Below are 142,330 nucleotides of genomic sequence, written 5' to 3'. Positions count from 1 at the left end.
TGCTGCTACACTGATATTAAAGATGATGTTTTTCTTTGGCTAATATCCAGTGCTACTCCCCGTCTTTCTTTCCTGTTATGCGGCAGAAGTAGTAAGATAAACTCTTCTTATCAATTGAAAACACAAACTTCTCAGATCGATTTGCACATTATCTAGAACGATCCAGAATATGAGAGCTAAGCACGTTAATATGCACAGCAATAAAAGTAACAGCCAAATGTCTGTGTTTGGTAAAATGATCATTATCTGCTGGTACATAACTGTGGTTTTAGCACTTTGACTATATTTTGATAGAGAGTAGTAGGTGTGTGAAATGTGCTGTAACACAACAAAGTGGAAAGCTTCTGCTGTGAGGAAATATCAATACTAAGTAACAGCAAGTAGCAAAATTACATCGTTATTTACAGTTCTGCTGCTAAATGGCTATAAAACTACTCAGAGGTCGTGTATGTGCAGTACATGCATTAATAAAACTGACCGTCTAAAGAAATCTGTAACTGCTGGCAGCAGCTCGTGAAAGAAGGGGAAATAAATTTTCATAAAAACTGTACATTAAACCAACAACTATTAATTGACCTCATTTGAAACTGAATTTTGTCCTGATGTTGTAACGTTATGTATCCCTCCCTGAGCTTCTGCTGGAGGATTCTTCCTGTAAAAAGGGAGTTCTTCTTTCCCACTGTTGCCAAGTGCAGCTCATAAGAAATATCTCTAATTTTGTAAGGGGTTACTTTACATCATGAAATGCCTTGAAGTAACTCTTGTTGTCCATTGTTGATCTGAAAAACAGACGTGATCATGATCAGGACTGGATTTCATGAGGTACTACAGTCCTGATCAAAGGTTTAAGACCACTAAAACTTTCTTCCACCTTTCAGGGTCCCATGCTTGGTGCTCTCGTTGGCGTTCTCTGGTGGCGTTCAAGAAGACGAGGCCTTTGAAGACATTTTTTTGCTTTTGAAGCCCTTCAGTCTCAGGTACTGTCCGATTGTTATGGGGCTGCAATCGGCGCCAGAAACTGCCTTAATGTGGGTCGAGGATCGTCCAGTGTCTTGACAGACAGCCAGTTGGATCCTCCGGCTGGATCCTCCCACTTGAGTTTTTGTTCCATAACCCTCAGGATCATTTAAGAAATGACCGTCTTACTGCGTCCCACCTCAGCAGTGATGGCGTGCTGTGAGAGATCCTGCTCATGCAGTTCCACAACCCGACCACGTTTAAAAAGGGGACGTTTGTTTTCCTTAGCCATCAGAGCATCATGACAGTGTGACTGCCTGACAGAAAAGGACAATGAATCCCCATTTTTGCACAGATTTGGCCTTTTAAAGGGAAGTGGTCCTAAACTTTTGATCAGCTGTAAAACAGCCTGTTTCAGTTTAACATTTTTTTTTTAATAAATTGCTCAAAAAATGTTTTGTCTCACTCCCATTTCTTCTTGTTGCATGTTGAAGCTCGACTTGGAACCTTGCAACCATGCAAATTAGGTTTTTTTGGTCATTTTTCAAGTGGTCTTAAAGTAACAGATCGATTTCCTTGTGTATAAAATGTTTACTTTGGCCTAAAAATGTGTGGATGTAAAAGTATAGTAGTATAACTAGGCTGTCTTTTACCTTCCCTTGAACTGCGGTATATATATATATATATATATATATATATATATATATATGCAAAAAATACACTGCAAACTTAAACCTACACCATCCTCCCTATTCTAAATTTTAAAGACAGCTTAGCAGAAATATTAAACAACCTAACTAATAGGGTTGCCAACTTTCAGCAAAAAAAAAAAAAAAAAGGGACCCCCCCACCCCCCGCCTCGTGATGCTTAATCGACGTAATCAATTTTAATTTAATGCACATGCAAAAAATGAATAAATAAATTTAAAAAATGCACAGAAATCATTTATTTTTCCACAATAGTTAAATAGATTCAACATCTTTCTTCAACAGAACTGCAGACTGCACAGATGGTTCCCAAAGGAAGAAGTACTACAGCTTACTAGGGTATATATTAAACTTAATAGTTACTATATACAGTAATGGACTTCTATACATTTTACATCAGATTAAAACTTTGGGTGTAAGAGAAATATTTATTAAAAAATATTTATTTATTAAACGCTCGACATTTTAAATGAGAATAAGAAACGAAAGTTTGTTTTTGTACCCCCCCCCCCCTTTTTTTTTCCTGTTAGTTCCCAACCTGCCCCCCAGCTCAAGTTAGCGCCTTACATATATATATATATATATATATATATATATATATATATATATATATATATATATTAAAAACCTTTCCTTCCCTTTCTAACCGGAACACTAAAATATACACACAGTGTCACAGCTCCCTGTGTAACATTGAGCAGCAGCCACCGAGGTTTACCTGTTACCTGTTTCTTCGTGTTTCTTCGTGGAGCATCTGCCCAGCCTCTGTTTTTCGCTCCCCTTCGTGTACATGACACGACAAAATTCTAATAAAAACCACTGATATCTGTTATTTATGAATAGATGAAATAGAAATAAAACAAAAACAATGTTGAAATCAAGAGACAGCGCTCCATCATTTTCTTCTTCGTCGTCGTCGTCAGTCTGGTTATGGTTTAATAGCGCCACCAACCGGAGGTCAAGTTAGCGCCTTCTTCTTCTTCTTCTTCTTCTTCTTCTTCTTCTTGGTGTTTATTGGCGGTTGACAAACAACGAGTTCGCGCATTACCGCCACCAACTGGTCCGGAGAACAGACAGACTGTCACTTAAGGATTAGATCCTATCATGCTAGTTAAATATTGCTCGATAGCTTTTAGTTCTTCAGTTATTTCTAAGCAAATAAATCTAGTTTCAGTTTGATTCTATTTAGGCTTTGAATCAGTTGTCTTCTCTTTCTTCCTCACACTCCTGTCAGTGTAATATAACATGAGCTACTGTCTCAGCACAGCGCTCACATATTCCGCTGCAATGTTTCCCTAAAATGCAAAGTGTGCCGTTTATCCCAGCGTGCCCAAATCTGAGACGCGAAATGATTGTTTCTCATTTCTCCAGTTTTCCTTTGGATTTTATAAAACCACCGTCCTTTCCTTTCTTTCTCCCATTGTTTTTGCAATCTCTCCTTTATTTTCTGTTGTAATTTATTTTTTTTATTTCTCTTTTACTACAGCTGATAATTAATTGCACTAATCTTTTTCCAGTGGCTCTTTTTTGCAGCCTTACCTGCCATTTCATTTCCCTGAACACTATAATGTGCTGGTGGCCATAAAAAAGTTAATCATTAGTCCCGTTATGTTTACTCTGCATGGTGTTTGTTGGGTTTCTATTAAGATGTCTGGTCGACTTTCTGCATGGTTGCATTTAAATTTACTAACGATGAACTGGAATCTGAACAAATTACTGATCTTAATGGTCTCGTGTCTTCAACCCACTGGACAGCTAATAATATTGCAACCATTTTCCTGTGTATACTGGAAGTCCATCATTGATCCTTTTGCCTTCTTTATATTAAAGTCTGGTATAATAAAAGCCTCTACAACATCTGTATACATTTGTACAGGATTCTAATGGTGACTAATATATTTCTGTGCCATATGTGAGTTTAAAATAAACTCCTTATCCTCATTTCTATCTACTGTAGCCAAGTTATTTTTTTTACAGGTTTGACTGATTAATAAACATCACACAACCCTGGATTATATTTTTATTTTTCCCAAATTTAATCAGTGATTACTTCATATTATTATTATTGTTGTTTCTCAGGATACCAACTCCTGTGCTGCTGTATCAAGGTTTTGTTTGGGTTTTTATTTTCATATTTCATTTCCTTTGATCCGTGCATGTTCTCTGTCCTGTCTGTGTGGTTGTGCTTCAGACGGGTTAATTATCCATTGCTGACAATATGATGACACCTAAAAACACTTTGTTAGGTGCATGTATTCAGTGCCTGTGCATTTCATGGCATGGATAGTAGTGTTGAGTACTCTGAAATACTCAGTCTGAATATTCATAACAGAGGTAGGACCAAGTCATTGTTTTGCAAGTCTCAAGTAAGTCTCAAGTCACTGGTGTAAAAGTCCGAGTAAAGTCACAAGTCTGAAACTTTGAATTTCAAGTCCTTTCGAGTCTTTAAAAAAAAATGAAAAAAGCATGTTGCAGTTATAAGCTAAATGTAAATATTAGACCATGTGATTTTTAAATCTCTGTTTTTCTCAACACATGACAAAATAGTGAACTTAGAAAATATACACAAATTGTGAAATTGCACCTCTATAAAATGCAGCTCAATTAAACAGCTCCAAGAATAATTTTCACCGACAGTTCTGAGATAAGCTGCATGTTATTCTTGGATGCGTCCGGCTTTAAAATAGCATGACAAAAATATCATACACATTAAAAAAAAAATGTATCACCAACGGAGCCTGGACAAGATTTGCTAGTTAGATGAAGTCAGCTGTCTCATCGTAGCAAAAGAGAAGCACCACTGTCGGAGAAAGTTGAAGTTGTTCCATCTGTCTGTGATTCTCTTCTTGCATGTTTTGCATGTTGCATTTCGGTTTTTTGTTGACTACTTCATAGTTTATGTACCTCAAAAAAATAACATTTTTGAGCGTTTTTTTTTCTTTTTTTAAAAAAAATCTGGTTAATTTGATTGGCTGTGCTACAGCTCACGCACACATACGTACAGAGTGTGGTTTGACTAAATGGTGCACACTTTCTATATAATATGTGTGTAAAATTTTATATTTGGGGTGAAATATCAAGTCTTTTCAAGTAAACTGGTTCAAGTCCCAGGTCACTGGTGTAAAAGTCCAAGTCAAGTCACAAGTCTTAGAACATTTTTTCAAGTCAAGTTTAAAGTCATAAGATTAATGACTCGAGTCCACACCTCTGATTCATAATATACTGAAGTACTGGAATTTTCCTGCACAACCATTTCTGAGCTTTACAGAGAGCGGGCAAAAAACAGAGAATCTTTGGCATCAAACTAACAGGGTGGAGGGAAACAGTAAGTCAGCTAAGCACAGGAAACTGAGAATAAAAAAAAACATCGCCTGGTTTGATTAGTCTTGACCTTTGCTGTGACAGTCAGACAGCAGGGTCAGAATTTGGTGTAAATTCACAAAAGAATGAATCCATCCTGTCTTGTATCATCAGGTAAGGTTGCTGTTGGTGGTGTAATGGTGCAGGAGAACTGCTGCTGAGCACGTCCGTCCCTTTAGGACCACAGTGTCCACATCCTCTGACGGCTACTTCCAGCAGGATAATCTCACGATGTTGCGAAGCTCAAATCAAATCAGGACAAAACTGAACTCCACAGTCACCACATTAATCCAGTCGAGCACCTTTGGGATGTGGTGGGGTGGAAGTGTTGCATTATGGATGTGGAGCCAGCAAATCTGCAGCAACTGTGTGATGCCATCATGTCAACATGGACCAAAATGAATAATGTTTCCAGCATGATGTTAAATCTGTACCAAAGAATTCAGGAGCCTGCTGGTACCAGTGAGGTGTACCAAAGAGGCCAGTGGGTGTATTCCCGAAGTGAAATGCTGAAAATGATCCAACATATTGCAGATTTCTTCTGTGCTCTTCTTTCTTCTCCCATTCACTTCCAATCTGACATCACAAACACTCAACACTTTATGAAACTTATAAAATTATATTGGAAAACCACGATACTTCAATGCATCCCTCTATTTTTTTAAATCGCCTGTGAAGCCTCTTCCAGGTTCTAGTGCAAGACGTGTGTTGCACGAGTCCAACACAAGGTAACACAGAGAGACAAGCAGGGGTTTGGGCTGATGGAGGAAGGCATGAGCTACGTTTGATTCTCAGTTCTTTTGTATAAAATTATCGTTTTTTTGTAAGGAACATTTCTTTGTTGTAAATCACGACTCCTGGAGGTTATTTGCAAAAACACAAACAGAAAAGCTCAATAACACACTTCTTCAGCGTTTATGTCACTGAGACACAAACTCACAATCTCTTCAACATCGTCAGAACCATCAAATAAATGTAGTGTTTTTAAAATACAAACAGACTTCTGGCTTCCTGTTCAGAAGGTCGCACTCGCTCTCCTGATTTCTTTTTTTTGGTCGCATCTTTGGCTTGTATCTCACTTCCTGCGTACGTTCTTTCTCTCGTTTAATCAGCCACTCTGGCATGTGACCCCTTAGTGTAGAAGTACTAATATCATGTGATGTGGTAATAATAAACAGGGGAACATTGGAGCCCTGCATTTATAACACTTTTAACATACTAATCAAAAATCTTGACAGTTTGCATTTCAGTCGACAAATGCACGTCAGCTCTGGCTCAACAGGTCACATTTCTTTGCCTCAGATGTTCACGTCATGTTTCATCTGACAAAGAAACTGTTTTTTCTTCTTCTTTCATACAGATGGGATGAAGGCTCACCACAGTCAAGTCTCTGCGGTGCTCAGACTTTGAAGTGAGATTACCGGGGCCTCGGCTACCAGACAGAAGGTCACCGCTCTCTCACCAGGCTGCTGCCTCCTCTTCGTCTCCCTCCACTCAAACTGATCCAGCCTGCCTCTCAATTAAATCTGAGGAAGAAAATCCCATCTGGCTGTCAGACACAGGGCGGACTCTCAGATACCAACCAGAAATGTCGCAGGAGACTCAAAGACAACCAGAAACAATGAGCCACAGATAGATCTTTATTTAAATTACAGATGAATTTATATTAAATCTGCACAAAGATATTTCCAGAAAACATAAAGTATATCTCTCTGAATAAATGATCTAACCCTGATGATCTTAACCTTTCTTTGGATTTTGTTTGGACATTAGCTGTGGGCCGTTTCAATAAAGGTAAATTTGCTCCCGTTTTTTCAATCTGAGAAATTTTCATTAACAAAGCTGAACCAAAAGAAAAAAAAAGATTAAAATATTACAAAACAAACAAACAAAAAGAAAAAGAAAATCCCATATCATGGTGAAGTCCATACTGATTAGTGATTAGCCTCATCACTTAAATCCTGGTGACCCTCGACTTGTGCACAAACATTTTTGTAAGTGAACTAAAAGTTTTCAGTCAGGAAAAAAAGCTACATGAGAATTTATTTTGTCGTGAAGGAAATGAATGCTTCTCTGATACTTGGCTGCAAGCCGTCACCAGCTGTCATCTCTTCATCCACACGAGGTCAGTGTTGCTCACTAAAATGAAAATAATGCCTGTATTTGTTTACATAAATGATCTGTGGTTGTGTTTGTTGTGTGAACGGAACCGGAATATTCTCAACCCGAGGGAAAAACAAAAGAGCAAAAAGGCGTAACAGGCGGCTCTGAGCCTGGCTTGTGTTATGAACTGTAGAGTCATATTTCAGTAGTCCTGATTCTAACTGCGGCATTTCCCCAGTAAAACGGCTCAGAGAGAGAACTTAAGTTTATGCATTGAAACATTTTAGTGACTGAAAATGTGACAAAACTGAGCGCAGGTTACGAGCCACGAGGACGGGGCGCACCGATGTCACACACTGAGGTATTTTTAATGTAAACACGTTTCTCTGTAGCACCTAATGCCAAGATTTGGTTTTTTGCACTCTTGGTAAAGCAATAATTTTATCATAACAAAACAGTCACAGTGCATCTGCATCCTGATAAACAAAGTAAGAGCATTTACATGAGTCCAACATTAAAGATCACTGCACACGGATTTATAAAGCTTATTGTCATAAAAGGTGGAACATGTGTCAGTAAAAACGCACTTTTATCACGTGCACATCCACAAACGTTCAGCCATCTTTGACCCTCTGCAGTCACCGGCCTCTGTTTCCAGCACTAATTTACAATTATAGTTTTTACTGTTCAAGCAAGTGTTTAAATAAAACAATCATGCGTTGAAAAGATAAATAAAGGTCAAAGTTTCCAGTTAAAGTAGTGCTCTTTCTGTGTTACTGTGTTAGAAATATGAATTTAAAGGCTAAAAAGTCATCTGTGACCATGTGATTGATACACTAATTACTGTATTTCAGGGGATTGCATAGCTAACAATGAAAATAACTATAAACTCATAAGTGTAAGTAACATATTTAACCTTGATTAAATATATAAATTGACACTGTTTTACACTTTATTGGTTCTAAATTGTTGCATTGATGCATTTACACTGTGCTGTATACAGCGCCCTCCAGAGGTGTTGTTTAGTACAACAATAGCCAAGTCTTGTTTCATTTTCACGTTTTAAATAAATTAAAGTAATTTAAAAAGCTTAAAGTAGCAAAAGCAAAACACACGCGCCATCTTTTCTTGTTATGCTTCCGTACAGTGCAGGAAGCTTTGGAAACCCCCCCTCCTCTTACCCCGTCTGACTCTGGATTTGAGGGATTTCTAACCTCGATGATTTCGTTTGCACGCTGCACACATTCAGTAATCCTGCCATGGTTTAAAATAATACAGGTTTATTTGTCGTCCAGCGTTAACCCGAGTGTTAAAATATGTGTCAGTCAGGTTTGGGGGGGTTGACAACGTTGGTGGTGATGTGCTTTTGGTAAGAAGGCGAAAAGCAGGTATTGATCTTTTTCATGATTGCAGCAGTTGAGTAAACTAACAGAAATGTTCTTTCAGAGTTACATTAGATTTTTATGTCGTCAGCACCGTTTCTCAGTCTTGGGGTTGCCTTTCAGGACGATGTGAGGTAATCCGACAGCCCATCTATCACAGGGCCAGTACTGCAGTCCAGGCAGCGAGTACGGTATCTCGTAGTTGGCATCCAGGTAGGCTATCAGCGTGCTGCCGTAGGCTACAGCTATCACAATCAGAATGTGCCTGAAGGACGGATAAATCGAAGGTCAACACAAAGACACGAACCATTATTTTCCTAAAAATGGGGCCTGTTCAGGATGTGTTCACGGTGGATAAACGATCCCAAGACTGGAGATCGGGGTTCACGGTACCAACGTTTGGAAACGCTGATCTAATGTTACAGTAAACTCATCTTTTCATTTTCATTCAGGAATTCATCTGAATGTTGATTCTGTTCATCTGGACGTTTTCGGTGGGAGAAACGTTTCGTCATCATCAGGTGACGTCTTCAGTCTCAGCTGACTGCAGGTTTCAACCTTATAAACAGGACATTTGCACAATGACTGAAACTAGTGCCACTGAATAACTCTTTCAAGGATGAGGATGTTCACATCCTGGACAGGGAGGAACGCTGGTTTGAGCGCGGAGTCAAGGAGGCCAATAATGTGAAAAGGGAAAGACCATCTCTGAATGAAGGAGGGGGCCTAAGGGTGCATCTCTTAGCACCGCCCCCCACCCCCCAACCGTGGGGCGACCGTGGTTCAGGGGGTTGGGAAGCTCATCTGTAACCAGGAGGTCGCCGGTTCGATCCCCCAGCTCTCTCCGTCTCCGTCGTTGTGTCCTTGGGCAAGACACTTTACCCTACCATCGGCCATCGGCCCCTCTGGCCAACACGTGATGGCCAGAGGGGCCGATGACGCGATATGGCAGCCTCGCTTCTGTCAGTGCGCCCCAGGGCAGCTGTGGCTACAACTGTAGCTGCCTCCACCAGTGTGTGAATGTGAGAGTGAATGATAAATGGCCTGTATTTGTATAGCGCTTTTACTAGTCCTCCCTAGGGACCCCAAGGCGCTTTACACACCCAGTCACCCACCCATTCACACACACATTCACACACTGGTGGAGGCAGCTACAGTTGTAGCCACAGCTGCCCTGGGGCGCACTGACAGAAGCGAGGCTGCCATATCGTGCCATCGGCCCCTTTGGAATGTGAGAGTGAATGAATAGTGTCTAGAAAAGCGCTAAATAAATGCAATCCATTATTATTATTATCATTACCTCTGTCACCATCTTACAACGCTGTGATTGCAGCCAGTCCCCAACTCTCTGAATGGCACTCATGGCCACTGATAAACGGTCATGACAATTTGCACATTAATGATCGAGGAGCTGAGCTCACAGCTCATTGTTCCTTCAGTGGCTGGTTTCAGTCATTGTGCAAATGTCCTGTTTATAAGGTTGAAACCTGCAGTCAGCTGAGACTGAAGACGTCACCTGATGATGACGAAACGTTTCTCCCACTGACAACAGAATCAACTTTTTGGGATTTACTGAGCTGGATGATTGAGCGTGCATCAAGACAGTAATTCATCTCGTTGATATGAAACAAACATGCAGACAAGTGAAGATAAAGAAATAAAAGAAATGAACGGGAAGCCAGGACTTACCAAAAACCATGCAGGTAGCAGAAGTTGATCCTCTGCCAGAAGCTGCAGCCAAAGCGGTCACCAAGCCAGCAGGAGATGGCGAGCACCCACAGAGCGATCGACAGCTTGGCGAGTCGCAGAGCCTTCTGGTCAGTGCAGCTGAGAATGACGGAAAATGGATGATCGCAGGAAATCAAACGGCAACGTGCACAATCAGGTTTTCACGTGTCTTTTTCTTACCATTTCATCTCCACAGTCAGAGTGTAAAGCAGATGGAGGCCGAAGCAGTTTAACGCGTAGGCGTTGGCCGTAGGTTTGACGAATGACGACACCGAGCTGATGACCGTGATCACCAGGACGAGCTTTGAAAACGTGGATCTGCGTCGGAGCGCACAGAGAAATAAACATGCACCTGAAGCAGACTTGAAACAGACATTTAGTTTATTTTGGCATCGTACTCCAGCCCGTACGGGTTTGATTTCACCACACGCTTTGTGTAAAGCATTCTGTGAGGCTGGTTTGGATCCTTTTGTGCACGCGCGCCGCGGCGCATGACAGTGGCTGGTTTGGACGGGTGCAAAGTAAATAAACATGATTGTTACAGCAGTCTAGGAAACCATGAAAGAAAACCTGAAAAACAGGTTGTCCTCCCTATACTCACACTTCTAATAAATAAACTCGTCATTGAGCATTCTTCATGTGCAATAACAGGGAGGCCTTTTTATCTAAAGTTGTGATTACCTGATAAACACAGGTCCAAAAGTCACTTATTTTAACCTAATTTTGAGTTGTATGTGGATTCCTGCTACACTCGACAGCTAATTCTCTGCCTTTTAATAGAATTTGTCTTTGTATACATTTATAAAAGACAGAATTTGCAGAAAAAGTCCTGAATAAAAATTGTTTCTTTAGGATCAGGAGCAGCGATGTGCACTCAGGAACCTCCTGTGTTCACCTGAGCTCTGTGACTAACAGTCAGGGCTGCACGTTTGTGGACGAGGAAGCAGGTGAACCAGGTGAGGCTGGTTTCTCGGCTATGTCGTGACAAATTCAGTAGATATAAGAACTGGAGTCGAGTATCAGTGTTGAATTATCATTTGGGAGCTTTTAACGGGAATTTTTTCTTAATGTGACGGTCAAAGATATGTTGATGCAAGTAAAGACTGAAGAAACTTTACGAGTGGCCAAATCAACAATCTGGCAAGTTCAGCAACGCCTGAAAAGGCCTGAAAGACCACAGAATTAGGGCTGTCACAAACGATTATTTTGATAGTCGACTGGTCACCGATTATTTTTGCGATTAGTTGACTAATCAGATCATCATCCATTGGAGTAAAACATACAGCTTATTGCACCAGCAGCATCTGCTCTTATATAACTATCATTAGCTTACAGCTTGAAGTGTTTAAGGTATGTGCTAACTAAAAATAAAGACAAGATGATAGTTTATTAAATTTTAATGAAATTTGCAGATTGTTTCGGTGAAGTTTAATAAACTCCTTGCTGTCTAAAATATAACAGGACACCGGAGTAAATTCTCGAGCATCTCACACTTCTGATAATCAGCTGTCTGCTTGACGTTTATTCAGCTGTGTAAAAACTATAACTTTAATCTCAGCCAAACAGATTTACTCAGGAACAAATAAAATACTAAAAAAAAGCCAAACAATAACATTTTTAAGTTATCTAAGTGACTTATATATCATGTTTAACCTGAGTAGCGAAAGACGGCGGTGGGTTTGAAAACGATTAGCCGGGAGTCCGGTGTGCTCACGGGTCTAGTTAGCCTAGCCCCCGGCTAGCTATCGAGCTAGTGGGTAACAGACATCTCCGAAAACGTCGGAGCGCTTTTGAAAATATGTGGTGTCTTGATAAACTGAGCAGATATTTGAGGTTTACACAGCTACATTCTCGCCTGAAAATATGTTAAACGTTTATTTTGTGACCCAGAAAGAATAATAAGAGTAATATTAAAACTAACTAGCTGCCGCCATTGTTGACAACTGAGCTGGGCTGCGCTATGAATTCTGGGACACAGCTTCTTCTTCTTCGGGGTTTAACGGCAGCTGGCATCCTTGTACATGCAGTGCTGCCATCTTCTGTTTCAGTCCGTTATTACACTCTTAAATCCTACTACTTATTCCTGCGTCTTTTGTGATCTTACAAAGCTTCAAACGATGCGTCGACTATTAAATCAGTCGTCGACGATTTTGATAGTCGACGTAATCGTGACTAGTCGACTAATCGTGGCAGCCCTACACAGAAGACAGCTCACGTGCACGATAACAGAATTATTTCCAGGTTTCAGAAAAACAACTTCTGGAGAAGGCAGGTAAAGGTCTAATATCAAAACATGCCTTCATGAATGGAAATACAGTAAGTTTGCAACAAGGCGTCCAGCACGGCTACATTCAAGAACAAAAAGGCTACATTACAGGAAAACATCTAAGCGCTTGCACAGCTGTCACTGGCGTTTATTGATCACGTGATTGCCGATAGAAGTAGCAGAACGAACTGTGAAGCGTGCAGGGCTGTACTCTCTGCTCACACAGTGTTTGTAGCGCAAATGGATCATGACTATTCTTCAACAGCCAAGCCAGTCACCATTTCAACACAACAGAGCAGCAACTGAAGGTGGCTGCAGTGAAAGCACAATATTTGGTGACATCTATGAGTTCAAGACTTCATTTTCATTCAAATATTAAAAACAATCCTTATATTATAAATTAGATTAGTTGGTCCAGTGACTCTTGAGCCTTTGAAAATGGGGTTATGTGGATAATTACACAGTCATACTGTTTGATTCAAAAACACTGAAGCAAAATGTTAAAAACGTCACGATTAGACTTCACTGTAATCACAGAGGAGCAACCCACTGGAAAATCACTGTGAGGTTATTGGTGCCAGGGGGATTGTTTCGCATATCAAATGTTCATTCGCTTGTCCCACCTTGTAGTTTAAATATTTACACAGGTTGGGTGGAGCTCTGTTTTTACAGCCCCGTGTCCATCAAGGTGAAGACTGAACCACCACGTTTGGGACAATGACGAGCTGTTAAACTGGCTCCTCGTCCGGCCGGGATAAGGTTTCACAGTGTTGGAAACGCTCTGTTATTGTTTTGCATCGTCCTGAAAGACCACTCATCTCCTTAGAAACACGCAGAGGCACGAATAAACGCCGGACACAAAGACCTTGGATTAAGTTGTCGAAACACAGATCGGTCATCTGTCGCTGGGTTAATGGTTACAAGGTCGACGTACCTGTCTTTTATAAAAGAAGGGAAGAGTCTGCGAGGGAACCAGACGGCATAACCGACCGCCAACACCCACAAGATCGAGAGCTCGTCCAACATCTGACCGACGAAACTAAGAGTCATGTGAAAGTACGCCGAGAACAGCCCTGCAAAGAAGAGAGAACGAGAGAAGGATGTCGAATTATTCATGTTTTTAGAATTTTAGGCGAAGACAAGAATAAAACGGGTAAAGTGAGACGTGTTACTGCACGTTCACAGATGGTTAAGAGCAGTGCAGGGGAGACATGCAGAGCTTCTTCTCTTTTCGTGCTTTAGTTATTACATTTAAACTCTTTCGCATACTGGTTAAACTGGTTTGGCAACTGTTGCAACTAATAAGTATTTCTTTTAGTGTCGTAAGACTTTAAGATAACCCAGTCGGTTCAGAGAAGCTTCAAACATCTGCTACAGATCTTCCTACTTGATAACACTTTTCTTGTGATATCTATTTCATCTATACCGAGTCAGCCTGTTTCACAAATACAAAACATTTTGTGGATTTATTTTGCAGACATACAGTTGGTTTAAAGAAAGAAAGAAAGAACTGACCTACAAAAATCATCATGACCCAAACCAGGTGGATCGCCAAACTCCTCTCTTTAGCATACGGGTGCAGAAGGTAGAGCATGATGGGAGAGATAATGAAGAAAATGAAGCTGCTCATCTGCAGGGAAAACATTCAATCGATCACAAGTCCAAAGTGTGGCTTTGAGTTGCAGTTGTTGGGCTGATGGCGCCACTGCTGAATAAAAAGCTTTCAGTTTACCGTGTTGAAGGACTCGACCACATGCTCAGAGTGTCTGTAGTTGTCTTCGCACCAGTCGATTTCTGAACTCTCATAGGAGAAAACTCCCGCCATCCCCTCGCCAGAGTGAACACCTGAGAGACGCAGGGACGAGAGTGGCCGCTGACTCTGGTGTAACAAGCACACCTGCATTTTTCAGTAGTCAAATTAAGCTGTTTGTATATGTGGTTTATGGAAATCATTATCCCAGCAGTCAAATGCTAATCGCACCCTTTTACAATTTCACTTAAATGTCAGTCCCTGCTGGCGCCTACATTTCCCATGATGCAACCGGACAGCATGTCCAGCAATGTCATAAAAACAGCCCAGAAAATGTGACCGATTCAGACGTTGCTCCACTTTTATTATATTTTTATGACATGATAAAAATGGCGCCGTATACGTATGGTTAATGTTTTGTAAGCATTAGTGCACCACACCAACACGATCCAGTTAAATCAGAGGTCGTTAAAAACTCTGACTTTTGTCATTTTGAATATCAAATTCATCTTTGCTACTACAGTAAGTTCATTTCCATAGTTGTTTCCCTTTTAATTGCTGGGTTCACTTTAGCGTAGGATGAGGACACTTCACACGTCCACGACTGTTTTAACCTTCGCTGCACGACATCTGACATCTGTGCTATTAAAACACAACCTGCCGTCTTTCCCAGAAGGCTGTCAGATGTGGCACAGTGTGAATGGTGCCTGGTTCACAGTATTTGTTGGACTTGATTTATTGCATCATTATTATATGGCTTTTATTTACACTTACAGTGTAAATAAGGGGGGGGGGGGGGGTTCACATTCACAAAAGTACACATTGGACTTCAGCTGGATGGAATTGCTTTTAAACCTCAGTATGGCCTCAAAACTGGGACTAAAATGTTCCCAATGAGTTTTATATCCACAGAGGCCAAGGCCGCTAATTTCAGTCTCACCACTGAATCTGGATATTTTCTACAGCAAAAATATTACCTGGAGCTTTCAAGAGTACTTAATTTATTATGTAGCCTAAACAGGAAGTCGTCATCAGAACACCACCCTTCATGCTGATATCTGAATTACAGATTTTTAACAGTGTCAATAAACTTATTTATAGGTGTACCTAATAAAGTGGTCACCGATGGGAAAAGAAGTACTCCGCCTTTAAGTACAAGTTGTAATACTATTGAAATATTACAAGTCTCATCATATATGTACTTGCTTTCCAGAACAATCGATGTCAGAATACTAACATATTACTGCACAACACTCTGTTATGTACTACAGTGTAAATCAGGCGACTGAACACTGAAAGAAAAATATTATCTATAGAAACAACTCCCAGTTTATCTGTTGATTAGAACTGTATGAATAACCTAGACTAGGAAAATAGGCGGTTGAGTTCAAAGGTCATTAAGTAAAGGTGGTGAAGTACAAGTATAAAGTATGAGAGAAAGTAGTTGAGCACAATATATTAAGTAACAGTAAATTACTATTTATTACCATCCTGAGGAGGAATAAACATCGAGTTTTCCTGACAGGGAAAAATCTTTTTGTCAGAAATATGAATGAATATTTGGACAAAAAAAGTGTCCCAATAATTAAAAAGTTTATTTTTCTTATTACAGGGTGTTACCATGGGAAACCGGCTCTTACCTGCCATGCTGTCGTCCTGCAGCCCGGCACTGCTGCTCTGCTCCAGGTGCTGCAACAGGTGGATTTAACGAGGCGGGGTTTTGAAACGCTCGCGATCCCGAAGCACGAGCCCAGGAACGTCACTGACGGTCACGCGGAAAGGTTTCAAATCTCTGGGACAATATGTCATCACAGAGAAAATGTCTGGAATGAGCTCGTTTGTTTTTCTTTCTTCATTGACAGTTCACCAGGCCCCGGGGAAAGAGCAGGAACCGGTTACTCAGCAGTAACGGGTAACGTAGAAACGACCATGTGAGGCAAAAAAAAGCTTTAACAGGCTGTAAACACGCGACAGGCGACTGGAGGGTTAAGAGCAAACCTGAAAAGAAACACGGAAAACCGTAACAGGTGTTCCAGGTAGCTGCACCTGTCTGAGGAATCTCAGGTTTTTCCTAAAGGAGGTTCAACCGGCCCATCTGCCGCATTTCAAAATAAAAGCATAATCCTGCAGCGAAGGAGCAGGTATGGTGGGAACACGCTGAGTCTTGAAACTCCAGATAGTTGCATTTATATGGTTTAACTCAAAACAAAGAAAGCATTAACTGCGCACACTGGCTTAATAACGTTCCCTGCGATAGAAATTGTTTGGAAAAAAGTACTCATGTATTTAATTACAAATAGTTACCGGAGAGTCACCTAATGTTACCAAAAGTACTCGTCGGTCTCCCATTTCAGGCTACACGTTGTCTTCTTATGTCACGGTTTTTCAGTGCATGCATATTTACTCTGTTGTACTGTGACACTGTGCTGCTGCAGTTTGATTCTTAATCAAATCCACGTGGAAATCAATGGGGTCCAGTGTGATTTCTTTTATCACATGTAGAAGTGTTTATGATCTGTAAAGTTAAAAAAAACAAACCGCAAACCGCTACGACGAAATCTGAGACAGATGAGCGGTTAATCTCTCTCATAATTTAGAGAAAAATAGGCGCAGCACCAATCAGGAGGCTTTGGCCAATCCAATTACTGCAGGCTGCGCAGCTTTAAACGAAGCTGCTGCTGAGACGCAGGTTAAAGATCTGTGCTGTGGCCTGTTTGCAGCAGCTGACTGTCTGATTATTATTTTGGTTAGATCTTTGCACAATCTGTGCATCTTTCAGTGCCTCCATGTTTTTGTCCAGCACCTTGTTTATTCTAAGAAGTCCAACTAATACCAGCAACATGTACCTCAGTGAGCAGATATCATGATACTACTTGTAGGAACAGGAAATCTCTTTTGGGAGCTTTTTTTTAGAGCTACGTTTCAGAACAGGTATAATATTATTTTTGTGAGCAAACATGTCAAACTTTATAACAACTGAAAGAAAAATCTTTCTGAGGGAGTCTTTTTATTTTAATCTTCTCATTCACATAAAAAACAAAATGACTGAAAGTAATCACATATTTTACAAAAATCCACCACAAGTTAAAATAAAAATACAAAGCTGGCCAAAATAATCACATTCAAGTTCATATTAAAGTTCAACCTTTAACCTTTCTTTGTGTTCTGCTCTTCAGAAATGTTTTTCTAACTTACCGGCAACACAAAACAAACAAGTGCAAAAGTCCTCGAGGTAAAAACGTGGAAATAAAAGTTTTTTCCTTTTTTTTTTATTAAAACGAAAATATAAGAAAATACCACGAGAAATCTCAGTAAAAAAATCAGAGTATAAAAAAGATAACTGACATTAAAATGTTGCTCCTCTTAATGGCTTTGATTTGATCTGAAGTTTCAGAGCAAAAGCATCATCATCATCAGTATTTTCAAAAGTCTGTTATCACTCGATTAGACGCTTGTTGACTTAATCAAAAGAAGTAGTCGTCATTGATCGTGAAGAAAGCTTCAGGCAGATAAAACAGTGTAAACATCAGGAAGCGATGCAGTATTTTCATGCTGCTCTTCTGTCACGCCTTCACTCGGCGTAACTTTGAGTCGTGGAGGAACCAGTCAGAGGTGACGTCGAAGACCTCGCCGGTTTCTTTCTCAACGGGATTGTTTGACACCAAGACAAAGATGGAACCTGAGCAGCTATTTGCAGTTGTGCTTTAGCGATAATAAACCCAAGAGTAATCCTTCGTGTGTTCTGCTTCTACGGCACGCTGCCGGGTAAATTAGCTGGGGCTCAAACATCAGAGAGCTCGGCCCTTTGAAAGCCCCGATGCATCCGTGAACAACTCGCAGGCAGTTTCTGAATGTGCTGAATTACATCTGTTCATGAGCAAACACAGACACGTTCGCAAGGTTCTCATCAAATCTTTTCCACATAGTTACCCGGGAACAGACCTTCCTTCCCTCTAATTCTGCCCGTCCACCAGCCTGACGGGTCTGCGGAGAGAAACGGTAAACAAACACATCATGAACCACTTCCAGTCTATCTCATCAATATGCATCTCCCTACATGTCGTTGCTTTCGTGCACGCACCTTCTTTGACAAGATCTAACACATCATTGGCCTCGAAGCTGATCTCATCCGTGTCTTGGCCGACGTACTGATATAACGCCCGGCAGCGAGGACCCTGAGGTCGAGGCTGCGGTTTAGGAGCAGGAGGAGGTCGCTGGTGGATGCTCATTTTCCTCTGCTTCCTGTGACAAAGGGGGAAAAAGGAGGTGCTCATGACCATAATTTATTCACATTTTATTTATTTATTAACATGAATAAAATTAACTTTTAACTGTCACGTGTGGGTTGAAAATGGCAAAAGTGCCAAAAGCTGCAGTTCCTCAGCTGGCCACTGGGAGCTGGCTCTAAAAGCGAGTCAATCCCAATAAAGTCCCATGTTAAAATATCTAAATTTACAACAGGAAAACATATGTTTTGCTCTCTGTAGATATTTATCCCCTTTGTTCTCCGTATGAGAGGTCATTTCTGTAAAATTTACCCCTTAAAAGGCTTAAAGTTGGGCTTAATTATAGCTGCCTCTGAGGAATCAGCTGTTCAGTTTCCTTCTCACTACTGATTGTATTAATAATTTATTTTTAGCAGAATGCAGCATCCAGTTTAAGACCACAGTCAGTGAACTTTGCAAACCAGCACTAGTCTCGGCTAAAACATCCTCAGGACTCATCCCAGTCCGGGCTCATCCGTATCCCAAAAAAGCAGCGGTCAGAATAACAGACCGTCAGCTGGAAAACAAACAAACATAAAAGCAAGGTGTTGTTGTCGTTGATAGTCGTTGACTTTAGCCAACAGCGTGCGCCACACCCTGAATGGATTAAAGAGAGGCTGTCGGGATTTTTCTCCCCAGAATTAAGGAATTAATGTGTTTAAATCTCTCTCAACCCTCAACATTTATTTAACCAGACTTTCTGACCCGCCTCTGAGCGCAGCTGGTAGGAACTACTTTGTTCCCAGAACACCCCCCCCCCTCCCCAAACCAGCGAAACAGCATCTAGTATGGAAGAGATGATTCAGTAATTCAGTGAGAAACAAACAGGTTTCTCTGCCTCGCTCTAACTTTCAGTTACTCGCAGGTTTCAGCAGTTTCAGCCTCACCTTGGTAATCCCTCACAAACCACACCTTCCTTTCTTTTTTAAACATGTCTTACCCTGACATGCCCTGATCAGGCACATTAAGGAAGTCCAAGTTTCCTTGGTTATACTGGTTTGGCGCTGGAGGTCGGGGGCCTCTCTGGGATCCCAGTTTGGGCGGGCCTCCCTGGAATGGTCGGCCCTGCTTTTGCGGGGAGGAATACGTGATATCGGCTTGTGGGTTAGGAGGACCTCTGGGGAATTTGGCTCCACCGTTCTGATGCGCTGAGGAGAGAACGAAGCGTGTGCTTCAATAACAGAGCAGCAGTACGACGGTAAAGACTCAGAACGGCCCGTTTCAGTGTTATATGACACGACTGTTATCACTGGTGCCTTTACTGGTTTATTGTTTTACAGCTTCACATACTGCAGCCATATGTCGTATGGAACAAGCTTTTATTTACGACCTAGATGAACAAAGTAAGCAATCGGCTGTTCAATAAACACAAAGTAAAAAGGATTTTGATTGAAACAGCTGAAAAGTTAATCAAAATACAACAGAGTGTAAATACTGCAGTACTTTATGTTTCAATAAGTACATCCACACTTCCTATTTAGTTACTTTGAGCCACTGGGAAGTTTTTTTCCACATCTAAAGGCTTTGGGTGGGATCACAGGTGAGTAGTGGCTTACATTTGGGGGCTACGTGGTTTCTTCCTCCTCTTCCTCCACCGTAAGACGGCGGAAACGACTTCCTGGTTGGCTCTAATCAAAAGAAGGGACAGTTAGGATGCTTATACAGGCAGCATTTTATTTACTATTTAAATTTGCTCATGAACATAATTTATTCACATTTTATTTATTTATTAACATGAATAAAATTAACTTTTAACTGTCACGTGTGGGTTGAAAATGGCAAAAGTGCCAAAAGCTGCAGTTCCTCAGCTGGCCACTGGGGGCTGGCTCTAAAAGCGAGTCAATCCCAATCAAGTCCCATGTTAAAATATCTAAATTTACAACAGGAAAACATATGTTTTGCTCTCTGTAGATATTTATCCCCTTTGTTCTCCGTATGAGGTTGGCAGCATTTTATTTACTATTTAAATTTGTTCCCACTTTTTTCAAGTCTATACGGCATCATGACTTGTTTTAACCTACTGGAGGATTTGGGCAGACCATCTCCTATTGTGACAGACAGAGTCTTCCCTCCAGGTTTGAGCTGGGCCACGTCTCCAGGGCCTTTCTGGAACACTACTATTCTGGTGCCTCCTCCACCCCAGCCCTCCTTCTTCACTCTGAACTCCAGCCTGAAGCCAGAAGAACGTGCGTTAGTCACCCCTGCGTGTTTTTTCTCATGCTAACAAAGGCTGTGTGCTCCTCTACCGACCTGTCACCGAAGGAGATTGTCAGTTTTCTTTTTGTCCCTTCCTCGTAGCGTTTGGAAAGCAAACTGAGGAACTCTGTCTTAAAGTTGGATTCCAGCAAACTGTCATACTGGGCTTCGTGGACGATGAAGAAATCATCCTGTCTCGTACTGAGAAGGAAAAAAAAACACCGTGAACTCACTCTTGCTGAAGTTTAAAAACAGAAAGAGGAAGCAGTGTGGGTAACTGAAACACTGAAAGACATTCAAGGAAGTGTTAAAATAGCAGCAAGAAGAGAGCAGAGGATGCAGTTACATTTTTCACTTCAGTGCCAAACAGACTAAATACACAGGAGACATAAAAATGACACATTTTAGTCATGAATGTGTGTTAATTAGATCCACACCTGAGAGAGACACTGCTGATGTCTCCAAACTCCATCTTCCGCTTTAGTACTTCCTTTATCTGTCCTTTCTCGGGTCCTTTCTTCACCTTCTCTCGGCCAATCAGATAGATGCCTTTCGGTGTCAGAATCAAATCTCTCTTGATAGACTGGGTTGGGGGGAGAAAAGGAAAGCGGGTGACTCTGGGGACAAGGTACAGTTCAATTACTTATACAGCGCCAAATCACAGCAACAGGCGCCTCAATGTGCTTTATATTGTAAGGTTGACCCTACAATAACACATACAGAGAAAAACCCAACAATCATGTGACCCCCTATGAGCAAGTTTGCTTGCTCATTAGGGCTGCCACGATTAGTCAACTAGTCACAATTACATCGACTATTAAAATCGTCGACGACTGATTTAATAGTCGACGCGTCGTTTGAAGCTTTGTAAGATCCCAAAAGACGCAGGAATAAGTAGTAGGATTTAAGAGTGTAATAACGGACTGAAACAGAAGATGGCAGCACTGCATGTACAAGGATGCCAGCTGCCGTTAAACCCCGAAGAAGAAGAAACTGTGTCCCAGAATTCATAGCGCAGCCCAGCCTAGTTTCCAACAATGGCGGCAGCTAGTTAGTTTTAATGTTACTCTTATTATTCTTTCTGGGTCACAAAATAAACGTTTAACATATTTTCAGGCGAGAATGTAGCTGTGTAAACCTCAAATATCTGCTCAGTTTATCAAGACACCACATATTTTCAAAAGCGCTCCGACGTTTTCGGAGACGTCTGTTAGCCACTAGCTCGATAGCTAGCCGGGGGCTAGGCTCACTAGAGCCGTGAGAACACCGGACTCCCGGCTAATCGTTTTCAAACCCACCACCGACTTTCGCTACTCAGGTTAAATATATATAAGTCACTTAGATAACTTAAAATGTTATTGTTTGGCTTTTTTTAAGTATTTTATTTGTTCCTGAGTAAATCTGTTTGGCTGAGATTAAAGTTATAGTTTTTACACAGATGAATAAACGTCAAGCAGACAGCTGATTATCAGAAGTGTGAGATGCTCGAGAATATACTCCGGTGTCCTGTTATATTTTAGATAGCAAGGAGTTTATTAAACCTCACTGAAACAATCTGCAAATTTCATTAAAATTTAATAAACTATCATCTTGTCTTTATTTTTAGTTAGCACATACCTTAAACACTTAAAGCTGTAAGCTAATGATAGTTATATAAGAGCAGATGCTGCTGGTGCAATAAGCTGTACGTTTTACGTCCAATGGATGATGATCTGATTAATCGACTAATCGCAAATATAATCGGTGACCAGTCGACTATCAAAATAATCGTTTGTGGCAGCCCTATTGCTCATAGGGGGTCACATGATTGTTGGGTTTTCTTTATTTTTCTTTGGGTACATTTTTTCTGAAGTCGACAACAAGCAAGAAAGCGTGAATTTAATGTCTTTTATAAATCTTAAGGTCTTATTGTTATAGAAACTGAACATAGAGTACGTTGCCAAACTTTTGAGCCACCCTTCATTTCCTTATTTTTATCAAAGTTTTCTTAGGCAATAGTTTTCCAGACTCTCTGAAGGTCTTTTAGTTGTTTTCTTTGGAGATTGGCAGCTTGTGCCTGACGGCTTTCAGAGGAATGCTTTTGACCTGTGAGTCAATCGAGCTTGTTTCTACACACAACACATAAAAATGTCATTTATCAAGTTTTGAAAAATGCCTGATATAACATCCCGAGCGCACACACGTGGACTGGCCTCGACCGCAACACTGCTGAAGCAGTAATCATGTTGATGGAGAACAGAACAAATGACAGCCAACATCCAAAGAAGAGCTGTGAATGTCCTTCAAGAAGCCAAGAAAAAGAACTACTCCTGAAGACTACTTAAAGAAAGCTGGATAATTCAGGCTGAAGAATCAAGGTGGTCACACGAAACCTTCAAGCCTGTTAGAACAGTAAAAACTCACTTTTTCTCTTTTCCATGTATGTTTGCAACATGTTTCAATAAATCACTTTTCTAGCAAAATATAAAGAAATGACGGATTGGCTCAAGACTTTTGCACAGTACTCCAACTCTTTCTTTGATTGGACGAAAACACAAGAATTCAAACCTTGAACCTGCGATCAAACTTGTTAACCGAATCAGCGAAGTCGACGCGCTCCCTCTTGGCGAGGAACTGCCGCAGCTCAGGCCTCTGCTCCAGCCCGAGGTAGTCGCCGACGAAGTTCCTGTTGATGCTGTTTTTCCGCCGCTCTTTGGAGTTGTACAGGATGTCTGAGGCTGCGAGTCACAAGGAAGAACAAACATTTCTAAAACCAACTCGAGCTCTTCGGCGCGACCTGTGCGGAGAATCTCGTCGTTTGTGTAACTTACCCTCTTCTCTCATCTGTTCGTACTTCTTCCTCGCGATGAATTTTCTCCAGGCTTTTTGAATGATTCTGGCAAAAGTGTCGAACTTCCTCTCTCTCATCTCCTCAAGCAGAAACAGCTGAAAGGCACGTGTGCATGAGTATTTCTGCAGGTTTAGTGCATGTTAGAGCAGGGTGACCTTCGATCCGCCCTTAGCTATGCTGCAATAGACCTACGCTTGGAGATTCCCATGATGCACTTGGTGTTTCTTCTTCACTCTCTCCGTGTTTATGTGCCGCTCTACATTTAATCATTAGTTATTATTAATATCTGTCTCTCTGTCTCAGTGTGTCTTTTGTCCCGTCTTCCTCCCCCAGATTCTGTCAGAGGTTTCTTCCTGTTAAAAGGAAGTTTTTCCTTCCCACTATCACCAAATTGTTGCTCACAGGAGCTCGTCTGATAGCCGGGGTTTCCTCTGTATTTTTCTAGGGTCTTTGCCTTTCAATATATATATTTCAATATATGCCAGGTCTCTCTTGGAAATGAGATTTTTAATCTCAATGAGAGTTTTTACCTGGATAAATAAAGGACTAATAAAAAATAAAGGACTAATATTTTTTTATACATTAAATGGAATTAAAGTGGCTAATGAACCAGCTGAAGTAGTATTATTAGCTGCTGTCAAGCCTGTTTCACTGAAAAACTCAATGGCAACAACATCTGTGTGCGACAATGTCAATAATAACACTTGCAAAAACTTCCCCCAACATGTCGCAGCTATGTGGAGGTCAGAAAGTAGCTGTGGTCTGAACCTTTTTAATCTTTGAAGCTATTTCAGTCCTTTTTCATGCAAACATTTGAGCGCAGCAACATTAATATCGTCCTGCTGAGATGAGTCAAAAAACACATGCAGCATAATCTTCTCTGCTCTTTATCTCACTGAGAGGCACGAGAGCTTAATGTGAGCTTTTCTTTATTTGTAAATGGCCTGTATTTGTATAGCGCTTTACACACCCAGTCATCCACCCATTCACACACTGGTGATGGCAGCTACATTGTAGCCACAGCCACCCTGGGGCGCACTGACAAAGGCGAGGCTGCTGGACGCTGGCGCCACCGGGCCCTCTGACCACCACCAGTAGGCAACGGGTGAAGTGTCTTGCCCAAGGACACAACGACCGACACTGTATGAGCCGGGGCTCAAACCGGCAACCTTCCGATTACAAGGCGAACTCCCAACTCTTGAGCCACGATCGCCAAGATAAAGTTGATTATGTTACAACTCTGGTTAGTACAAATATGCATCCTGAGGGAATATAAAATATGAAGCTCCGTACCGATTCGGGGTTCTTCACAAAGACTTTGGTGCGTCCCATCTGGTACTGATCGTTATCCATGTTGACGGAGCGGAGGAGGTGAAGCACCCCCTGCTGCTCTGGCCCTCTCCAGCACGGCCATGTTTCGGCTGTCAGGATGGCGTACCTGGATTCAAAAAGCACCAAACAAACAAATCACAGTGAGAGCTGTGTTTCTTTTTTCCATGAACACACACGATTAAACTTACCTCATCAGAAATTTACTGAAGAGTCTCCGATATGCGAACCCAGCCCTTCGTACGCGGATGTTTTCCCGCAGTCCGAGGTATTCTACTTGATGCCTGACCCTAAAAACAGATTTCGCCGCTGATCAGCAAACGTTCCCTGTGAAATCTTTTCCTCAAAGCGTGACGGCGAGCATTACCTGCTCTCCTCCCAGTCTTTCGGCCGCTTTGTCTCATTGGGTTTGATGCAGCGGATGTAATGCGGCGTGCACTTCATCAGCGTGTTCACCAGGTCGTTCGCTTGTTTCTGCGAGGGAAACAACAGCGTGAGATGAATGTGCTGCTGCACAAAATCAACCATCAACAGATTCAAAAACTCTCACCTTGATCTTTGAACTCGCCGTGGTCGGCCTTCCTTTTTTATCTGTGTTGAGGTTTTCGGGGAACAAGCTACGGATGAAGTTACTAAAGAGACACGTTTTTGTTAATGCATTGTTTTTTTAAAACGACGCCTTCAGTGCAACAATGAGACCAGTACAGGAAACTCACAATTCACTGCTCTGCATGAGCTCGATGAGGTCGGGGAAAAGCACGTCCCGATTTCTCTCACAGAAGCCGTTGATATCATACGACACCTGCGATGACACCACATATTTTCACTTAAAACCCCCAAAAACAAATCGTTGAGGTTTATAAGCGCCACATCGAGCAAACAAAATCAAATCTTACCTTCCCGGCGTAGTGATGTATAACAAAGCCCGAGTTCCAGCTGTTGAAATGTTCGTGCGTCCCCACAGCAGCCTGCAGTTTCTGCAGCAGAGTGCCGTCTGCACCCTCTCCTTTGGCATGCATGGTGGCACACACATCATCCAGCACGCTCATTATACCCGGAGGGTTCTGCAAAGAGACGACGGCGTTTTAGCTGCGAGTTTGTTCTTACGAGTTTTGGATAAACAAATAAGAAATATCTGTTAGAAATGGATACAAATTAGCACACGTGCAGTTATATAATACAAAATGTTTCGACATGACCACCTGGTAACTTTTGATTGTAATGTTTTAAAATTCAAATTGAATTATTTATTTATTAACCTTCATTTAACCAGGAAAATCCCACTGAGATTAAAAACCTCTTTTTCAAAGGACACGTGGCCAAGATAGCAGCAGGTGTCTCACAGTTACAGAAATGACTCAAACACAGGCAGCAACAACACACATGCAACAATAAGTGAAAGAATACAAATAAAATAAAATAAAATTCAATAAAATTCAAATAAAAATAAATAAAAAAAATCAGTTAAAATGACAATCAATCTAATTGAAACAGTTGCATGTTATGAACTTGGCCTCAAGGATTCGTAGTTTAGATTTAAAAGCACTTAATGAAATAAATTCAGTCATTTTCCTTCTGCAGTTTGTTCCAAGCCGACGGTGCTAAATGGACAAAAGCTCTTTTACCAAGTTCAGTTCGGGCAAATGGAGCAGAAAGCAACAAGTAACCATGCGGACGAAGAGAATACCGACCAGCATGTTTCATTACAAGCAGGGAACATAGATAAGAAGGCAGCAAACCAATTAGAGGTTCCCAGAAAACACGTGTAGAGCTTTAATATGAGCTTTAAAGACCACAATAAAACTTATATAATATATATATAATAACTTATATAAAGTTACTTTTATACAGTAGTTTGATTGATGTCTGATGTCTTTAGACTGCATGTAAATCCCCATTTTTTAGTCATCCAGTCAAACACTTCAAACACACAAATTCATACGAGGAGATAAAACTGCAGCTCCTCCACCGATGCCTCATGTGTCTTTTCTTCTTCCCTTTTTGGCTTTTGGGAATATCATATATTATCTGATTTACTGTGAAAATAAATGTGCAATAAAGCTTTTCCAAAAACAAAATGCAAATGTTACCCCCGATCTTACTGCTATATCTCAGTCATGTGACTTGATTCTTCCTGTTGTGACCCCGAGCGCTCTGTTCTTAGTTTCACTGTTTTCAGGAAGCAGAGCACCAAACTCGCTGCTTTAGGGGCCCACTGGTTTTCTAATGAGAGCCAATTTTACACGATCTGCATAAACCCTCCGTCAGTCGTCGCGTTTATGAGCTCACCAGTTTATTTTCAATAAGGTCGCACACGATCTTGTTGTTGAAGTACTCGATGGGCGTCCACTTGATGCCCTCCTGAACATATTCTTCCTGAGAGACAATGAGAGCAAAACATTTAGTTTGAGGACAAACAGTGAAGGAACAATCCAGTCCTCAAATGCATGCGCTGCACAGTGCAGTTACAACTCAATTCTATTTATATAGTTTTATTTATATATATTCATTTATTTATAGTTACCTGCTCAGCCTTCAGGGTGAGTTCGATGAAGATCTGTTGCAGTTTCTCGTTGACAAAGTTGATGCAAAACTGCTCAAAACCGTTTCTCTGAGGAAGCGAATACAACACAAATCCTGCTATTAAACACACATTTAGTCTTTTAGTGGATGCGTGCAAAGGTTAAGTATCTGGAAGTTATGAGAAGCCTAACCTGGAATATCTCAAAGCCATAAATGTCAAGCACTCCGATGCTGAATTCCTCATATGGTTTCTGGATGGCTTTATTTATAGACTGGAGGAGTAAGAGACAAATGCAAAGAGCAGATGAGGAGCGTGAATACACGTCAGCTGAATTAAAAGCAAATGTTTCATTTTCTTTAGTCTGTTTTTGCTCGGCTGCATCATCCAGCGTGATTACCTCCACCAGGTAGTCAAAGAGGCGTGCATACAGCGCTTTGGCCAGGGCGTCTCGCGTGTAGTTGGCCTGCTCCTGGTTCAGGGTCACGTTAATGGACTCGGACTTCCCTCCCCACTTTGAATCCATCTTCCGGCTGGTCAGCTTGTCCTGCAGACGGTTGGGGTCGATGCCCAGCAGATAGGCGGGGAATGCGAGCACTGGAGCGAAACAAAGTAAAGTTGTAGTTCAATCGCGCCAAAAACGGACTCGTAATTCAGATGTGTTTTATTATGCTATAAGCAAAGACTTCCTATGATGAATTAATGATACCCTCCCTAGACAAAAGCCAAGGTAGGGTATTATTGCTGCTGTGGATGTAAACACCAATCATCTACTGAGGCAGCAAACAGGGAAGTCGTCTGTGTGTGTAGAGATTCTATTAATTTGTAGGGCGTGTGCCGGGGGACGAGCTTTGTTATGGTGATATCCAGCAGGAGTACGACCGCATGTGAACAGAAGACGCGTCGGCACGTGTCGCACTCACAGTCTGTGCTTTCCACCTGCCCATAGTTGCCTGCTTCTATGAAGCTAATGTTTCCCAGGTGGAGGATGCCCGCAACGATCTGCAGCACCTGCGTCTGGATGTCACCTGGGATCCCGATCACCTGCATGGCCTCCTGAAGAACAAATCCAAGAAGAAAGTGTGACGGCAGCAGCTTCACCACAACGTGAGGGGATGTCAAGCAGAACTACTTTACTTCCACATTTTATTTCCTGCCAGCAATCAACATAGATCAGCTAGAGCCACTATAATGGGTTTAGCTACAAAGCATTGATCAGACTTTCCACACAGCAAACCTGGGACCAAGCACAGGTCTGCTGAACACCACTGGATCCCACCTATAAGTTTGAGTCCATCAAACAGCAATAGCATACCATAGTTTCCTGGAAGTCTTTGCTGTCATTGGTCCCATCCACCTTGTATGTCCCAGACTGGTTGAGGTAGTAGTAATAATCAGGAGTCATGATGCCCAGGGCCTCTCTCTGCTGAGCACTAGCTCCCTCTATCAACTGGAAGACAACAACGCAGGCACAGCAGGAGTCACACACTGGCTTCATTTTTGAATGAAGATCTTGCAGCTTAATGCCGGGCCTCACACTGTGCGATTTTTGGCCCATTTTGAGACGATTTTTGAGTCGTGCGACCGTTTTGGCGATCGGCCCGATTTTGGCCTTCATCGTGCGTCATGCATCGTGTAGTATACGTGGGGAAACGAGAAGCGATTAACACCTCACGACCAGCTCACGATCATCAATCGCTTGGTCGTGAGGGCGTCACCGCAGTTTCTCACACTGCGCACGCGCAAACACAAATGTCAGCGAAAAAGACGGCGCAGCACGGCGGTGCAGCGTGTGATCTGGACACAAGCGATGGAGGCACTTGTAGAACTTTGGAAAGCTCATCCGAGCCTTTTCGATGTGGCCTCACAAAATTATCACGACCACAACAACCGTGAAAATAGTTGGATGGACATCGCTGCTCAATCACAGCTGCCTGATCATGTTTTTCATTAGCAATTTAGCAAAGTTGATGGTGGTGTCTGTGTGAGTGAAAGACAGAGAGGGAGAGCGAGCGACAGAATTTCTGTTATAACCTTCATGTTATGGACGCACAGTGTGAGCGCTCGGGTCACATCAGAGCATCGGGCCGTATAGTGTGAGACCTGCATCGTGACCTACGAACTTCTAACCCCTGCGAGTCAATCGTACAGTTTGAGCAGGAGCTGAATCGCGCGACTGACAAAATCGCACAGTGTGAGCCCGGCATAAGAGGAACTCTGTCTTTTTTTTTTAAAGGAGTTGCTATTAATCTGCGGTTTGTGCTCATCGGCCTCTCACCTGATAGTAAATGTGGAAGTTCCTCTCGTTCTCGTTCTGGCTGACCACCCTCGACTTCTCGAGCAGAAAGTTTGATATTTTCCCACCATCTGGCTCCCCTCCTCTGCTGAACTGGATCTCAAAGTATTTCCCCTGATTAAAGTAAAAATCAAAGTCAACACTTGGAGTTGAGAAACGAGGCTGCGAGGAAATCTGTCCTCACTCATTATTGCAGATCAGTCAGTGTCAGAATTTGCTTTCAGGACGAGACGGTTCTCAAATCATGCGACCGTTTCCTAAAGATAAACCACTTCCATGTTCACTACATTTATATGAGTCAGAAATATATGCGTGCATCTGACTGCACAAGAGCTGTGATGGTGTACAAAGGGTGACAGGAAATAGAACTAATTGCTCTTCTGATATCTCACGCTAAAGCTGCAGACATGCAGGTTAGGGTGGTTTATGGGTGTGATGATCATTAGGACCCTTCTCATGAGAAACCAGAGTGAATGCAACGAAAGTGTTTTTGAAGTGCATGAGAATGTTGTGATAAACGACTCGTGATGAGGCTACAGGCACATACGTGGCTCTGCAGCTACAGCTGTTATTACTTACATGCTAATATTAGCTAATCACCTTAAAAACATCATAGTGCCGTGTTATTCCAATGCAGCACTTCCCTCTCACTCCTAGAATTTCCAGAAGTAGCACAGGGGGCGGAGCCTTTAGCTATTAGGACGCTTTACAGCGGCGCCACCTTCCAGTTTGGATTCAGAGGACAGACACACGCGCTAGTTTTAAGATTAAAGCTTTCCTTTTTTTGATAAAGGTCATAGATAAAACTGAAAAAAATAAATACAATGAGCACTTGTTCTGCGCTCCCGTCTGTTTATGTGCTGCTACTGTTGGTGCCACTACACCTCGTCTTCCCTCCCACAGAGTTTGTGTATTTTCTGACACTCCTGGTTCTACTGGAGGCCTTAAAAGGGAGTTCTTTCTCCCCACTGTTGCCAAGCGCTTGCTCATAGGGGATTGTGGGATTGCTGAGGGTATTTCTCTAATTAATAAGCTGATATTCAGCATGGGTACTGTTTATAAAGCTAACCATCTTAGCTTTTTTACAACTAGCACACTCAGCAAGCTAAAGCGAGTGCTCTTTGTCCCGTCTTCCTGCCCTCCCTGAGCCCGGTTCTTCCAGAGGTTTCTTCTTGTTAAAAGGGAGTTTTTCCTTCCCACTGTTGCTGAAAGGGTTCATTTGATTGTTGGGATTTCTCTTGGTTACGGTTACATTGTAAGGGTGTAGATTTACCACAGAAGTGTAAGTCGAGCTTAAAACAGCAAAGGATCCATAAATAGTTGAATAGTTTAAACGGTTCAGATCAAGAACACTGGGTGTTTATTTGTGAAAAAATTATACGTGACTGCTGAACTGCTGATGTTTTATTTTTGGGGTGTGGGGTTGAGTTCTTTGGGTTTTTCTTTTTAAATGAGCAGGTATATTACTTAATAACTATTAGGGGTGGGGGAAAAATGGATACTGTGTAGTATGGTGATATTTTGTTTGCTAATAATGTATGGATACAGGGACAGCAGAAATCGATATTTTGTTACAAAAAGGTTTTTGTGCTCTGACTTCAGAGCATGTTGATCCTTTTTCTGAGCAAGAATCCTGACATTCCTTCACTGTCCAAATGTGTTTAACTTGTTTTTGGCAGCAATAAACATGACAGTTTACTTATTTTAATTTAAGACATGTTTTATTTTAATTAAGTTTAAAACTTTTTGATTTAATGTAAAATTATATTTTGTTTTAATTTACTTTCAAATTCTTCAGTTGCTGAAGGGGCTGCATAGTTTTCATAAACTGCATAGTTCAGAATAGCTATAATTGTACCAGATGGTTGATTCAGTTAAGTTGGACTAGACTGTAATACAAACCGTTCAGTTTGTCAACAATAAAACTGAAATGAGAGAAAGACTGAGTGTGAGACTTTGATATTAGAGAAAATGAATATTGATAAAGTTTACCTTTATGTACAGAATCTGAATATCGCAAAATATTTTAAAAAATTGCAATAATATCGTATCGTGGGATGTGTGGTGATTCCCACCTCTAATAACTATAAACTTCATAGAAAGCATGCACACCAGGTCTTCAAGTAAAAAACTCATACTTACAAAACGACTCGAGTTGTTGTTGCGAACAGTCTTGGCATTACCAAAGGCTTCCAACAGAGGATTTGACTGCAGGATGATTTCTTTTACATGCTGCCACACACATGCACACAAACATTAACACAATACCAGACAGTGAAAAACCTCCACGCCACACTGAAGGAAGTTTAAAGGTTTTTTTGACTCATTTTGAAGATTCAGGCGTAGCGAGCGTACGGTCTGTACCTGCACTTTCGATCCTCCTCCAGATACTTTGGAAATGTAACCCATGATGTATTTGGCAGCCACTGTCTTCCCAGCACCGCTCTCACCGCTAAAAAAAAGGCAGACACACCGCAAAGCCATATTTTATTGTCAAACATACCTGCACGGCACAGCACGGGCATCATCGTGGGAAGCAGAAAACTCACCTGATGATAACACACTGATTCTCCCCGTCAATCATCATGTTTCTGTACATGTTGTCAGTCAAGGCGTAGATGTGCGGTGGATTCTCATACTGGGCCTGTAGAGCGAAACGGTTTGAGGTCAGCTTGAGTAAAACGAGCGTAGGGCAACAGGAAGAACCTCTGCACCACATATGCCACAAGTTTAAAGAAGTCATGAGAAGACGCCGATGAAAATTCACTTACAGCTCCTTGATAGAGTTCAATCTCTCTGTCAGTGAAGTAGGGCATCTGTTTGAAGGGGTTAACAGATATCAACACAGGGCCGATGTAAGTCTGGAGAGGGCGGCTGAGGAAAGTTTGGGAATGATGCATTATATGGTTTAAATACGCTTAAACAGAGCGTACGTACATTAGACGTTTTGTAGCTGAAGAAAGTGAAATGTTTTTGTTTGTAAAGTTCTGTTGACATATGAGCTAAAGCCAATGTTAGCCACCTTCAAATAGACCCCAACACCCCATCTTCTAATAGCTTCCTGGGAGGCAGGTTTCACGCTTTCACTCTGCAGGTGAAACAGACAGTGTTGGGGAGTAACGGAATACATGTACCGCGTATTTAAAATACAAAATATGAGTAACTGTATTCCGTTACAGTTACCGTTTAAAAAGGTGGTATTTAGAATACAGTTACTTTGTTGAAATAAATGGATTACACGGCGGTACTTCCCTGTTTCATATTGTGGCGGGTCAGGACTGTTTGGGTTTTGCTTGACAGCTACGTTCTGTTGTTCCAGGCGACAGCGTTACGGTTGCCATGGTTACAGGGTGACGCTCTCTCTCTGCGTGTTTCCTGGGTGAGAGAGCGCCTGTTGTTGTTGTGCTAAGCTAACAGGCAGAATGCTACAGGTATAGCTCTAAAGAATGTAGCATCATGGGCAGTGTAGTCCGTGCTGCAGGGAGAATGGACTGCCATACCCGTTATGTGTCTGTGAGCGAGGGAGGGAGAAAAAGGAAAAGTAGGAGCTGTCATCGAGCAGAAACGGGAGCTGGAAGCATGTAAATATAATAATAACCACTGCAGCCAAGAAGAGAGCCTGACGAGCCCAGCTGTAAGTAAGCTATTAAGACTCGACTGTACACCGTGTTCGTGTTTTCCTCTGAAACAATAAGTTCTGTTGGAGCAGCCTTTCAACGCCTCTCTCTGTCTCTGCTAGCAAAGTTGACCCAGACAACAAAGTAAAGCTAGTTTTCAGCTACGAGCCGACACAGAACCCACCATATTAGCCAGAGGTCCCTTTACTACGGTTCGGAGCCGCGGACCTTCAGTAACAGTAATAAATCACAGCAATAGTACATTCATGTAGTTGTAAACAGCATGATAATATATTAAGTAATCCAAAGTATTCAGAATACGTTACAGAATACATTTTGGGGCATGCATTCTGTAATCTGTAATGGGATACATTTTAAAAGTAACCTTCCCAACACTGGAAACAGAAAACAGACAAAGTATACGCTGGCTCCCCTCGCATCAGCGCGCTTTCAAACACCAAAACCGAGGCTGAAGCAAATCACAAGTTTCGGCTGATGCTCGTACTGTACACGAAGTCTGAACCAAAATGTCATAGTGACATCATCGCTGACACATTTCTGCTAATGTCAAAGCCAAATCTGCACGGTGCTCACCGACCTGAATAACTACCCATGTGCCCACCTGCCAGACAGAGGGAAGGGGGAAATACCAAAGTCATGAATCCATTATAACCTAAATAAAGCCACGTGTGACAGACATGACCAGTGTCGTTATCAGTTCACTTCCTTCCTGATAAGACTGGTAAGACAGAGGCCCCCGTGTTAACAGGAGAGTAACTCGTGATTAACAAACAGCTTCTTATTACGAGTCGTTCTCGATAGAACATCAACTCGTTCTCACTCAGGATTTAACATGGATGAGTTTTTATCTCTAAATATGGCTCTGACGTTCAGCTGTGCTTTCAGAAGACGGAAGTGGGCTGTTGAGTCACACGGTGAACTCAGAAGAGGAAGAGTGAATTCCTTATATTTATGCCCAAATATGTTTGTTTGATTGTCTGTGAATTTGTGTTTTGATCAGCACGTCTGTGGGTGGATAAGAAGACTGTACACAAATATGGAAGAAGGCCATTTCAGCCAACTTAGAACTGGAGGCGATTTTTCACTTCACGCTTTCACGTTCGGGTTCTTTAGCGAGATTTAATGTGAAGATTATGGGGACAGTTTAAATAGAGGCCTTTAGTTCCTGCAGGTAAAATTACAACATCAAACACAGCTGGCAGCTCGTAGGATACAAAGATGTAGTCGTCCATGTATCTCTTCTTCAGGTTGTCCACGATGGCGTCTTCGGTGATCTTTGACAGGAGGACCATGTCGTCCACGCCGCTTTGCTTGACATTTTGACTCTGCCAGTGATACTTTGCCTGAATCACAGAGGAGAGGAAGACTCGGTTAGTAACGACATGTTGCAATAATCTTTAAAAGGACATTTTACTCAAGCTGGGTTTCCTCATCAAAGAAACGACCACACGCTGTGACGCAAAAGCAGCGCAGCTCAGCGCTCTGTGGCTGAGCGGGAATTTGAACCAGAAAAATGAGCATTTTGAAACAATATTAGTGTTTGTTGTAGAGACGAGCGCTTTAGAGAGACGTGTGGGCATCACGGAGAGAGGAAGGAAACAAGCAAACCAAAAAGGAAGCAAAGGAAGGCCGAGCGAAGATTTCTAATGAAACAGTTTCAAGTGCATGACGAGCGTTGGCATCAGTAAAGCCAAGCTTTAAAAACACAATTACCAGTGTGGTTGTCATTACAGGAAGCTCGGGGCTCGTTACCAGGAAACTGGTCACAGAGGAGGTGAGCTCATTTTCTAGCTCGGACATTTTAGAGAAGCTTCTTCTAATTTGCCTCAACACAATACGACACCTACACAGGAGGCGAAGATCAACTTATAATAAACTGATTGTTTCCACAGTTTTTCAGCTCAGGAGCGCTCGCCTCGTTATTTCAGCCTGAACTGTGTGTGATGGATGAAAGCTGGGGAAACACAAAGGAAGTCTCTGGGACGGCTTTGCCATCTGGGTGAAGAAGAGGCTGAAGAACCAATCTGTCACTTCACCGTCTCGGTTATGACCTCTTTGTCACTTGGTGAGCTTGTTGTGCTCATCTATGACCTCGGTGGGCGTGACCTCTACCTCTGTCTCTACACGTCATGAAGAAAAGCGCTGCACATCGTAACAAACCTTGTGCTAAGAAGTCGTATTTCATTAGATTTTTTAACTTGCTGGTTTCTGGTTTCAATCCCTTCTTATGAAAAACAATAAAAGCCACAAATATTAGCGAAACCTCTACTAACAGATTCTGCTTCATTTTTAGCTCATCAGCAAAAAATAGAAACACAAAGTTTCATTATGAAACACTGTCAGTCTGCAAACTCCAACAAAGAACGATGCACACAGATGCTGCGTGTGTGATTAAATATTCGTGTCTTAAATAAGCACAGCACGTATGCGTTTAGTGCGCACTTTTGTTTCTGAATTTAAAGCCTGTGAGGGGGAAAGAGCGGGCGGAAGTCACAAAGTGACTCGTCCGCGAGTCTCTTTTTTCTCATATACGTGTCAGTGCTCACACCCTCTGAGCTTTAAGCATAAATCAGATATGACTCTGACACAAACTCCATTAAATAGACCCAAACTATACCTATTTTTATCCGTGGATCAATATGAATTTGCCCTGTAACGACTGTTATAAATGAACGCGTCACGCACTCGGACGGTGCTGCTGGCAGGATGATAGGGGTGGGGGTAAAAATGGATACTGTGTAGCATGGTGATATTTTGTTTGCTAATAATGTATGGATACAGGGACAGCAGAAATCGATACTTTGTTACAAAAAAGGTTTTTGTGCTCTGACTTCAGAGCATGTTGATCCTTTTTCTGAGCAAGAATCCTGACATTCCTTCACTGTCCAAATGTGTTTAACTTGTTTATGGCAGCAATAAACATGACAGTTTACTTATTTTAATTTAAGACATGTTTTATTTTAATTAAGTTTAAAACTTTTTTATTTAATGTAAAATTATATTTTGTTTTAATTTACTTTCAGATTCTTCAGTTGCTGAAGGGGCTGCATAGTTTTCATAAACTGCATAGTTCAGAATAGCTATAATTGTACCAGATGGTTGATTCAGTTAAGTTGGACTAGACTGTAATACAAACCGTTCAGTTTGTCAACAATCAAACTGAAATGAGAGAAAGACTGAGTGTGAGACTTTGATATTAGAGAAAATGAATATTGATAAAGTTTACCTTTATGTACAGAATCTGAATATCGCAAAATATTTTAAAAAATTGCAATAATATTGTATCGTGGGATGTATGGTGATTCCCACCTCTACAGGATGAGTTCACAGCTTTGGTGCCTTTCAATGACGTGATGACAACACGACTGAAGAGAAATAGCAGAGATCAGCGTCTCTTTAAATAAAACTCAAATACCAGATTTTCATGTTCTGCGATCGTCTTTAATATTTTACTAGAAGACGTTAAACGGATTTGATGCGGCGTTGGTAATCTAATGATCATCTACCGATGAGCTGATACACAAACGTCGTTGCTGGTTAACAGATTATCGAACACGAGCAATTAGTAAGAGTTTGCCTGTCGTCCTGTCTCGATGGCAGATGGCTGAACCTGATTCCACTGGAGGTTTCTTCCTGTTAAACGGGAGTTTTTTCTTCCCACTGTTGACAATTGGATGCTAACAGGGTCATCTGATTGTTGTTGATGCTTTCTGATACTCAGATTTTTTCCTACAATATTAAAATGCAAAGCAAGGGGGTAAGTAGATGCCATTTAACTGAGATTAAATCTTCTGCTGCTCGCAGTAGCTTCCTTTAAATCTTATATCATTTTTAAATGGAGCTGTGTGCAGATTAAATACTCGTGTATTGAACTAGTTCAGGAGTAGGTTTGTAGGACTGGAAAGACTATTATAGAGGTTATGTTTAAACAACCTTTATAAAGTCAACATCGTCCACCAGGAAGAAAAAAACATGTTCCTGTTTTTTAGCTGTGATGACATCACACTGGTCTTCACTGAAAGACCAGCCGCCTTTAAAAGAAAAAAAAGCAAATATCCAACACCTTCAGAACCACAAACTACATGCCAGGCAGCTGCGGTGAGGTGTGGTTATCAGCAGACGTTGAATCTCAAAAGCTTTCCACATCAAACCGGAACTTTCTGCACAGTTGTTTAAAGAAAGCAAGAAAAAGACGACCCTATGATGCGTTTGACACGTCTCAGAATTTATTTCTGTCGGGCACGCTTTTGTTCCTTTTCTTCCTTTGCTGTCACGTGTAAACAGGCGAGCGCGACACAGATTTGAAAGCTTTTGTCACACTTGAGATGATGACAGATAAATGGCTTGGAGCCTAAATGTAAAGGTGGCGTGTAAACAGGGAGCCGAGTATAGCTGGGCGTGCGTTTTCACTCTCTTCCCTCTTGAAACTGCTCGTTTACCTCCGTTTGTCAGATGTGGCTGGTGGTGCAGCTACGACTGCTGTGCGATCCTGGATGTGTGGAGGAAGTGTTGTGACAGAAACTGCAGGCCTCTCCTGTAGTCCACTTCCCCTCTCACACCTCGTTGCTGCATCTTGTGAAACCCTCTAAACTTTGTACATGCTACCAGTTCCTGCAGCTGCCTGCAGCTCGGGCCGTTAGCCCCCCTCGAGTGCACCGCTCCTCATTATCCTCCCTTTAAATTCAAGCTCATCTGCCTTTCCTGCTTCTTACTCTGTCTGTTATATTTAAAGTTTCTACCTGTGCCTCAAATTGAAATCGCACAGCACTGCTTTAAGCTCGAGTCTGTGAGAAAGAGTCCCTGAAAAAGAGGAAACATCACTCTGCTGCTGTGAAGGAGATGAATTTCCCTGAAGAGATCTTATCTCATCTCTTCTGATGCCAAAACTCACTTTAAAGCACAAAAAAAATCCTCCTTTGGCTTTTAGAAAAGGAGAGAAGTGAGTGAAAACATACAAAGTATCACAATTCAGCCTTTCAGCCGAGAAAAGCAGCAAATAGGTGACTGAAATGCACAAAATGTTACAGCTGTGAGAGCAGATGCAGGTGTACTGTACCATTGTTGCCGCGGGCCTCTCTCCTCCTCAGCCGTCCACTGTCCAGAGAGATGGTGTGGGGGGGGTGTTTTTTTTTGCGCGTGTTGTAAAAAATCCACAGGTTGACCTTAGATCGCTGCCATCGCACAACCAGGACAGCCGACAGCAACCAGCACCCTACAAGACATCCAGTACAGCATTCAAAAACCTACTTCCTCATACTCCCACCGGCAGTGTGTGTGAAACAAGAACTGCTCTAACACACACCGATGCACATTAACTCACCGCACGAAGCTCGGCCGCTTACTTCTCCATTCTGCGCTCTGTCGCGCTCGGAGTCGTCAGACGGGAGGATGAAGCAACGACGGCCAGCTCCACGGCACGATTAGTCAGTCCAGTTCGCCCGCCGCGCAGCAGGCGAGCGTCGACGGCAAGCGACGCTCATCCGCAGAAAGGGGATAGTTATCTTAAATCAGTTGCCAAATGATGGTGTTTCAGCCGCGTGTTAGCGGCTCCACCCAGGCTGTGGTCGCTTCATGTAGCGGCTTCTCATGGTGTTTGTCAGAGAGGCTGCTGCCTCCAACGCCCATAATAACAGACGGGTTCATTCAGAGTCGACTTTGTAGTGTGAGTGGAGGTGTCAGTTGCTGGTTTTCCTGTGTTTTACGTCAGCTGGATCGAGTCTTTAAAGCTCCTGCAAGATGCGCGTGCCAGCGCAGCGTCAGGTGTCATTCACGGGCGGGTTCGTGAATCTTTCAGATGTGGGGTTTCTCTGTGATTGCACCTGATTCTTTCTACTCCTTTTTTCTCTACGTCTCTTTCTAGATCGGTCTTGAACACGTGTCGTTTAAAGTCACGTTTTTCTTAGTTTGTATTTAGTTTTGTGTCTTTGTGGTTGGAACTTCACTGGTGTGTTCGAGGTTGTCTCATGAGCCTCCTTTTAATTACTTCTACTTTCACTCAGTCTCTTTTCAGGTGTTGCACATAATATACAGCGATGTGTTCGATGTGTTTTGCATGCGGCCATGTCTGCTGATAACACGGGACCGCAGAGACAAATGCAGGCCTGCATTTAGGCCTGTGGTGCGTGCTCAGCTGCTCGAGCTGTGACCTAAACCAGCGGCCTCGATTCCTTTTAAATTTGTTCTAGATCCTCGTGCGGGTGTAAATTTCAGTCAATGCTTCTAAAGCACAGAGGAAGAAACTTTCTCTGACTAAATGTTACTTCACGGTCTCGCCTCGGTGCCTGTGTTTCTCATGCTCGCTGTGTATGAACCAGCGTGGGACCGTCAGCCAGAGGAGCTGAGAACAGCTGGAACAGCTGGAATCTTTAAACATCAGCCCAGCGTTTGAGTCTGACGATTCCATCTGTTTACTAATTGTTGTCCTATGATCTGCCTATAGACAATTATTGGTGCATTTATTTGTATCTAGCCTTTCTTGGCTTGTAGGTTCTCTCTGTAGCTACACTGATGTTCATAAAATCTGTTACAGAGGTTTGACTGGTTAATCTTATCCAACAGCAGATGGGTTTTGTTAAACAGCAGTTCGGTTCTCGAGGCCTCGATCCATCCATTCGCTTATCCTTTTCAGGGTCGCGGGGCCCCTGGAGCCTATCCCAACTGTCTTTGGGGCGAGAGGCGGGGTACACCCCGGACAGGTCGCAGGGCTAACACATAGAAACAACCGTTCGCTCTCACATTCACACTTGTGGGCAATTTAGAGTTTCCAATTAACCTAACCGCACTAACTGGGTGTCTTTAACCGTGGGAGGAAGCCAGAGTACGCAGACACGGGGAGAACATGCAAACTCCACAGACCTTGCTGTGAGGCAACAGTACTAACCACTGTGCCACCGCTGCCCGCCTCTATCCACAAGAAAGCATATGTACACTAGCCTGTGTAAAGCTCTTTGAGTGCTCCATTAGAGTAGCAGTATATATCTATATAGATAGATAGAAGATGGGGCCTGATTATTTAAGACAAGGTCTTAAATAATCAGGCCCCATCTTATCTTAATGACCTTGTAGTACCATATCACCCTATTAGAGCACTTCGCTCTCGCTCTGCAGGCCTACTTGTTGTTCCTAGAGTATTTAAAAGTAGAATGGGAGGCAGAGCCTTCAGTTTTCAGGCCCCTCTTCTGTGGAACCAGCTTCCAGTTTGGATTCAGGAGACAGACACTATCTCTACTTTTAAGATTAGGCTTCAAACTTTCCTTTTTGCTAAAGCATATAGTTAGGGCTGGACCAGGTGACCCTGAATCCTCCCTTAGTTACGCTGCAATAGACGTAGGCTGCCGGGGGATTCCCATGATGCATTGAGTTTTTCCTTTCCAGTCACCTTTCTCACTCACTATGTGTTAACAGACCTCTCTGTATTGAATCATATCTGTTATTAACCTCTGTCTCTCTTCCACAGCATGTCTTTATCCTGTCTTCCTTCTCTCACCCCAACCAATCACAGCAGATGGCCCCGCCCCTCCCTGAGCCTGGTTCTGCCGGAGGTTTCTTCCTGTTAAAAGGGAGTTTTTCCTTCCCACTGTCGCCAAAGTGCTGCTCATAGGGGGTCATATGATTGTTGGGTTTTTCTCTGTATCTATGAAGCGCCTTGAGGCGACTTTTGTTGTGATTTGGCGCTATATAAATAAAATTGAAGTGAATTGAATTGAATATACACGGTGGCACAGTGGTTAGCACGTTTGCATGTTCTCCCCGTGTCTGCGTACTCTGGCTTCCTCCCACGGTTAAAGACACCCAGTTAGTGGGGTTAGGTTAATTGGAAACTCTAAATAGGTGTGGATGTGGCAGTGCGAACGGTTCTCTGTGTTATCCCTGTGACCTGTCCAGGGTGCACCCTGCCTCTCGCCCTAACACAGCTGGGATGGGATAGGCTCCCCCCCCCCGCCCCGCGACTCTGATAAGCAGAAGCAAATGACCCCAAGATCTCTCTCTATATAGATCTACAGAAACTGAGAGGACACTTTGTTCAGATTTAAAACGGGTGTAAAATGTGTTCTCATGAGTCATGTGGTTTCCTACATTACATGCTTCACTGAGTTAGTGAAGTGGGGTTAAAGAGAGGAATTTCCCCACAGGGATCAATAAAGTTATTATTATTATGGATCTGCACAGGAGTTTTTTATTTAGACTTGATTATTGTATTAAACCTGAATTGAACACGAGGAAAATGGATGGAACTTCTGCTGAGTTAAGCTGCCGTGGCGTTTCTTAGTATTAAAGAATCTGAGCAAACTAAATTTTCCTTTAAATAAATAAAAATGTTGAGAAACTTTCACGTCACCATTTTCCTTATTTTAAAGATTTGTGAACGAGTGAAGTCTCACTGAGACAAAAGGAAGAGGTTCTTATGTCAACTTTTCCGTGACAGAGATCCAGAAATAGATGAACTGATGATCTAAACCTCGGGTAGGATGACACGCGGTGATATTTTAGTCCAGCTGTGTAATATGTACAAATATGGATGACAGAAACCTGAAATTATAATAAGAAAATAAAGAAATCCTTACAACCAACATTGCACCACGTTTAATCATTTTTAATATTTCCTTTGACAAAAGATTTACATGGGGGACAAATGGATCCGTCTTCTATAGTATTAAACAATATACAGTACATGTCGTGTTATAATTAGCATGTGTAAAACAGAATAACAAATACTGGAACTGTCCCTCCTCTTGGATCAGATAAGTCGGGTTTGCGCTCTCGTCATTGGCCACATAGCTCCACAGCAACACCTGGTATCAGTGATGTCGATGCAGGGAAACGTTCAACGTCTGCCGGCTCTCCTCCCTGCCGGCTCGTGCACGCGTGACATTAAAAGCGATTTAGACGTGAACTACGTCTGTGACGCTAACCTGCGTTTGCACCGTGACACAATCACGTGTGCGAGTCGGTACCAGGTGTAAATCAGCTTCTCTGCAACAATTACGCTCTCAAATGTTACTGGTTATACCCGAGTGCGCTTCTTATAAATATACTTAGTGTTCCTCGGCACTGATGATTAGCAGGGTCATGTTGTGCACAGATCTCCAAAAGTCAGTTTTCTGAATATCAAAATGTTTTGTTTTTCAAACGATCCACAAATGTGGTGAGCTGCACTTCGGGATTTGAAGGCGCTGCACTGAAGGCTGCAGTCGAACAGCTGAAGAGAAAAAGGAAAAAGAAGAAGGAAACGTTCCTGCTTCCTGCTGACTTTTTTCTGACATCGATGATGAGGTCACGGAAAGATGTGGAGGAGGATTCATGACAGCGGGCTGCCTGATGCTGGGCAGGTGGGTCTACCGTGCTGGGACACGTCACCTGCTCTGATCCTGCTACGTTTTCTGCCGGCTGTGTAAAAAAGGACTCATCTGCTAAATGAGGTAATAAAGACGCACCGCAGCTCTTATTACAGCTGCTACGTAGACGCTTCCCAGGAAAGACTGACTATTCGACCGCAGCCCGAGTAAAGCAGCGTTACGTATGAAAAATCAGAGGAACCCAAACACGGCGCCTGGCAGGTGCAGGACCCCAAGCATCTGCACGCCACAGGCCACCTCTGCAGGTCAGTACTCAATACAAACGGCTCAAACGGATTCTAAGTGTTTAAACCGGCAACAACAGTTGATAGCACCATTCAAAACCAGAGCACCACAAGAGAAAACAAAAAAAGGGAAGAACAATTAAAGACGTGCTGCAGCTTCCTCTCATTGTGATGACATTTAGTGTTACGTGGCGCTGCTTTCAGCCGTGACCGGCGGGGACTTCTGCGAAGAGTCGAACCACAGCGGGCTTTCAGAGCACATCACATGTCACGCTCATGCCGTCAGATCTGATGAATCATGCTGAGCCACAAGAGGCGGCGTGATGTGTAATATAAAAGCAGCTGAAACTGCATTTGGAAAAGTGGGTGATGCATGAATCCTGCTCTGCAACGGGGAAGACAACGCAAGCTTGAGGCTGGCGCGCTGCCAGCTGCTGAGAGGGTGACATGACTACACGTGAGCTGAGAAATGTGATGTCAGCGTTGCTCCCACAGGAGTCTGAACGAAGGCTTAAGGCCGCCTGTGAATCGCCTGCGATAACAACGCGCTCTGAAAGGCCGCCTGGTCAGGTGTCTTATCTCATCCTCGCCGTGCATGCTCCCACAGGCAGCGCTGACTCACCGTGACACGCCGCGCGCTCTGACGAGTGGATTTTCCTTCATTTGGATCCTTCGTGGACGAAGCGCCGTCGAGAGAAGCGATGTCGTACAGCCGAGGTGATTACGTTTAAGCAAACTAAGCGACATGGCAAGACCGTGGCACGTTCACCGCAGCGAGACATTTATAGCCTCCACACAGACATCAAGTCAAATCACACGAAAACGAACACGAAATACAAAAGTCCTCAAACTCTTTGTGCAAATCGGCCTCTGCTCATACTTCAGCTGATAACAGCGAGGACTCGATGAATACGCCGATACGGAACAAAGCAACGACATAAAAACGACGCGGTCAAGTAAAAGCTATCTGATAACATAGACGCAGATGATCTACCTGCAACCATATTTCTTTCTGTGGGCGGGGATGTTCCGGAAAATAATTTTTTTACAAAGTGGATTTCTGAAAAACGACTAACTAAGCAAATATCACCGCCTAACAGAGGTTCAAGAGCTAAGGCTAAACTTTTCAGGCACTCAAACAAACAAGCGGGGTTCAAAAGTACTGCAACCAGTCCTGTGGCCAAAGAGAAATACAGTAGCACCAAAATATTAGAATAAAGGGAAAGTTTAGAGAGACAGAGAGAGAGAGGGGGGGGAGGTAATCCCAGTCTCTCTGCCTCTCCGGGTCTCAACAGCCTTCCCTCCAGTGGAATGTATGAACTCAGCTCGGCCCGGAGAGGTGTCCGATCTGCGTCCTGGCTGGAGAATAACAGCTCCTCCGACCAGATATAGGACCGGGCGTCCGTGTGATGCGTCCCAGTTAGATCCCACGCTCCTGCGACGGAGGCAGAGTGAGGGCTGCTGCTATGAGGCTCAGTGGGAGGGTTTCAGGCTTACTGTGTGAGTGTGCAGGACCCAAAGATGGATGCCGGACGCTCGTGGCGTCAGTGTCCCTGGCACGTCTTGCAGCACATTTGTCTGAAATATGGCCGGCTGCAGAACTTGAACCTGAGCACCAGGGGGCAGTAGGCCACAGTGTTCACATCTTTGCACTCTGAGGGGGAGACAGACAAAAGCTTGATTGGTGCGTCATCTTTGTATGTTTTCACCGTTCAGCCCGACTGCTTAATGCGTCGGCCTGAAAGCTCAATCGCACTGCAGAAGCGAAACACAACAGAAGTGTGTTTCTCTCTCGCACTAAACAATCCTTTGTTTGCACTTTCTGTCATCTCAGCAGCTGGTCCGTCGTTAAAGTCTCCCCAAAAAACACATTTTATTCAAATTCTGTCTCCATCTATTGTGTTTTATTCAACATCTTTCATGCTTTGCGTGCTTTTGCATTGTTTTTCTATTTCCTGGTGTTGTCTAAAGTTGTAGTCTTCAGGGGTCCCCAACCTTTTTTGCACCACCGACCGGTTTATGTCCGACCATATTTTCACGGACCAGCCTTTAACATCTACCTGCTTAGCACTTTTATTTTTGTTTAAGTGTTGTCTTACAGTATGTTTTGCACTAAGTACCGCAGCAATTTCCTAACGTTGTAAACCTGCTCAACATTTGGCAATAAAACCCTTTCTGATTCTGATTTAAGGTGTCGCGGATCAATATAACAAAATCAAAGCAGCACCAAAAAAAGAAGATTTATTTATAACACACGGAAAATACCCGGGGAAACCGAGTCAACGATAAAAACTAAAAAATTTTTTTAGACCACGTATTTAAACAAAGCCCTGTTTGATCGATCACCAATAACTCAGCCTACCACCTTAGCGTTTTATTTCTGTTTATTGCCAGTGTTGAAGTAGTTTTTGTCTTATTTGTGTGTCTTAGCCCTTGCTGTTGTGTTGTCTGTTGTTTTTTTGTTTTGTGTCTTTTTTTTCTCTCTTATATCAAAAAAATCTCAATAAACATAAAAAAGCGCTAAAAACCAAAAAAAACCTTGGAAACCATAAACGTCACACCCGAGCCTCAACTCTGGCGGCCTGGTACCACCCAGGGGTTGGGGGCCGCTGGTCCACTCGCCCTTAGCACGATTAGCATCTCTTTTGATTCTGATTCTTGTTACACTGAAAATGGTGTAATCCAATTACACCATGTCAGCTGGTACCACTGCTAACTGGTCAACCAGTTTAACTTAAATGAACAAGATCAGCACAACAGATTGAAGCTAAACACAACAAGCGAAACTTAACTCGGGTGCTTTCACTTAAATCTACACAAGACGAATTAAAAAAATATATTTTAATGCTCGTTGTTATTTAAAGTTGTGCTGCAGATTGTTTATTATTGTTTATTATTGTTTGCCACCTCAAGCCCTACTTCCTGTTTCAGTTTCTGGTTACTTTGAGTCAAATTTATTTTGCTTAGTTTATTGTTTTCTTCCTCTTTCGTGCCAAGTTTGTTCCTGCGAGTCCGTCCTCCCAGGTTAGGCACTTCCTGTTTTACTTTGGTAGTCTGCTGTGACTTTGCTGTATTTCTGCTTCACTCGTCTAATTGTTTCGACTGTGCTCGCCGCCTTTTTCTGCTCGCCTCGTTACCTTTTGTATTTAGCGCCTCGTTCTTCCCTTGTCCACATTACCACATACTTACTAATATTTCCGCTCGAGGTGAAAATGTTTGCTTGTGTTTTTGGAACATATTATGCTTTAATTTTCTTAACTGCATTTGGCTGCCACGTTCCCCACAGCTCATCGTCACAATTTCAGATTTGTTCTTTAGGCTTTTCGTTACTAAAGCACATCATTTGTTCCAGTTTCTTTAATTGAACAGTTGAAAGGCTGAGAGGTGCAGAGGAGGGATGACGGACATGTTTAACTAAAGACGTTAAAGATGTTGTGAACCAGGAGGAAAAGATTTATTGAAGTGAAGGAGGGTTAGTGTGACGCAGATGATTTCCTGCGGCGACTGCTAAAGGAAGAAGATTCGTTTTATTCAACATTACGTTGCAGGACAGTCAAAGAAGGCAGGAAGCGCTCACCTTCAGGGTTTTCTATGCTGACGGGCAGACTGGTGTCACATTTACTCTTGCACTGCTGCATGGCTACAGGCCGCTGATGATCCAGACACTCGTTGGAGGGCTGTCCCGTGTGGGTCAGACACTGCACCGAGCGCATCTCCTGACCCAGACCACACTTTGCAGAACACTACAGCACAAAGACACAATGAATCCTGCGCTTACAACTGCAGTCATTTCACTGAGAACAAAGACATGAGTCAGATCGATATCGCCGTCAATATTAGTGTATGTAAGAGACAGTTACTGTACGAGTGTACACAGGGCCACAAAAGCATTCCTGATTCCCAGTTTTTCCATATTTGTCACTCTTACATGTTTCAGATTATCAAACAAATTTTAACATTAGTAACAAAATAAACAAAAACACATAAAATGCAGTTTTTAAAGGATGATTTAATTTATTATGGCAATAAAAAGCTTTCTAAACCAACCTGGCTTCATGTGAAAAGGTAGTTTCTTAACTGTGATTAACCATGTTTTTGGGAAATTTGAGTTTCATTTCTGCGGCTATAACCCGATTACTGCCAGACGTGCCGAATTGAAAAATCACTTAAACTGAAGCTAAAAGACACACAACAATCTAAAAACACAGTCTGGAGGTTTTGGGACTGCAGTGAGAACCATTATCCACAAATGGAGCGGCGGGGAACCTCGCAGGCCTGCGTCAGTTCAACTCAGAGTTCATGATTCAACAATCAGAAAGGGACCGGGTCAAACGGCGCCGATGGGAGAAATGGCTAAAACAACAAAATGAAGGTTTTGGAGTGACTCAGGCGTGTCCTCAAACAGGCGATAAAAAAGAAACGCTCCGACGTGGATGAATTACAACTATTCTGCAAAGAGGAATGGGCAAAAATTCCTCCACAGCGATGTGAAAGTCAGATATCGCAAACGCCTGATTTTGCAGTTCTTGCTGCCGAGAGTTTCACAGCCAGGTTTAAGGGCTCGCTCACATTTTTCCCCTAACGACAAAATCATAATTTAAAAACTTTGGTTGTCTTTGTCTAATATTAAAATTCGTTTGTCTGTCTGAAACATGTGAGTGTGACAAATAAGCAAAAAAAACGAAGAAATCAGGAAGAGGCGAATATGTTTCCGAGTCTGTTTTTACCTCTCCCCAGGGACCCGTCACCCACTGAGGGGGAGGGCAGCGCTGCAGATTACAGCGGACCCTGGAGGTGGGCCGGCCATGTTTTGGACACTTGGACTCTGGCAGCGTGTCGCCACTCTCCCCACTCTTACACAAAACCACGCGGTGCCTGTAGCCAGGGCCACAGCTGGGGGTGCACTGCAGAGAGAAAAGGAAAGAGAGAAAACGTCAGGCAGGAAGGTAAAGAGAGGAAGCCGGGCGAAGGTGCAGCAGGCTGCAGCTTGTAAAACCACAACTCTCTCAGCAGAGGGCAGCAGCTGTACAGGAAACAAAGCTGAGAAACTAGCGAGTTCCTGTAAAACAGCTGGGCATGATTCCTGCCACGGCTACGTTACATAAGACGTCAGAGAAAAGTTGAACCCGGACTGATTTCTGACACTATTTAATTCAGTTTCAATTCATCCAGAACTGTGAGAACAAAGTTTCGTTCCAGGAACAAAGCAGTGAACAAGAAGGACTTTTTATACTGTTGTAGTTAAGCAACAACCAACAAGACGTGTCGCATAAGAGAGTCACGGCTCTCCGACAGCCTGAAACTTCCTCAAACTAGCTGTCACATTCCCCTGTGATGGTTTTAACAGCATGCATTGGTGAGTGACGCTGCATGTTCAGAGCTCCGTGCCCCTGTTGTGTATTTCAAGGCTAAGGTACTCTTACTTTCTGTGCTGGCAGACGTTTGGGTTTCTTGGGTTCAACTGGAAAAGAAACGACTGCTTCATCCGAGAGGAATTTCTCAAACTCGGGCATTGCTTCAAAATCAGACACGAGCTGCCTAAAAAGTGCTCTCACGACGGGAAACGCTCAGATGGCCGGCCTACCTCCGACCAGTCCAGGGCCAGCCATTCAGGGGGGCAGCTGTGGTTGTTGCAGGGCTCGGTGAATGAAGGGCGAGGGGGGGTGCAGGCTGAGTCGTCCAGGATCTTCTCCTCCGTTGTGGAGATCCTCCTTTTGCACAACACCTCCCGAGTCCGCAGGCCGCCGTTGCAGCTGCGGCTGCACTCTGACCACTCTCCTGTCCACCAGCTAGAAGATGTGTGGATGCAATAAAAGCAGGGAGATGATAGCATAAAAAAGCAAACACAGGTAATAGGTGCAAAAGTGCCAAGCTAATAAACACAAAACAGCCCAAATAGAAAGAGTAACAGGAACCTAAACTGGAACCTGCAGTTTTAGACAGATATAGAGTGCACAGTGATAACAGACGTTTCAGTGGAAATCCAGAAATCTGCATCTCATGTGGGTCCACTCACGTTGGGGAGCACGGCTCAGTGTTGCAGGATCGTCTCTTCTCTTTGGGTTTGCTCTTCTTGTCACAGAAGTGGTTGTAGACGGCCGACTGATCCGCCTGCTTCTTACACACCACCTGCTGGATCTGCACACCTGCAGGCAAAAGCGTCTCTTATTAACACGTTCAAGGCATCAACCATAATCATTTAACTCAACTCTATTGATATTAGGGCTGCCACGATTAGTCGACTAGTCACGATTACGTCGACTATCAAAATCGTCGACGACTGATTTAATAGTCGACGCGTCGTTTGAAGCTTTGTAAGATCACAAAAGACGCAGGAATAAGTAGTAGGATTTGAGAGTGTAATAACGGACTGAAACAGAAGGTGGCAGCACTGCATGTACAAGGATGCCAGCTGCCGTTAAACCCCGAAGAAGAAGAAGCTGTGTCCCAGAATTCATAGCGCAGCCCAGCTCAGTTTCCAACAATGGCGGCAGCTAGTTAGTTTTAATATTACTCTTATTATTCTTTCTGGGTCACAAAATAAACGTTTAACATATTTTCAGGCGAGAATGTAGCTGTGTAAACCTCACATATCTGCTCAGTTTATCAAGACACCACATATTTTCAAAAGCGCTCCGACGTTTTCGGAGACGTCTGTTACCCACTAGCTCGATAGCTAGCCGGGGGCTAGGCTAACTAGAGCCGTGAGGACACCGGACTCCCGGCTAATCGTTTTCAAACCCACCGCCGTCTTTCGCTACTCAGGTTAAACATGATATATAAGTCACTTAGATAACTTAAAAATGTTATTGTTTGGCTTTTTTTTGTATTTTATTTGTTCCTGAGTAAATCGGTTTGGCTGAGATTAAAGTTATAGTTTTTACACAGCTGAATAAACGTCAAGCAGACAGCTGATTATCAGAAGTGTGAGATGCTCGAGAATTTACTCCGGTGTCCTGTTATATTTTAGACAGCAAGGAGTTTATTAAACTTCAACGAAACAATCTGCAAATTTCATTAAAATTTAATAAACTATCATCTTGTCTTTATTTTTAGTTAGCACATACCTTAAACACTTAAAGCTGTAAGCTAATGATAGTTATATAAGAGCAGATGCTGCTGGTGCAATAAGCTGTACGTTTTACGTCCAATGGATGATGATCTGATTAGTCGACTAATTGCAAAAATAATCGGTGACTAGTCGACTATCAAAATAATTGTTTGTGGCAGCCCTAATTGATATGGTGACAAATCCCAATAACAGTCGTCTCAAGGCGCTTTATATTGTAAGGTAAAGACCAGCAACGATCAAATGAGCCCCTCTGAGCAGGTACTTGGCGACAGTGGGAAGGAAAAACCCCTTTAACAGGAAGTAACCTTCAGCAGAGCCGGGCTCGAGAAGAGCAGCTACCTGCTGCGAGCGGCTGGGCATGAAGCGAGTAAACATTGTCCGATCAAGCGTCATATTGTACACAGTCGTGTCTTAAATGCTCGTTTAAGCTGTGAAAGCCAGGGAAGTCTACTTTATAACATGTGTGTGTGGGTTCTCAGTCATCCAGGTGATGTTTGCCTCCTTAGACTTCCAGGTGAAGCTTCCACAAAGAGAACGCAACAAACAAAAGCAGCTGTCTGAATGTTTTCCTTCTATATTCGCAGCCTCCACGCCAACTCATCCAGAGGGAAAACAAGTTTTTATCACGTAAAGCGAAACGGGTCATTAACTCACAAACGCCGGGGAGGAAAAATAAAAGTTGGCTACGTGTGATACTGCTGAAGCTGATGGAGATGTGCTCCAACACCTCTGGCTTCGACTCCGAGAAAACTCGAGTGTCTTCTCCGGGTCAGCGCACACCTACTAAGATTGATGCCGCGGGCTTGTGTGTGTGTACATGTTTAGAGAGAAACACAAGCGTGCATCGGGTCAAAGCTCCCGACCAAAACATTCTTTGTGAAATTCTTTCATATTTGTTCGATGAGGAAATTCAGATTACTCTCTCGAGTCTGTTGGAAAAACAGGAGACGGCCGTGCACCGAGCAGCTACTTAGCTTAGCGTAAAAACTGAAAACACGGGAGCCGGTCTGAGGTTAAGAACACGTTGCATGAGTGAAACTTGTGTCCTTGAAGGCCAGTGTATTTGTGATTTCATACATTCAAAAGCAGCTTGGTGTTTACGTGGTGTTGGAACAAGTTTATCTAACGTTAGCAGCACATTATTTTAGCTACAACCAAGTGCAGCCGGGGAATCGAGCCGCCGGCGCCCGTTTGTGTCGTTTACCTCCAGCGCAGAGAGCTGAGCAGCGAGACCACGAGGTGTAGTGCCAGGCAAAGCCGTTCAGAGGATCCCTGCTGAGGGGCGGGTTGAAACGATAGTGTATCCCTGGGTTTTCTTCCCTCACCAGCACCTATAGGAAAAAGGAAAATTCAAGCTGACTCACTTAGTATCGCCTCATTTTCAGAAGGCCTGCTCGGAGGCGTCTCTGCTCTTGTTCTCACCATGACGAACAGGGTGATGTTTGTCGGCCCCAGAGATTCGAGAGTTTCCGGCCCATCGGCGGGCCGCCTGTAGTGGAACGTGGTGCCGGCGATATTGAACCTGCGTGGCGTGTCAATGTTCAGCTTCCCATTGATGAAGTACTGATCGCCTTTACTCTTCAGTGCTGGGGTGAAATAAAAGATTATTATGTGCAACGACTTGTTTTTAACTACAAATCTAAGAGGGCATCGTCTTACCAAGGTAGTTGAGGGAGATGTTGAGCTCCTGTATGTGGATGAACACGGACCCTTTGGGAATTCTGACCACCTCTTCATAACCTGAGACGGATAAAGCCACACAAAGTCAAAAGCTGAAAACTGAGCGAATGAGCTTTATTCTCCAAGGATCACGGGAGCGATGCATAAGTAGTGTTTAGCTTCGTGGGACGCCAATGGGCTAAGCAGAGGCTATAGATTCCAGCTGCATTCCTGGGCAGCGCTCCTCGGCCGCTCCGCACAGCTCTTTGCTCGAGAGCGAGAACTATGCCAAGAGCCTCCTTTTTCCTTCCATCTGTTTTGGTCTCTTGTCCCCTTTTATGCTCGTCTCACCTCCAACCGCTCTCCCACTGCTTTCCTCAGATCTGTTCTGCCGTGAGGCCAGCAGTCCGGCCGATGCAGCCCTGGAAATAACTTCAGCTCATAGAGGAAGAAGGAATGAACAAAAGAAGAAATAAAGTATAGCCCGTGACCTGAGAGTGACCCAGCTCCGGGTCTGTAGGAGGAGATGCTTACTTGAAAAGAGTGAGAAGCATTTAGTCTCAGACAAAGAGTAGCTGTGTGGTAAACAGAGAGCAAATGATCTGTGCAGCACCCGGTCCCCGAAGCTTCTCACTGCCTATCACAACCAGGCCGGCAGTGAGGCAGGTAGACTGGCCGGAGACTTGAAATGTCTACAAATGTGCCTTTTTTCACCAGCAGTCTGATTCAAAGGAATCCTACTCATCGGTACAGTGAAACGGTCTGACAGGAAGTCATAGATTTAGGTCCCACATCGTGCTCTGCAGCTCTACTGGAGGTCAAAAACTCCACAGGGAGCCCTGAAATCACCGAAACAGAGAGGAAAAGAGAAGCACAGCCTGGAGGCTTTAGAAGTTTAATGAGATCAAAATCTCGCTGTGGACACGACTGAATGATTCTGCTACTCATAAATCTGCCGCTGACCAGAATAGGCCGTCCCGTGCCTGCAGTTTGAGTTTGGCTGGAGATGAGAACATACTGTGATCAAGTTTGTGAGTTTACATTTAAAATCCAAGTGAGCTACATCTGCTGGTTGTACTGATAAAAATGTATAGTGCCAAAAAATCTGTAGCCACGTTTGTCCATGTGGCCCCAAAGGTGTGTAAACCCCATCAAACACCTGTGGGATGAACTTCAGCGCCGGCTGTGCTCACCAGTGCCTCCTTAACTGGTTTGGGCACATCTGCAGACTGCTGCAGCTGGTTCTGAAAACCTTCCAAGAAAATGTTACAGCAGCACTCGTGGTTTTGAAATATGGTGTGCAACTACCACTAACAGTGCTCGATTCTGTAGCTGCGCTGCTATTGCACAGATTGGAGTGGGTGGTCGACCGTGGAAAGACACAAATCAAACGTTGGCTCCAGCTGCAGGAAACACCACTTCAGCCTTACTAATGGATTTTATTTTTTTTTAAAGGAAACAATAAAGTGAGATATTTTGAGGTTAGTGGATCCCTCGGCTTGGGGTTGACAGGCCGGCCTGGCCGCTGTGGTTCAGCTGCCTGCTCAGGGTGTGTCCCCTTTCAGGAACCCTGTGAGGGGGTGAGAGGCGTTGACAGTTGGGTGAGAGACTCTGGAGTTGGTGTTGTGGGGAGAAAGTAACCCGAAATAGCTCCGTCGGCAGCAGGACCTCAAGCCACGCTGGCTGGACCTGACCTAAATCTGTCCGCCACGTGTCCCTGGGTGGCCAGTGGATAAATGCACCAACATGTATGTAGTGTATGGTGTATGCAACATACGATTATATCTGCACGTTCCTTAAGTGTTTTTCTGTGCGTCCTTACGTTCCTGGGGTGGTATTCGATGCAGATGTGACGTTTGGTTTCCTTTTTCACACCAAAACAACGTCCAACGACTTTTATTTGGCAGCTGGCCTATGCTCTGTCTTAATGCTGCGACACCTGACAGGTTAAACCCATTGAGTCAACATTTTGTTATGAAGCTATGCAGATGACATCCAGGCATATCTTTCTAAAAACTCACTTGGAGCCCACGCTGATGGACGGACGCATAGACTCCTGTGGCATTCGTATAAAAAGTTAAAAGAATATCCAGGAATTTATAGACTTTGTAAAACAGGAATTGCCTTTTTCCCCCAGGTGCTAATGATAAGTGACTGTTACGATCTGTATGGCCAACCTAAAGTCTGGAGTGCATCAACTCTCACCTGCTACGTGTAAACACATCATTAATCTCTAAGCATTTATCAGACAAACGCCGACTACAACAGGTGCTGAAATAAAAGATTGCGTGTGGACGTGATGCAGAGTTTAGTTACCTTTATCGTATAAATAACGCTCGCAGCGCGCTGCTGTGAGCAGAGTTTGCATGAGAACAGACAATTAAATTATATATTTTGAAAGTCTGGGATATCCTAACTCACACCGCAAGGCAGCTTTCCAAGGAGCACTCAGAATCCAGAGCGTCCAAATGTGCACATTTCTGGGTCAACAGATGAATTACATTGCATAATTTCTCGTGGCAAATACCTCAACTTAGTCCAAATCTTGGAAAAGTGGACCCCGTTCAAATATTGAAAGTCCCCGCCCCCAAATAAAGTCAAATAAGTGAATCTTTATCGACAACACAGCAGCATTTTACACATTGACCGGTGATTATTTTTAGTCCTCTACCTCCTTCTGGCAGCGAGTCGTTGAAGACTCCCTCCACAGACGTGCAGCTGCTCCCGTCGCCACCGCAGATCCGGCAGCGGTCCTCGCGTACGTCTGAGCCGAGGACACGGTCGCAACCGACGTGCTGCGGGAAGGGAGAAACTAGTGAGCCGCAGGGTCACTCGGGGTCACGGGTGAAGGGGCACAGGCAGTAAGTGGAGAGGTGTCAGAGGCCGGCCTGAGGGATTACCTCCTAATGTCTTCCAGGCCACTTTTTCAAAACACAGAAATATCAGATGGTAACTCCAGATGTGTTTTTCTGATCCTGTGCAGACATAAAGCTCTTAGGTTGCTAAACTCATAGCTGTCGACATAAATAAATTTCATGATGAGCGTTACAGGTGGTTTTACTCAAACTGTTTCGCAGCGAAGCAAACCTAAACAAAAGTGCAGAAAACGAATAGCAACAGCTCTTATTCTCATATATTCCTGTGGCAGCTGCTTATTGTACAGCAGGATAATTAGGCTTAAGTTTATTATTACTTTAACAGCGATTGGATCGCAGTTCAGAATTAAATGAGTCAAAATGCTGATTCATCCGGTGGCTTCGTGAGGAGGGGTGAGCTATAAAAGCTTATAATCTTAGAGATCCCAACACGTGTTGCCCAGATCGGGTTTCCCCGTCCTCAAACAGCAGAAAATGAAACACATACCATCTCTGTGTCCATTCGATCAATCTCACTAAATACAACAAATATAAACATTGATCCAGAAACTGTTATTTCTGAGCTGAAACAATGACTCAGTGGATTAGTTATTGGCACCCATGTCACAACAAACCAGGAACGAGTTCCTCAAAGGTTTGAATTTGATGTTTTTCTTTGAATTCAATTCAATTTTATTTATACAGCATCAAATCACAACAACAGCTGCCTCAAGGTGCTTTATATTGTACATACAGAGAAAACTCAATGATCATATGAAGCCCTATGAGCAAGCACGTTGGCGACAGTGGGAAGGAAAAACTCCCTTTTAACAGGAAGAAACCTCCAGCAGAACCAGGCTCATGGAGGGGCGGGGCCATCTGCTGCGACAGAAGGAAGACAGGATAAAGACATGCTGTGGAAGAGAGCCAGAGATCAATAATTATATAATAATAATACTAATAAATCAGATTTACGAAGGTTTCACATCATTACTGTATTTAAGTTAATTTGCAGTAACTGGTGTACGCTGTAAACTCTTTGGTTTATTGTCTGTGAAGGTTCTCAGTCATCCAGATCATTGTAGTCAAAGGAGCTTGCAAAGAAAAGCGTCTGGACTTCTTTAAGTTGCTTGAAGACGTTTCACCTCTCAGCCGAGAAGCTTCTTCAGTTCTAAGGTCAAATGGTGGAGAGTCCCAGATTTAAACCCAGTGGGAGTTTCCCCCCACAGAGGGACAAAAGGACCCCCTGATGATCCTCTAATCGCCTGAGCCAAGGTGTCCCCAGACGCCTTAACGCCCACTCACATCCTGGGCCATCTGACCTCAGGAAATCGCATGATAAGGTGGGGCCAGGTTTCACAATGAGCTCATCCGAAACCCCGGGTGATTGGGACCCACACCCAGTTTCACACCTTGGCTCAGGCGATTAGAGGATCATCAGGGGGTCCTTTTGTCCCTCTTTGGGGGGAAACTCCCACTGGGTTTAAATCTGGGACTCTCCACCATTTGACCTTAGAACTGAAGAAGCTTCTCGGATGAGAGGTGAAACGTCTTCAAGCAACTTAAAGAAGTCCAGATGCTTTTCTTTGCAAACTCCTTTGTCTCTTTGGTTTGTTTGCTTTCAATACACTTTTTGCTTTATTTTTTCTTCTTTAACTTCTCAGTTATGTATCTGATACACACTGAAACATCCATCAAAATGCTGCATGTACCACAGCAACTTTATTAAGTGGATGCATCACATTTTGCTTTCTCTTCCTACGTTGCTACACACAGGCTGCATGTTTACAAGGTGAAGTAGTTTGTAGTAACTCCCCTGGATGAACGCTGCACTCCAACTAAGCTGTTCGATTTATCCAGACAATTCCTTTTTCAATCTTCGAGACCCCACAGAGATTCCCCAACAGAAGAGTTCTTGTATAAAGACGTACTGATTCTCCCTCAGCTGCCCCTCGTTGGGCTGAGCCGCCCTGCTGCTTCCTGGGAGAAAGCACATGCCTCAAACCCGTGCCTCCACCGAATGATTTGGGTTTGTTGATTACTCTCACTGGGGCTGTTTGTTTTTGAGCGGCTAATTTGCACTGTTCTCGGTAGATTGTGTTGATTTTACCGAAACAAACCTGCTGCATCTTTGTTTATAGGTTAGCGCATTGTTAGCAGATCACCCGCAGAAGTTTCCACTCCTATCGACGCACTTTTGCAATCGAAGCGTCACGCTAACTTAAATCTGGCCCTAGACTTTAGTTTGACATGTTGTGAAAGAAACTCAGTCATGAAAATTACCAAACCCACTGCAAGACAATCTAAAATAATTGAAACTTCATGTAGATTTTATCTTAGGAATGTCAAGTCGCAACTGTGCCAAAATGAAATCTTCAAAAATCATCCGATCCACAGAATCCTCTTCGGTTCTTAACCGGGGCAGATCAGCGTGAGCGCACAGGTCGCACCTGCATTTACCTGAGCGGTGTTACTAATGTTTTCTACACTCTATATTTGCACCAAAGGGGACAAAGAAATAGACCCCAGTAGATGTTTGCAACAACACGTTGTCCTCAACATCTGTTCCCCTGCCCTTTCCCACCTCCCACACGTCCATCGTTCTTTCTGTTTCTCCTCTCTCTGATTGTTAGACGGCGACTTTGCATCCAAAAGCAGCTTGAAGTCACAGAAGATGAGAAAGAGATGTCTGTGCAGTTTAGCTAAAGTTTTATGTGTGCAATAAACATATAAGAGGCGGACTGCAGACAAAGAAACTGCACGAACAAAGGAAAGGATGGGGTGGAAAGTTGGGACAGAGAGAGAAAGGAGTCGAGAGGTGTAGAGGGAAAAAAGGAAAAGCGAGAGATAATAAGAGCGGAGTGAATGAAAGCCAGCCTGCAGCGCAGACAGACTAACAGCTGAGCTGGAGGGTCACTGAGTTCCTACAGAGCAGAACAGAGCAGACTACAGAGGGAAGGAGGAGGAGGAGGGGGTGTTGATAAACAAAGTCGTCTTTTTGGATGGAACTTCCTCAGCTCCAGTGAAACCAGTCTGCAGCACTTTTATTAAAGCAGCTTACTGGGGGGTAAGTGGCAGCGGAGGGGAAGCTGAAAAATAAAATCTTTTGGCACAGAACTGAGCTACAACTATTAAACAACAAGCTGGATATCCTGAGCAGATTTTTCTCCTCTCTGCCCTCGCCACAGTGGAAGTGCATCCAAAATAAACCCACTGGGACTCAGTGGGATCCATGTAAGCTGCACTATGTTACCACCCGGGTTTCTTTTGTCTACATTCTTCTACAGACAAAACCCACAGCAGTTTGTTACTTTGTTTTCATCAATGAGCTTTATGCTCACTGACAGGTTAAGCATGTTATTTAGAGGCTCCATTAGGTTGACAAACATTAATGTTAAACCACATGGTTACTATTCGTTGCTGAGCAGTTTGATTGGTTCCTGTGGTTCAAAAAACCTCCTTGCGATCGCTTTGGTTGCTCTCAGATTGCCGTAGTTGCTGATAGCGTGAAGCTTGGTGAAACGTAAACCAGGAACAAAGACTGTTTGTCTGTTTACCACGAAGCAAACATGTTCCACCGTTTACGGCTTGCTTCGCACTCACCTACAACTACTTACTGAATCGTTGGCGTGCGTTTGCAGATGAGTCGGTGCCGTCTATGCAAACTAAAGGCGACCGACGTGCGACCATCAAAGCAAAAACCAATGAGCGACATACAGCGGTCCCTCGCTATCACGCGGTTCACCTTTCACAGATTTTTTTTGTGCAATTTTGCATGCTTTATTTTTAACAGCGCATTGTGTTCTGTGTCCTGATTGGCTGCAGACCGTTGTCAATCAATCTCCTCCGTGCTGTGTCAGAATGCATTCAGCTTGTCAAATTTACATAAATCTTCGATTGTTAGCAGCGTGACTCTGAAGTGCTGCACTGTACGTTTGTAGGTTTTTTCCCCAACAAACACAACGATGCAGACGAAACGTTTTGCACCGTCAAACGCAGCTGCAGTTGCACCCAAAGGCAGAGGAAGATGCTAAAGGAAGGTAGAAGTTACCGTATTTTCCGGATTATAAGGCGCATTAAGCGAAACAAAACAGTCAGATAAGTCAAACATTACTCAACTCATTCATCTTGCTTCCTCTACTTCTGTCATTGATTCATTGAATTCTCTGGCAGCTGCTCTGTTCGATGCCCTGGACCTGAAAACAGGGTTTGATCTTTGCCTTCATTCTATAATTCTGGACTTATTTTTCTACAAAGGTTTGAACTTTGAGAGTTTAAACACGAGATAAAGTGTGAAAATGTTCGTGCCTGTCTGAGAAAAGTGTATAAAGTGTGTAGTGAGGGGTTTGACAGCCTTAAAACAAATAGAATATTTTCAACTCCGTAACATCAATCGCCTCCGCCCTTTCCTCACTCCTCATGCCACTGCCATTCTCGTCCATAATCTTGTTATCTCTCGACTTGATTACTGTAACTCACTATTATTTGGCCTTACACAAAAATCCATCAACAAGCTCCAACGTGTCCAGAATTCTGCTGCCCGTATTATTACTAGGACTTCCTCCACCCACCACATCTCCCCAATCCTGAAGCAGCTTCACTGGCTCCCGGTTAAATTTCGCATCCATTTTAAAATAATCCTTTATACACTTAAGGCTCTTCATTCTCTCTCTCCACCAGACCTCTCCGATTTAGTACAGATGAACTTCCCATCCCGGTGCCTCAGATCTTCATCTTCTCTCTCTGTTCCTTCCGCTCGTCTGATTACAATGGGGGGCGGGGCTTTTAGTTGCTCCGCCCCTCGACTTTGGAATTCCTTACCCCCTGACCTCAGAAACATTACTTCATTCCCTCTTTTTAAGTCCACCCTCAAAACTCATCTGTTTAAAATTGCCTATGTTTAAACCTCTGCATGTTCTTAACTTTTATCTGTTATTTTTATTATTGTGTATATTTTCAGTTTTTGTGTTTTTATCTGTTGTACAGTGTCCTTGGGTGCTTTGAAAGGCGCTATTTTTAAATAAAATGTATTATTATTATTATTATTATTATAATAATTGTAAAAAAATTAAGTTGGCTACTTCGCGGATTTCAGCTATCGTTATTTTAAGAACGTAACACCTGCGATAAATGAGGGACCGCTGTATGCTTACATTTCTCCTTAACAACCAGTGGTTGCCAGGCAGTTGCCGACTCGTCTCGATGCTTGTGCGACCGAGCGTTACGAGGATTACTGTAAGAACGTCGGGGGGTTTGCATGCCAAAGAAGCCGATAGAAGAGCTTTGTGTAAAAATGTTACATGGTGACACGTCTGAACCCCTAACGAGGGATTTAAAGGGGCTGAGGAGCGTTCAGTGCACAAAATGCACAAAATGACACAGCAATCAAAATTCAAAAAGGATAATAATCCTAATAATGTTTTTAAGTGGTTTAGATTACGAGAGCATTAGTAAGAGGAAGGCTGCTGAGCAGCTGACTGTGATGACTTGCAGCTTTTAGTGTGTATACTACTTAATGGCGGCCGTCCAGACCCTTGAAAGTGACTATAAACAACATTATCTTAGATGAAAACAATTTTATGTTGAGTCATTTTGAGCCGTCTCCTCACTTCTAATGGCCGATATTTTGGCTGAAGGCAAACACGTGCGACTCACCTTACACTCTCCGTTTACACACACGTCCAGAGAGTCGTCTCGGCACGGTGTGCCATCCACCACAGCCGGAGAGCGCTCGGTGTAGAAGTTGTATCCTTCTGCGAGGCAGTTGAGAGAGCAGGGCTTCACCCCGCCTGGACATCCAAACAGATCAGTTTATTAGTGAGATGATATTGGAGGACATTTTCAAATAAATCCCCCAAACTGGTGATTCTGACTGCAGAATAACAGGAGCTAAATAGGCCTCCTGTGGGCTTTTTCTCCCATCTTACCTACTGATAGTACAAATGCTCCTGTGATTTAGCCACTCTGACACAACTCTAACCAGTGTGAATGTGGGATAATATGGAAATGAGGGTAAAAGCATCGTATCCTGACAGGGCTGCAGACAGAACAGGCAGACTGAGAGAGAAAAGAGTATAACCAAAGTACAAGCAGCTGAATCTAATTACATCTCTGCTTTTGTGGCACATACAGACACAAAACTAGCTCAATGAATGCATATAAACACACACGCATCTACATGCTTCCTGCTGAGGGACCTCTTAACGAATCTGAGCGAGATTTCTGTTGGGAATCGACATTAGCATCCACAGCAATTACATGGAAAAGCCAATCAGCTGAAGTAACGCGTTATATGGGACGTTTCTTAAAGTATTGATGCTGTAAAATGAATTTTGGGGGCAAAACAGAGCGATAAACACAAATGTGTACATGTGTGTGTAATATTTATTATGCAAACATACCAACATACTTAAATCCAAGTATGTCGTGCATGCACACGCACACACAGCATTGCTAAAGGTCTTCTCCTGCCAGGTGGCATATACTGTATCATTCATTAATCTGTGCACTTTGCCAGCTGCTCCACTATTTGAGTGACTGTCGACATCAGCTTGGCGTGCGTTTGTTTGTGCTGGCAGCGCTAAAGCAGGTACAGCGCCGGGCCGCAGAGAGAGAGCGAGAGAGAGTTTGTGCTGGCAGAGCTCGCAGACAATAAAGCGGTCCGACCGCGGAAAACTACAATTCCCATGGTGCCTCGCTTTGGCAGGGCAATCACAGCAATCACTGCAGCAGCAGGGTGTGTGTGTGTTATAACCTGCAGGGTTTTGGTGTATGGAGTGTGAAAGTGGAATGTGAAGGCTGTTGGAGCGAGAACAGTAACGGAGAGCAGCTCGACAAAATGCTTATATGGCGAGAGGCTTTTTAACGAACTGTCCTTGGCTGTCTGCGCCGAGAGAGAAAGGCTGCCTCTGTTCTCCGTGTCGGAAACAGAACTCGGAGACGGCTTGCATTATGGCGAGCTGAATAAAGCAAGAGGAAGGGAGTCGTCTACGGGGGGGGCAATGACAGAGAAAGATAAGGGAAAGTGAAGCAGTCGCCACCGAGCGTGACGTTGTAAGGAAAAGGCTAAAATGAGCATTTGAGGACGGAGGAGTGATCTGGCCTCGGCGCAGGGCAGAGACGATGGCAACGCTCCTATTTTAACAGCTGCAAGGGATTTCCATTGTAAAATCAGCTGACTTGATGAAAGGAGCACTTGTTGCCTGGAGTTGGAATCGGATGGCTGACCGTCTCTGTAACCCATTATGTTACTGGAGGGCCAGATTAAAGGCAGTTATGTCGCTGAAACTATTTATCTTTCACGTCCAGGTTCAGCGTCTAGTGCTCATCAGGAGCGAGGAATTCCTGCAAGGCATTGTGGGATGCATGGCTCTCTGCAGCCAGCATCTGCAGGCCAGACAGGGGCGAGTCTGCAGCAGCAGAAGCTTCGACTCACGTTTTGCTCTCTCTCCACACATGCGTGCACGCGACAGTCTTTACCCTCGTCTCCTCTCTTGGCTCGCGTCCTTCTCACCTTCATCTCACCTGTACTGCCCTTTTATTCTATCCTAACATCACGATTCTACGCGCTCAAGACACAAACCGCGGTCCAACTGTTTAAGCAATGAAACAAGGAGAGCAGGACTGACATCTCATGGAAAACTTTTTAAAGGTAAACATGATTTTAACGAGCTTATAATCACTCAGCAGATATTGCACGTAACCCATATGATTCAGCTTATCCAGTAATCACTGTGTTCTTGCTGTTCAACACAGGAGAGCATTGTGTAAACATGTGACTGGACTGATATTTTAGGTAAGTAGTGGAGTAAAGAAGTAACTGAATTATGATGCGACCGTAACCTTGGATTTTACTTTAATCTATGTTGAATGCATTTTTATTTTATTTCTATAGCACCAAATCACAATGGCTCTGGCCTCGACGTGCTTTGTGAAGTAGACACAATAACACAGAGAAAACCCAACAGTCAGATGCCGCCCCCCCTTTGAGCAAGCACTCGGCGACAGTGGGAAGGAAGAACTCTGTGCTAAAAGGAAGAAACCTCTGGCAGAACCAGGTTAGGGAGGGACTGGTTGGGGGTGAGGGAAGGAAAACAGGACAACAGACAAGCTGTGGAAGAGAGACAGAGATTAAGAACTAATAGATCAGGGGTGTCCAACTCCAGGCCTCGGTGTCCTGCAGGGTTTAGATCTCACCCTGGGTCAGCACACCTGAATCACATGATTCAATTCAATTCAATTTTATTTATATAGCGCCAAATCACAACAAAAGTCGCCTCAAGGCGCTTCGTAGATACAGAGAAAAACCCAACAATCATATGACCCCCTATGAGCAGCACTTTGGCGACAGTGGGAAGGAAAAACTCCCTTTTAACAGGAAGAAACCTCCAGCAGAACCATGAACCATAAACCAACCATAGTTTCCTTAACTAACTTGTCTCATTCTGCCCCCACTCCTCCCCTCTTGTCCCTGAAGCCTTTTCTTTTTCCCACCCTCCTTCCTTTGCCTTCAGTTCCATTTCAAAAAAGAGAAAACTTGAGTTCATTACCAGGCCTCTGGAGAACTTCAAGACATGTTGAGGAGGTCATTTATCCATTTAAATCAGCTGTGTTGGATCAAGGACACATCTAAACCCTGGAGGACACCGGCCCTCGAGGTCTGGAGTTCAACACCCCTGATACGAGCGAGCTCGAGAGACTCAGTTAATGGAAAATGGACTGGTTCTTATGTACTACTGCTACCTGAGCACTAGTCTAATTGCTTTATACAGCCTCATTCATTCAAGCACTTTTTTCTATGCCTTTTCTGCATAGGTGCTTTCTGTCTAACATTCACACTCTGATGGATCCATCAGAGAAAACGTGGGGTTAGTGTCTTGCCCAGAGATATCTGCTAACCTTCTGATTAGTGGATATGTTCATTATTTTACCTGCAAACCACCACTGACTAACCTGGTCTGGTCACACCTGATGGTCTGTGAAACGTCTGCTAGTTCACATTAAACTCGTGCACGCACACAAACCCAAGAGAGACGAGCACTACTCACTCACCTCCTCTGTAAGGCTTCCAGGTGTAAAACTTTCCCCGAAAGGGGATGCTATCGAAGTTGGAACACTGAATCTCTCGGAAGTCCCGAGAGCCTGCGGGGCAGTCCTGTAACATACACGTGTGCACGCAGTTTTATACGTGCAAGCAGAGGGCTATGCAGCGACCACATAAAACACATTCATTCCAACCATATTCCTCTTCTTGATTATAGTGGTTTGACTAGTTGATGAGAGCAATAATGATGATGAAGAGCCGTAATACTCACATCTATATTGCAGGACCTGAAGCGTTTTCTCTCTCCTAGGCAATATTTCCCACCAATAGTTGGCCTGCAGTGAGACAAAGAGATCCGACGTCCATCACACACAGCACTGACTTTTAGCATTTCCAGCCTTTGTGTTTAAATTCACCGTCACGCTTTCTTTTTAAAAACTGCGTTATTGTTTTTTCACAAACAGAGCTGCCGTCTGCCATTTTCACATGACTTGGTGTTAAACCGTAAACAAATTCAAAGAGAACGAAGCCAAAACAAAGATGCAAAATGACGCTTAAAACGACACAGGAGAGTGTCGGGCTCAGATTCGGGTCAATCCATTTTCAGTTTAATCAGTTCATCTGGCATCTGCGCTTCAAAAGGTCATGTTGTGATCATCCCCACTCCGCTGCTGCCTGCAAGAACGTCTTGGATTAAATGACAGGACTGATGTTTTCAGCGTGTTTGAGTTTGAAGAAGCAGCATTTAATGGCTCATTTACTTCTGCCCTATGGCTTTGGATTTAATGTAACCAGTACTGAATAAATACCAGTTTGGAAAACTAAAAACATATAATGAAAAGATCCTATTGCAATTCAAGCATCAATTACCAGGCTTCCATTTGCATACATGGGTTTGCTGGCTGTGTCCATCTAATGTCCATATAATCTGGAGATCCTCTGGACTGAAACAACAGCTCTTATAATATATGAATACTTACCATCTCATATGGTCATTTAACTGCAACCACAGAAGCTCCGCCCACCTGCTATGCAAGCTTTCCTTTTATGAGGGGCAGCCAATGAGAAGCTACAAGGCTTATTACTGAGGATGAACCAAGACGCCACCCGGAGTAAGTAAGTAAGATAAATATGGTTCATCTTCTGAATCACACTGAGCTGCTTTAGTAAATAATAAAAACATGCAGGACATGTTGGCTAAGGTCAGGTGAGCTAAATCCGTACCTGGGGCTGTCGCAGTGTCTGACAGAAGAGGAGACGCCACCTCCACATGTCCTGCTGCACTCCTCCCAGGGAGACCACAGACCCCAGCCTCCATCCACACCCTGTGGGCGAGTCCCGTACGCTACGCACACCCTCTTGTAGCACCACTGCACAGTTGCAGATACGTGTAAGTACAGCAATTATCATATATAGTTATATTTGATTTATTTATATAGCACATTTAAGTACAACAGGAGCGTTGACCAAAGTGCTGTACAAGAATACAACATACCTAATAAAATAACTTAGAGTATTGATAGCAAACACCAAATATGAATGAACAAATAACTCTCATGCTGTATTAAAAGCCAGTAAATAAAAATGTGTTTTAAGATAAGATTTAAAAAGATTGACAGCAGGAGCCTGTCTGATGTGTGGGGGTAAATTATTCCACAGCTTAGGCGCTACGACTGCAAACGCTCGATCGCCTCTATGAGCCTCGACCTTGGTAAAAGCAAAAGATCACTTGATCTAAGAGATCTAAGGGGGTATAAGGCTGCAAGAGGTCAGAGAAATACCCGGGAGCCTGTCCATTCAGGGCTTTGTAAGGCAACAATAACATTTTAAAATTCATTCTGAAGCGGACAGGATATGTACAGCAACATCAGGCCTCAGCATATATGTTCTAATCTCAAAGAGAAAACAAAAGAAACACACGTGACTCACAAACCTACCAACGCATGTTTACTAGGGGTGCAACATACACAAAATTCACGGTTCAGTTCGATACTTTGGTGTCACAGTTCAATATTTTTTCGATAGAAAAATATGTTCATGCTTTTTTAATTTGTCATTTATTAAAATTATAAATATATATTTTAACTCAAACGTACAGTTTTTAAATTTAATGTTGCTGAAACAACAAAGGGATAAAATAATAAATCTATCTGATCAAGAAATCACTCATCTTTGGAAAAGAGAGTTTATTACAGAGGAATGTCTCTTTCCAAAATAAAAGCTATACTATACGCTTCTTCTGGGCTATATTCTCAGCAGCATATTAAACATATCAGGTCCCCATAAGGAGAATCATGTGCTAACGGCTGTCTAAATGACTCGGGTAAAGTTTGTAGCATGCGTGCTTGTTGTTTTTGTCTGCTTCCACTTGTCTTTGCACTAGGATGATGTCAGAGTAAATGTGCAGTCATATTCATTGTGTTCCCACTAGTGCTGTCAGCGTTAATCTGAAATGACGTTAACGCCACAACACGGCAAATCTCCGTTAACGAGCTACCGTGGATCATCCTGTGCGTTAACGAGCTAACTGCGCTAACACACCCATGTAATTGAGCATTGCTGGCACATCCGACATACTGTTTTACTTTTGTCCATGACGCGCTTACCTTCAGGGTCACACGTCACATGAAGACCAAAATAGTTCCAAAGGCCAGATCTGAACGAGGGTGGGGGAGGTTCAATTTGCCATGTTGCAACGAGCTTAGCTTCTGTCTTGCTAGCTTGTGTTGCGCTCAGTGGATCTGCACTCGACAGTGCAGCCTAGGCGGAGTAGTCGAACACAGATCCACTGAGCTCTCAACACAGACAGCATCGTCAGAAGAAAAGTTGATAAAATAAATTAAAAGTTTTGTATTGTTCGATACATATGCTTACGGAACCGAAAGCACTGTATCAAACGGTTCAATATCGATAAGAGTATCGTTGCACCCCTAATGTTTACTGAGATGATATTTTTCCCTTTTTTTTAAATTTGTAATCGCACAGATATTTTCCTTTCATTAAAACAAATTAACAGCCTGATGACATGCTGCATCTTTATTCACGTGAACACTCGGCTCTCACTTGCAGCCATATTTGGACTTTTGCTTTACTGCTTTACGCCCTAATTAAAACAAAAGCGCATTATTACCCCTTTCTCTATGGTGTTGGTCTGACAGATGGTTCCCTCTGCAGCGGGAATGCTGGTTGTGATACAACGGTTGCTCTTACTCATGCACCAAAGTTCACTGCAGACCTCCTGTGTGTGTGAATGAAAGAGAGTAAAAAGAAAAAAAACATTTGAGACGGCGAGACATGCGATAAAAGAAAACAAAGCATAAAGCGAGACAACCTCTTTGCGTATGATCAAAACCCAGACGTGAGAGCAGATGTGTGTCTTGTTCACCTTCCTCTCTTCTCCCTCTGTAGCAGTGCCTCCAACACCTGGCGGTGGTGTTTTACTGTGTACACGTGCTCTGACGCGTAGTATCAATAATAATGAGTCTATAAAGCAGTTTGCTGTTCCAGATGTCCGCTCACTCTGAACCCGTAAAACTTGACTGTGCAATAAAGTGGATGCAACATAAAGTGGATGCTATTAAGTGAAGGTACGACGTTTCACATCACAGATTTGTAAGGAGGGAGTGAGCAGTGAGATAATAACAGCTGAAAGGCGCCTGCGATTGGACGCACGGTGAAAGAAAGTGAGGCTCGTTTTTTAAACAACACCAGTCCACAAGGATTAGCTGACTGTAAAGGCTGGCAGAGGGAGAAAGTGTGTGTGAGTGTTATGGTGGGCACCACATGTGGGATGTGGAGATGTTTTGCTCTACAGATGGTCACTGGTTTTTGTTCTCAGATTCTGGATACTCGTCTCTCGGTCTTGTTATTCTGCTGTTTAAGGTTCTGGTTTTTGTGTTTGTTGGATTTTGAGAGTTCCCGTTGTGCTTTCCTGCACTCGTTGACTCTGGGTCTCGGTTTGACGCTGTTTGTTTATACCAGCGGTCCCCAACCCTCGGGCCTCGGACCGGTACCGGTCCGTGAGTCGTTTGGTACCGGGCCGCGAGAGTTGAGGCTCAGGTGTGAAATATATGGTTTTCAGGGTTTTTATCGGTTTTCAGCGTTATTTTGTTATCGTTTTTATCGTTTACTCGGTTTTCCTGGGTCTTTTCACTTATGTTATGAATAAATCTTCTTTTTTTCGGTACTGGTACTGGTTTTATTTTGTTGTATTTATCGCGACACCTTAAAGGCCGGTCCATGAAAATATTGTCGGGCATAAACCGGTCCGTGGCGCAAAAAAGGTTGGTGACCGCTGGTTCATACGATGCACTGGTTTTAGTTTGTCTTGGTTTATTATAGCTGACTGTATTAATAATGGTTTCCCGTGTATTTGTTTACGCTCCGGCCCCTCTGCGTTCCCCTGCTAAGTGCTAGTGTTCATACCTGTCTTTGGGATTGTCCTGTTTTATTTGTCTTCAGTTCTGCTTCCTGTCCGTCTCCCCTAATTCACCTGATTGTTTTCACCTGTAGTTTTCCTGCATACAGGCTGGTGTTCACCACAGGTGCTAACCTGTTTATTTCTCCAAAAGTTGATTCTGTTCATCTGGACGTAGCGTTTTGTGGGAGAAACGTTTCGTCTTCAGTCTCAGCTGACTGCAGGTTTCAATCTTATAAACAGCACATTTGCATAATGACTGAAACCAGCCCACTGAAGGAACAATGGGCTGGAGGTCAGTTCCTTAATCTTAATTATGCAAAACCTGTTTATTTCCATTGAGATTTAAGTTTCTTTGTGGATTTTATTGGTTTTGTTTGTGGACTTTTGATCCCACTGGGACTTTTGTGTTTCTTGGATTATTATTCAGCTATTAAAGCTTCCTTTGTTTGTATCCTATGCTTCCTGCGCCACATGTTGGATCCTCTCCAGCTTTAAACTCTGCACACATATAACTGTGTCAACCAAGGTGTTCGAGGCACTGCAATCACCTCAAGGGCGGAAACTTAAAAGGGCCTAAAAACAAAAAGTGTGCTGCGTGTGTTTTATTGATGAACCAATGCACTGCAACAAACTGCTCATTTCTGCCTCTCGATGGGTCTTCTGCTGCATTCATAATTGTCTATAACAGCAGGGATACTTAAGACAGGTTAAATACTATCACTAACACAGCATGAAAGTGCAGTTATATGGATGCCTGTTTACGCCACTTTTGCAGAGTTGAAAAATTTTTCGGTCGTTATGTTGAACTTTACATCGAGTACCAACTCGACTACCCCCGAAGGGCAATTCTAAAACTTGAAAATCTGTCCATGCCGCTTATCCAGGGTCGCGGGGACAGCACCCTGAGCAGAGAAGCTCCTCCTCCTCCAGCTTATCCGAGAGTCCGAGATGTTCCCAGGCCAGCCAAGAGATATAACCTCTCCAGCTTGGTGTAGTGTCTAGTGTAGTATACTCATCTTCCTGAGTCATTGTAAAGACCTAATTTGTTTGACACTGACCTTTGACCTTAGCATGTTACATACCATAATGGTGTATTTAATTATGTTTACTCATATGGTTGGAGCAGAAAGGCTGAAATCTCCAAGCTGGAAAAACGTTTCAGGTGTAGTCGTGCAGTGTGAGTTGTTTATGGCATCATTGTGATGTCACAGGGCGTCTTATTGAAAAAAAAGCGGGTTGTACAGCTCTCTGTGTGTCCTTTCACATCATTTTTTTTTTCAAGGTCAACTTTGGCCTTGGGCGCTAACAATGAAGGTCAAAGCCAACCTCGGTACTCATGACCCATAACAAATTGGAGGTGATATAAAGTTTTTCAACACACGAACATGAAATCGTTTTTCTCTCCAGTGGCAGAAACAATAAAAACGACATCACTTAAAAGTTTGTCCGTGGATCTTTTCAGAAAATATACTGTAAGAAAAAAATATGAATATTGACAAATTCTGTAAAAGTTGAGCGAAAGATAAGAAAATATACCCACCGCATATTTGCACTGTCGAGACCTGACGCCGTACTGAAAGCGGCACTGTTCGTCTGCATCGTAGGCCTGACCTGGCGCTGTGGTGGGGTACACGAACTCCTGCTTTGGCGGGACGTTGTTCAGGCAGGAGCCCATACCTGAGCTACAGGTGCGAACGAGGAGACAAAGAAAAACCACGCGGTAAGTTTTCCTGCTCCGTCTGCGACTCGGATGTTTCTCTGACCATCAGACATTCTACACCGGTCTTCGTGAGACCGTTCCTTCCTCAACCCTCACATTTACAAATTATTTACGCCGCTGCAGATAATCTGACTCACTCCAGGAAGCTGGTGATGTAATCCCGGCTGCAGGCGGACCAGATGAACGGATTTGTCTTCATGGTGATGTGGTCAGCCATCAGCTTGGCAGTCTCCTGGCTGCGGGGCCCGCAGGCGTTCCCCATGCCGTCATGGTTCATCCCAAACCTAAAGCCCATGATGATACAGTGACAACACTTTGAGGCCATGTGGACGGAAATAATCCCTGCAGCAGCGACGGGGACAGTGGAAAAAAGATCACTGCTGATAACCGAGAGGGATCTAAAGAACAGACATATGAAAGGTTACGGTCCACAGCTGTCAGACACGTCCACCTTCCATCTATCAAAAAAATCCCACCAGATGTTTCATTAGTATCATCTTAGGACAGTGGTCTCAAGGAGAACCTGGTACCCTGGTGTTGTTGTTCTATTGGACATCAAGTCTGGGGCTGATTTACACCTCATAAAGGCACATCTGTACGGCTTTAAAGGGGCTTAACGTCTTAACTCGCGTGTTATTATGTTTGAATAACAACAAAACGGCCAATTTTGTGTCACACGGAGTCAAGTTGAGAGCTGCCATTCTAACTAGGTTACTTTTATAATCAATTTTTAAGGAAATTTGTGAGGATTTGTTACTCTAGTATTAAATGCTTTCGCCTGGAAAAAGAAAACACGCCTTTTGTCAAGTCAAAGATTTTACACATCAAGATGTGATTAAAGAAACATCATCAGAAAATTATTGAAATACAACCCCAGAGGTATGAACAGATTTTGACATTTTACATAACGACAAACTAAAAGCTGAAATTCAGAAGCAGCGTGAGAAAAACGAAGCTTGCAGAAGCTTTAGCAGCGATAACTTCTTATTGTTTTCTGTGACTCTATCAAGTATCTCGCATCATTACAGCGTTTGACTTTGTTTATGCAAAGTTCTCCCCAATCTCACTCTGACTGGGCCGTCGCACTACTCGATTACTTTGTTTTCTTAGGCATTCCCCACATGGAAAAGATAAATCGTATAAAGTTTGTATCTGTCTTGTGTAAAACTTGTATGAAAAGCATAAAAGAGTGAAAACAGATATAAGATGCCTTGAAAAATTATATAAATGAAACTTGTATGTTTTGGATACTAAAACAATATATGAAAGTAATGAGAAAGTGGCCACTTTCATGAGTAAATCATCAAGTTTTTACTATTTATTTTCCATATGGTCTGCTGTAGATGTGCTGCTGTGTTCGGTATAAGTCCTGATTCATGAACCAATGATGACTTCAGACGAGTTCATGGTTTACTCAATGACTGTAAGGAGCCTCTGGCTGTTTGTGCTGATAGGTTGTGTTTGGTTTTCTCCAAATGTGGTGCTGAGCATTACAGTCAAACATCTCCACTCTGGTCTGTTCAAAGGACTTCGCTCTTAAAGTCTTGCTGCCTGTTCAGATGTAACTTTGCAAACTTAAGCCGTGCTGCCGTCTTCTTTTGGCGAGAAGAGGCTTTGTGCTGCAACCCTTCCAAACAGGCTTTTTCTACTGGATTGTACTGAACTTTAACATTTAGGATGCTTACTGAGGCCTGTAGAGTCTGACATCGAGCTCTCAGGGTTTTTGACTGACAGCTGTCATGAATGTTTTTCACGTTCTTGGAAATCACCCTTTGAATCCTCATTGCTGATGTCTGCAGACCAGCAAACTGACAGAACCTCTGCTTCTTTGGAGGCGCTCACAGTTGCTGACGATCAGTTCATCAAGTGCTACTTACACTGTAGTCAGGGTTAGGGTTGGCTTTTTGTTAAACGAATAATGACATGGTGTAATATGTCATGACTTATTGTTCATCGTAGATCATATTTACCTCATTTTCTCAGGATGTCCTGATACATAAAAGGCGACACTTCCTCGTACTCCTAACGGCATATTTTCATTCCTGAGGTTTCTTTCGGCAAAGAATTTTTGAATTATTCTTGAAAATAATCTGTAGATTCAGCAAAGTCAGTACGCTTGCATGCTGAAGATCTTTGCAATTTATGCACAAAATTTTACAATGCAATGTTTGAATCTCTAAGATTTCACAAAAACTTAATTAATTGTTTGCTTTGCAGTATTTGATTAACAGCCGTAACCTCAGAGTCACGTACAAGAAGCAAAGGAGTCCATGGCAGGCGGCGAGATCACTCTCAGGAGCTGCGTTTGTTCTCAAAACGTTCCCCCTCCCTGCAGAGTCATTCGTGTTTGGTCCCTTCATGTGTGCACGCTCGTGAGTGCACGCTCGTGTGTGCACGCTCGTGTGTGCACGCTCATGTGTGCATATATATACATTAATTAGTCATGTTGACAAGGTACCCTCAGGGTTTGGGTGCTCTAAAAAACAAAGACCTGTGTTAACCATTAGGAAAGCAGAACCCTGATGGATCCACCATCTGCACGAATACTTCTCGATGCTATTTTCATACACGAATGAACGGGACGGTGAATTGCTGAAGGATACAACAGTAACAGATGTTGAGACAGAAGTGTACTCCCGCTCGTGAGCTGATTTCACTGGGATGCAAAGGAACGACGTTCAGCGTTCTCACTGATGGATTTGACTCGTGATGTTCGAGACTCGGTCCCCAGCAGAAGATCAGAAACACCCCGAAGGGACATTTCATGTTTCAGGAAGGACAATCAGGTCTAGTTCACGGATCACAGATTGTGCGTCTTTTTTATTTAAAGAACAGATGTTTGTCATCACGTGTAAAGCGTTTATCCGTGGCCTCGCTGCTCGATTTCTAAAAGAAACACTTGTGGATTTCGATCCCGCTTCCGGAGGTTTATAACACAACCCCCAACGCATACTTTGAAACAAGGCTGACACTTTTATACGGCGTTTTCGTGGGATGGTGGTTGAAAGACATTTCAGCATCGCTATAAATCAATTCGTTTAAATCCCAGACAGCTTCGAACCCATGTTTAAGTCTGGTTTCACGGACAGCTGCGATGGATCTACTCATCGAGTTGGCAGCCGGTTTAATATTTGCAAAGGCCGTATATTCTGGAAACGACGCTGCCGTCTGTGGCCAGCAGCATCGAAACTGAAGGAATATTTGTAATTCTTCTGCTGTCTGACACCTCGAGCTCTCCAACGCTCCTGCCTCTGTGGCGAAGATGAATTTGTCCTGGAATTCGCAAACTTGCTGGATTTTCTTATCATTCGACAGATTTTTATCGAGCCAGAGTAATTATATTAGAAATACAAGTAAACGATGTTGCACAGCGATGAGATGATATCAAACAGAAGTCTCTCTTTTCGTGCAACATCTGCAAATGTGTCCAGGAGATTAAAAATGAGAGCGTGCGTGCGTTTGTTACTCACGTGTGTCCAATCTCATGGGCGATAGTGAAGGCCGTCCCCAGGCCGATGTCCTCGTTGATGCTGCAGCTCCTCTCTGGCTCACACATCCCTCCTACTGGAGCCAGACCTGCAGAAATACACTCGATGAATATAAAAAAACAACTCTACTCTGAAGCAAGCGCACGAACCGAACGAGAATCCCAACTGAGAGGAAGGATGATGTTCCCAGCAGCCGCAGCTCACTATTTTGCCAACTCGGCGTTTAGTAAAGCGTGCATTGTTATCAATAAACATGCAGAGTGTAAAAGTACACAGATGCACATCATTTGCATCGCACTTTCTTGAGCATGTAAGAATTTTAAACATGCATGCACACTTTTTTTAACGTCAAACCTGCAACTCTTTGGAAAGTAAGAGCGCACTGGGTGGGACCCTTGAAATGATTCTCAGATGAGTAACTGATTTTAGAGTTAAGGATGGAAAAAGGTGTAGGGTTACGTTTAGGGTTACGGTTGGGAGGAAGCATGAAGCTGTGACGGTCAGGGCTAGGAGGAAGAGTCAGCGGGATCAGAAATATGGAAGTTTGTGGTCACGTGTGATGGAAGGTTACCTAGAGTTTCACAGGGCTTGTTTTTTTGGATGCAGATGTCATACCTGCAAGATGTGAGGAAAAACAAAAAGGTTTGACACTCGTACACAACAAGGTGCAGAAACTGCATCAGCTGCTGCTTAAGATGCATGTGAACACACATGCACACAGTAGCGACAGCAGACGGATAAAGTTTTAAAAGAACAACAGGCGGAAGCCGCGGACGGTCACTGCGGTGTCATCGCGTCTGAACAGCTTGATAAATGCTGCTGTAAAACCGAGCTGTTCTCACCAAGCCGCCACCAAGACCGCATCTCAAAAAAGTTGTGACATTTATCTGCTTTCACCCCCGACCTCCCCTCGCCAACGCTAACCTCCCGCAGCTCGAGTTCGTGGCGCATTCTTTTGCACAGAATAGGAAAGTATTTGTGGCAGCGCTGCCCGAGCACAAGTGCGTTCAGATGACTCTGACCAAACCGTGGCCGTGCTGTTCACTGTTGCACATTCCTGAGTCAATAGCACCAGTGTGTGTTTTTTTGTTTTTACTTAACATGCATCCACCACTGGTGTCTGCATGTTGTGCATTAAATGCGAGCATTCAAATAACGTAAACTATGATTCATCACCTTTTTTCCCCCAAAGTTAAACTATGTCAGTGTATAAGATAAAAGTCTAATCATCTCTTAGTTTACTCAGATTGCACAGAGTGTATATTTGTTAATAATTTGAATAATTTTGGATAAGGATAGGTGTAAGATAACGGGGGAATTTCAGTTTTTACTTTATAATTTGTTTAGCGTAAGATTTACAGTTAAATTGTATTTTCTTGCCTTATTTAATTTTTACGTACTGCTAATACACGGTAACTGTGCACGGGGGGAGAGTTCGCGAAGGGCAGTGTGGAGTAACGGGGCTTTAACTAGCTGTGGAGAAAAACTGTTTTCTTACCGTGTTTGCAGCGTACAGGAACAAACAAACGGATCACTGTATTTCAAACTGTGGAAATAAATGTTTGCCTGTTTGTTTTTCGACTACAAGAGGACTTTGTGGATTATGTTCAACTGCACTAAGACACGCGTACGGCCCGACTACCAGCTAGTGCTTCCGCGGTATTAGTCAGTATTTGTTTTATCTCCCTTTTTTGGGGGCTGCAAAAATGAGATTGTAAGCATACGAACACTAATGCCTGCCATAAATGTTGACTTGCACAGAGTCTGTATCAGTTTGCAAAAAGCTATACTGTATACATTTCCCCATCCCTTAAGCGGAGCAATGCCAAAACACCGGTTCAGGAAAAGTGGGATGAACAGAAGTTAAAAACAATCTTCAGTGTCAGGCAACACTCGGACTACATGCTGTCGTTTAAGATGAGTTAATCGAGGGAGCCGCGTCAAATTCAGCCTGTCAGGACTTGATAGCACATTAAATCCATCCATGAGATCCAGCGAACTCGGAGGAGGAGGAGGATCACCTCGGTGTCACTGTCTGATCAGGTGCTGAGCTGCGTGGCGCCCGAACTGGACAGCCCAGCTCTCCTGTTCAGGTCTTACAGGCTGGGCCTACGTTACTATATTTAGTTTTCAACACACGATTGATTCTGTTGACTCTTAATTGAGGTTATTTGTTCCTACGAGGGTCACAAGCGGACATTCCTGCAGGACAGCTTTTTCTTTTCGAGGTTTCCGACCTGGTGATGAGCACGGCGGTGTCGTGATGAGCAATGCCGTTGTCGGGTATGGCGTTCCCGTAGCTGCTGCGGTGCTGGATGGTTTTCTGCCACTTGCAGAAGCTGTCTAAAGACTTCCCCGCGTGATGGTTGATCTCCAGTGTGGGCTGGTGGGGAGAGACAACAGAAGCACTTCCTTTGTTTAAACACAAAACAATCAGCTTCAGGAATGAACGAAAGATGCTTAATGTGAAGTTATTCCAATATCAACAACAATTACAACAACGCTATAATAACCCCGTCTTCCTGTATTGCAGCGATTGAGGCATTTTTCCACCGCAGCATTGCATGTTAGTCCCTCAATCCTGTAAAAGATATGTAGAAGCACGGAGGGAGTGCTCTGCTGGCCACAGCTGGCGAGAACTCGTAACCCAGGAATGTGTGCGGTGACATAACTAGTAATTGTCTTATCCCACAGTCCCTCATTTCTGGCCCTACTGCTGTCCTCATTTTCCTTTCCAGGGGCAGCTTGCCTATTCAGACCTGGAAAACGGCAGCAGGAGCGCTTGCACAGAACACTCTCGATCCCGTCCCGACCTCAACGGTCCACGGAGTAAGAATAACAACACTAATACTCGCCTACCGCTAATGACCCTAACATTTACTTCACTACCATGTGAGATAACGAACCTATCCTGGCACTAAATTACGGGCTCTAACTTTGAGGCACTATGAAAAGCATGAATCATAAATGTTCCCTAATAAGACGGCCACAGAGGAAACCTCAGAGCAGCGCCGTAATTCCCCTTTAATTCAGCCATGATTCATCTGTCAAAGTGCTACAAGGTTAACATTAAAACGGAGCCGGGTACACGTCTCGCCGCATGCTGTTAATGGCAGGCTAATAAGGTCGTTTACTACAGAGTCACATGGCACAGTCATCTCCTGAGCTGTGCTGGTAAGGTCGTGCACTTTTTTATGAGCTAAACTCCTGCCCTGCGGTCAGGTGTGGACTCTGTCTCCGGCAGCTGCATCTTTTCTGACCTGCAGTCACTCGCTTGCGTTATAATTAGAGCTGCCACAGACGATTATTTTGATAGTCGACTAGTCACAGATTATTTTTGCGATTAGTCACTAATCAGATCATCATCCATTGGACATAAAACTACAGCTTATTGCACCAGCAGCATCTGCTCTTATATAACTATCATTAGCTTACAGCTTTAAGTGTTTAAGGTATGTGCTAACTAAAAATAAAGACAAGATGATAGTTTATTAAATTTTAATTAAATGTGCAGATTGTTTCGGTGAAGTTTAATAAACTCAGCCGATTTACTCAGGAACAAATAAAACACTAAAAAAAAACCAAACAATAACATGTTTAAGTTATCTAAGTGACTTATATATCATGTTTAACCTGAGTAGCGGTGGGTTTGAAAACATTAGCCGGGAGTCCGGTGTTTTCACGGCTCTAGTTAGCCTAGCCCCCGGCTAGCTATCGAGCTAGTGGCTAACAGACGTCTCCGAAAACGTCGGAGCGCTTTTGAAAATATGTGGTGTCTTGATAAACTGAGCAGATATTTGAGGTTTACACAGCTACATTCTCGCCTGAAAATATGTTAAACGTTTATTTTGTGACCCAGAAAGAATAATAAGAGTAATATTAAAACTAACTAGCTGCCGCCATTGTTGGAAACTGAGCTGGGCTGCGCTATGAATTCTGGGACACAGCTTCTTCTTCTTCGGAGGTAAACGGCAGCTGGCATCCTTGTACATGCAGTGCTGCCATCTTCTGTTTCAGTCCGTTATTACACTCTTAAATCCTACTACTTATTCCTGCGTCTTTTGGGATCTTACAAAGCTTCAAACGACGCGTCGACTATTAAATCAGTCGTCGACGATTTTGATAGTCGACGTAATCGTGACTAGTCGACTAATCGTGGCAGCCCTAGTTATAATACACGTGAAAAGGAGTCTGCAGCCATATTATCGGCAGCGCCTTGAGCTAAATGCTAGCATGAGTGCTCTACAACACAAAAAAGGGGCTTTCGCGTCTTCTGTGTTCACCTTCTCTTGTTCAACATGTGACTCTACCCCTGATTGTGCTCCTAAATGAAAAGGTTGATCATTTTTCCCTTATTACAATCTTTTCTTCTTTTTTTTTTAATGGATGTACACACAAAGCAATAATTTGTAAAATGTAACTGAAATATATCAAATCAAAAGTTAATTTATTCAAATGATCATTGGGGGGAAATGTGCTCGGTGCCAATCAATTCAAGTTTATCTGCCTAGAATCCACTAAACCTTTGAGTGCACCAAAATCTGGCGGTGATCCTTTCAAGAGGCGTCCCACCCAAAACCACCTGCTGCCATTAGTTATGTATATTCTGTCACAGTAAGTTTTATTTATACAGTGCCAAAATCACCTCAAGGCACTTTACCTGTAGGTAAAGACCATACAGTATTAGAGAGAAACCCCCTGTGAGCAGCACTTTGGCGACAGTGGGAAGGAAAAACTCCCTTTTAACAGGAAGAAGCCTCTGACAGAGCCAGGCTCAGGGAGGGGCGGGACAAAAGACACTGTGGACAGAGTAGGACCAAAGCACTGCGACACTGATCTTAGTATTCGCAGTAATTCATGCACCTTACCTGGTCTTCCATGAGCAGGATGAGCCGCGTCACCACAATGTTGACTGCATTCCCCAGGCTAGAATCCTGGAACAGTTTGGCAACCTGACCTCCAGGGAAACAAGAAAAGACCAGTCTTAAAAACGGCTGATAGAACAGCCGAGCACACTGCGGCAGGCTTTTTCCTGGCAGTTGTTAGCGTATGTTCTGTAGATGACAGACATGTTTTCCTGTCATTTCTCCCCGCTGGAGAATAAATAGAGCCCAAACGAAAAAAAGAAACAAAAAAAACACACTGGGGACGAGAGAAAACGGGACTTTGATGAATACAAATACAGATCCCGCCGCTCTGACTGCATAAACAGGTGCTTTTATTTTAACCACGGTTTCATCCATATGTTGGTTTGAAAGCAAAGTCAGAGCATACTGCACTGGAGAGGAGACCTTTGTATCTAAACAGGCCAGAGCCACACACTTATATGCTTCGTGTCTTCATTGTCTACCTAGGCGTTCACATTAAACGCAGCACTAATGTGTTCTCCATGTACAACAGCTCAAGCACTGACCTTCCAAATCATCACCCTGGAAAGTCGGGAATAATTTGTGCAGCCAGGGCAAAAAGAACGCAGCTAAGTGACTTTAATGTATAACCAAAAGAAACTGGACTATTTTTAGAGCAAATCTGTATGAAAGAACCAAGAGCGATTCCTTCCCGCGTTCGTACGGTTTTCCAGTGATTAACTGCACGTACGAAAGCTTCGCTGACTAAAACATGTGGCCTCCCCGAGGAGAAATCAGGCAACAGCTACGCATTTGTTTTTCTTTCTTTCTTTCTATAAACATTAATAATACATCCCCCGTAAGCCTGACTCGGCCTTGGAGACTTATTTCTGTCAGTGAAGACGACCCTGTTCTTTCCAGCTCGCCTTTAATCAGCTGAATAACATTTCCTTCTTTGCTTCGAAAGACGCCAGGCCACCAAATCACGGCCATCTGACAGTCAGTCGCTGAAAGCTGGGAAAAGCTGTTTTCTTTTCTTTTTTTCATTAGAGGAAGAGGAAAGCTTTTGTGTTGTGAAACTTACAATATTCATGACTGCCAGGATGTATTGCTCGATGTCCCTGCGGCCGTGATAACCCACCATCATCTTATCAGCTACTACCAGCGTCTCCACGTAGCGCTCCCGGCTGACCGAACGCTTCAGAGGCAGCTGGCCACGGCCGACGTGATGAGGAGGCGTCTTCAGGGTCCGCTGCCACCACGACGCGCCCTTCATCGGCTTCTCGTCTGAGGCAGATCACACAATCGTACATTTTGACAGCGTTGAAACAAGCTCAAGTTGATCCAGCTTTGTATCGGAAACAGATTCTCTCGCTTTTCCCATCATTTGACCACAAATTAATAATAATTACAGCAATTAGACGAAACACTCGACTCACTTTGCATAACCGTGGGGCAGATTTTAAAGGGCAGCTTTACAAAGTATCTTTCTTTTCTTATATTTGTCAAACGGCGGCTTTCCAAACATACTTGTGCTTTTGCAGCAAACGCCCTGTAACACAGACTCGGTCACGCCTAATCACAACCGGGAACGCAGACACAGCCGCAGCCTTCTGCTGCTGGCTGGCGCGCAGACTGGCCTGCGGATGTTTACTCCTCCGGTCTGGACCTTAACGCCGCTGCTAAAAAAGACCAGAATATCTCTCGTCTCACCAATGACTCCGCAGGATTGGCCCTTGTACTGATGGCGGAGCGATGACCGCTTATAAACCACATGGGGGCGCCCCTCTGCTCTCTCCTCGCTCTCTGTCCCGGTTTGGTTATCTGGTGAGACAAGGGGTTCAATCAGGTACTCCTCTCCCCCAGCAACAATCACCCCCTGCTGCAGAGAAACAGATTTGAAGAATAGAATAAAATGAGGATTCCCATCACGGCACACAGATGACTTTACAGTGCGAGTGTTTTCCTGAGAAACTCATTCAAAAGTGAAAACAGATGAGTCAGTTAAGCTCACATACCTATGCCTAAAATATCACTGGACACTTTATTAGGTACGCCTAATCAGCCAGTCACACAGCAGCAACTCAAGCGTGATCAGGACGACCTGCTGGAGGCGATTTAAGTGACTTTGAACGTGGATTATTTAAGAAACTGCTGATCTCCTGCTATTGTCTCACACAACCATCCCTAAGGTTTACTGAGAATGGTCTAAAAAAGAGAAAATGTTTGGTGAAAAACAGAGATCAGACGGTCAGACTGCTTTCAGCTGACAGGAAGAGAACTGTAACATCGCTGATGGCGCAGCACGTTGAACTTTGATGGACGGCAGCTTCAGAAGACCACAACAGGTGCTACACCTGCCAGGAATCTGACACACCGGCTCGTCGAGATCGGACAACAGCAGATTGGAAAAACATCGGATGGTGGAGTGTAAACGAACGCACGCATCCTCCACATCCTGCTTCTACGGTGCAATCCGTCAGCCTGCCGGTGGCGTTAATGGTGTGCAGGGTATTTTCTTGGCACGCTTTCGATTATTTGGGTGAAAGTGAACAACGCTAGCGAACCTTCAAACTTCACAGGAAACAGCTCGATCGTCATATTCCCGTCTGTGTTGGGCCCTTTGGGCGCACATACACAGACGAGCACACATGAGAGCATGAAAGAGTGAATGAGAGCGAGGAAAATGAGAGAGCGAGACAGAGAGAGCGATACACTAACACTTCCTTTGATTCCGCTCAGATGTGTTGGCTTTGGTCGGAGCGAGAGTCTCCTCACCCGAATGGCGGCGGCAGCTTTCAAAGTGCTTTTAATCCCATAATAAAGTTAGTGACGGTCCTCTGGACACACAGCCCGCTCGCCGGTGAATGCGCTCACGCTGGTTTGACTAACAGTGATTACGTGTCCAGCTTATTAACGCTTTGCGAACACGTCTAATCCTCAGCTGCGTATACAACTGTTATTTTGGGGTCTGCTGTTTGTAGTGAGAGGATACACAGATACACAGCGCTGTGAATACAGCAGAATGAATTCATCCAACGAAACGGGGCGCAGAGAAGAACGAGCTCTCACCCGCCGACGAGTGTGCGCGAGTCATCCGCCGTGGAGGGCTGAGGTAACTTCAAGAGAAAGAGAAATGGATCCGGTGTCTTTTAAGGGTCACGTCAGACAGCTGTAAGATGTCATTTACACTTTCTAGAGATCAAAGCGCGCATTACAGAGCACGACGCACTGCAGGTTACAGGTAGACGTTTAACAGATTGCAGTTATTAAATTTATTGGATATGACACTATGTTAACCCTCATATAAGTGACTACTGCTGTCTTGATTTGCTGTAAACCTGAGAGTGGTGGAGGAGCTGTTATCATCTTGTGCACCTGGGCAATTACTTAGATCAGTGCATGGGGCACTGCCGGTTACTACCCAGGTCTTGGCTAGCAAACAAAGTTGAGCGAGCTTAGAGCCTCCACGCTGTGAAACAAGTCTGACCACCGAGATCAGAATGACACTTAAAAAATATATATTTTCTGACTTTCTTCTTGAAACACTTTTATTACAAGTAAAAAGCCTCTGTGAATGTCACAGTACTGAGTGTTTCAGATTCTCATTTAATATTCTTTGACTTCTTAGTGGTCTTAGTCCTTCCTCCCTCAGTGTTTAGTCTCTGTTCCCATGTTTACTCTGTGCTTTTGTCCCATGTTTCATGTATAATCACCCTTGTCTCTAGGTCCCTGTGTCTCCCGTGTGTTGTATACTCAGGCCTGAAGTTCTCTGTCACTACATCTTCCCTGTGTTCTACATCTAGTTACCGTATTTTTTGTACATAAGGCATATGTACAATAAGGCGCATTAATCAAAACAAAACAGTCAGATAAGTCAAACTTTACTCAACTCATTCTTCTTGCTTCCTCCACTTCCATAACATTGATTCATTAATGCTGAATTCTCTCCAGCTGCTCTATTCCCATGTTGTTGCTGTACATTAATGACTAACCTCGTATTGTGGATGGATTATCTCAGTTGTTCTCCTGACTGAAGTTTGGTCCATTTTCAGAATCCTGCCATGTGATTGCATTTGTCTCTAACCATCGGGAACCCTCATGTTAACTTTTATTGAGTGGAAAAAAGTTAGCGTTCATCCTCCAGCTTCACTGTTTATGCTATGCTAACATAGCTGCGTCGCTAGCGATCACGTAGCACATCATTATATACCAGCTAGTCCAACTTCAGTAACCCTACAAACGTCACTGCTGTGTAGTTTTCTGCCTTCATTTATGTTGGAAGTGATAACGGAGCTGTACGTTTGAATTCTTTCAGAACTCTCTCAGTCAGAACATGCTATATCATGTTTAGGTGGAAGCTAGCGAGCTAACTTCCTGCTAACTTCTAACTCTGTTAAATGTAATCAATCCTGTTTTCATGGATGCCTGGATGTTAAACTTTATTGTTACACCTGGTAAAGCAGCAACGCTGATCATTTTATTAAAGATGAAAGAATTTAGACCGTTTTTAACTCTCAGTGATGCCGCAGTGTTCGTTTGTTTTTGGGACCTGAAGCCGATGGAGTTTAGGACCCAGATTCCTCCTGGAGGCTCCTGACTACAGTAGCCGTGATGGTCCAACAATCATCAAGTGCAGCTTCATAGCTACCAAAGTCGCACTAAAACATTTTTGAGAGTGACGTGATCCGCCTCCACTGTCTGCGTTTGGGTCCGCATCCTCCTCACGCCGCCCTCGCAGACGTGACAGTGAGTGTTTGATTTTTACCCATCTTTAGTTTTATGGGTTTTTATCAATCTCTGGGATTTAAATATACTTTGATTTCTTTCTGTAAACCTTCTAGTAACTTAGAACAGTCAACAGCTTTATTCGCCACATGCAGGTTGCCCCCGCAGTGGACTGGACCACTGAATGGTAGAAAAGTCTAAATAAAGTTTATTACTGCCTTTTCCGTCGCAACCATCTATCACAAGCAACTTTACACTATGACACAACATAAATCCTCGGAATGGAAATACTGATAGTCAGGGATTTCTTATACAATTATTATAAACTAACCAGACACTTCATTAATTACACTCTTTACACTACTGGGTTGGACACCGCCCCACCACCACCTACTTTTTTAGGGCTTCAGACACATGTTAAATCTTTGTTCCACAGATTTAACAAGGTGCTGGAAATTTTAATCCATACAGATGTGATAGCATCACACAGCTGCTGCGGATCAGTCCTGTTCCATCACATCCCGAAGGTGCTGTATTGTATTATTAGAGTACAGTGAACTCTTCTTTATTTTCAGGAAACCAGTTTGAGATGATCTGAGCTTTGTGACGTTGCCCCTCATCTTACTGGAAGCACCATAAGAAGATGGGAAGACCGTGGAAGTCCATAAAGACACGAACAAGGTTTTTATCGACGGACTGATTCGTATTGTTTCTGTCTGACACTGTCGTTTGAATGTGGCGGCAGTAATCAGGACTCATCAGACCAGGCAACGTTTTTCCAGTCTGCTATCATCATCATCATCATTCTGGTGAGCCTGTGTGAACTGCAGCTGCAGTTTCCTGTCTTAGCTGACAGGGGTGGCAACCTGTGTGGTCTTCTGCAGCCGCAGCCCGCCTGCTTCAACATGCACAATCAGAGACGCTCTTCTGCATACCTCCTTGGGAACGAGCGGTTGAGTTGCTGTTGCCTTCTGGTCAACATGAAGCATCGACAATTGACCCCAACGAGGTATTTTCTCACAGAAAATGCAGATCGCTGGAAATTTTCTGACCATTCTCTGTAAACGGATGGCTGTGCGGGAAAATCCCAGCAGATCAGAAGTTTCTGAAATACTCAGACCAGCTCGTCTGTCACCAACAGCCACGTTCAAAGTCACTTAAATCATATTTCCACCACAATTTCAGCAAATCGTATGCTTACGTGTGATTGGCTGATTAGATATTTGCACCAAGTGGACCACACTTGAAAGGTACGCCTAACAGCTAAAAGCTTTAAGTCTACAGTAGCAGCGCTGGACTGGACACAATTAATGATGTCATCTTTTAAACTGAAAAGTGTCTCTTTTGTAGCATCAATTCTTCCTTTCAGATAAGGTTTAGAGCTGCTCGAGGACTCGAGGTTTGCTAAGTGTCACGCTTTGATGTCAGGATCTGCTGCTGCTGCCGTCACTCAGTGTACGAGCTGTGGATTAGACCGGGAGGGTCGAGTCTTACCAGGCCGTTACAGTTGCTCAGGGCCACTTTGCTGGAATGCGGCTGGTCTTGGAGGTGTCCCACATAGTGGCAATGAGGAGAGTAAGGGTGACTCCAGGCTAAACGACCCCTCTTCCAGTACTCCACCCGGAACTGCCGTGACAGCAGGCTTCCCTGTAGCGTCAGGTTGAGCAGGAAGTTGTTCCGGGATGTCGACAGCTGGTAGAAGAGCTAATAGACAGAAAGATGCACAAGAAATTAATAAATATATGTGTTTTTAATTTTAAAAAAGTTACATAAAAAAGCATAATACAGAGTCAGGAAGCCTGTCTTCAGTGCTGCGCCTTCTTCTTTGGTGGTGTTCAGTCATTTTTGAGTCCAGCATCTCGCCACTGGGTCCTACACGTACTGGGATGGCGATCTCATACTGGCCTAGACTGGATAGGAAAGCAGCTAGAGGGGGAGAAATAAAGACAGTGTAAAATCAACACCAGAGTTTAACTAGATAAAGACAAAATTCAGCTTCTTCCAAGTGACTCTAATAAAAAATAAAAACCTGGAGGATTTGCGAGCTGCTTATTTTAAATCACACAATGGGCTTTTTTATTGAGTGACTAACCCAGTTGGAAAAGAGGAACTTGCAGACTTTTTGGCCTATTTCTGACAAGGGCCCTCCACTCCAAGTACCCCTCCTTCACAAGGCCATAAGGATGTTCCCATGGTTACCTTGAAACTGTATACTTCCTGTCTGTGCAAGAGGCCGGCATTGATTTATTGTCCAAACTTGCTCAGCTCCAAACAGCCGGCGTCAGCTTACTAACGGGGAAGGGTCACTAGCGAAAGGAGCCCAGCTTAAACCTTTGGTCTCGCTTGGTGGAGAAGCGGCCCCTTCCCACACAGAGTAAATACCCAGAGATCAGAGCTCCCTGGTACAGACTTAAAAAGCTCCGTACCAGGAAAAATCTCTCTGAAGGCAGCAGATAGCTGTGCCTGGAATAAACAGCGCAATTACAGCACAAACGCTGCGTTCACACAGACTTTGTGAGGCTGCAGCGTATTTGTGACATGGGAACGTTGGTGCAAAACACAACCGGCGTTCGAGCCTTTCGAACTGTGGGAACCAAAACACAAATGCAGTTTCTGCATTTCAGATTTCACCGTTAATCTTCCAGCCCCGTGTCGGCAAAAAACACCCTTTCAACACAAAGGACGCAGCGCTCGTGTTTAGTCTAAATTAAATTGAGACTAAACATGTTTCAGGTATCTATTTGTCTGTCATCTCCTCCCTGTCCAACAGCGTGTTCCCACTTTTCCTCATTATTGCACCTCCACACCAAGCTGCACACCTGCACCCCATTACCACATCGCTTTTTGCCGTATTCCTCTGCAAGATTATCTAATGTGTTGCAGCCACGGCGTCATACTAACTTGTTTCGTCTGTCTATTAATGTTCTGCCATAAAATCCAGCTCCTAGTAAACTCTGATTTTTAGCTTACATAGTGTTTGGGTCTCGTCTTGTTTCATTGGGCTGCTAAACAGTCCAAAAACACCCGGCGAGTAGTAATTCATTTATATATCAGTACTTCTCTCACACCAACCAATCACAGCAGATGGCCCCGCCCTCCCTGAGCCTGGTTCTGCTGGAGGTTTCTTCCTGTTAAAATGGAGTTTTTCCTTCCCACTGTCGCCAAAGTGCTGCTCATAGGGGGTCATATGATTGTTGGGGGTTTCTCTGTATTATTGTTGGGTCAACCTCACAATATAGAAGCACTTTGTTGTTGTGATTTGGCGCTGTAGAAATAAAACTGAATTAAATTGAATACTGCTACTGAAACCAATCAGACGGTGCATTAAATACAGACATTAAAGTTATATATTTTTTATACTGTAGTCAACATTAACATTAATGCATTAAGAGTGCATGTACCAGCTTTATAAAAACTTATTCTGGGTCAAAGTCTGTTTTTCCTTAACAGAGCTGATCATTTGCATATGCCTGTGTAGGTTCTCACTCATTCGGGTCATGGTAGTCTAAGGAGCTTGGAAACAAAGCGACTGGACTTCTTTAAGTAACTTATAGAAGCTTAAAGCTGAAAGAAACTTAAAGGAGTCCAGTCGCTTTGTTTCCAAGCTCCTTAGACCTTCATTTAGATAAATAACTGCCTGGATGTATTTCAACATAGACACTGTGCCTAAAGCTTACTATTTGGAGACACACTTCAACACTACCTCCCACTCATTGGGTACACCTGTTCAACAGCTTATAAATGCATATATCTGATCAGCCACAATCACATGGCAGCAACACAGTGCAAGTGCATTGCAACCGAGCACCAGAACGGGGAAGAAGGCTGATTGTAAGGCAGTAGTAACTCGAATACCCACTCACTAATCTCAGTCCAGCACCTTTGGGTATGTGTAGAACCAAAGAGTCACATCGTGGACATGCAGGCGACAAATCTGCGCCAACTGTGCGATGCCGTCATGTCGACACGGACGGAAATCTGTGAGAAATGTTTGCAGCAACTGGTTGGGTCTGTGCCATGTTTTAAAGCAGCTTTGAAGGTGAAACGGCGTGCGACCCAGTAGGAATATACCCACTGAAGTGGCTGGGAAACCTAAAAGCATACTGCAATCCACACAGATGCATACCTAATATCTGCTTTATAGCTGAAGCATTGGAAATGAAAATGAGATGAAACCCTGAATATTCAGAGTTAGCGTCAGCGGCAACATCCGTTACTTCTTATTTAGTCACCAAAATAGGTCTTATTCTCATTATTACTGTTAGCGATGACTCTCCTACAGTGGGCAATCAAGGCACCCCACTGGCATTTTCCCCCTCAAACTTCCTGAAAAGCATTAGATTTCCCACAACAAATCCATCCTGTTCTTGTAAAGCACAGCATGTAACCCGGCAGGTGGGATTTCCCCTACGTTTGAAGCACAGGAAAAACTCCTGGACAGAAAATGTGAGTACTAATAAAGCAGATAGAATTTGTGTCTTAATTAACGAGACCTCACACAGAATTAAGTGTAATGAAAACCAGAACACACATGAACCTACAGTCTGAAGCTACAGCTTGGGTGAACTCAACAAATCCTCATTCCCACACCCACAGGGACACGAAACACAGGCAGCTTCAAAGGATTGTTGTGGAAACAGTTACAGGAGACATTTATGAATGCTATGAACTCAAAACAGCCATCTTTCACACACACGTGGAAGCAGCGAGAAGTCAGAGTGCAAAAATAGTTATCAACGCTTTAGTGAGCCATTAGAGGTGCAGTCTTAGCTTCTAAAAATAGCACTATACAAAAGTCTTGAGTCATGCCTCATTTCTTTATATTTTGCTTTCTTGTTATTTCTTTGTGGTCTTTAAAAATTTTCAGAGGAATATTTTGGTGTCTTAAGGCCTGTGACTCACTCAAGCATAAAAACGGCATCTAACTCAAGAAATGGACCCGTGGTGTGTTCAAACACAACAGATTTTAGGAACTTTGTTTCTAGCAATTCAGTGGAAAAACATGTGATTTATTCCCCTTTCTTTTGCTGAACTTATGAGAAAAACAACACAGGCATAAAATCGTATTTTTGCACCAATAAGGTGATTCCCAGCAACCTATTAGGTGAACATTTGGCATGTCTCGGCATGATGTGCAGCACGTCCTTGAGGAAACTGCACAAGTGGAGAATAAAAGAAGAACTAGCAAACCTTGGAAAAAAGGTCCTGTTTCAGCGTTTTGCTGACCTGAGAGAAGCATCTGGCCCTTCAGGTGATCCATCTGCTGTTCACTTAAAACTTCATCTGAAATGTCTGTGAAGGTCCTCAGTTATCCAGGTCATTGTAGTCTAAGGAGCTTGGAAAGAAAAGCATCTGAGCATCTGAGCTCACCCGAAACCTTGGCTGATTGTGACCTACACCCATTTTCACACCTGGGCTCGTGTGATTGGGTAGAGGATCAATAGGGGGTCCATTGTCCCGCTTGGGGGGGACACTACCACAGGGCTTAAGGCTACGTCCACACTAGCCCGGATAGATTTGAAAACAGTGTTTTCCTCTGAAAACGCTCCGTGTCCACACTAGCGTTTTCAGTCGTTTTCACAGAGTTGTGCGTCCACATTGAAACGGCCCAAAACGCTTATGTTCCTGCGCAAAAGTGAGTGAGTATTAAAGAATTTAAAGAAAAGCTCTCTGGAGTACAGACTGATATTAATCTTTTTTAGGGCTGTCAAAATTGAGAGCAAACAAAACAACTGCTGTATAATGCCCTCTGCTATAATTGGTCACATGACTGCATCACATGACTAAAATGCGTCATCGTTTTAGAAAGTCTGCGTTTTCGAGTGTCCACGCTGCGATGGGACAGCTTTGTTTTGAAATGTGTGCGTTTTCAAAACGCTGCATTTTTCCTTGAGGAAAACGCCTCTCAGTGTGGACGGAGAGAGAAGAGAGAAAACGAAAACGCATTAGTGTGGACGTAGCCTCAGTCTTCTCGGATGAGAGGTAAAACGTCTTCAAGAAACTTAAAGTCCAGACACTTTTCTTTCCAAGCTCCTTACTCTTCATCTGAAAAGGTTTCACTGGAAGGATGGCTGTCGAGAAGACGTTCTTAAGGAAGGGGGACCACGGGTCTGATGCTTCGAGTGGTTGTTAATATGCACGGACGAGGTCAAAACACGGTGGAGGCTCAGTCATGGCTCGAGCCAGACGTCAGCATTTACTGAGCACAGAACAAACGGCATCCAGAGAAGAGCTTTGAATATCCTCCTAGAAATATTCCTGAAGACTCCACAAAGAAAGTTTTCCCAAGAGAATAAAGGTGGTCGTCCCAAATACTGACTGACAGTAAAGTACAAACTCTGTTTTTGCTTTCATGCTGTATTTCCATGTATGTTTTAATGTTTTAATGCATCGACACACCTGTATTTCACATTTTCCTAGCAAAATATAAAGAAATGAGGGATGGTTTGAGATTTTTGCAGAAGCAGCTTGTTAATCACTTGCTGATAAGATTACCAGATGATAAGACGGGGACACGTAAAGCTGTATGTCTTTGCATCACAAAGACATACAGCTTAGGAAACAGTTTATTATGTTGGACTGCAGTAAAGCACAGGCGGCTCTCTTTGGCAGCAATGTAGCTGCTGTTTTGTATTACGCCTAATGTAAGCTACAGAAAGAGTTTCTCATGTAATAAAAAATGTTTTAAATCTGACAAATGCTGACTTCCTCAGGCCGGTACACTATTTTATGCCTAATAACTGACGTCTTCAGGATTTCAAATGATGAAAGGAAGAAAAAAATTGAAAAAATATGACCAAAAATAATTTGCATAAAGTCAAGATTTCAGATGAGTTAAGCACAAGTTTGAAATAACTAAACAAAGACAGCATATAACTGGCAAAAAACCCCAAAACAACAACTATAGATTCATGCACAAGAATCCCAGGTTCATACAGAAACCGCAGCTGCAGTGTGGTGTGTGCAGGTAATGAAACAACTGCACCCAGAATGCACTTCTGCTTCATAGGAAGGAAAGAAAACGCAGCATACGACAACACATTATTCCTGATTTTCTAGTCAACCATGCGGTTTAAGCTACAGCGACCTAGTGCCAAAGAACTCAACGTCTGATTCAGGATCAGAAAAATCGAACAGAAGACATCGAAACAAAGAGGAAACAGTCGGTGGAAACATGCGTGCTATATTTAATAGGAGAGAACACCCCTGACTGGGTGCCATACAGAAATGTCTTTGCTGATAAATACACCCTCAGTTCTGTTATCGCCAAATGAAAATAGTGAAAGGAAGCACTCTGATGGAAAAGTGCCCCACCCTCCACGCCAGCTACACCACGACTGTTTTGCAGACCAACCCTGCTGCCTTTTTGAAGCAAAGAGATTTTTACATACGCTGATTCTTCAGTATGAAATATATGAGTTATGAAGAAGCTCTGAAGGACCGTATCGGTGCCTCTCTTCTCCTGTGTGCAGTCTGGGTGCACAAATACAGACACTTCTAACTTTGAGGCAACAATTTGGGAAGCAGGAACAACGTGACCTCAAATCAGTCCAACACATTTTAAATGAAGCTTAGTATCAGCTGTGAACCAGGTCTTACCAACCATCAGATGAGGTGTGTGCGTGTGTGTGTGTGTGTATATATATATATATATATATATATATATATATATATATATATATATATATTTATTTACAGTGTTGGGAAGGTTACTTTTAAAATGTATTCCATTACAGAATACAGAATACATGCCCCAAAATGTATTCTGTAACGTATTCCGTTACGTTAGTCAATGAGAGTAACGTAATGGAATACTTTGGATTACTTAATATATTATCATGCTGTTTACAACTACATGAATGTACTATTGCTGTGATTTATTACTGTTACTGAAGGTCCGCGGCTTCGAACCGTAGTAAAGGGACCTCTGGCTAATACGGTGGGTTCTGTGTCGGCTCGTAGCTGAAAACTAGCTTTACTTTGTTGTCTGGGTCAACTTTGCTAGCAGAGACAGAGAGAGGCGTTGAAAGGCTGCTCCAACAGAACTTATTGTTTTTGGAGGAAAACACGAACACGGTGTACAGTCGAGTCTTAATAGCTTACTTACAGCTGGGCTCGTCAGGCTCTCTTCTTGGCTGCAGTGGTTATTATTATATTTACATGCTTCCAGCTCCCGTTTCTGCTCGATGACAGCTCCTACTTTTCCTTTTTCTCCCTCCCTCGCTCACAGACACATAACGGGTATGGCAGTCCATTCTCCCTGCAGCACGGACTACACTGCCCATGATGCTACATTCTTTAGAGCTATACCTGTAGCATTCTGCCTGTTAGCTTAGCACAACAACAACGGGCGCTCTCTCACCCAGGAAACACGCAGAGAGAGACCGGCACCCTGTAACCATGGCAACCATGACGCTGCCGCCTGGAACAACAGAACGTAGCTGTCAAACAAAACCCAAACAGTCCTGACCCGCCACAATATGAAACAGGGAAGTACCGCCGTGTAATCCATTTATTTCAACAAAGTAACTGTATTCTAAATACCACCTTTTTAAACGGTAACTGTAACGGAATACAGTTACTCATATTTTGTATTTTAAATACGTAACGGCGGCACATGTATTCCGTTACTCCCCAACACTGTATATATATATTTATATACGTGTGTGTAGCAGAAAATCTAAACTATGTGCTAAGAAGGCCCGAGGCAGAAGAAGGTAGATAATCCTGTATGGTTTTACTGTGGCAGGCAGCTCCTTTCACATCACACAAAGACGTTCAATCCTTGTTAATAAAAAAAAAAAGTAATTAAGTTCAGGTTTAAAGAACTGACTTCCTGTGACTGTGGAAAACTAACTCTCTGAGGGAAAATGGCACGCCAGGGTTTATGGGGTGGGCTATTTAAGGGAAGCAGTGTGGCAAACTATCAGAGACCGAGGGATATGAGGGGGTCAAAGGTTACGTTTAGGAAATACACAATCATATCCTTGTTCTGGGTGATGAAACACGCACACTTAGGGGTTTTTATTCTTTGCCTTTAGAAGGACTTCTGGTAGACGGGCCGGGTACGTGCTCGTGCCAGAGCACAGCGGGATTTGAGTTCTGGGTTAAAGCTCAGTCGGTCCCGACCTGCAGGCCTGGACTGAGAGCGACAGCCAGTTCGTGCCATCCAACTTTATCTCGTGTGCACATGCTGAATTATACACAAATACAATAACGCAAAAATATAGTTTCAGGCATCTAATGACATATTCAAATTGTGTTTAAGTTATTTTATTCTAAACTTGGGTAGCAGCGAGAGTTTCCCCTTTTTTATCTGTTTAACTGAAATGAAAAACAGATCCCAGCGTGGGCACCTCGACACATTAAAGTGGCACAAAAGCCTGGATCACAGAAATAAACCAGTGATGCTTTCCCACTATTAAAAAAATAGGATTGCCTGTTTAATTCAAACCCAGATCTCAGACACTGGTTTGGGGAAAAAGAATCATTTTATGAACAAACCCTTTCTCAGCTTAGTCGAAGAATTTCATGATAATGTTTTGATATTTAAATAATACAAATACCTTGTTGTACAAACACTGTATATAAAGGATGGACATAGACAGTGATGTCACCAGTTGGTTTGTGAAGTCTCATTATGAAGGTGGATACTTTTTAACCCTAAATGAGATGATCATTTAGAAATTCAACATCATTTTGTAATAGCGAATCTTTGAACTAACAATTGAAACAATAAAAGCATTTTTTTTATTTTTTTTATTTTACTGAGCCCACACATTTGAGATTCAAAGTAATTTACGACATCATAGGAACCCTTTCGGTAACCAGAGGAGTCGCCCCCTGCTGGCCTATAGAGAGAACGCAGGTTTCATGGCTTTACTTTTTAGAAACAAGACCAGAGGTGAGGCCACATCCATCTTTTATATACAGGCTATGGGTTGTCTCACCTTGTGACTGAGCGAACTCATCTTTGTGACCTCCTGCGACCTGGGTGGCAACAATGACGACAATGAAAGTGCAGACCAGACCAGTCCTCCATAGCATCTCCATGGTTACTACAGTAGTTGCTATAGTAACAAAATTCAGTGCAGTGGTCCCCGTGCCTCTGTTCCAACATGTCTCCTGCCCTCTCGGATGCCCCGTTGCCTAGCAGAGGGACAGCTCAGCGCTCTGCTGGGCCATGGCTGCAAAAGATCGGAGAGCCAGCAGCGTCTTCAGCGTTTCGTCAGCAAGAGGTGATGGACCCTGAAGAAGTCCTCACAGAAGTGGAAAACACCTAGACGGGTTTCTCGAGGGGCTCAGCAGCAGCGGTGGCTTCACACCCCTCTCCGTTTGCCTGCAGAAGAGAAGCTGTTTAGTGACTGCAGGAGGAAGGCCAGGAAAGGGGTTGAAAGGGTGGGGAAAGACAAATTTAGGCTCAAAGACGAAGGAGGAACAAGGGAGACACAGTAAAACACAGACAGAGGGAGAGCATGAGATCCCAATGACCCATGCAGTTCCCAGTCTAACAAGGCAAATCTACCCAGTTCATATTCAAGGACTGCCCAGTCCTCCATTGTTCCTTGTGATAATCAATCTTGGCTTTAGCAAGGGTAAGTACCCAGTCTTTCACTCTGGTGACCAGCGATAACAATAGGTCCCAACCTGGGGCCTCTGAGGACCCACACTTTAAGCTGTCTGTCCACCGGAAAGAGTTCAAACACAAAGGAGGCCATTGATCTCGTAGAAAGCTGTGCTCGGTGCCCAAACGGGGCTTGGAGTGGGTATTATGTCAGAGGGTCTGAGGGTAAAATGAGCCAATTTGAGAGACGCAGCAGGTTGCCATCACCGCTACTCTGCCTGACTCTGCAACCTGCATGGCTGAGCGACCCACTGGCTGGTGTCCAGCTTACTAACTGGCCAACGTGCTGTGTAGCAGACTGGTGGTGTGAGTGCCTATACATCAACCAGTGTTGATATTTGGAGCACAACACGGACAGATAATATCAGCTTTTTCTGAATCAGAGTCCCCTAGTTTAAGAAAATAAATGAATGAATAATAAAAATACAGGAGCAACAATAAGACTTCAAAAACAAACATTCAAATTTGATGATTTCTTGCTTGCCTCACCCCCAGCCCGTTGTGGCAGACAGCCGCCCCACATTTCTTTAGATTGTAGACTTCAGCTTCAGACAAAGCTGACAAAAGACTTAATGCTGTGTTTCATGCGGCCTGTGCACAGCAGTGGTACTTAACAAGGCTTAAACCTTTAATTACAGCAAATGAAAGAAGGCACAACAGGAAATAAAGGACATGATTTGCACTGTAGTGAACAAAGCCAGTTCTGAGTCAGCAGATGACAGTTAGTGTTTTACCCTGACAGATGTGACTGTATGAACAGAAAGTTTTTAAGACCGTATGCAGGTAAAAGTTCAGCATCACAGTCGTTCTTTTCCACACCACTAATTTAGCCGTCGAGTGCTATAAATAATCCTGAGGCTCTTTTTTTTATTATTTTTGTGTCCTTTGAGACAAACATGGAGCAAGATTATAATAACAATGGAAAAACGACTTCCTCATCCACACAGTACCCATTACAAAAACAAGACCGGCGCCAGGAGTCGGCAGTCACAGTTTCATGGGTGCCCTTCTCTCTTTTGACTTGAGTTTCCTGGCTACATATTGCAGTGTCAGCTAAAAACCCAGCCCTATCCTCCAGTAAAGTCTGCCCACCCAGCTTTACTCTTGTCCCGGCCCTGCTAGCCTCCCTCCCTCAGAGCTGTCTGGGGAGAGAAGAGCGAGCGGAGACGCCGCACTGGCCCAGATGGCTGGCGGCTAACCAACTGCAGCCAAAGGTAATCGGAGGCAGATGGGAAACCTTTTGGTGACGAGAGCAGGGGGAACAAGTTGCCTCCTGCAAAAAAAAAAAGAAAAGGAGAAGGGAAAAAAAAGCCAAGTGCAGAATCTGAAGGGAATGAGAGAGGGAAAGAGAGGGGAGTGTAAGCTATTCAAGCCAGCTGGGAGAGCCATTCTTGAGTGTTAATACTCTAAACTGAGTGTGGAGGAGATGAAAGGGCCCCTAATGTGCCTCTTGCTTAATTTGACACAGCGACGGGCAGGTACAGTTAAAAACTCAAAAGAAAGAAAGAAAGAAAGCGTGCTTTAAAAACAATGAGGGGTCTTTGTGCTGTTGCAACTTCCCTCATATATGGAACAACTAAAAGTCTTCCTCCCCTCCCTCCCTCCCTCCGGCTTTCTCCCAGTCATTTCCTGCGCGAGCCAAGCTCCCTTTCCATTTTCATTACTTGTTTCTGCACCGTTCTCGATTTATTGTGGGCTTATTAAACTTGCTATCAAGTGCTTTTCATGACCACTACATCTCCTCTTGTTTACTTAAGCCAGAGAAAGAGAGGAGAGATAGGACCCCCCCCCCCCCAAACACACACACACACACACACACACTAGTGCTATTCAAATACAGCTGCTAAGAAAGATTTGTGGACAGGCTTCACACACACCACAACGCGCACGCGCTGCCTCGCGCACAGCTCTTCTGCTAGATTATTGCTACTCTGGAAATGCGGCTAAATTAAGAGAGAGCTGTCTCGCAGAGGTGACGGCGTTGTACATCTTCCCCGGTCTGTTGTGCAAAGCTTTCCCTCTGGGCTGTATCACTTTTACGAAATAAAAAGCGTATGTTTGTCAGGAGGCCAGGCCGAGGCGAGCGCGCGCGCGCGCGCACGGACTCTCCGGGGTCTGGGTTTTGCTTGGATGGATATCGACCGTATAGCTCTACAATCGCGGCCAAAAAAAGAAAAAGGAGAGGAAAGAGGAGGTGGGGGGAGGTGGGGGGGGGGGTCCGAGCCGGGCCACACAGCTTCCAGGGCTATCAGAGCTTCGCTGAGGAGAAAAGAAAGGGGTCGTTGTTACCAAGAGAGAAAAGAGCTGGAGCGCGCGGGATAATTAGGTGGGAATTTAAGGGTGGGCCAAAATACTCAAGTGTAATCAAGTCAGTGGACCCTGAGGCGTATTGACACGTCACTTCTATTTTTTTATAATCTGATCATCTGCTGAACACTGACTGGTGCTTTTTTATAACCGTGTTTAACAGGATGGATATTCCTTTTTTCATACTGCAGCCTGACTATGCTGTCCTTGTCTTTGACCGCTGCCAGGGAGAGTGCAGCTATCCGAAAACTAGCTAATCAAAACCATATGACCGGTCTGTGTCGACTGCACAGATGCTAAGTGTCCCTCAGCTCAGCCTCAAGTCTGGGACAGCACCCCCACCACTGCCACTGCTCTCAATATATATGTAGTCTCCACTTTGATCAGCAGAAAGCACGAATCAGCTTTAGGTTGAGTTTATTATTTCATGTAACTGCACATCACAGTTTCTCTGTCCAAATGAGACCGTGAGCCTCAGCATCAACTGCGCACTCTTTGAATAAATAAAAATAAGTCATGATCACCACCAACATGAAGCCTGGACAGGTGACAGAGAGGGTGGGATAATATCTCAGATTAAAATCTCTGGTAAAAATAAATAAATAAATAAGGCAGAAGAAGGAGAAAAGTGCAGGAATTCCTGTCTCTGTTTCCCCAAATAAACAGTGCGCAGATGAAAAGTGGGAACATAAACAGGCCGGAGAACCTCGGATGTGCTCCCCTCACTAAAAATGTCTCTCTCTAAGTCTGTAACAATATTTAGTGAGAGGGAGAGAGCTGACTCGACACGGAGTGAGTGAAGCAGCGCAGCACAGATGGCAGAGGATCTGGTTTAGGACTGACAACAATCCAAAAAACACCAAAAATATTCATTACGACAGGCAAAGCCTGCATTTGCTGGAATGTTAAATGTTCAGCGTTAAAAATGATTGTAAAAATGAACTGACAGGCAAGCGTCTGTCAGTTCAGCTCGGCAATAAAGAAAAAAAGAAAGAAATTGAAAAAATGTGCAGGTTACAGAAAAGCTGTGCAGTACTGGGAGGCACCGACCTGACCCAGGACTAATAAAGTACATGTGCTGTCCTAATTAGAGGCAGCAGCCAATTTAATGTTACTATGAAGTTGAATGAGTGCTACCAAAAAAGGAGAAGGAGGAGATTTAACCAGAAAAGCATCACATGTGGATGTGAAGAAAAGGAGAAGTGTGCGTGATCTGGTTGGTGGTAAAACGTTGCGATTTTTTATGAGAGCAAAATAAAAAACTAAAACTGCATCTGTGTGCGCTAAAGAATATTTATGCAAAAATAATAATAATGATAAGAATGTTGCAAACCTGCACATCTGTCATTCGTGCTGTTTGGACGTGCATGTGCTGATATGTCACAGCCAATGGTTCCACATCTGTCTCTAAAACTGTGCTCGCCCCTGTTTATCATAATGTTACATATAGTCTAAATATAGCACACTAGCAACAGTCTAAATGTTTCCGTGATAACACTTTAGCAACTTTAGAAACGGGCTGCAGATTTAGTGGCTTTGGAGCAACTGCGAGTAGCGCCCCCAGCCGGCGAACGACACAACGCCACCATTCACCAGGTACCTGATGTCCGCTGACAGCCACATCATCCCTTCAGCAACACGCAGACACAAACACAGACACACAAACACAGACGCACACTGTCTTGTCATCAGCTAACAAGGAGACCCCAGCGCTAGTAAGTAAGGACTCCGAAGAAGAAGAGAAGCAACTTGAGGACTTGAGGTTTTAGGAATAGTACAAATCCCCTAAGACAGCATGAGGCTCACGTCCGCAGAGGTGCACCTAATGATCTCATGACAGCAAGAGCCTCACTAAATATGGGCGACATGCAGTGTTTCTGCAGGAAGGAGCGGACAAGAGCTTAGAAGAGCCAGCATCATGCCAGGGCAGTGCCTTTTCTCCTTACAGAGCTGTGCACGAGAGAGAGTGGAGCCGAGCTCGGTGACCTACCTTCCCGTGTCCCCGTGCAGAAGTTTCCGATGTGAGTCTGTCCTCAGCAGCCAAGCGCAGAGGAGAGGAGGCGGTGCCGGCAGGAGACTGAGGAGACTCAACTTCTTCCACTTCCACAAGCGGAGAGAAGGAGTCTGGTGTCAATTTCCCCCGTGGTAAAAATAGAAACGTCCGGGAGCAAAAATTTCAAAATAAAGTTTGTCTTGGCAGGACTCCACAGTTGGCAAGGGGCCGATGAGAAATAAAGAGCTGTGGCCAAGATAGCTGATGTTGGTCTCAGACCTTTACGCAACTTTGTATCACGCATACCTGTAACCCGTGAACACTGTGCATAATAATGTGGTTGGTCAGTTTGTGTCAGACCTGACACTGAGTCCAGTAAAACAACTTAAATAGTGACTCAAGCTCGACCTGTTTTAGGAGAAGAAGCAGAAGGCGTCTAGTCCTTTTCACTGAGCATACTGTTTGGCTGTTTTCAGACCGGAAATCCTATAAAAATGCTTTAAATAAATTAATAAATTCTGCAAATTACACCACTTCGTGGAAATCTGGCCCTGCCCAGCTCGATATAAAAAGAAGTCTGATAGGTCTAAGCTCAAATAAATCCTATTTTTTGCGAGTTCTTGTGCGCCACAATCTAACTTTGACCTCTCTGAAAAGCATAACTCGATTAGGAGCTGCGCTTTCCACACTTTGTTTCAAGGAGCTCTTGTTGTGGTGACTTTTAAGAGGTCATGCTTGGGGCGAATTACCCACACCTGCTTTTTGGGTTCAACCTGGTGATCAGTTCTACAACTTCAGTCTGAATTCGACCAAATTAAACTGCCTCATTGCTCCGATTAGGACATGGCTGAAACTTCCTACCTGTAAAATGCATGCTTTTATTTTGTAGGAAAACATTTTCCTCTGTGGTTTCGTTTTGTCTGTTTTTGCAGGACCTGCGGGATCCTGCTGACTCGGTGCCAGATCTGCAACTCCAAAGAAGCAGCTGCAGCCGCTGCAGAGGTGGGGGTTGAGTGTGCGTGGGGTTTGCTATCCCTGCTGTTGGTTTGGTACTGTGGGTATCGCGCAGGTGCTGGAGTGGAGAGTAGATGTCTGTTATGTCTCCCTCAACACAGTATCCTGGCTACACCACAAGTTCTGTAATTTAGACGTGTACATGTATCTATACGTTTCACGAAGCGCAAGTTTGGGCTTAAATTGTAAGAAATAAATGTGTTAAATTACATAAAAAGTGCTCCAGGTCACTGCCCAGACTGTCCTGTGATTATAAAACAGAAGATTTTTGTTAATTCACAGAAATATCCTGGGGAATTTTTTTTTATCTATTGTGAAAAAAAGAAATTTCTACAGTAGACGGTTAAAAAAAAGTTACATTTCTGTCATTTAATTGTTTAGTCATAAGTTAATTACTTTAGTAAATGGGTTTGGGGTCTTTATCAGTAGGAAATGCTGTAAAAACTATAAAAATTCAGCTAAAAGACCAAAATTTATGCCAGAAGTCTCCAGCAGTTACCTCGGTTGCCTAGCAACCACTCACAGTAAAAACCTCAAAGCTTCCTGTAAAATATCAAATTAACTTTTACACATTTAAATTTCCCCTCCCTCTAGTCTTTTTGCTGCTAAGATACAACACTTTGAAAAAGTATTTGCCCCCTTCCCGATTTCTTTCGCTCCCTTTTGGTATATTTGTCACACTTGCATGTTTCATATCATCAAACTAATCGTAATATTAGAGAAAAACAACCAGAGTAAATACAAAACAAATACTCCAACCGTGAAAAGTCATCGCCCCCTAAATCTGACAGCTGGAAGAACTGCAGTCAAGTGTTTGTGATAACCAGTGTTGGTCAAGTTACTTGAAAAAAGTAATCGGTAACTAATTACTGATTACTTCCCCCAAAAGTAATCCCATTACTTTACTGATTACTTATTTTCAAAAGTAGTTAATTACTTAGTTACTTAGTTACTTTTTAAAAACACGATTTACAACCTGAATAGGTGATAAAGTGATAGATCTTTCAGCCCAATTCTACTTTTTCTGCATAATCATCATACAAAATGTAAACAAATGGAAAAGTCTCTTTTTAAAACTTGTTTTATTAGTTTTAATCTTTTAACTTTATGCATCAAGCAAAAATGTAATTATATGCAACATTCTCTGACTGGAAGAAATTAGTTTAACATTTAAACCTATTTTCTGCACATTCCAGCACATAAAATAAAATATTTTTTGTGTTTACACTCAGTCCTTCAAATAAATGCAAGTAAAACACAGCAGAAAATAAATAAAGTCAAAGACTAGCGGTCCTGTTGCTCTATTTTCACCTGTAAAGCAGGAGTGGGGTAGGCGGAGGGTTACGCTGGTGCAGGTGTGCCGCGGTCAGTGGAAGAATCCGCGAGTTTCTCTGTGAGTTTCCCATTACGTCGTAGCTACTCGGTGCTTGTTTGGAAGTTTAGGGGGGTTTTTGCTGTGAAAAGAAGTTTTCTTCCCACGCACAACGGACACTAATGTTTTTGTCACTTTTTATGGAATCAAACTCAAAGTAAGGTCAGTACTTCCACGCTTTAAACGCTGCACGCTCATACTCTCTCTGCACTCGATATATGATCCATTGTTGATCTGCACACAGCTGTTGTCACGAACGTCGCACTCGCTTACGTCACTGTCATGAGACATTCTTGCAAAAAAAATCACGGTTTTAGTAACGCAGTAACGCAGCGTTCCTACGGGAAAGTAACGGTAATCTAATTACCGTTTTTGCAATACTAATCTCTTACTTTACTCGTTACTTAAAAAAAGTAATCGGATTACAGTAACACGTACATCTCTGGTGATAACTGACAATGAGTCTTTTACATCACTGTGGAGGAATTCTTCACCAAATCTTCTTTGTAGAATTGTTTGAATTCAGCCACATTAGAGGATTTTAAAACACGAAAAGCTTGTTTAAGGTCACGCCAACACATCTCAATCGGATTTGAGTCCGGACTTTGACTAGGCCTCTTCAAAACCTCTTTTGCTTTAGTCATTCAGAGGTAGACTTCCTGGTGTGTTTCGGATCACTGACCTGTTGCATAACCCGAGTGATGGCGGGACATCCTCCAGCAGACAGCAGAATCCAGGTTCCATCAATTACAGCAAGTCGCCCTGAAGCAGCAAAGCAACCCGAGACCATCACACGACCATAGCCACCCCAAAAACTGCCTTTTGTATTTACTCTGGTTATTCTTGTCTTTATTTAAGTGTCACAAATATGCCAAAAAACTAAGAAATCAGGAAGGGGTTACTGTTACCCTAGCTGTGACTTAACCTTTTAACCTTTAATGTATTTTATAATTTTAACAATTCATCTAAAAGACTATTGATATAAAGTGTTTTGTATATATTGTAAACATATGTTCATTTTGGACAGCACCTGGCCGTCTTTTCTGCTGTCTCCACTCTTTATATTTAAATCCTATCACTTCATCGGACAGCTGACTGCACGTGTTCAGCTGTCATGTCAGAATGTGAAATACAAAAACAGATAAACAGACGGAGCATTGCGCCGTAAACAAAGGGAAACTCATGATGGTCAAATGTCATCTATCTACAGGTGCTGAAAAATAGGTCAGCGCCTTGTGTAAAACCACCACTTGCTATTGTACAGCTTTTGCATGGCTGACTTTGTATAAATAAATAGGATGATTGCAACATGAAGTGAAGACTGCTCACAAGAACGAGGCCATCATTTTAATAATTAGGCATCCTTAGATGTAGGTTTAGGGCAAGATGTGCAAAAGCCTACTCAGACCACCACGAGCATGAAGCGGCAGACGGTCGGTGACTAACACCAGCCTGGGGCCGTTAGGCTGATGGTGGTGCAGAAGTGCAGAAGACAAAAAAGATCGAGCATGGAAATTTTTGACCTTTAACATGTAAGATGTTAGTTTTTTATTCTATGGACAGAGGAATCTCTTTCCCTTTGTTTATGGGCTAAGTAAGTGCATCCTGACTCGAGTTCAACCAGCAGACCAAATCGTTTTCATCTCGAAAGCAAAACAGAGTAACTCCCCAATAACGCTGGTTTATTCTTCTAATATTAATTCACTGTTTTGCATATTCAGACATGGCGCTGTACAGATTGTAATACATCAGCTGGGATTTAACTTAACTGAGCGACTCAGTGGTGACAGTCAAACTGAAATCAGCCCTCTACGCGTGCCATTTGCCGTTTTGCCTGTGTGTGGGTTTGTGTGTGTGTGTGTGTGTGTGTGTGTGTGTGTGTGTGTGTGTGTCATTGTCTCTAAACCCTCGCGTCTTCACAGCACCTTACATTTCTGTCAGATCAACAGATATATCTTTGCCTCTGAAGCAACAACACCGCTCTGCGTCTGCCTGGAACAACAGTGTAAGTAGGCTTTATATCTGATTATGTAACAACAGACTGTGTCGTATTGGTTAAACTGGTTAGTTACACTTGTGTATATACTTGTGTCTTGTGTGGAAAAACACAACAGCCCAGTAAGGTGGGTGAAAGTAAGACGACCTGAAGTCTGAGCCTGAGAAGTTGCTGTAGTGCAGTTATACAGGCAAAAAGCTGATGTGCTCGAGAATTCACATATTTGAGTAAACATTGATTTAATTGCAACATTAGGCCATGAAACACGTGAAAATGTAGTTTAGCTATTCATTTATGATTTCAGTCCAACAAGATCTAATCGATCAGTTAAATTTAATTCCAACTGAGGTTTGTTTTATATTCACAACTATATAGAAACAGTCGAAAAAAAGGAGAATAAAAGAGTGCGTGCACCGCAGTCGGCCGCGGCATTGTTGCTCTGGCTCAGAAAAGCAGTCATTACATGCTCAAAACATAAATAGCTGCTTTCATTGCGACTTGGAATAGAAAACCAAAAAAAATGGTGGAGGTTTTAAGACACCCAAGAGGTCCGTGTGTGTCTGTGATCCCTTGTAACTGTTCTTAAAATGACTGGATGTATTTTGGGTGGTGCACTGAGGCATATCTGCTACATGTGTCGGCCACAGTCGGACAGAATCGGTTTGGACGAGCAGAAGCTGAATTTTTACGTGCAGACCGGGCCCTGTTTAACTCACAGTGTGATATTCAGAGTTTTAGCATGTTTTATTTTTAGATAAAGACACGGTTGACACAAACACTCATTATAGTGAACAGAAATCAAAGCAGAGTTATTGTTAAGAGGAATAAAAATCTCTCTTTGAATGCTTGTGAATCGTACCTGAGGTAGGCCTGAACAGTTAATGTGATTTAATCACATCTTGTCAGGTTATTTTCCAGGTGCTGTACAGACGTTGGAAAACATAAAGCAGATAACAGGATCTAACAACAACTTTTTTCCACTGATTCAGGAAATAATGATTCACTTTGGGGCATTTGGGCTCCTGATTTCAGATGCACTTTCTTATCCAACTCCACCTACACGCTTCGAACGCTCGCTCAGTTTTGTTGGAAAAATAATTTCATATGTGACAGTTAAAGGGCACATTGTCTGTTTTGAGGTGCCTACACAGTCTCGCGCATTGATGTATGCGCAGAGAAATGCTTCGAGTTACACAGCCATGAGCTAACTTCCTGATATCACAAAGAAAATAATTATGACCTAAAAACTCTAAATAGTTATCACTGCTATGCTCTTGATTTAATATCAGTGGGTAATCTACAGAAAACAGAGAGGCACATCGACTCTCTGAGCTCACGCTGGTGCGTTCGTGCGTGATAAGGACCAACACTGTTCTGGTGATTTGCTTTTTGTCATGTTGTTCTCAGCAGCCAGTTAAGCAGATATTTGACTGATCGCTATTTACACCAAGCACGTTTCTGCCTCTTGTCGGGTTCCCCACTTCAACACTGTGACTGTGCCCACATATTAATATTTCTGCTGTTTAAATGAGCCGAGGAGGAGTTTACACTCAGTAACACAAATATTACACAAATGGTTTATTTTTCTAAAATCTGTAGCTGTACTTGGTTACCACGCGTCAGACTGAAACATCTGAGAAAAATACTGTGAAGAATAACAGTGACTGTGATGACGCGCTGGCTTTTCTTTGCAATAAATGATCATTTTCCAGGTTTTCTGTGGGCCAGAAGCCCCTGGTTCATCTTATATGGGTCAGATTACAGGTGTGTTGTGACAGCTGGGCCACACGAGGCTTGGGGGGACAGATGTCAAGCTTGTCTCTTGTATCAGGCCAGATCTAGCTTACGTAGCATTTGCTAGCGAGCCATAAGTAGCCCTGCTATCTGGGTCCAGAGGCCACAATGGGGTTGGGGTTTTTTAAAAATTATCTTTTAAATATTTCAGCAAAAACTGTTTAAAAAAAATTAAAGTCCTCTTCACTTTTGTCAACGACGTCCCCATCTTCTTCCTCGTTTAGTTCTTCCTTCACATTAGCACGTGTTAGCATGTGTTAGCACGCTAACGCACACAGCTAAAAAAAAGTTGAGGACTGTAAACGCTAAACATGAGCACATAACGCTGTCAGCTCTAAGCGCTGCTCTGCCTTTATGTCGAAGGTGTTTCCGCTGCTAATGTTTACGCTTCCTAATTGTGGTTTACTTGAATAAACACTTGACACTTGCGCTGAGGTCGCCTTTAAAAGGTCGACCTCGTCACTTTTATCCGAGCGCAAATGGTTTGAAGATGTCAAAGTATTTGCATAGTCTGTCGAAGCTCGTGCATCCAAGCACATAATGTTGTGGCGGGTTAGCCATTATGACAAGATAGAAATGGTGAACCCACCGGAAAGATCATAATGGCCGCCGTGTTTCGTTTCGCTCTGTCACAAACCCCCCATTATCACTGCCATCTAAAACGATAACCTGGAGCTGCGAGTCTGCCGAGAACAGACGAGTTTGACCAAATGACAAACACAATCAGGTTTTTGAATCATATTTAATTGCATTTACTCTCACACCAGAAAACTTCCTCTCTGTTCTCTGTGGAAAACGAGCGTTCAGGCCTCGAGATCTCGCGTCGAGTCCTCGGCTTGCTGAAAACAGAGTGACTCATAGGACTCTTTCTTTTCCACCACTCATTGGGTCCATCACTATCTGCTTACTCTGCAACACTCTTGTACCAAACTATTCTTTGCACATCAGAGGGATTTATACACTGCATGCAAACAGTTTCTGTGTGTTAGTCCCGGGCGCTGCATGAAAGACACCCCGCAACAGTGTGGGTTCAAAGCTCGGCTCAGGAACCGTGCCATGTGTCGCCTCATCTCCCGCCAGTCTTTGTTTTTGTTAAATAAAAAGAGGCAGGGCGGAGAAAAAAGAAAGAAAGCACCAAACTCTTCGTTTATAAAGAGCACACGCAGAGCCGGGACTTGGCTTCTGCTGTTGTTGGACGTTTTAATGTTTTGTTGGAAAGCCGTCAGTGTTTTGGTTAGTTTGGTCGTAAATTACAGCAGCATGGCTAATATGCTTGTCACGGTCTGTTAAAGGGGGTTTGTTATTAAATTCACTTTCCCTTTCAGTTTGCTCAAGAAATATCACAGGAGTTGATCATAAATTTTGAGCTGATGTATCACCGCGCTACCCACTTAAACGCCCCACAGTGTAGGGTGGAATTTAAATGAGAAGTGGGGAAAAAGAATAGAGTCACTTGCATCCATTTATAGACTTTTTACAGGAGTAGACCTCCTTTCTCAACACATACACAAAAAAGATGCAAGTCATTGATTGTTTATCTATAAAATTTCAGAAAGTGCTTACATGGAGCTCAAGTTGATGCCTTTAAATTGCCTTTTTTGCTCTCAAAGCAGTCTAAAATAAAAATAATTAAATGTACATTAATATAAAATAATACAATAAGCAAATTTGCACACTAAATTTAAGCAGACTGGGGTAAAAAAAAGCTTATTTTAGCTTTAAAGTCAAATGACAGCAAAAAGATAAACACCTTTCTGCATTAAAAATAAAAATAAACTCCATAATAGTTATTCCCGTGTGCTGAGATCGGATTAGGTGGTGCAGAAGGTGAATAAATGTATGAACAGTTAGTCTCCATTCGTTAGAAAAAGCAGTTTTCCATGTGCTGCACATCCATACTGATTAAAATCAACAGCTTTTAGGTGCAGATCATGAAGCGCTCCAGCATTGCCGCTCATGTCCACACTGTAGGGTCTGGTCTTTGTTGTGGCGTTTTGGAGGTCATGCTGCAGTAAAACCTGGTTTCTTGTGGCAGTCGTATGTTGCTGTTTGGTTGTCCACTGTTGATGTGGGAAGCAGCTCAGGTATATAACCAGGAAGCTGAGGTTTTGCACTTTTTATTTCACCTAGTGTTTAAAAACATGTTATATGTTACGGTGTAAGAAGTTAAATTACAGTAAAGTCGATTTGCCAGCTTTTATTTTGCAGCATACTTTTGGTAATCACACCTCCTGTTTTACTGTAAGTAACCTTATGGCACATGCTGTGTATGTCAGGTTTATAATTTCATCATTATAAAAGCTGCACTCTGTTGTGAGGGGGTGAAGTTTTCACTGATATGAAGAAATGAAACTGATGGACACACAGTGAGAATAACACAAAGAGAATCACGTATCAGTTTGCATGCCGCTTTGTTTGAATGTGCTTCTCGTCTTTATTTACTCCCAAATCGAAGACGAGCTCAGGAGAGCAGCCTGGCTGATCTCCAGCGTGTCTTCATGAAATCTCGATCTTTCTCTTCGTTTCCGATCATTTCCTTTCTGGGTTTTCTGAGCTGACGCGTGTGACGTCTTGTGATCGCTGTCGATTTCCCTCTTTATCTCAAACATCTTCTGCTTGTTGTCGCGTAACCGTTCCACGCTGCAGTCGAAACCCTTTTGATTTTAAACTCGTCCTTACTCCCGTTCACAATAAAGTCAACCGAGTACCAGCGCTTCTCATCGCGCACACGCTCGTTACAGTAACGATACTTTGATCTGTTTTTTTGTTCCATAAGATGAAAACACTGAGTTTTAAAGCAGAGGGAATGTTCTGTAACCGTACAGCACCTGTTCAACGGAAGAGTGACACGCTGGAGAAAGGAGGCTGTGAGGGCGGACTGCGACTTCCTGTTGTGGCTTGTGTCATCACTTTGTTAACCTGCAAACTTTATGCAGTCTCAAAGTGTGGGTGCCTCACGCTAAGTGTCACATCCCCACATATGTCTCCTCACTTGTACGTGTCAAGCTCCTGAGCAGCGCAGCTCTGTTGGGTTTGTTGTAGATCCCAGTGTAACACAGCTGGGAAGGGAAGGTGAGGTTATCCAGGGCGGTTGTGTGTGTGTGTGTCTTTTAGGGCTTTTTTGTTGCTTTTTGTAGCACTGATTCTAGTGTTGTCCATTTTGAAGCTGTATTCCCACCAATTTGTATTTGTAATTTGGTAAATTAGAAAGTTGCATTGATCTGGCTGTGAGTGGAGGAGGCAGAAACTAAAAAAGGTGGCAAATTTGTTTAAATCTGTGCCATTGGTCAGTTTTCTCAAAGAAATGTCCCCCCCCCCCCCCTCCCTCCTCTCTGTCTCTCTAGTTTCTCTCTCACTGATTACATCCAGGACTTCAAGACCAGGTCAACTTTTACCAGGTCTCACCATGTCCATCGACCCTGCGGCCGAGCTGCCTTTCTTCTACGGCAGCATCAGTCGCTCGGAGGCCGAGCAGCACCTGAAGCTGGCCGGGATGTCCGACTGCCTCTTCTTGCTGCGACAGTGTCTCCGCAGTCTGGGCGGCTACGTCTTGTCTATCGTGTGGAACCTGGAGTTCCACCATTACTCCGTCGAGAAACAGCTTAACGGGACTTACTGCATCACAGGAGGGAAGCCTCACTGCGGCCCCGCAGAGCTCTGCGAGTTTTACAGCAAAGACTCCGACGGCCTGGTGTGCCTCCTGAAGAAGCCGTGTCTGCGCTCCCCGGATACGCCGATCAAGCAAGGCGTGTTTGACAGTCTGAGAGAAAACATGCTGAGGGAGTACGTGAAGCAGACCTGGAATCTGGAGGTGAGCCGGCTGAAGAGTTTAGAAAAAGAAAATAACCATGTAGGGTGGAGTTTTGAGCTACTTGTACTTTACCTGAGCTTTTCGGAGACTGAAAAGTTCATTTTTTAGCTATAATTACTTTTCTGTGATATTGAATTTGTTTAAATGTCTTCCTAACAAGCTACAGTTGTTGTTTTTTTTACAAAAATTAACCATGCAAATGTGCTGACTTCTGCTCATGGAGATAGTTTTGATGTCTGCATCCAGCCCGCTGTGCAGTCAAAGTGATTCTTCAGTCGTTATATTTTGCGCCCTCATCGCACTGCAAAATATAGCAAATAAACCAAATAATCTGCTGATGGGTGAAAAATTTATACAAAATAAAAAAATTTTGATCTGATAAATGTTTTCGCCTGTAAGCAAAATTTTCCATTTTGTTTTTTTGTGGTTATTTGATAGCAGCAGCACAGATAAAACTTTCCACTGCTGTATTGACATGCAGATATTTTTTTAAAAAGTACACGTACGTCTGAGAAACCTTCACATTTAATGAACCACTATTTAAAAAACAACAACACGAGGCGTCTTATCAAAAATCAGTAATCTTACCAACATGTGTCAGTTTTCCCACATCAGTCAGTGAATGTCGTTACAAAGAAACAAAGTGTTCAAAGTTAAAGATCAGTGGTGGCAGCGCCAGGTCACATTTTGCTGGTAGACTTTAAACTTTTTAAAAACTTGTGACGACCCAGACCTCGGACTCCGACAATCCCTCCCTTCTTAATGGCTCTCTGCAAATACAACGAGAAGTTTGAAGTTGTGACCTTCTTCTCTGCAACGTTTTCATCTTGTGGCCCTGATCCGACTCTAACTCGGGGAAAGGTCTTCCCCGCAGGCCGTATGTTTGAGTCTGATTTAACTGACATTTCTGAAGGGACTTTTTTGGCGGAGTGGGAGAAACTTTGCCCACACACAATCTCTCCAAACCTTTCCTCAAGTAGGAACACAGGTAGGAGCTCTCAGTTCCTCTGAAGCTTTCTGTGGCCTGGGAAAAGTAGTTGCACTAACAAGCTACAGTTCTTAGAAACGAGAACCAAAAGTACGAGACAGACGGTAGAAGCTACAGTAAAGAGTCAAGATGGGGGAATAGGAACAAAGTGAGCAGGTAACTGGAAAGAAAAGGCAGGCCAGGTGGGAGTACGAGGGTCTGAGATGACAGCAAGAAAGAATTAGTCAACAAGACTAAAGCTAAAAAGAGCATTTTCACTTGTGCCTCCTCCAGTAACCTGTCACCAACAACCATCAGTATCTTTTTGACACCGGTGATACAACCGAAGAGCCAAACTGGCTCCACGTCTACGCAGAATTCGCCTGCAGCTCGAGTGTCATAACCAGTGTTGGTCAAGTTACTTGAAAAAAGTAATCAGTAACTAATTACCGATTACTTCCCCAAAAAAGTAATCCCGTTACTTAACTGATTACTTATTTTCAAAAGTAATTAATTACTTAGTTACTTTTTAAAAACACGATTTACAACCTGAATAGGTGATAAAGTGATAGATCTTTCAGCCCAATTCTACTTTTTCTGCATAATCATCATACAAAATGTAATCAAATGGAAAAGTCTCTTTTTAAAACTTGTTTTATTAGTTTTAATCTTTTAACTTTATGCATCAAGCAAACATTTAATTATATGCAACATTTTCTGACTGGAAGAAATTAGTTTAACATTTAAACCTATTTTCTGCACATTCCAGCACATAAAATAAAATATTTTTTGTGTTTACACTCAGTCTTTCAAATAGATGCAAGTAAAACACAGCAGAAAATAAATAAAGTCAAAGACTAGCGGTCCTGTTGCTCTATTTTCACCTGTAAAGCAGGAGTGGGGTAGGCGGAGGGTTACCCTGGTGCAGGTGTGCAGCGGTCAGTGGAAGAATCCACGAGTTTCTCTGTGAGTTTCCCATTACGTCGTAGCTACTCGGTGCTTGTTTGGAAGTTTAGGGGTTTTTTCGCTGTAAAAAGAAGTTTTCTTCCCACGCACAACGGACACTAATGTTTTTGTCACTTTTTATGGAATCAAACTCAAAGTAAGGTCAGTACTTCCACGCTTTAAACGCTGCACGCTCATACTCTCTCCGCACTCGATATATGATCCATTGTTGATCTGCACACAGCTGTTGTCACGCGTCACTGTCATGAGACATTCTCGCAAAAAAATCACGGTTTTAGTAACGCAGTAACGCAGCGTTCCTACGGGAAAGTAACGGTAATCTAATTACTGTTTTTGCAATAGTAATCCCTTACTTTACTCGTTACCTGAAAAAAGTAATCGGATTACAGTAACGCTTTACAAGTAACGCGTTACTGCCCATCTCTGGTCATAACGTTCCCTCTCTTCTTCTCATGCACCACCTTCCACCGCATTTGACACCCAGCGTGAGCAAATTCAGAAACGCCAGCGAGCTGTGATGCAGTCCTCCCCGTAATTTTAGATCAAAAGTCATTATTGCAAAACACGAAGATAACGCGCGGCTTCTGAATGTGATCATTTTTCCGGTTCAGGGCGAAGCCATGGAGCAGGCCATCATCAGTCAAGCTCCTCAGCTCGAGAAGCTGATCGCAACTACAGCCCATGAGAAAATGCCTTGGTACCACGGCAAAATCTCCCGCCACGAGGGCGAGAGGCGGCTTTACTCGGGGGCACAACCGGACGGCAAGTTTCTGTACGTTTTTGCTTCTTTTTAAAAAAAGCCTGCTGTGTTTGTTTGTTGGGTAAAGATTTTGCATTTATGTGTTTTGTTCCTCAGAATCAGAGACAGAGAGGAGTCTGGTACATACGCTCTCTCCATGATGTACGGGAAAACAGTGTACCACTATCAGATCCTCCAGGACAAGTCGGGGAAATTCTCGATGCCTGAGGGAACAAAGTTCGACACAGTCTGGCAGGTCGGTCCTCAAGCTCTTTTTCTTTGTCTTTGTGTCGTTTTTCTGGCTTAAACTAAACTTATTCTCAATGTTCAGCTGGTGGAGTATCTGAAGATGAAACCTGATGGCCTTGTAACCGTTCTCGGAGAGGCATGTGTTAACGGCAAAGCTGCTGTTGAAAGTACTGACCAATCTTTCCTTTTTTAATCATATCTCAGCCTGAATTTGCAGTTTATATTGTAGTTTATTCACAATATGAATAATATAATACGCAACGTCCTTTTTTGATTCTATTCACTAATGAAATTCTCCTGTAATTTTTCAGAGACGCCCAGACTTCCCGGAGTAAGTAGTCGGTACATCCTGCACTGTTCAAGTCAGCGCACGTCTTCACCCTCTAAGATTTATTTCTTTGTCATTCCTTTCAGAGGCCACGCGGCGCCAATGGATACACACCGCCACCTCAAGGTCGGTAGCCAGCAGTGCAAACACACAGGCAGCATTGAGCATAGACTGCGATGGCTGTTCCTGCGAGGATGCGTTCAAATAAAAAACTCACAATTACACAATCAGTCGTAGAAGGAAGACTGAAATCTGATAGATTATAGCTGCATGCCAAGCGCTGTGTTTAAAGGTTAAGTTAAAAAATGTAATTGCTCAGTAACAGTGTCCAGATATCACTGGGTAATTAATTTATACAAGTGCGTCATGTTTTAGACTCTGATACGTGATTTTGGATGTAAAACCTTCAAGTTTGAAATGTTTTGCACATTATATCTACAAACAGAGTACGTGCAATTTATTGTGTGCTCTGTTTGTACTTTGCAGCTCTTCCAGTGGTCAAAAAGACTACTGTGCCCGAAGACCACGACCTTCTCCCCATGGACTGCAATGGATTCAACCCGTATCACAACCCCAATGATATCAAGAGGTTCAACATCCAGAGGTCCGACCTGCTGATGGACGACGAGGTGGAGCTCGGCTCTGGGAACTTTGGCTGTGTCAAGAAGGGAGTCTTCAAAACAGAATCGTGAGGAGCCGAACGTTTTAAAAACAGACGCTGAGCCGTACCTATCCGTGCGGCGTGCGTCTACTGATGTCGCTGCCTGTGTTTTGTTTGGATTCAGGGGTCAGATAGACGTGGCCGTCAAGGTGCTGAAGAACGACAACGAGAAGCTGGTGAAGGAGGAGATGATGAGGGAGGCAGAGATCATGCACCAGCTGAGTAACCCGTTCATCGTGCGCATGCTCGGCCTGTGCAACGCAGACTGTCTGATGCTGGTCATGGAGATGGCTTCTGCCGGACCGCTGAACAAATTCCTCTCCTCCAAAAAGTAAGTTCATCTTTAACTTTTTGTAGTTGTGCTTAAAAAAAGTTGTTTTATTTATTTATTTATTGGTAAACTCTGGTTTTTCTTTGAGTCAGTTTCTTAGGAGTTATCCTAACCTGCAGCACAATGTGGAACCACTTGACATATTTTTTATTTCATTTATTTATTAGTTACGTATTTATTTCAGATATTGCTTCAATGTTTTACATTAATTGTACATTTTTTAAAGTAAATCCAAAAAACAAAGTATTTTGTTGAAATAGCACAAATGACTCAAGTAAACCTTTAAAAAAAATCTTTAGTGAATAAAACTTCAGAGGATTTTTTAAACCAACAATAGTGAGATTTCAGTTTTAGGAGTGTAACTAGGAGACTGATTAAGGTCTGATTTACATATTTTTATATTAAAAAACAACATCTTACTATAACGAGCATGACATATGTATGTATACGTATATATTCCCTTCCTACTCTTACATGTGCAAATAAATCTGGATGAAATTCATGATATAAACATGAGGATTATCACATCTATATTGTGGGAATTATTTTTCATGACACTCAGATCCTTACAAATCCTATATAGCGTGTGTAGAGTCAGATAAAAAAAACACAAAAAAAAACTAGTTCATGCATTTATTACTTCCAGGCTTCCAGGCTAGCCACCATCACTCTTTCCAAGACTTAAGTAAAGCAAACAGCAGCCTATAACTCAAGTCCAGTCAATAGAGATATTAGAGATAAAAGAGCAGGAGAATGACACGCACAAGCTTGTCCAGCTGAGAGTCACCCTAGGTGAGGTGTTTTGGGCATGTCCTCCCAGGTGAAGGCCCTGAGGCAGAACCAGGGCAGAGCTCACATTTTGCCAACACCTCGGTATTTCCCCTGAACATCTGGATGAGGTGTTTCAGCTCAGACTGTTGCCCCCATGACTCGGAGCTGGAAAAGCAGCAGAAAATGGAGAGATGGATGATTCCAAAACTCCAAATATGTCTTAAGGCAGGGGTGTCCAACTCCAGGCCTGCAGGTCCTTGATCCAACACAGCTGATTACGGCTAATTGACCTCCTCAACATGTCTTGAAGTTCTCCAGAGGCCTGGTAATGAACTAATAAATTGATTCAGGTGTGTTGACCCAGGGTGAGATCTAAAACCTGCAGGACACCGGCCTTTGAGGCCTGGAGTTGCCCACTTCTGTCTTAAAGACTCAAACTTAGGATGGTTCATTTTTCAGGCTGCTTCATTTGAAGGTTTCTGGATACTTAAAACTGCAATAATATTCAGTGTTTTGTTGCATCAAAAGGAACTGGACAAGTTTTGTGTCATCATCATCATCATCGATCGTCTGTCCATCTATTTACTTCTGCTTTTCCAGTCCAGGTTCAGGGGGTGCAGCTGGAGCCCATCCCAGCTGTCTTAGGAAAAAACTACATTTGTGTACTAAAAATATCCTAATGCTTCGTTTCTCTGGACGTTTGTCCTCGCAGGGATACGGTATCGGTGGAGAACATTGTGAACCTGATGCACCAGGTGTCGATGGGCATGAAGTATCTGGAGGAGAAGAACTTTGTGCACAGAGATTTAGCGGCTCGCAACGTCCTGCTGGTCAATCAACAGTTCGCCAAAATCAGCGACTTTGGCCTCTCCAAGGCCCTGGGAGCAGATGACAACTACTACAAAGTACTCACAATTTTTTTAATATTGTTGCACCGCAAGACAAAGTTGCAGAATACAGAGTGATTAGAGTCCTGTGGGTTTTATCAGTGCATGCAAACAGAGAGTGTGTCTCAGATGGATTGCCCTTCTGGGAGTTGCTGACCTCACAATGTGCAAACAGTAATTAGCTCTTATTGACAAAAATGTGTCAGGTGCCCTGTTTGAACTAAACACTCAATTGATTTCCATTTTACTGATTTACTGACCCATATCTGGAGTGGATGTAGCAATCCTTCACTCCAAGGCCCTAAATACCATCGCCGATGTTTGCTTGCTCTGGCCGAGTCCTTGGCGTGCTTCTTACCATCATAAACGTTGTGTTCACAGGCTCGTACTGCAGGTAAATGGCCGCTCAAGTGGTACGCACCAGAATGTATACTCTTCCACAAATTCTCCAGCAAAAGCGACGTGTGGAGTTTCGGTGTCACCATGTGGGAGGCGTTCTCCTACGGAGGGAAACCCTACAAGGTAAGACAGATTACTGCAGGAGGTTATCAAAGCATGACGTGATCCCAGAGCTCACGCTGCCTGCGTTTGAATTTTTCCTCCAGAAAATGAAAGGACCCGACGTGATCCGCTTCATTGAGAACGGGAGCCGCATGGATTGTCCGGCGGCGTGTCCAGAGCGAGTATATACACTGATGAAAGAGTGCTGGACATACAAGTGAGAAACCGATGGTCTTGTGCGTGCGTTATACAAGAGAGGCATAAACAGAGGTTGTCTGTATGTATGCACAACAAAACATGTTTCCACAATAAGAAACAAACTGGGAAAGAAACGGTACATTCAAAGTCTGAGCTCAAATCCAACTGAGATGCTTGAACACACCGTTAATGCTTTAGGGAGCAGTTAGTCTTTCACGCAGGGTCTGTAGGTTTGGAGCTTTTTTCCCTGAATAAAGTAAACGTACTTAAATCGTTTTATAACTGCATTTTGTATTTACTCTTGTTGTTTTTGTCTAAAAAGACTAATTTAAAATTAGTTTGATGACCTGAAACATATATATGACAAATGTGCAAAAAAACTGAACTAAGAAAACAGGAGGAGGGCAAACACTCTTCACAGCGGTCTATTTAATGACTTATGTAGTTTTCATACATCAGGCGTGGCTGCTCTGACCCAACGACATTATATTCCTCAGTCGTTCCCTCCTAAATGAAAACAATTTCCTCTTGAATATTTGTTTTTCAGCGTCAGATTAAGCAAGCAACGCATCCTGTTAAAATCCTGTGACTTCTATTTATCGCAGCCTCCTCTCTCTGCTCCTCCCCTCTCCTCTCTCACAGACACGAGGACCGTCCTGACTTCAAGAAGGTTGAGGAGGCCATGAGGAGTTATCATTACTCCATATCTGGCAAGGCCAAGCCTGAGGAAGGCGCAGCCGCCGCCGCCGCACCCTAGCTTACCAAGTAGACAGAAAAAAGGCACATTCTGTCCCAGCGCTGCACAAAGTGTCCTTTCAACCGGCCATTAAACAACCAAAACAAAGAGTGTTTTATGAACTGTGCACAGTGACCAGCTTTGACCGCAGAAGCGACGCAGCTAAACAGGCAATAAATGTGCATTTGTAAATCGGACTTCAGTGTGTCAGCCGTGCAAGGAAGCTCTCTGTCCGCCGCGGTTTGAATGTTAAGTGTCGTAATACTGCTGAACAAAACTAATTTTATATTCTGCTACTTTAATCGAACCATGTATTCAAATCTGCGTCTTTGTCTCCACCTAAAAGCATTTTTACTGTTTTAAGCCTAATAAACTAGAAACAAACTAATTATGTGAGTGAAAAATGTGGATTAACTTATCATAAATCTGCTGATATGACTGAATTCATTCTTAAGTGCTGTGTGATATTTTTCTTTCTTTCTTGGAGCTACAACAACAGTCTGACATTAGAAGTCTTAATTGTTCTTTTCCAGATGTTCCAAAACCATAAAAATAAAAATCTGTAACTTTATCACAGATGTGGCGGGAAAACTACGAGCCTCCATTCAACTGGTTTTCTGCAATCTGTCTCATAAAATCAATCATAACACAAAAGACATTACAATTAAAGACATTTGTATCAACAAAATGCTCCATAAAAGCATCAGCATTTGCTGATGTTTCACTGGAAGGCAGAAATGAGCTTTGGACATGAGGTGCATGCACACTTTCTTATAAATACTCTGAACATATATGTGCAGAGTCCAACATCTGCATTTTTAATCAAAAGAAACATTAAAAATGAGAAAGTCTAATATGAGACTTTTTTAAGACTTTGAGTTTAAAACTGTTCTCTCTCTTTAAATATGTGTGTTTGTTAAATCGTTTTTTTCTCTCTGATGTTTCAATGCCAGTAATTTAAACGTCACACGCGGCGATTTATTAGGAAAGAAACAAACTGAGGTTAGTCACGCTGGCCCCAAACTGTATCAGAGGAAGTACTTGTGAACCGTCAGGCCACACTGGAGGGTCCAAGGAAGTCGATGGAGCAGTTTTCAAAATAATAGTAGGTTTTCACAAAATAAACCCTATGACCCTATATTAGACCCTATGCATGCTGTGTGTATAAATAGGTAATATGATAAGAGTCCCGGAAACTACATTTATTATATATTTAATATTTTTTCATAAAGAATTTAATGGTATTGCTAATTTCCAGCCCTTGTCCTTTGTTGTGCTTTTACATCCATAATGCATAAAACAGATTTACACAATTCAAGTGTCTTTGAAAGACACTATATATTATACACTGTAATTTAAGAAAAAACAAATGATTGAAACAAAAAATGTTTGGCGACAGTTCTGCCACCAAACTTGCTTTTTAGCCATAATTTGTAGAGTTTGGTTGTACAAAGGTGTCAGATACTCGATTAGAAAGGGTGATGATTGAGCCCAAACTGTCAAACAAGGAAGAAATATCATAGATTACCTAATAACTGAGCAGGTGTGTGGTGTCGAATTAACTTAAATTTAGATTTGTTTTAAAGTTAGTCCTCATGTGGGGCTGTGTTTGTGTGGGTCGGTATGGGACATGTCAGTGACATTAGTCTGACAGTTTCATATATGTTTATGTTTATTTATATTTACACATTTAATTACAGCAGCAGTGTTTGCCAATATAGCTTAAAACTGTGCAGATTACTAGATTAGGACCTTTTGTTTATTATAAGCACACATACGCACATATCGTTTCATGCCATAGTTTCTCCTTTGCAAAACTGAAAAATAATTTCGTTTCTTCAGTATATACTGACACTTCATTCAAATTCTGTAACACTTGTAGCTTTTTTTTTTTTACTTGTAACTTTTCCTGCTTGACCTTCTGTGGCATGGCTTGGGTAAAAACTATATTGTAGAAAACTGCAGACTGCAAACTGTGAGGTACTGAGTCAAGATGTAGGACGGGAGAGCAAAGAATCAAAACGCCGTGTAGTCCCACATAAGAGAGACATCTGATCAGGATACAGGCAGAGCAGGATTCATTCTTCCGAACAGTAAAATGAAAAAACCCTCACTGGAAACTTGCTTTAGTTTGTCAGCAGGTGTAAGTGATTAATACATGAAAACTGCTCTTAGCTCAGAGGGAATGTAATGAAATGACCAAAGCTAACATGAAAGTCTCCACATATAGTGGAAAAATCAGTTCCATTACTTTGAAAATCCTGAATCCGGAAGTCACCGCTAAAGCCGCTAGCTTAGCGCTGGTGTACTTTTCGTTTCACAGGGAGGAGTCAGACATTAGTTTCTTTATCAAAGTGACATGTTCGTGGCGTTATTACTAATTCTACGACATGTATCGCACCGTGTGTCCATAATGTAGCCCGTCTGCGGTGTCGACATAAAGCTATCGATCAGCGACCAGATATTTCTCGATAAAAGGTCGAAGGAAACAGGAAGGCGGAACAAGTAAGTTCGGGAAAGTGGCTTTCAACTGTATCGTTTCGTCACCCTGCGAAGAGCCGCCCGAGTTAACTGCTGCCCTTAGGCGGCTTTTCCCCTCGTTTACGATAGCGTGTGAAGGATCCGGGTTTGTCGTGTGTTTTTAGCGGGTTTTATGTTTGCTGTTTTATGGAGCAACAAGTCCGGCCGAGTTAGCTAGCGTCACGTCACGAATAAACTTCGCACCGCCGTCATGTGCCCCGATGTTGAATCTCTGACTTTTATCCTGTAAATGTGCTTAAAAACGACACAAAGCCCTCCAGACAACGAGCAGTGTGGACCTGATATATAGATGGAGGCGTAAATAAACACGACAATGTCGATTTACGTTGGCAACACGCGGTTTGACTTGGTTTTATTGTCATTCGGCATATTCTTGATCTCACGGCGGAATTGGTGTATGAAATAGGAAATGACTCACTCAGACACCATGTTTCATCTTTTAAGGTTAATCTCTTTTTGCCGAGGCTTGTCGTTTGCAGACAGCCTCTGTTTCAGCCAGTGCTGCAGTGTGGTCTCAGATCAATTATGTCGGGCAACTGGGCATTTTATTCTGATTACAGCCAAATTATTTAGTTGTGTTGCTCTGGTGCGTAAAATTTCTCGCACGGCTTCCATTTCTTTTCCGGTTTAACAGTTTTATATAAACCTAGTATGCATCTAACATATGATTCATGACTGGAAAAATCCAAATCTCACTGTTGTTTGGCATTTTAGACACTAATTTAACTAACAATCATGCTGTTTGCAACCCTAGATTTTAATTATTACTTACACATGCAATCAGGTTTGACAGGAAGTAGACATTTCAATGTAAATGTGCATATATTAACCAAATTCTGCCCTTTTCTTTTTCTCCTTTTATCGTAAACAGGACCGCAGAGTCAGTCCAAATAAAAACACGACAATCCATAACCAAAACAACCCACACTGGCTGTTCACACAACCTTGTCTGCTTCCATTTCGACGGTAAATAATTCACCTGAAGCGTTCGAACAGATCGTCTGCCGCCCCCACATGCGACCATGTCCATGGCCCTGAAACAAGTCTTCAACAAAGATAGGACATTCCGGCCCAAGCGCAAGTTTGAGCCCGGGACGCAGCGCTTCGAGCTGCACAAGAAGGCCCAGGCGTCCCTGAACGCCGGCCTGGACCTGAAGCTGGCTGTGCAGCTGCCCCACGGCGAGGACCTCAACGATTGGGTGGCCGTCCACGTGGTCGACTTCTTCAACCGCATCAACCTCATCTACGGCACCATCAGTGACTCGTGCACCGATCAAACCTGCCCGGTCATGTCGGGCGGGCCCAAGTACGAATACCGCTGGGCAGACGAGCACAAGTACAAGAAGCCAACCGCCCTGTCGGCTCCCAAATACATGAGCCTGCTCATGGACTGGATCGAGGTACAGATCAACAACGAGAACATCTTCCCCACCAACGTCGGTAAGTGTTGAAATAAGCCACGAGTTTGAAAATGGAAGAAACTTTCCCGTACGGCGTCTCAGCGGTTGGTTCAAGTCTGTCAATCATCTCATGAGGCAAACCAAGCGACCAGCCCATTCACAGGCAGACTGTGGCCACGCTTCCATATTGTTACGAAGCCATTCCACTCAATAAATTCCAAAGTTTTATTTGGTAAACTTATGACTTTTGTTCAGATATCAAATTTTTCTCCTGTTGGTGTTTTAACCCAGTGGCTCCCTGCATGGGTGTTGGCACCACAGGAAGGGTCACACAGCAGGAAGTGGGGAGCTGATGCTTTAATATATCTTTACTTTTATGAACTGAATGGCTGTAATGAGTAACCTCTATTTCATTTTAATAATCCTTCCAGTGTGAATCATTCAGAACGCAGAGAAAAGCCACTTAAATGATTAACTCCTAATAAGTACAGAGGAAAATTGAAATGAGATGCGTACGATTCACATCTGAAATGTGAAGCCTGTTTTTCAGCATCCGCAAGGCCACATATGTCAGATTGCCTTCAGCGCTGAGCATCGCTAACATCACAGTTAATCTGCTGCAGTGGAATTTGTGGGTTTCTATTATCTCAGAGTGTGTTTGTGCGCCCTGCGCTGTGGCTCAGCTGACTGACTGACTGCAGAAACATGCCAGCCAGTGGATTTAGAAATGGGTCACAGGATGGACAGTAAGGCTATGAATAGAAACGACCTCTGACGCAGCCATCCTCTGCAACACGTTCCTAAAACATTATTTAATTAGTCAAAGCAAAACGATGTGCTGAATTAAGCGCGGGTCGGGAGATTATTCGGCACACCGAGCCCTGTCGATTTTCCGATCGTGTCCGATTGTGACACCGGCCGCGTCTGCTGCCGATTGGCGGCTGGTGTCCAGGCCTGAGGGGGAGAAGACGGGGAAAGGTTAATGTAGAAAAACCAGCCTCACTTTTAATTAAATGCATCAGTAATTTCAAACGTGTCTGTTTACTCCGGAGCAAATAAAAGGTCACCGCAGACTGACCGCAGCCTTCTCGCTCTGTCTCCCATCTGCTTGACTCCCAGGTACTCCCTTCCCTAAGACATTCATGCAGGTGGCTAAGAAGATTTTGTCGCGTCTGTTCCGGGTGTTCGTGCACGTCTACATCCACCACTTTGACCGCGTGAGCCAGATGGGGGCAGAGGCTCACGTCAACACCTGCTACAAGCATTTCTATTACTTTGTCACCGAGTTCAACCTCACGGACCACAAAGAGCTGGAGCCCCTGGTGAGCAGATGACATTGAGCTGTGTGTGTGTGTGTGTGTGTGTAATAATCAGCCCATGTTAAAACACCGAGATGCTGCATTTGAAGGTTGCTGTGACACAAAGCTGCATTTTAGAGCAGTGTACAGCGGAGATGTGAGGCTAATCTTGCATCGTGGGCCGGACCGGCGAAACTCCCTCCTGTAAGCTTAACGGCACAAATCAGTTTTTCCACTCAATAAAGTTTTTCTATTGTAATAAGGAATGAAATAAATCTGTAAGCATGACTTTTAAGGCTTAAATTGTCAGAAATAAATGTATAGGACTAGCGGGCCATATTTGACTGGCCGTTTCTGTCCCCAGGCCTCATGTTTGGCAACCCAGGTAAACAGACTATCACATTTCCTTTAAATTATCTTTTGAGAAGTACAACAAAGAGCCCGATTACTACATGATCAGATCAGTCTAGCATATCGTTTGATTTAGGGAATTAGAATTGGCACCCCTAGTGGTCAAATCGTGTAAGTGCAAGACTGTTTCTAAACTTCCCCAAAAACCTTTGTGGCTTCTCTGTATTTCAGCATGATGTTGCTTAATGGGTGATGCATAACTTGATAGCTATAGATGAGAAGATGTGAGTTTAAAAGTGAAGCTGTGGGTAAACTGTATCCTTTGTTTAGTATAGCTAATGAAAACTGCAGTCATGTGATGCCTCAGTGGCCCAGGGATTTAGGTCACTGGTTTTGAGGCTGCAACAAAATGTCCTGTGTACAAGCTGCAGATTGCTGCAGCTTAATGCGATGAGTGGAAAACTACAATAGTTAAGACCCATGTATGAGCACACCAGAGAAATGCAGGACTTCTAAAAAATGAGTCTTTGCAGTTTGTGTTTGTTTTAAAACTGATTTTTTTTTTTTTTTGTCTTTCCATTATTCTGAAACCCAAATTTATTTTACTGTTAACTGTCAAAGACGAGTGCTCACTCTGTCAGGTGTGTGTGGACTGCTCACTCTTTGTTTCCCACCTGTATGTTGCCCACAGCAGTGTGCTGTCATGTGATCAGTGAGGAGTTGGCTTTGGAAAGGTTCGCTCAGCTGTGTGCTGTTTGTTTGTCTGCCACAGAAAGAGATGACCTCTCGGATGTGCCACTGAGGGACCTGCGGACACGGCGAATGGATGCATCCGTCCATCTCGAAGACTGCATTGGAGAACGGAAAACGAGCAATCAAATCCAGAGTCTATTTTTATATTTAAGTACTGTAATCTATTTTAGCTGCATACTGTAGGTTTAACCAGGAAGCCTGTTGCGCCAGGGCGTCCTGCTCCTTCTGAACAGTTTTCAGACATTTTATCAGAGCACAGTATTAAGAGGTCTATGTTTGTGTTAATGTCTCTTTTTTTTTTTTTATCTGAATCATTCCAGGATGCTTCCTCTTTTCTTTTCTGTTCCAAATGATCTAAAATTAGTACGGTTTCTTTCTTTTCACCTGTAAATCTCAGTATGTTCTTACATTAAAGTGATTCTCAACTCTTTCTGATGCTGATGATAATGGGCTGCAGCCTTTTTTTAAGTCATAAAAACTTAAGATTAAACTGAGGGGAACGGAGGAAATAAACAGAGTATTTTACTGAACTGAATCCCTTTAAAGTCATTAATTTTTATTGGTTAAAACTCATATGTGCAGACAGGCTAGATACTGTAATGGTGACTCAGACATCAAGGCTGTTATCTTACACGCTGGGCTGGGAGCCATCGGGCCGGGTTCTCAGATGTCAAACCTGCAGGTGTTTATTGCAGATACTCCTGGCAGCTGAAGGTCACACGAGACTTGAACCTCACATGACAAACACAAGTGGAAAAACATGATGAACAGGCTGTGTTCACTAATGTCCACCAGGAGGCGTCAGACTCCCAAAACCTCCCTGAGCTCTCTATCCTGTGGTTGCTGCTGTACTCTTATGAAATCTGCTCAATGTCCCACTTTGAGTCAAGAAGGGGGGGAAAGACCTGATTCGGGTGAATGATTTGGCTAAGCTGGTTATGTAAGAAACAGGCCAGACTGTACTGTGACGAACACAGAGAGAGGGTTTGTTTTTGGATGAACGCTGCTTAATGTGACTGAGCCAACAATAGTCCCGAACAACAACATCAGTGGTTGGAGTTGGTGGAAGTTATCAGCGCTTATGGGCGGGGTTATATAAATAGTCACACAGTCTCTCTCATTACTGCTGCAGGGGTGCAGTTAGTCATAATAAACCATTACTCATCTTATTCAAGGCAAATCATGCAAGCCATCGTTCAGAATGGCCCCTTTAGGTGCACCTATATAGTATGAGTGTAACATCAGTCTTTGCAAAGCTCATAATATCTGATACTGTTGCACACGTACACACACACACACACAGCTTTCAGCACTGCGTTATGACATAAAGTGGAAAATTACAGTTCACTGTTACACCCACTCTCTAACTGCGGTTTACAGGCAAAACACCAAACAGGTTAATTCCTTGAATTTCAAAATAATAGCGCTTCCTGTTCGCACTGTCTGTAATAAATGTAAACAAAAACTCGGCAAAGCTCAGAGCTTCTGTCAGTCAAACCTCACCGCACCGCAGTTACACACAGGACAAAAAGAATGATTTCATCCACGAGGCTTTCTGGAAACATTTTATTCAAAAAAAACTAAAAAGTCACGGCCACAAATTTAGAATGACATCTTCAACTTTCTTTTTCCTTTTTTGGTGCTTGAAGAGTAAGTCATTCAAAGACTGAATATGTCTATTTAATAAAGAGACCTCAACATCGCAGTCAAGCAAATCAAAGTAACTTGTAACAAAACGCTGTATGTTGTTGGACAATTTAGGCAACATAGTAACTATTTTTTAACACAATGTCTTTAAAGGTCTAATTCCATAGTCAGAAAGAAACATTGTACTTCACTACATCTAGTTACCATTACATATATCCATGCACACAAATAGTAAGGACAGTCTATGGTTGCTATTGATTCATATCATTAATAACTAAAGACTTTCCTCCTTTAGAAAGTACGAGCTGACTCATATATGTGCTGGTCTGTGGTTCCTTTACAATTAGGAATTTTGGAAAGAAAATATGTGAAGCTTGTAAATTATTACTTTCTGATAAGTTAAGCTACAAAGCATTTATAAATGTGCAGCTAAAATAATTAGTAAAAAATGATTCTGAAAACCATTTCAATGGTCCACTCGTTTGTTTTATCGCCCTGAGTTTTATCTTACTGAGTACTCAGAGCATTTAAGGCTACAGCCCCGTTCACCCATTCAGCGCTGTGTTTTATGCCTTTAGGTGCTTTTTATGACTTCTCTTAACTGCCGACCTCCCCATTGGTAAATAACCTTGCCTACCACAGCCACCCCTTCAGCTGTTGTTCATGTGAAAATATTCCACGGTTTCAGCTTTGCACAGTTGAAGGATGGTTTCAGTTTCTTCCAACGGTTTTAATGTAGCTTTAAAAATCTTTTGGACAAAGCTGGCTTTGGGGATTTGACATGCCTCAGTATTTTCTGAATCTTTACAAATCAGAATGAAGAAGGTGAATCTATAAAGGAAACAATCACTAGCTGTACTCCTGTATAAAACAATTGATTCAATTTTAATGCTCAAAAACTGTATATTCATCTTCACATAAAGCGCTAAAATGAACCCATTGTCACCTCCTTCCATCAGGCTGGACAAATACATTTTGACATATACGATAAATATGAATTTTGATAAGAAACAAACATGATGTAACAATGTGCCACGGTTAATTCACCCACTGGAATGACCTCATTGCCTCCTGCAACCTGATCCTCTTACAGGAGTGTCCCTCCTCTCGCAGTGGAGTCAGTTCCTCTGAACGCTGGGCTGCGCTCTCTCAGCACGCTTTACGCCTGTTACGTGTGAGATGAGATGTACCCGCCTTGCGCTTTTCCCCTCCCTCCTTCCTTCTCTCTCCCGCCCTCACTGGCGTGTTTTTCTCCTTTGGAATGTACCAGACAGACTCGAGGGGCTCTGCGATCGGCACAGTGAAGGGAAGCGCTGGCTACAGGCCAAGAACAAGCTCCAGCCAATCAGACAGAAGCCTGTCCGACTCTGTGCTCAGCAGTCGCCCGTCTGTTGTTTTCATGGTACAGTGTGGTTATTTACATACAATCAACAACGGGCTGGGATGTAATGTGAGTCAGTAAGTGGCGGACTGAGGACACACCCTTAACGGTTTTGCGGCACATGACTCAGTTGCATCATGCGGTCGTGCAGCTTGTACAGATGAAAAGTGGCGATAATTTTAGGACATTGGAGGTGGAGTAAGATAAGATTCCAGTAAGATAATGACGTATTTAAATGAGGCCGAAATTTGGGCATATTCAGCTTCTGGTTACTTGAGCTCGAGGCTTGGAAATAAGACTGGTATGGAAGCACTCTGTAGATGTCCTTCTGGGCCCTCTGTGTGGGACACGTTTCACTCTGCCACTAAACTCAACAACCAGAACGCATTTCTTCCTGAAAGTCTAAACCCTCGTGGATCATTATTGCTGGAACTGTTCAAAAGTCCCTGGCGAGTTGGGTGTTTTCCCCTGTCCACAGCAAAGACCCATTTCCCTTTCTGCTGTGGACATGCAAAGGCACATCTGTACACTGCAATTCTCCCTAATTCTTGCATAATGACAGTAGATTTATAGTTATTAAAAAGCGGAAGCCATGCCTGTTCCAGCATGTCTTACACCTACGCTTTGCACAAATGTTTTTTAGTACTGCTAGAACATTTGATTTAAGTGAAAGGGCTGTATGGTGAGGGCAGAGAACAGATAAAAACAACAACTACTTAGTCATACAGCAAGTTATTTAGAAACTAAGAAGTGACACAAGCTCTAGTGCCCAGGCTGAAAGGTCAAATCTTACATTTCAGCCTCTCCCTGTCTGAATCAAAACATTAAAAACCTGATTCATATCAATACCCTTTGTTACACATGGTTATGTAACAAGCACAAAGTGCAAGCACAGAAAGAACACAAAAGGGTTCCCTAGTGTACAAATGGAACGAGGCTGGAGCGAAACAGTCTGTGTTGCAACATTTTTTGGCAAATCGGAGAGGGATTTCTGGGTACTGGAACAATTTGATTGGCCTAGTGCGCCGTCTTTCTCTTTCTGCCCCATGCACATCCATTTCCCAACTTGTGGCTGTTTCCTTCTAAGAAGATTGCTCAGTCAAAGTTGCTTGGAAAAGGGAGCACTCTGGGGTGCTGCGACCTCCCTGCTTAGGAAAAGCATCTAACAAATGTTCAAATTAGTACAAGACTGCTGACTGTGTTTAGCTCCCTGATCTTGTTGGCCTTTGGGGGTTGTATTGATACGTGCTGGACGTGCATTATGTGAAAACACTTGCAGGTACGACTGGCTTTTCATGTATGTGGACAAATATGGTGCACAAACAGCACAGAAATGTTTCTGCAACAGAACCTGCTGCTCTGTACCCGAGGGCCTCTCACCAGGCCTGTCTCCATCCATCCATCCATTTTCTTCCACTTATCCAATTCAGGGTCGCCGTTTGGCCCAGCTGTCATAGGCAAAAAGCAGGTCACGCTCCGGATTCCGGTCACCAATCTGTCACTGCACACATAGAAATTCACTCCTATGGTCAATTGATAATAACCAGTTAACCTTACTGGTTTCTGGACTGTGGGAGGAAGCCAGAGTACCCAGAGGGAACCCACGCAGGCACCGTAAAAGTGTTCAAACTACGCACAGACAGGCATCAGACTGGATTTGATCCAGGACCTTCACCACTTTGTAGTTTCCTATTGCTGTTGCAGTCATATAAGCGTGGGCTTTGATGAGAAGAGTTTGGAGGATATTTGCTTGCTTTCCATCCTTACTGTTGTTGAGTAGCTCCATAAAGGTGTCATTAACAACGTGAGAACGTGAGAACGTGTTATGATGGGGCAATAATGCACATTTCCGGAACAACAATAAAACACTGATTGATCCACAGCTTTATCTCCGCACATTACAAGGCTACTGCAGTGCAAAACAACAGAGACACGCCTCAGTTAAATCACGTATCAAATTAAACAACCCGGGATAATCTCCAGATTGAGCTGCTTTTACGTCAGAAAGAGCTGCTGTCACCTGTAGGCACGTATCGTGGCCCCGCCCCTCTCTCTTTTGAGCTGTAGTGACACAGACCCACCCCGTACACCCAGTGAACTTGGAAGTGCGATCTTGTTTTCCAAATAAACCCTGCGACTACACCATGTGCTCCCGTCATCGGCCAACGCGTTACGTAATGTTTGCTACTATTGGGCTTGTGTTTTGGGGGTAGAAGGTGAAAGGAGGTAGAAGGAGAAGGAGAGACACAAAGCATCCAGTTACAAGGCAGCCGACTCCTGGAACAACCCTTACATGGTTTTAAGACACCCAGTACATGAATACTCAAGTGGAACTCCAAACCAGGGATTATATGCAGTAGGAAAAAGGAGCAAGGGAAAGGTTTGTTGGACCATGTGCTTATAGTGCAGCAAGACCTGAGCACTTCTAGCATAATACATAGCATCACTTAGTAAGCTGGTGTGCAGTTATTACATACTGTATTGGGAGAATACGTGGAAATACGTTTCTCTGATTATGAGAAACCACTTGACTGAACCTGTCTAAATACCTGCCTCCATATGAGCATATCACATCTAAGGCAACACTGCTGTGGCATCTCACAATTAGCAGATGGGCTGAGAGATCACACATATTTCGTGCGTCATCAGGATCTTTGGATTTCTTTCATTATCACAACCACGACACATTGTCCCCACCCCCGTCGAAACAGCTTCTACATCAGGCGGCAAAACGTGCATGTACTCTCACAAAAGGCCAAAGGTGCAGCTGGAAATGTTCGGTTTCTGGCATCATAGGATATAAAGAAATGTTGATAGCTTAGCTAAAGTAAAAACTATACGGTTTGGACTGATCAAAAACAAAATCTAATATTTGATATGATTTCTTGATGTATGCAGTTAAATAAAGTGTATTCAGGAATACTTCAGTACACTCAACAGATATTTGTCTTTTAAAAACCCTACATTGTTCTAGTTAAACCATAGTGCAGTTTAGCCAGCAACAACAACAACAACAAAAATAAGGCTGTCTGTATCCAGTGCGTAGTACAGCTCATAGTTAAGTACATTGTGGTCCCGTTCTGGTTGTATCGTGCAACATTGCACGAGACCATGCGCCACAGTGATATGCCGCAGAAGCTGAGGGCATGGCCCCGGCCCAGTCTCTGAGAGGGAGCTGGGTGCCGTGACTAAGACCGAGGTTTTCGATGAAAAGCCTGTCCGTGGTCATTCATCCCTTGGTGTGAGAGTGAAGTCATTATAATTGTAGACTAGAGAGTTTTTGACGCAAACAAACACGGGGCAGTGCCGGTAACTTGCACTGCTTATTTATGTATTCACAAAAAACACAAGGCTGGCTCTGTTTTTAAGTCGAGTTAATAATTAAAGTGTGCCTTTGACGTACAGCGGCAGCGGCATAAACAGATGAGGTGATCGGGACGGTGTAAACTCGCAGATCTGGTTTGCTGCACGTTGCACTATCTCTCCCGGCCTCCATCAACATCCTCTTCCATCAAAACAGCGGTGGGACGTGCTGACTGTGACTACGTGCGTGTATTTTTTTCGTTTTGTTCTTCAGTAAGTCCCGCCTCGGGGCCCTACCCCCTCCTAAACAAAACAGACCTGACTGGTTCAATACCAATTCGTGTACGGTGCTCTTTTTTTCTTAACTCTCTATCCTAAAATATGGTCTAGAGTTCAACCGAGAATATAATACATAATCTAAATGGGCAACCTTATTAAGTTGTGCTTATTGTGCGTCATATTTAAATAGCTTTTCGTGTTGTTTCCCTTAAGAAGCTGCAAAGAACGCTTCAACAAAACGAAACGGCACCCTACCACAATAGCCTTTTCTCGAATATACGCGATCAGTGCGGGCTGCTGACGCATGCCTCGGGAGGGCGGAGTCAAGGGAGGTTATAAAAACACCCACACCCGTTCTTTTCAACCACCTTCCACGCACCAACTATCAGTCGTATTCCCCCCTTGACGTCCTCTGCGGCTTTCGAAGCTGTGGGTCAAGCAACGACGCTAACACTGGAGCTATAAAAATTAACAACGGGGTAAGTAAGGAGAAAAAACAAGCTGCTGCGGCTTTGTTTCGCCATTTAAAAGCTAAATGGCTGTTTTGGAGCCGCTATGCAGTATTAACGCTCACTGGCTAATCTTTGTTGTCTGACGTTAAAGTTAATGCTGATGTAACTGTCAACTGGTTTGCACTTGCGGGTTACATTTTGACTGGAGATGTGTTTTTGTGTGTGTTGGTAGCCTTCCTGTAGCTGTTTCGCCGTTTTAACCGTGGCCTCTAGATATATTTACTCATTAGCCAAACTGCTATGATTTTAATGATCTGTCCTCGTGCTTAACTGTCTGTAACTAACCTAACGGCGAGCTAAATGGGAGTGACGTTGAACGCTAGCTGTTGCGCTCTCGCGCTCTGTTTGTATGCGCACGCGACAGTGATGAGCCAGCCTGCTGTTTGCTGTAAGCGTTTAGTTAATCGTCCACAATCTGGAAAACACGAAGAGTTTAGGTGTTGTGTGTTTTTTCCACTGGATTGTAACGCTGGGGTCTCAAATTGTGTCGTCCACAGGGCTCCCGTTTAAAGCGCCGCACCAAGCTGACCAGCTAGCGCAGTGTGATCACTTGCGTCTCTCTCTGAAACGATTTTGTTTGTTTCGGAGAAGTGCAAATTGATTCAAAAACCACTGCCGCCGCATATCCTGATCGGAACCCCCCCACACACCAAATCGAAGCAAAATGGTGCAAAATAAGATCGCCGAGGTCACTGGATTCCACCGCTCCTTCAAGGTGAGCTGGAACTCTATCCAGGGATAGCTCGAGCTCCTGTCACTCCTTTTGGGAGATTGTAATCAGAGCACGTTTGGCAACATATATAAGAAGGGACTTCACCTAGCTATAGATAAACGCATCTTCTGGCTGACAAACATGGTATACTTCCTGCTGACACGGGCACATGCAGCTGATGAATGTATGGCTCGAGTATGCCACAGCTAATAGTTGAAAGATGACCAAGAAAGATCCTTATGGCCTTGGGACGTTCTTGTGTTGGTGTAACAGATATGAGCGATTATTCAAAATGTGTCAGCCTCTCAGTCTAGTTTGGCTTTATAGTCACAGTAGGTGTTATGACTGACAATAGATGCTCTCATCTTGAATGGTTCACTGCGATTGCACATCATAACAAACATGTTATTACTCCATAGGGGCAAAATCCCTTTGAATCAGAGGACTTCACTAAAAATGGATCCCATCTTATCGATTCATCATTTAATTTTGACTCCTCCCCCAGACATGGTGAGTTTTATGACTTGGCTGTTTTTTAAAACGCTAACGTTGTCCAAGTTCAGTATAATTCACATAACTAAAACCTCCCCCTAGTTTCTCTTTCAGTATTTGGGATTTGTTTGCATTCCTCTATCAATAGCTGATGGTAATGTAGGCACTCTTGTTTTGACAGACATGCCTTCCAGTCAGCCTATTGACATCCCCGATGCCAAGAAGAGAAACAAGAAGAAAAAGCGTTGCCGGGCAACTGACAGTTTCTCTGGAAGATTCGAGGGTAAAAGCTTTCATTCCTAGTTGTTATAAAAACAGCTGTATAAGCTGCTCTCCTTCATGTAATTGTTTTGCTAACTTGCCGTTTTTGCCACAGATGTCTACAGACTGCAGGAAGAGGTCTTGGGAGAAGGCGCTTATGCCAGAGTGCAAACATGCATCAACCTCATCACCAATAAAGAGTATGCTGTAAAGGTAAGACACTGCCACGCATACAGTGGATACAGTGTGCTTCAAAGTATTGTTGTCAATGAAACATTCCTACTGGAGATGCTAGGACTCTGTTTGGCTGCTTTACACTTACAGTTAGAGGGTTGGATTATGTAATGAAATTCCTTTGTGTGAAGAGGCTCTGAGCCATGAGAGGAATTTAATATACTATTGCATCAGTGTTTCTATTGTGCTTCCTTTTCACGACTTTTTCTTGAGAAATTTTGAGGAAAGTTTTGGTCTGGGACAGGATGCCTCTTCATCCTTTCTCTCACTTCAGCTCTCTGTAGTGGTTTTCTGCAGACTTTCCTCTGTTGTGCTAGTGATGCACTTTTTGTGTAAAAACTAGCTGCTAGTAGACACGCCCCCTGACTCGTTTTCTAGCTCGTCAGCCAATCAGAGAGCTGGAAATGATATACCTTCCCCCTTTCTTTACAGCTTGCACAGAGAACATTGTGTGCTGCTAGCTGTGCCAAAACAAAACCCACAGAAAGGAAGGAGGGGTGATGGGTGAGGGTTGTGACCTGGTGTGTTTACACTGCTTTGTTCTCGCTCTGTACAGTTACTTTTTCGATTTCCTTTTTGAATGGCGTGAGGACTTGTATGCACATGTTCAACTCTCGGGGACTTCCTTTTTTATTACAAAGTCATTTCCTTGTTTTAGGAGCAAAACATTGTGAAATTTTTATGTATTTATTTATTTTTTTGCTGAAGTGTGCAAAAATTTAAATAATCCACTTTTTTTTCTTTTGAAATCCCATTGCTTGTTGGACATCAACATAATTACAGTTATTCCCCAGATTTTGTTCATGTATGGAACAAGTCTGAGTTAAAGGCTACTTCTTTAGTGCAAGTGTCCATATCTTATTTTTTCCTAATTAATATTTCAGAGGTGCTGTACACAGATCCTCATGTGACTGATCAGTTAGTTTGTCCCAGAGTTATTTGTTATGGATCCCTTGGGACTATGCAGTCCTGGGGGAGGAGGTAGGACAGTCTGCTGGGAGTCGAGGGGGACTCAGACTACTCCTGCCAGATGTCCCGTCTCTCCCCTCCCCCTCTCTAGACACAGGGGGAGTAGGGGGGTGAACCGCCTGTGCGGGCTCTGTTGCAAACGCAACAAAAGCTTCAGGCACCCATAGACGCACAGAGGGCCGAGCAGCGTGTGTCTGAAGGCTCCCAAACAAGTCCTGTTTAAAGCTATTATTTCACAAGCCTGGGTTGATGTTAGAACCTGCAGTGAGGTCTCGCTTTTCAGCAGGCTGATGTTTCACGAGCTGCAATTTGGATAAGCGACCTTAAATCTACCACTTTAAAAATAGTGTCCTCCCATTCGAGATTGCAATGCATTCTTCAACCTTATAGTTTCTGTATGGAAACATCTACCAGGGTGGGAGTTCTGCTGTGGCAGGAGAGGGTGAGCTGATTGTTGTCCTGCTGACTCAGACTGGAACAGTACACAGGCTTTGGACTGCTCACAGGCCTCTTGTCTGTGTATTAATCCTAGACACATACTGCAGCTCTGGCCCCAGTGGGCTTCAATAGCAGCTGTAATCCAGCTACCAGGAAGAGAAGCATGCACAGCCTCCCAAGCACACAATAACAGACCAGAGCTGGAAAATTCAGGCTTTTTGCTTTGGTGTCAGCAGTCTATCTTTCTGTCTCTCTTGGCACAGCATTATGCAGCTGGTGGCCCTCACTGCAGCTCGGTTATTTTTAGAGCAGTTTTGATAATTGTAAACATTTTGGATTAGGTCATGGGATGTTTTGAAGGGAACACTTATGGCTCTTTAAGATTTACATATGGGTTGTGCATAAAGGTTAAACATAGAGACTGGGAGCTGTTATTTTCATTCAGCTCTGTCTCTGGTATGCCGGGCAGTGCTGAAAGTAGGTTAAACTATCTCTGCAAGTGTGTCACAGGGTAGGATAAAGGTTGGCAAGCAGGAAAACGTTGGGAAGGAAGCTCATTATAGGGACTGCATATGGACTGTATAGTGAGCTCTATACCGTCTGCTTTCCATTAAACAGCCGCAAGTGGGGTTTGTGGTGCAGTGAGAGTGGCTGCCATGCCCACAAATATGTATACTAAGCACTTTAAGAATGGTCCTCCATCCTTTTCTGTATAAAAACACAAATGGGCTATTTCTGGACAAAGTGCAAAGCTTTGGTGCTTTTCTGTTGCAGATAATCGAGAAAAGGCCGGGTCACAGCCGCAGTCGTGTCTTCCGTGAGGTTGAGATGCTCTACCAGTGCCAGGGCCATAGGTAACTTTCTGCTGTTCTGACAAAACTACTTGACAGTCGTATGGAGGCAGTCACAAAGCCCTTTATTCATCATCACACTGCAGACCTCAAATGACTCCTTTTTGTTTTCTGCAGAAACATCCTGGAGCTGGTGGAGTTTTTTGAAGAGGAAGACAAATTCTACCTGGTGTTTGAGAAGCTCAGAGGAGGTTAGTAAATTACAGCTGCTAGTTTACAAAGAAATTCTGCTGCTTTGGTGAGTGTTTGAAAGCATTTAGCTTTTAAATGGAGCTAATGGACTCTCATTTCCCTCCCAGGGTCAATCTTGGAACACATTCACAAGAGACAGCACTTCAGCGAGCAGGAGGCCTGTCTCGTGGTGCAGGACATTGCCAGTGCTCTAGATTTCCTTCATAACAAGGGTAAGATCATTTGTACAAAATGGCAAGCAGTATTACTGCTCACAGTTTCAAATTAAATATAGATATAAAAGGGCATCTTTTTGTTTTTAGGAATGGCACATAGAGACCTGAAACCTGAAAACATTCTCTGTGAGAGTGCACACAAGGTGAGTTTACTGCAGAGATATTTGTGCCTAAACGTGTTTCAGAGGTCAGCTGACGTGTTGGTAAAGCTGCTGCTGGCCTTTTGTTAAAATCTGCTCTTTTTCTCAGATATGCCCGGTCAAGATCTGTGACTTTGACTTAGGCAGTGGGATCAAGCTGAACAGTGACAGCTCACCCATCTCCACCCCTGAGCTCCTCACTCCTGTAAGTTACTCATCCAAAAAAATGTTTTTTAAATCTCCGATCCAGGAGCAGATTAATCAGTTACACCGTGACATAGTGATTTGTTTTCTTGCTGTGGATAAAATCGGTTGTAAATGTGTTTATCAAGTCTTACCTGGATGAACATTGGCCAGTCCTCCGTGGGGTTAACTGATGTTTACACCAGTTTACTGCTGGGCAGTTTCTCTGAAATGACATGGGTTGTTTCCTGGATGTGCTCAAGTTTTATGTTCCTCTTATCGTGCCGGTACTTCAGTGTGTAACATTTGGAAGCATATCTGTTGATGTCCGTTGATGTCTAATCAATAGCAAACACTGAGGGGTCATGAGCTTGAGTCTGGGGGTTATGATTGTTTAACTTTGTGGCTGTCGTCACAACACAAAGCGACGCCGCTGATCAGCGTCCAGAACAGCAGGAAGCCCTCAACCTCAGAGAGGAGTGGTAAAGTTGAACTGGCAAGCTTTCTACTTGTGTCAACACTTGCTCTGTCTGCTGGTTATCTAGTGTGCTGAATAGATGGAGCAGAGCAGGTGAGGGATAGCAGCTCAGCCCTCAGGAATGTGGTTTGGTGGGTGGGGGCTTTCGGCTTTGGTAACTTCATCTTCCTCGCACAGAAATAATGGATGGAGGGCCCATCCCCGGACTTGTTGAAGGGGATATGGTTTGGGGCCAAGAGGTGTCATGTGCTTTAGTCTAAAATCAGGTTAAGTTGATCCAGTAATATATTAAAGTGTTCGTTCAATGGGAGAAAAGCCTCTGGAGTACAGAACGTGGTGTGATAGCCCTGGGATGTAACACTGGAGGGTACATGATAACTTTTACAAGGCTGTGTCCTGTGATATGAAGGAGTCGCAGTGAAAACCCCCACAAGCGTTTGCTTATTTCTCCTTTCTCTCTGTGTGGTGAGAGGAGGAAAAAACATACACCCTCTTCTTTCAGCTCAGTCTCCGCCCAGTGGCCCCAACCACTCTTGTGCTGGTCTGCGCTTTCTTTATGTACTTCATACAATAGCTGTGCATAAGGCTTGTTCTAGAAATTTTAGTCTCTCTCCCCCCACACATGGCAACTGAGATGTGATTGGATAGCCCAGTGGGAGGGGGAGGATAACTGGGAGGTGCGAACTCTGCCCGCTCATGCGCTCTGGCTTGTTTTCCTTGCTTGATCACAGGAACAATGTTATGATTTTCATCTCACGACTGGTACTCTCTCTGGGCCCCCTGTAACCACTTCTCTGCTGTTGCACAATATGCACTTTTGCATTTGAAGCACAGTTCTCTGGTTCTCAAATACATTGAATGATTTACAGGTTTACTGTAAGTGTAGTGGTGCTATACTGGGTGTAAACTGGGAAAATAGGGACTCGATTGAGCCGAGATAGACCCTTCTAGGAAAAAGGCTAATTTTAGTTTACTAGGAATTCTGCATGAGTGATTGCCCACCTATGTGCTCAGTGAGATGTAATTCTGGCTGCTTATATGTAGCAGCTGGAAACTGTAACACTGCACACAAGCAGTTTAGACTGTTTAATTGAGGAAACTGCTTGTTTGTACCTGTCATAAAGGTAGGTGCAGTTTCTTGAGGACAGGACATGTCTTCTTCCTGTAAGCCTCTCCTAGTAATCCTTTCATTTACAAACACCAGAGGTGTGTCATCGGCGCTGTGGGTATGGTGTGACTAGTCACATGGTCGTAGGAAAGCCCCAGGTTGCAATACCGACAAATCCTGTGGTAACAGCAGCTGATTAACAGCTCTCTGCAGCTTACTGGAAGGTTTGAAGAGGATGTGACTGCAAGTTCGCAAGGTGTGCAACAGCACCGGAAGAACAAATGCAAGTTTATGTTCAAGTCTGTGCCAAAGAGCCACGATTACTGTTATTTGACTGCCCTGCTTTAGCCCTTATCAGCTGCAGGTAGTCATAGACTGGCTATCTATGTCCTGACTTGTTTGTGATTAAGGGTGGTAAAGCAGCTTTTAAACACGATTAGCCTTGATAGCTGTTTATGATAACACAACTATTGCATTAGTCTTCAGTTTCAAAGTACCTTGGTTGGCAAAAAAGGGAGAGAGTGTGTGCGTGTGTGTGTGCGTGTGCGCGAGTGTGTGTGTGTGCGGCAGCTGCATTTGACTTGAATCCTGGAGGATTGTCTGTGTAAGCAGTTGCCCCAGACTCGATGATGGCGGAAACATGGGGGTTGGGATTTTCTGTGACAGAAGCGTCTTTGTCTGAAATGAGATTCCTGTGCAGCAAACTTCATTACATAAAACTGGAGGTGGAGTTAGCAGACAGCTGGTTTATGTTACTGGGACACAATGGAGGCCTGCTCAATGTAAACATGCGCCTCCACAGATGGAATGAAGGATATGTGGGAGGACTTCGTGACAAAAGGGCTAAAGCGTCTCAGAAATGAACCTGATCTTTGTCCTGCTGAACCAACGACCTGCTTTTTCCCTCCAACTAAAACTATTAAAACAGTACTTGCTGTTTGTGTTCTCAAGTTATGTAACTAACCAGGGCTCAGCCCAGTCTCTGGTTATGCAGGGCAGCCAATCCTCTTTTCCATGCTCGGGGTTTGGCCTAATTTCTCTCCTAGCTACATAACAACATGCTGGTAGAGCTGAGTCTGTCCTTGCCCTCAACAAAGTCTGCCTGGGCTGCGTACAGCTGCGTGATCAAAGCAGTGACTCACCACTCGCCGTCTACCCACACAAACCTGCCTCATAACACGTTCCAACTAAGAAATGTTCAACGGACCAAGACGAGCAGTTTTGTAGACTTTAAGTGAACCCATTACTGCAGATAATCATGCGACTGCCCCCACCCCACAAGCTAAGAGTGGGGCCTTAGCTTTCACACTCGGAGCCACGAGGTGTCAGCTGAGTGAAAGAATGTGGCAGCAGCCAAGCAAAGCTTCTATTTTTCCTCCGGTTTAACTCTTTCATGCTGCGCTTTGTGTTTTTCGTCCCTTGGGGCTAACGCACTGGCTTTCTTGTTCTTCTTTTAGTGCGGCTCAGCAGAGTACATGGCACCTGAGGTAGTCGAGGCCTTCAGCGAAGAAGCTACAATTTACGACAAGCGCTGTGACCTGTGGAGTCTTGGAGTCATTCTGTACATCATGCTAAGTGGCTATCCTCCATTCGTAGGCCGCTGTGGTGGCGGCTGTGGCTGGGAATTAGGTGAACCCTGCCACACCTGCCAGGTAAGACTGATGAATTAATTCCCGTGAGTTTTGTTTGTCTAACGTTATCTTTGTGAGTTCAGAGCAAAGTAACATTTGCAAATGTTTCGTATCTGTTTACAGAACACTTTATTTGAGAGCATCCAGGAAGGAAAATATGAGTTTCCGGAAAAAGACTGGGCTCACATCTCCTCAAGTGCCAAAGACCTGATATCCAAACTTCTGGTCCGGGATGCCAAAAGCCGTCTGAGTGCCAGTCAGGTGCTGCAGCACCCCTGGGTGCTGGGGGTGAGTCTGAATCCACTACTATGCCACTTTTTTTTTTTGCATTTTAGGCAAATCACAGTAAAGTTGTTCAAATCAAAAACCAATAACATGACTTTGATTTTTCAGGGTGCATCTGACACTTTGCCAACATCCATCTTACATCAGAGGTGAGAAATTAAGAGCGAGACACTCTGACAATAAACATTTCCAACTCTTTACCTGCTTTGATCACAGTTGAATCTCTTTCCCCCTTTTCCTCATCAGGACCAGCAGTGCCAGGGATCTTACAGTTTTTGCAGATAAGGCCATGGCTGTGAACCGGCAGCTGGCTGAACAGGATGGCATGGAAGAGCAGCAGCAGCAGGAAGTCCAATTTTTTGTTACCGCTTCTGGCTCGTCCATGCGCCTCTCTCCTCCTTCCAACTCCAAGCTGGCCAAGCGCAGGCAGCGAAGCAGCCAGCCGAAAGGCGGGCCCGTCTCCGCCGCAGAGCTTCGTCAGCTCTTGGCCCCCCTCGTCATCGTGGGAGACTGTGCCTGAACTTTCCCGACCTTCCGTTATGATTCGAGTCCTGTTCCACGACTGCCCTGAGACTCTTCCTCCTCAGTTCTGGCCCCTCTCTGGCCTCGGTCCCTCTGCTATTCAGGTTCTCTTGCCAGCTGTAAAGGGAGATGCTGCCTGCAGCCCTTCCTCTAAATGCCTTCTGCCCTTCTCCAGCACTTCTGAAGCACATCAGCACAGGGCCTGCATATAGCAAACACAGCTATGTGCACTTCCAGGTTGGGGAGGAGGGCCAGTTAATGACTTGTTAGACAGCAAAGTATTTTCTAAGTTATGTTGGTTTTTTGTTTGTTTTTTTTTTCCTCATGCAACTCAGTTCAGAAGAAATCCGAACATAGATCTTCGAAACTAAGCTCAGACACCAAAGGACAACCTGTTGTGCTGCTCCCACGTTACAACTGGATCCACTGTGAATTAAGTTATCTGGAATGTTTTTTGCCTGTATGTATATGCATGAACGGCCCATCTGCACATACGTACAAGCTTATGCAATATGCCGAGATGAAGGCTGTTCCTGTCTTGAAAGGATTCAGTGTAATAAGGGTTGGAAGGGCTGTAAGCCGGTGCTGTCCGTGCCTGAGGCGCGGGCCGTTGGCTGGAGACTCTTCAAAGTCTTTTTTTGTTTTTTTGTTCCCCTCCGTTTAAGATGAGCTCTTTACAGTCGACTCTGTGTAAATGTCTGAGATGCGCACTTATCCAGCTCGGTCGCCGTGCACTTAGTGCTCAAAGGGCAACGGCTGTTTGTACCTGACCAGCTACGACTTGCCGCTGCATCGGTTGATGCGGTTTTTCCTTTTCTTCTAAATTGAATCTAAAACTAGTGAATTGATTTGACTTGGTCATGCTTGATGGCCGCCGGGGAGGGGGGAGGGGCCAAAGCTCATAGCGTGTATATCTGGCTTATTTGTTAAGCTAATTATACAGTACTTAAAACGGCTACGCAAGTGAACTGGGTCAGTGTTACTTTCATTGTAAAGAATTTGACGTCCCCTTGCTACAACCAGAATTTCTATTTTTTTTTTTTTTTTTCTACAGATCAATTTATGGATTTAACTTTAAATATTTTGGCAGTAAAAGTTTAAACTCTTGTGAAGGGGTTGAAAAGCACATTTTGCCCAATGTGACCAGACTGTCATTTGTCGATCAGATTTATTCGGACCATCATCTTCGTCCTCCTCATCCTTCAGGGTCTCAACGTTGTCTCTAACGACACGCCGCCCCTCCCAGAATGATGTCGCAAATTTTCTTTAAATGTTAGAGGCAGAGGGGAAAATAAATAAAATAAACACAAAAAGGAAAAACATTCCACAAAAAGACAAAAAAAACTTCAGACATTTAGCTGTTTACTTTCTTTTTCCAAGTTTGAAAACTCCATGTCAATGTGCCACACTGATTTTATTTTTATTCTTTTTTGTATGGCTGTTAATAAGCTTTTTTTTTTTTTCTGTGGAGATTTTTTTTCCATGCAGGTGCTGTTCAGTTCAGGTGAAACACCAGATGTTTTCCTTTGGTTTTTTTTTAATGTTTGTTTTGTTTTTGAGTTTTTAAAGTTGAGTATGTGGTGTATGAGGTAAAAATGGAGAAAGTTTAAGTTGACCTGGAGCGTTCGTGCCCAGTGAAGGCAAGTTTTTAAGTGTTATATATATATATTATTTTTTTTTATATGTGAGCAGGGTGGGGAATTGGCACCAGCACCAATGTGGTAAAACATGAAAGTGGCTGGTACATTTCAGACACAGAAAACATTAGTATGAAGTTGCTGGTGAATTTGGAGCAGTTATCCATGAGTGGCTGGTACATGTTCATTTTTCCCTACTCTGCGTTGGCAATAATCTTTCTTTGTCGTTAATTAGATTAAGTTAAAGCTCATTCTGAAACTGACAGGTAATGGACTGGCGATGACGTCTCTCAGCACTGTAGCCATTTCACCAAAGAGGGTTCAAGTCATGACATTGAAACATACGATCCACGACCTAGCAGAGATAAGTGGGGAACTTCTGATCGTCTCCGTGTCCTGTTGGCAGCACTGCAGCGACGGTACTCTGGAAATGGTGTCAGATGACCCGTTGTTCTGTTAATAGGACACTGTAATAGTTCTAAGAATACCTTTCTACAGATGCATAGTTATGAGGGTTTATGTCTTATAATAAGACTTACTTGAATATGTGTATGCAGCTGTTTCTTCATTTTGGAAACTACTTTACTTATTGGTAATCTCAAAGCATTAAGCTAATGATCAAGGCAATCTTTGTGGGGGGTGAAAATATACAGATCAGTATTCTGCCTTTTTCTGGGGGGGGGGGGGTCTTCACACAACTGAGTTTTTCCCTGTCTTTGAATGGGGGTGGATACTCAAAACGCACACTGTGGCCATACTCTGTAATATCCCGACCAGTACAGTAAGGGTTTTCTGGGTCATGACCATTTCTACTTTATGTCGAACGGCAGTAGCTTTTGTTTTCTTTCGACTGCCTTTTATTGGGAGAAAGGGGACAAAGTGATATCCTTCAGCCTCTGTTAATTTCTTTCTTTTTCTTTCTTTTTTTTTTTTTTGTATATTGTCGCTGACGTCGTTAAAATTCAGTCATTCGAATGGATAGTACCATCAGTCTCCCCACAATCTGAATGTAGCCTGCAGGTGAAAGCATTTAAGGCAGATCAGACCATTTAAATGGTTCCTTCTCATGAGCACAGTGTGCCAGTCAGATCCAGTCCAGGCTTTGGGTCGACACCTGATTTTTAACACTGTCTGAATCGCCCCTGAGACCATTGTGTTCATGGGAAGTGGCTTCAAACGAATACATCCTGTAGTACAAGGTATTTTGATTTAAAATAAGCACTTTACTGTACCATGTGAATGATTGCAGTTCACCCAAGGCGACGTTTATGACCGTCGCTTTGGAATTTTGTATTGTTTTTCTAAAAAAAAAAAAAAAAAAATGCAATAAAATGCTTTGAACAACATTCTCGTCTGGTCACTTTTTTCTTTTTCTTTTTGCTTGAAACCAGGAAAGTGAAAGACCTGGACTTTCCCTGCACTCTCAGTAGTTTCACATTAACTAGAAGGCTTATCTTCGGGCCAAGGCTGAGGCCGTTTCAGCTGAATCTGCTGTAAATCCCAGTATCAGTAACACTCCCTGATAACGTGAGCCGTGTCACATATGCCCTTGGCTGTTGGTAAATATTTCTCACACGTGGAAATATGACTGTGGTTTCATGACACGTTAATCGCGCTTGCAGCAGCGGTGAGGGGAGGCGCTCTTCAGACTGATGCAACCTGCTGCAAGAGCTGCAGCCTCTCTGCCACCTGATGATCCTCACAAAATCCCTTCTGCTGAATTAACGAAAAATGTCAGTGTGTGATTTCAGCAGCATCCCGTGATTAGTCAGCTGTGCAGATGGAAATATCTCAAGAGATGTTATCAGCTGGGCTTGGTCAAACGTGCGTGGAGAGAAAACAAAAATGATGATAAGAAATGTTCTGTGTGATGAAAGGGTCTCTGGAGTCTGCTGTGTGTGCTGCAGTAACGAGGGTTACAGCAACTGGTTTAACTGGCTAATGTGATTATTGAACGATTATTTATTCAAAACTGATCTTAAAAGGTGAAAAATGTCCTTCCTGATTCACCGTCGTGTCTTTAGATCTCTTGTTTATGTCAGGCCGGTGTAACTAATGCTCAGTTATTTTTAATAAGAGGATCACTACAATCTATTAGTGATATTTATGTCTGATTTAAACCAAACTTAAATGATCTGTGGGCCCCTGCTGACACTGTCGTCTCATTGGAGGGCCACAAAACAAACAAACAAAAAAAAACCCACAAATATTTCCTGAAATGTAGTGTTTGTTTGTTTTTTTTTAAAATTTCAAATATTGTATAAGAAGACAAAACTGTAAACTAATTGAAGCCTTTCATTGAACTACCAAATAAACACACTGGTCCTCCTGGTCACACATGTGGCATCACTTCTGCTTTTATTTTGTCCGTATTTAATAAAATACAAATGCAGACATACGTGTACACATTAGTGGCTCTTTCACTGAGCTAACACAGCCGAACCCTCGGCATGTTTGTGCTCTCTGCTCATGTTGGCTTCATATTCAGTCATTTTTAATTTTAACATCACACTCAACGACAGATAAATCCTCCCTGACAGTAAAAGTACTTTGTGCATTAGATTTCTTCACGGGCCCGGGCCGCGGGTTTGAGGCCCCTTTTTTAAATATATTAAAAATATATTATCAAAGGGGGGTTTTCAACTAGCACCCGTGCAGTCGTGGTGATGCTTTAACTCGTCGCCCTTACATGTGGACTGGCAGGACTTCACGCAGTCACTGCGTGGGTTTATCAGCGGAGGCCAAAACACACGCATTCTCACACTGTTGCATAACTTCTTGTTCGGCGCAGAAAAAGCGTCAGAGGTCTGGAGGAAACTGCATGATGCAACAGCAGTTTGTTTTCTGTGCGGTGTCCAGGAAACATGGCGTGATCCACGGGAACACGCAGGTATTTGTCTCCCCCTGCTGTCCTGTTAAAGCATTTCAACGGGACGTGCAGGCGGGGCAAACGAGCTGCAGATAACGGAATTATCCCAACGTTTAAATGTTCAACAGCATCCAGTTGATGTTATTTGTGCACCGTGTGCGCGCGCAGATTTGTTTAGAAGGAAGGATTTCTCAAACATGAATCATATGAGCATGTTTATTAATAAGCTACAGGGCCTGCTGAAGTCTATTTGTGTATCTTTAGATATATTTGTGCCGTGGTTTCAGTCCATTTACTTTTGCTTTTGGTTTTTTCCCTGTGAAAACAATCAGCTCTGTATTGACATCTGGTTTGCATTTTATAATAATAAATAATGGAGCCGAGTAGTTGCCTGTTTCACTTCATCTTTTTTTTTTTTTTGAAAATATTTTTATTGAAAAAAGAAAACAACAGTACTTGCAGTTACCGAAATACAATCAACCTTTCTTCATTTTTCTAAGTAAATAAACTTATATATATATACATGAAAAAAAAACAACGCATTCTAAAACAAGGACCCCCCCCCCCCCCCCCCTTCCCCCCAGTCCCACACAGATCAACACAACCATCAAACATATTAGAGGAATATAACAGTAACAGAAGTACATTTAAACAGGCAATAC

The 142,330-nt window shown here is 43.3% G+C and overlaps 6 protein-coding genes across 9 annotated transcripts; 3 read left to right on the top strand and 3 right to left on the bottom strand.

Annotated features, from left to right (window-relative positions):
* Window positions 1-6,705: 6,705 nt before the first annotated feature.
* On the bottom strand, window positions 6,706-15,939 carry acer1 (alkaline ceramidase 1). Of its 2 annotated transcripts, none has more exons than XM_087830550.1 (7): window positions 15,895-15,939; window positions 14,237-14,349; window positions 14,020-14,134; window positions 13,439-13,577; window positions 10,419-10,556; window positions 10,200-10,337; window positions 6,706-8,775 (listed from the first exon to the last, which is right to left on the bottom strand). In XM_087830550.1, exons 1-7 carry the CDS (start codon window positions 15,899-15,901, stop codon window positions 8,598-8,600), a joined length of 828 nt encoding a protein of 275 aa, XP_087686676.1. In that variant the 5' UTR covers window positions 15,902-15,939; the 3' UTR covers window positions 6,706-8,597. The 2 variants fall into 2 exon arrangements, with proteins under 2 accessions (XP_087686676.1, XP_087686677.1); XM_087830551.1 differs by having other exon boundaries at window positions 14,237-14,383; window positions 15,895-15,912.
* Window positions 15,940-17,255: 1,316 nt separating this feature from the next.
* myo1f (myosin IF) lies at window positions 17,256-38,731 on the bottom strand. The gene is made up of 28 exons (XM_087830659.1): window positions 38,386-38,731; window positions 34,544-34,672; window positions 32,463-32,552; window positions 32,241-32,335; window positions 32,056-32,143; window positions 31,834-31,923; window positions 29,674-29,805; window positions 28,711-28,845; window positions 28,319-28,451; window positions 27,796-27,992; window positions 27,589-27,669; window positions 27,399-27,485; window positions 27,164-27,250; window positions 25,771-25,938; window positions 25,591-25,676; window positions 25,425-25,506; window positions 25,242-25,348; window positions 25,066-25,164; window positions 24,839-24,983; window positions 23,526-23,640; window positions 23,263-23,432; window positions 21,153-21,298; window positions 20,770-20,916; window positions 20,541-20,689; window positions 20,076-20,147; window positions 19,460-19,667; window positions 18,336-18,496; window positions 17,256-18,238 (listed from the first exon to the last, which is right to left on the bottom strand). The coding sequence occupies exons 1-28, from the start codon at window positions 38,386-38,388 to the stop codon at window positions 18,162-18,164; spliced, it is 3,279 nt and encodes a 1,092-aa protein (XP_087686785.1). The 5' UTR covers window positions 38,389-38,731; the 3' UTR covers window positions 17,256-18,161.
* A 3,181-nt stretch (window positions 38,732-41,912) lies between these two features.
* Window positions 41,913-97,755, bottom strand: adamts10 (ADAM metallopeptidase with thrombospondin type 1 motif, 10). Of its 2 annotated transcripts, XM_087830665.1 has the most exons (26): window positions 97,663-97,755; window positions 92,692-93,080; window positions 84,528-84,667; window positions 84,236-84,445; window positions 79,727-79,895; window positions 79,098-79,300; window positions 78,035-78,118; window positions 75,404-75,549; window positions 73,738-73,781; window positions 73,149-73,254; window positions 69,816-69,962; window positions 69,499-69,640; window positions 66,669-66,776; window positions 64,763-64,908; window positions 63,810-63,873; window positions 63,547-63,649; window positions 60,151-60,284; window positions 54,312-54,435; window positions 51,641-51,721; window positions 51,404-51,567; window positions 51,186-51,312; window positions 48,926-49,055; window positions 48,494-48,698; window positions 47,637-47,813; window positions 46,487-46,652; window positions 41,913-44,563 (listed from the first exon to the last, which is right to left on the bottom strand). In XM_087830665.1, exons 2-26 carry the CDS (start codon window positions 92,792-92,794, stop codon window positions 44,454-44,456), a joined length of 3,333 nt encoding a protein of 1,110 aa, XP_087686791.1. In that variant the 5' UTR covers window positions 92,795-93,080; window positions 97,663-97,755; the 3' UTR covers window positions 41,913-44,453. The 2 variants fall into 2 exon arrangements, with proteins under 2 accessions (XP_087686791.1, XP_087686792.1); XM_087830666.1 differs by lacking the exons at window positions 92,692-93,080; window positions 97,663-97,755 and adding an exon at window positions 90,849-91,032.
* Window positions 97,756-102,029: 4,274 nt separating this feature from the next.
* On the top strand, window positions 102,030-115,374 carry zap70 (zeta chain of T cell receptor associated protein kinase 70). The gene is made up of 13 exons (XM_087830534.1): window positions 102,030-102,056; window positions 107,186-107,652; window positions 110,197-110,357; window positions 110,442-110,580; window positions 110,656-110,740; window positions 110,885-110,904; window positions 110,988-111,027; window positions 111,388-111,589; window positions 111,687-111,893; window positions 113,377-113,569; window positions 113,933-114,073; window positions 114,157-114,269; window positions 114,893-115,374. Exons 2-13 carry the CDS (start codon window positions 107,248-107,250, stop codon window positions 115,005-115,007), a joined length of 1,821 nt encoding a protein of 606 aa, XP_087686660.1. The 5' UTR covers window positions 102,030-102,056; window positions 107,186-107,247; the 3' UTR covers window positions 115,008-115,374.
* Window positions 115,375-117,261: 1,887 nt separating this feature from the next.
* On the top strand, window positions 117,262-121,859 carry mob3a (MOB kinase activator 3A). Its single transcript, XM_006799714.2, has 4 exons — window positions 117,262-117,491; window positions 118,399-118,967; window positions 120,047-120,249; window positions 121,349-121,859. The coding sequence occupies exons 2-4, from the start codon at window positions 118,550-118,552 to the stop codon at window positions 121,376-121,378; spliced, it is 651 nt and encodes a 216-aa protein (XP_006799777.1). The 5' UTR covers window positions 117,262-117,491; window positions 118,399-118,549; the 3' UTR covers window positions 121,379-121,859.
* Window positions 121,860-128,287: 6,428 nt separating this feature from the next.
* On the top strand, window positions 128,288-140,164 carry mknk2b (MAPK interacting serine/threonine kinase 2b). 2 transcript variants are annotated; one of them, XM_006799716.2, is made up of 14 exons: window positions 128,288-128,418; window positions 128,949-129,166; window positions 129,583-129,673; window positions 129,837-129,938; window positions 130,032-130,129; window positions 132,332-132,411; window positions 132,526-132,599; window positions 132,708-132,812; window positions 132,903-132,958; window positions 133,065-133,160; window positions 136,182-136,376; window positions 136,479-136,643; window positions 136,749-136,789; window positions 136,887-140,164. In XM_006799716.2, exons 2-14 carry the CDS (start codon window positions 129,116-129,118, stop codon window positions 137,158-137,160), a joined length of 1,428 nt encoding a protein of 475 aa, XP_006799779.1. In that variant the 5' UTR covers window positions 128,288-128,418; window positions 128,949-129,115; the 3' UTR covers window positions 137,161-140,164. The 2 variants fall into 2 exon arrangements, with proteins under 2 accessions (XP_006799779.1, XP_087686403.1); XM_087830277.1 differs by lacking the exon at window positions 128,288-128,418 and having other exon boundaries at window positions 128,427-129,166.
* Window positions 140,165-142,330: the final 2,166 nt, after the last annotated feature.

The sequence above is a fragment of the Neolamprologus brichardi genome, chromosome 17 (genome assembly GCF_056152115.1).
Source record: "Neolamprologus brichardi isolate AB-2024 chromosome 17, ASM5615211v1, whole genome shotgun sequence".
In the NCBI taxonomy this organism is placed as follows: domain Eukaryota; kingdom Metazoa; phylum Chordata; class Actinopteri; order Cichliformes; family Cichlidae; genus Neolamprologus; species Neolamprologus brichardi.
The sequence above is the reverse complement of the archived record's forward strand: the minus strand, read 5'-3'. Positions and strand labels throughout refer to the sequence as shown.

What these genes read in the sequence shown, in the direction of transcription:
- mob3a (XM_006799714.2), top strand. Translation starts at nt 118,550, where the DNA reads ATGTCCATGGCCCTGAAACAAGTCTTCAACAAAGATAGGACATTCCGG. An exon ending in CATCTTCCCCACCAACGTCG is followed by an intron (nt 118,968 to 120,046) that starts GTAAGTGTTGAA and finishes CTTGACTCCCAG; the next exon opens with GTACTCCCTTCCCTAAGACA. An exon ending in ACAAAGAGCTGGAGCCCCTG is followed by an intron (nt 120,250 to 121,348) that starts GTGAGCAGATGA and finishes TGTCTGCCACAG; the next exon opens with AAAGAGATGACCTCTCGGAT.
- mknk2b (XM_006799716.2), top strand. Translation starts at nt 129,116, where the DNA reads ATGGTGCAAAATAAGATCGCCGAGGTCACTGGATTCCACCGCTCCTTC. An exon ending in TGACTCCTCCCCCAGACATG is followed by an intron (nt 129,674 to 129,836) that starts GTGAGTTTTATG and finishes TTGTTTTGACAG; the next exon opens with ACATGCCTTCCAGTCAGCCT. An exon ending in GTTTGAGAAGCTCAGAGGAG is followed by an intron (nt 132,600 to 132,707) that starts GTTAGTAAATTA and finishes TTTCCCTCCCAG; the next exon opens with GGTCAATCTTGGAACACATT.
- adamts10 (XM_087830665.1), bottom strand. Translation starts at nt 92,794, where the DNA reads ATGGAGATGCTATGGAGGACTGGTCTGGTCTGCACTTTCATTGTCGTC. An exon ending in AAGACAGGCTTCCTGACTCT is followed by an intron (nt 84,446 to 84,527) that starts GTATTATGCTTT and finishes TCTGTCTATTAG; the next exon opens with CTCTTCTACCAGCTGTCGAC. An exon ending in TACATCACCAGCTTCCTGGA is followed by an intron (nt 69,641 to 69,815) that starts GTGAGTCAGATT and finishes TCGCACCTGTAG; the next exon opens with CTCAGGTATGGGCTCCTGCC.
- myo1f (XM_087830659.1), bottom strand. An exon ending in ACTTCCACATTTACTATCAG is followed by an intron (nt 28,846 to 29,673) that starts GTGAGAGGCCGA and finishes GTTGTCTTCCAG; the next exon opens with TTGATAGAGGGAGCTAGTGC. An exon ending in AAGACTTCCAGGAAACTATG is followed by an intron (nt 28,452 to 28,710) that starts GTATGCTATTGC and finishes TTTGTTCTTCAG; the next exon opens with GAGGCCATGCAGGTGATCGG.
- acer1 (XM_087830550.1), bottom strand. An exon ending in CCTTCTTTTATAAAAGACAG is followed by an intron (nt 10,557 to 13,438) that starts GTACGTCGACCT and finishes GCTCCGACGCAG; the next exon opens with ATCCACGTTTTCAAAGCTCG. An exon ending in CTGACTGTGGAGATGAAATG is followed by an intron (nt 10,338 to 10,418) that starts GTAAGAAAAAGA and finishes CGTCATTCTCAG; the next exon opens with CTGCACTGACCAGAAGGCTC.
- zap70 (XM_087830534.1), top strand. Translation starts at nt 107,248, where the DNA reads ATGTCCATCGACCCTGCGGCCGAGCTGCCTTTCTTCTACGGCAGCATC. An exon ending in AGCAGACCTGGAATCTGGAG is followed by an intron (nt 107,653 to 110,196) that starts GTGAGCCGGCTG and finishes TTTCCGGTTCAG; the next exon opens with GGCGAAGCCATGGAGCAGGC. An exon ending in CAACCGGACGGCAAGTTTCT is followed by an intron (nt 110,358 to 110,441) that starts GTACGTTTTTGC and finishes TTTGTTCCTCAG; the next exon opens with AATCAGAGACAGAGAGGAGT.